The following is a 144,179-nucleotide window of genomic DNA, read 5'->3' as shown; positions in this document are numbered from 1 at the left end:
GCACGCTGAGATTTACAGCAGCTTTAGTAATAACTGCCAAAAGTTAGAAGCAACGTGATCATCAATAGGTGATGAATAAACAAACTGTGGTACATCCATACAATTGAATATTATTCAACAATAAAAAGAAGTGAGCTATCAAACCACAAAAACGACACAGAGGAAGCTTAAATGCATATTACTAAGTAAAAAAAAGCCAACGTGAAATGGCTAGTATATGTAATCATATTGTATGATTCTGACTAAATGGTATTCTGGAAAAGGTAAAGCTATAGAGACAGTAAAAAGATCAATAGTTTCCCAGGAGTGGTAGGTGGAGGGGAAGGAAGGATAAATAGCTGGAGCGCAGTGGATTTTTAGGACAGTGAAGCTATTTCATATGATACTGTGATGGTCGATACATGACATTATGCATTTGGCAAAACCCACAGACCTTTGCAAAACAAAGAATGAACTCTAATGTAAACTATGGAGCTTAGTTAATAATAGAGTATCAATATTGGTTTGTCAATTGTTACCAACATGCCACACCAACGCAAGATGTTAGTAACGGGAAACTCGGGGGAAGGGAGCAGAGTATGTGGGAACTCTCTGTACTTTCTGCTTATTTTGTTCTATAAACCTAAAACTGTTCTATAAAATTCAGTCTGTATGTGTTCTTTTAGATTATTTTCCTCTCCACATATAAGTGGCCACTGGGACAGCACCCTCCCCAACCCCCAAACCCCTATGGCTATTGTGGGTGCCAGAGGACCAGAAGACCAAGAAAGATGTGTCCTTCTCCTCACCCACATGGTTTTTGACCCTCTTTCTTCTTGGCCATCATTTTATTTACTTGGGATTAATTTGCATCCTGTCCCTCTGGTTATTCCTACGCCCGTGTCACAGAGCCCTGTGCTGCGTGTGAGGCTAGGCGGCCTTGCGAGAGGCCCAGAACACAGGTGGCCCACTCATCCCCAAGTGGGGCCCCTCATGGAGGACATCAACAGCACATGCCAGAACGTGACAGGGGCTGCTCCACGGGAAAGCAGCGATGACCCGAAGGTGACAGCACAGTGTTCGGTGTCTTTCCAAAGGGATACCTTGCAAAAGAGCTCAGAACTGATTGTGGAGTCTCCAGGTGCACAGATGGAGGTCTGACCTGAAGAGGAAACAGGGGCAAGATAGGCCTTCGGGGGAAACGACCCCGTTTTGAATGATTGTTCAGAGAAACCGTTCTTCTGAACCTACCCCTTCGTTTCCTTCAGGTCTGTCCAGATCTTCTTGAGTCTTCTTCAGAAAGTTCCATCATTAGGAAAGGTCTACTTTGGGAATCCCCAAAAGCAGTCCATACAGTCAACCCTCCATATCCATGGGTTCCACATCCAGGGATGCAACCAACCATGGATCTAAAATATTCATTAAGAAAATTCCAGAAAGTTCCAAAAAGCAAAACTTGAATTTGTCGCTCACTGGCAACTATTTACATAGCATTCACATTGTATTTACAATGATTTATAAAGCATTTACATCGTATTAGTTATTACAAGTAATCTAGAGATGATGTAAAGTATACAGGAGGATGTGCGTAGGATATGTGCAAACACTGTGCCATTTTATATAAGGGACTTGAGCATCCTTGGATTCTGGTATCCACAGGGAGGTAGGGTCCTGGAATCAATCCCCCACAGATACTGAGGAACAACTATACTCAGGATTTTCTGAAACAAAACAGACTTAATATAAGCTATGTAATAAAATCCTCCCAAAAATCTGTGTAGGACACTCACACGTAATTATAACTAACAGGGTACCAAGCCCCAAATTGAGACAGGTCATCAGTCATCTGCAACTGAGTTCAAAAATAACATCTCTTAGTTGGAAGAACTCACTTTTTTGGGTTTAAGACTCAAACATGTAAATAACCTCCTGCCCTGCCCCTTATTTTCAAGGGTTAAATTTTTCATGATGCTCTGAACACCCGTACACTTCTTTTTTTTTTTTTTTTTAATTTATTTATTTATGGCTGTGTTGGGTCTTCGTTTCTGTGCGAGGGCTTTCTCTAGTTGTGGCAAGTGGGGGCCACTCTTCATCGCGGTGCGCGGGCCTCTCACTATCGCAGCCTCTCTTGTTGCAGAGCATGGGCTCCAGACGCGCAGGCTCAGTAATTGTGGCTCACGGGCCTAGTTGCTCCGCGGCATGTGGGATCTTCCCAGACCAGGGCTCGAACCCGTGTCCCCTGCATTGGCAGGCAGATTCTCAACCACTGGGCCACCAGGGAAGCCCCTCCTGTACTCTTCTTGACTGATCATTGTCAGTCTGCCAAATCACTCAGGAGGAAATGTTTACAATGCAGTACATACGTTTTTAGATGATTGTTTTGCCATCTGTTCATGGAAAACTATCAACACCAGCACATGCGTACACGTTGTCCTCTAGTCTTCTACTACCTAAGCAATAAATACCAGCAGAAATTTGGCAACTTTTAGCAGCAGATGACCTTTTCCCTGATATGCACAAAATATTGCTGAGGAAGTACGCACTGGATTAGATAGGATATCAAATCAATGGATACATTCCACAGAGAAAATCATTTTTCTCATACAACCTCAATTAAAATAAAAATGTAAAAGTGTAGAACTGGGATGTTTTTAAAAAGACATATTTCCTATAAGAAATACAACCATGATTTCTACTGATTTACAATATTTAGCACGGACTTACGCCCTTCATAATTTTCAAATTGTTACGTAGATTTCTTTACTTTTTTTTTTTTTACCAGTAAAGAAGAGTATTAAATTTACTTAATGTTTCCTGAGTGCCTGTTTTAAGATGACTGCTCATTATATCCTCCTTCTAAACATATGGAGAATTTTATAATCCCCTTAAAATAGGCTAACTCTACCAGAGAGTGTTCTGTGATAACCCCAATTTAAATTTACATTTGTCTGGGTTTTGATCTTTCATATTATTAAAGATTCATCTCTTTCATTATAGATTTAATTGAAATTTCAGCTGAACCTTTTCGAAAGGCTGATCTAAATAGGGTTGAGCAGCATACATTTGTGGGATGGCTGACCTCGCTGACCCAAAAAATGAACACATTGAGAAGAGATGGTTAGTCCTAGGTTTATTGAATCTGGACTAAATTTAAGCAAGTTATTAGTTCTCTTACAAAATCTCAAATAAAAATAGGAATATGATTGTTCATTTCCTGGGTGGGTTCATTCAACCCAATAATGTCTGGTCCTAATGAGACCTGTAGTGGGGATTTGAACCTCAAATGGACCATCTTGCTTTGCATCAAGAAAACCTCTCTTGATTGCCCCCATTAAGCCTCTCAAAAATGGATCATTTTTGTTGCCATGGATACCAGGAAGGAAGTATGGGTGGATCTGCGCAAATCCATAGTCACTAATCATTTCTGGAAAAATCAACCAGAACTTCAGGCCGTACTGGAAATGATCCAGAGCATCAGTTTGAATAGAAACAAATGTACATTTCTCCTACATTGAAGTAAAAATTCTGAAAGCTAAAGCTCATTGTCATATGTTGGGTTCTGCCTTACCCATCATGTATGCATATTCATGGAAGAGAATAATGTCAATCAATACCATAACTATCTTCACTTTTGGTTCTAAATCCAACAAAAAGAAAATTACTGCAAAACATACTTTTTTTTCCTAATATGCTAGGATCCTACCTTGATTTTAGCCACAGAGACAAAAGATAAAATTAAAACATTAAGAGATTCTCTTTATAATCATGTAAGGAACTATTTCTACCAAAAGGCCTACAGTGTAAAGACAAAAGCAGGTGGTTAATATGAAGCACAATTTACCAAAAATCTGAACATCATTAAATTAATATATATTTTTAAGCCCCAGCCATGACAGCCAAGCACTTAAGTTATTAAAGGAAATTCAAAACCTGCCATTTTCAAAAAGCTTACACAATGCTTAGGAAAATAAGGCAGGCGTTCCAAAACACTTTGTGAACAGTAAAGACGAGTGTCTAACCATATTCTGGAAAAGATGGCATGGATAAGTACTATAGGGATGAAGAAACACAAAGATCCTTGTGGAATGGAGTTATCAAAGAAAAGCTTCCTAGAAAGGAGGTAAACTTGATTTGATTTGGAGGAAAGTAAAAGGACAGGTATTCCAGGTCAAAGGAGGTGGCTTACTTTCGTTAGGATTCTGAGGGAGACCTCTCTGAGGAGACGGTGTTTGAGCAGAGACCTAAATTACGAGGAGTCGACCTGCAGGTATCAGGCAGAGGAAACAGCAAGAGTGTATGACCTTTGGAGAAAAATAGATCATGTTCATTTTCAAAAATAGAAAAGAGGCCAGTGTGGCAGGTGCACAATGACGGGAGAGGGTGGTGTGGGTGAAGTCAGAAAAGCAGGCATGGACTTATCCAGTCAACTTTCTTCCACCGTTATAAGGGATTTGTCATTTGTTTTCATTAAAATAGAAAGTCAGTGAACTATTTTAGATTTGGATAAGGGATTCAGACAGGCAAGTTAAATGATGTCATTTATATTTTTGAAAGATCACTGTGGTAGCCCTGAGAAGAATGGATTGTGGAGAGAGGGACAGGAACAGAAGCTAGAAGATGATTAGGAGGGTCCTGTAGCAGTGATGCAGGCTGGGACCAGGGAGGTGGCAGCAAGAGTGAGAGAAGCAAGATACCCACAAACAAAAAGAACCTCCAGGACCTGATAGTAATTGTGAAGCAAGAGGAGGGAGGAAGGGAAAAGAAGACCTAAGGATGACAGCTAGGCTTTGTGCAATTTTGAGGGTAGTGAAACTTCTTAGTGAATTGGGGAAGACTTGAAAAAGAAGAATTTGAGGGGAAAAGGGTAGGCAGAAGGTTAAGAGTTCCTTACTAGACATGTTTTTTTTATGCTTGTTCTATATCTGTCTCACTCATGGATGGGAATTACCTACAGAAACTTGATAGCAAGGGCCTAAACACTGAAGTGTTTATTTTTCTCCTATAGCAAAGAGCCCGGGGGGGTGGTCAGCAGTTCAGGGCTGGGAGAGCTACTCAAAACCCCTTTTCCTTTCCCACTCAAGTACCAAAAAAGAAATGACTTTCATTCTTATGGTCGCCACATGATTACAATATATGTTCTGTCTGCAACTTCTGGTCCATGTTTCAGGCAGGAATAAGAAGGAAGCAAAATGAGGAAGGATGTGTGTCTATATCAAGACTGAAAATTTCCTAGAAATCTCCAGAACACTTTGATTGACATCTCTCATGACCCCATAGCTGCAAGGGGGTCTGAAAAATGTAGTTCTTAGTTGGGCACATTGTTACCCCAAACAATCTCAGAGTTCTGTTGTGGAAAGTGGATACTGGGAAGGTGGCCAGCTGTGTGAGCCACAACATCCAAGTACAAACTGAAAGAAGACAGTTGGTTACAGGAGTATGGGGTCCGAAGGAGTAGAGATATCAAAAATAGTCATCAGCCTATAGAGGATATTTAATGCCATGGGACTGAGTAAAATTAGTTAGGTAAAAAGTAAAGAAAGAGAAGAGAACTCCATGCTGAGCCTGGAAACCTTTCAACATTCTGAAATCCAATAAAGGAGGTAGCAAAGAAGATTGAAAGGAGCAGTCAGAAAGACAGAGGGAAAATCAGAAGAATGTGTGGAACACTGCTGAGAGGTAACATTAGAGGGGTCAGAGGAGGGGCCCCTGGATTGGCAACATGGAGATTGTTGGTAACCATGAAAAGAGTAGTTTCAGTAGAGTAATTAATTCAAGGGCCAGATTGGAGTGGGTTAAAGAAAGACTAGAAGGCAAGAAAGGGGGTGTGAGTAGAGACGATTATCTCAAGCAGTCTTACTAAAAGAAAAATAAAAGAGATAGGGACTTCCCTGGTGGTCCAGTGGTTAAGACTTCTTGCTTCCAATGCAGGGGGTGCGGGTTCAATCACTGGTTGGGTAACTAAGATCCCACATGCCACATGGCGTGGCTGGAAAAAAAAAGAGATAAAGCAACAATAGAGGATATGTGACTTCAAGAGTTGTGGGGGTTTTTGGGGGGGTTTTTTTTGGCTTGCTTTGTAAATGGAAGATACTAGAATACATTTCTCTGCTGTTGGAAGACCTCGAATTCCAAGTTGAGAGGTTGAAATTTAATTTTGGAAACACTGCAAGTTTTTAAGCCAGAAAATGACATGATGAAGTCAGTGTTTTAGGAAGACTCATCTGAAAAGAGCTGCCCATAAATTGTGTAAAATTGGAAAAGTATACATAGCCATGAAAAGTGCTGGATGTCACCCAAAGGGAGCCGACTAATGCAACAGAAAATGGCCTTAGAGAGTCTCCTGAGGTAAGTCAGCTGTGAGTCTTTCAATGGCTAAAGAATGGGTCCCAGAAGAGGCATTCAGAATTGATGCCTCTCCAAACTGCAAAATTTCAGCTTAAAGTCTGTCTCTGAGAGACCGCCATAAAAACTCCAAACACTGTAAAATATCTGAGGATAAAATATTGAAGTCATCACTAAAATCTGCTAAATATTAAATGGATGAATGTGTTGGATCAGCACTTATTTTTATTCGTATAATTTATAGAGCTGTGTAAATGTACATGGTACTTTATAGAACATAAAGCACAAAAGACAGAATTGCTGTCCTGTGAAGTTTACAGTCTCTTTCAGACATAAACTAAAACACTGGATGATGACCCTAAAATATTTTTTTCAGCCAAAGAGATTGGAAAAGACATGAGCATAGCCAATACAACAGATCAATGTTTTACACGTCCTAGTGCACAACCCCAGTAGAAAATCTTGTTAGAGACCATGGTCTCTTACCAATTTCTTTTTTATCTGTGTTGCATGTATATTCTGAAATATTTGGAAAAGAAAATGTGTTTATTTGCATGGGTCCTCTCTGATATTTCTCTGATAACAATTAGGATTTATAAAAAGACTCAAATCATAGAATAAGTATGTTAGAACTATAGCAATCAAGCCACTCAATCAATTCACTTTTGAGATGGAGCTGACAGCCAACAAGGTGAAGGAGAAGTAATTCACGAAAGGTCATTCCACCAATTAGCAGATCTGGAACTTAAATGTGAGAACAATACACAGTCTAGGACTCTTCCTCTTTTCTCCTTCAGAAGCAAATCAACCCATAGAAGTTCCATTTGTTTATTTCCCCATTGATTTTCATGAAAATCATGTGGCTCTTTTATGCTGTTTCCTCTGAAATGCATCTGCATTATGCTGCACTTTAACAAAAGCATCCAGGGAATAAGATCAGGAGCTGCTTTCTAAGGTCCAAATCGCAGATTCTGATAGCCCAGAATCAACAATTGGCTGTATTTAATATAGACCCATCTCTGACAGAAAGCTTTTCTGTTTCTCGAGTCTATTTTAAAAGCTTCTTTTTCCCCCTACAAACCAGGTGGTGCCCACTCTCAGCAGTCACATTCTAATCAACCTAAAGATGTAGAAAAAACTTGCCATTTGTGGGATTTAGGTACCTACGACAGCAGCCTACAGAAAACAGCATATAATATGTGGTAGATTAATTGACTGTGAAATTACAGTTTAAGCAACAAAGCTTTTTAAAGTGTTAGGAATGTAAAGAAGCATGTAAACAAACTGATTTCATTACTTGTTGAAGTAAAACAGTTTGCCTTTTCCCTGTGCCTTCTTTCTTCCTTTCTCTTTATAAATGTCTTACAAGCACTTGCTCTGGGATCATTTCATTTATAAAAACTTTCCTAAACAGCACTCCTTGAAAAGGGAGATTTATTTGTAGAGATGCTGAATGATTATTAGCTAAAGTGATCTGCAGTGGTTTCTGTGGATGTTAAAAGCTAATAAAGCCTTGTACAAATCAAAAGTATTATATTAATGTTATTATGATGAATCAGAAAGGTGAATGGTCATTATGGATGGGCAGCTGAGTGATTGCCCGGCACTTTACAACTACAAAGGACAATAGAGAAAATTAATCCAGCCCAATTCATTTTGAAAATGAGGAAAATGAGGGTCAATAAGGGTAAGTGATTTGTAAGGTAAGGATCCCACAACTCATTAAAGGCTGAGCTGGAGAAATAACCTTATAAAGTGTAAGGAGTCATAAAACCACATCCCCAAGGAATTTCTCTTGTGTGCCACCCTCAAGTCTTGGCATGATACCTCCCACCAAACCCACACCTGTCAGATCCCTTAGTCTTGCCCAAGAGCAGCCTATGGGTCAGTGACTGAAGGGGTCCAGGACTAAAGCCAACCACCAAGAAAGGTCAGTCGTTATTAGACCCATGTTCCCCAAAGCTAAAGCTGAGAGAAATGAGGCAACTATTTTGGAAAAGGAGTGCTATCAGAATATTTATTCCATGATATTTAGCCTACGATCACAGAAATATAGGGAACATAAATGCATTCAGTTAGATTCAAAAAAACAAAACAACAAAATGCTCAATTTTTAAAATGTGCTTTTTTTCCCAAGCCACCAGAATTCTACAGCACGCCCAATTTGGCTTTTCTGTTTCCAAATACCATATTGGTGTCCTTCATGATAATCATTTGGTAGCGTACCAGTATAATGATTGTGCACAATCCATTTGACAGTCTATTTGTTATTGGCTGTACTATGATCTGTTGTCTCTTTTGTATCATCCAGGAAAGGTTAGAGTATGCCAACATTTTCAGCAAGATGGGTGGAATTTTTTGCATTCAGAATAAGAGAATGCATTACAAATTTAACATCAAGCTATGAAATATTTACCCCCAAATTTTAGATTTCTCAAAGTATTGTCAACTCTATGGAAGCTAGTTACAGATATGATGATGTGGTCAGGCTCCTAATTCACAGGAACACATGTAAGGTTAGGAAGCCATCAATGTGTGACTTCCAGTTCTAGTGGATGTTTGCTATTTCAGAGAGAGACAGCAGGGAATTATAAAGCTCAGGGGGAAGTATTGTGAGTGACCAGGGAAGGAAGAGGTGGAAGTTAGCATGTGTGTCCTGCCTGCTACCTTCTTCATACAATGAACAATGCAGATGCCTGACACACGTGGATCCATTCTCTTTGCCTAAAACTCCTGTTTTCTGAGCTATGATCTCTTCACTCCAGAGGCATTGTCTCCCATTCCAGCTATTAACTAGCTTTTCAGAGCTGTCATCATCCCAGTGAGACCCTCAGTGGAGTCCACCCAAGTCAGAGGAGGTCCTACCAGGAGGAACAGGCAGAAAGAAGAAAGTGCTCCCTGTGGATTGTTTTCCTCACTTGGGCACTTGGTCCACAAATTCCAAAGGAAGATTTGCTTTTCTCATAGCAACAGCGTGATCCTCCTAAGCAGTTCATATAAACCAGGGGGAGAACCCTCACATGGCAGAAATAAAGTTTCTGGTCTCAAAATGAAATCTCCAAATTTGGAGAGGAAGGGAGATGACAAAGCTCAACCTCAGAATTTTCCAACCAGATCAAGTAACAATATTGGTCATTTATTCATTTGCTCAGCAAATATTGATTGTCTACTCGAAGCCAGACACTATTCTAGATGCTAGGGATACAGCAGTGAACAAACAGACCAGGAAAGTGAGCAAATATATAGTATGTCAGAGGGTGATAAATACTATGAAGAAAAAGGAAATAAGGCAAGGGAGAGAGGTAGGGACTTGGGAAGGTGGGCTAGTTTGTAATTTTAAATAAGGTGTCCAAGGAAAGGCTTAAAGAAAAGGTGACATTTGAGTCAAGGCCTGTGGGAGGTGGGTGAGTGAACCAGACAACTATCTGGGACAACAGCAGGGTAAGAACAAGTTCAAATGCCCTGAGGCAGGAGCTTACGTGGCACGTTTGAAGAATTGCAAGGAAGCCAGTGTGGCTGGAATGGAGAAAAGGAAGGGAGATTAGTGAGGACAGAGGGAGAAACCGTAGGGTGTTGGAAATCAGAGTAAGGACTTTTACTCTGAGTGACATGATCTGACTTACATTTTAAAAGGTTTATTCTGGCTGCTGTGTTGAAAGTAAACTGAATGGGGGTTGGGGATGGGGGATGGAGGTAAAGTTAGGGAGACCGGCTGGGAAGCTATTACATGATTGTGGCTCAGATCACAGAGGTAGCAGTAGTGATGGAGAGAATGATGGGCTGTGGGTATATTTGCAATTGAGCCAATAAGATTAGCAGGTAATTGGATGTAGGGTGTAAAAGAAGGGAGTCAAAGACTTCAAAGTTATGAACCTGAATAGCTGGAAGAGTGAAATGATATGCAAAACACTAAGAAAAGCAAGTTTGGAATGGATGATCAGAAGTTCAGTTTGGGATATGTTGAATTTGAGTTGCTTCTCAAACAACCAAATGAAGATGCTGGGTGTAAGGATCTGGATATGTTGGTCTAGAACCAGGGGAAGAGATCCGGGCTAGAGATATAAATGTTAGCTACTAATGTAAAGCTCCTCCACTGGCTGACCCCACTTCCATGGTTTCTCTTCATGTTCAGAACTTGATTATTCCTTCACACCCTTTGACTTAAAGGGGCTCTACTCCTACAGAATTTAGTCATTCGATGTTTGTCCTCCTGCAGAAATATCTTATTTGGGGACTCAAACGAGTAACTGGAAAAGGAAATTATTACTGTTCTAATATTTCTAGAATCAGATTTTTTAAGGTTTTCTCCATTAATCCCTAAAGAACCTTGAAGGAGACTCTTGAAAAGAAAAAAAAAAAAAAGTAAGGAATTCTCTGGTAGAAATATTATAGAATTTAATTTGTGACTTTCTTCATGGTAGTTTCATGAGATATTCTGAACATTTCATTGCTATGTCACCGGCAACATTCAGTTGGTCATTTTTTACATTGTTATTAGAAGTTGCTTTTAGACTCAGTTTCTTCAGTATAAAATCTTATGTTTCTTTTGACTAGCTTCTAAAATTTAAGGATACATTATTGCTATGCTGGTATTTGAAGATCCAAGAAGACTTTCCCAGGTGACCAGAAGACTTTCCCTTGCCTCCCGTTAGGAATTTGATAATCCAGAAATCATTCCATCCCAATCTTTAGCCACTCTTCCAAAGATCTCCTAACTCTACCTGTGATGAAACTGTAAGGAGGAGAATCTCTCCAAACCAGACTAAGATATTATTAAAGAGTCAATAAACCGATATTAGAACCACTATTTTCTATTGGTTTTTGTAAAATCTGAGGTTGCATCTATCTTATATTAAATAGACACAGGACATGGCTACGTTGTGCAAAAGCAAGAACCTTCTCCTGCACTTAGAGTCAGAAGTTGTCTGTTCTGGCCAAAATAATGCCTTTTGCTTGGTTTGTATCCTGAAACTTCACCTGTATTCCCATTCTCAATTAATTAAAAACATGAGTAGACATTTAATTGGGTCCCTTTCTTATGAAGTATACTCAAAAAATACCCCTACATATAATTAAAATACATCTTTCTAACTTACCCTGATTTTTTTTTTTTAATTTAGGACTTCAAAATGACTCCTAGAGCAGAGTTCAGCAAACTTTTTCTGTAAAGGGCCAGGTAATAAACATTTTAGGCTTTATGAGCCAAAACTCTGTCACAACTACTCAGCTCTGACATTGTAGCACAGAAACCCAGCCATAGATACTATGAAAATAAATGGGCATGGCTGTGTTCCAACAAAACATCATTTTAAAAAACAGGTGGCAGGCTGGATTTGGCCTGCAGGCCATAGTTTATTGACCCCCTCCTCTAGAGATTAGGCCTGAGCGTATCTTATTCCTTACTTCCACAAATAACAAAACTCTGAGTCTTCAGAAAACATATACTGAACTCGTTCCTTACTTAATAAATTCTAGATAAATTAAAGTTACAGATGAGAGACTATTAATAAGAAACACCAATATAATCATTTATAGTAAATATAACAGTCCTACTAATGGCCTACAATGGGTCAAAAAAAAAAATTATTCACCCAAACAATGCAGAGTATCAAACAAGAAACCTCATTCCAAAAAATAAAAGTCAATGTTTATGATATCATCTGCCAGAATAACAAAATACAACTGCTATATATGAAACAGATTTCCAAATTTTAGGAATTTACCTACATGCTACAGTTTCTACTTTTGTTCAATTGCAATATTCTTAGCCTGTAAAAAGAGATGCCAGAAATCATATCTGGAGATCTGAAAACATATATTCACATTTTAGTGACCATAGCTAAGAACTTAAAACACCAGAGAGTGCTTCTGATTATAATCCTAAAATTCCTAGAACAATAGAATCACAAGAAAGGAACAGGGTCTCAGACTGTCGAAGAGAATCAGGTATACTAACTCTTCCCCACTGGAACACTACCTATGTATCAATGTTAATTTATTTGGGGGTTATAGAGACTGTGGCAGCCAGTCTCCAAGATGTCCTCCAATGAACCCCACTGCCTGGTGAAGTCCCTCCCCACACTGTACCAGGGTTGGTCTTTGTGAGCAACAAAATAAAGCACAAGTGATGGTATGTTACTTCCAAAATCACATTCTAAAAGACACTGCAGCTTCTGTCTGGGTTTCTGTGTCTTGTTCTACTCTCTTAGCTCACTTGCTCAGTATGGCTGCTGCCAAGTCAGGACCTTCGTGTGCAGGGGCCCACAGGGTAAGGAAGTGAGCCTCCTGTCAACATCCACATGAACAGGCTTGGAAGTCGATCCTCCAGCCCATCGGAAGACTGCAGACTGGTCAACAGCTTGACTACAACCTCGTGAGAGACCCAGGGCCAAAACCACCCAGCTAAGAAAGTGTGTGAGATAATAAATGTTTGTTGCTTTAATATGCTAAGTAATGGAGTAATTAGTTACATAGCAATAGATAATTAAAGGCTAACAAATATCTAATATGTAAATTGGTTAACATGAAAACAGATTGTGATTCATTTGCAGTCAGTATAGAAAAGACTGATAATATTCAAAGGCAGACAAGAAATAAAATCTCTTCACGCGTTGCAACCAGCCCCTGAAAGCTGGCTCACACTGATGAGATTCAGTCATCGTCTGTGAATGTGAGTTCTAGTGGTCAAAACGTGAGGCATTACTTCCTGCTCAGACCTGGCCTGGAAATTCCATCTTCCTTCCTTCCTTCTACCTAGGCCAATATGCAGATTTCATTCATTCTTTGTGGCCCAGCTCAATTCCTTCCCAAAAAGTTTTTTCAAACCACACAAGCACCAACATGGCTCTGTCTATTCCAACATCTACTGCATTTGATTCAATGCCACAGAGTTTATGACTGTTAACTAGTAATTAGTTTAATCTCCCTAAGTACTTTGAGAACAGACTGTGTTTTTCATAAGAATTCTCTACTTCTCACCTCACCCCATCCTTATCTCCTGATATTATTCATTTATTAGCAACAGGACCCTCTCTCATGACCATTTCAGCAATTGTGAGGCATGTTCTATGCTAGATATTGTATATAGTACTCATCATCAATTTTCAATCTCTTCCAAGATCCACCTGGATTCCAGGGCTCAAAGGCTGAAAACTACAATTCCCAGACTCACTTGCAGCTATGATTCTGGATATAATTTAGGTTCTGTTAGTAAGATGCACTTGTTTGAGATCTGGAAGGTAGAAAAAAGGTAGAATACTTATTTTTTCAGTTGTGATTGGGGAGACGCAGGCTCCGCCAACACAAGTATTGGCAGTTCACCAGCTTCAAGGCTGTTAGGAAGTTACAAAGGCAGTAATGATGGCAGGAGCCGCAGTTTTCTGGCCTCAGGTCACAGCTCAGGCACGGTCAAAAAGTGCAGAGGAGGGGCTTCCCTGGTGGCGCAGTGGTTAAGAATCTGCCTGCCAATGCAGGGTACACGGGTTCGAGCCCTGGTCCAGGAAGATCCCACATGCCACGAAGCAACTAAGCCCGTGTGCCACAACTACTGAGCCTGCGCTCTGGAGCCCGCGAGACACAACTACTGAGCCCACGTGCCACAACAACTGAAGCCCGCGCACCTAGAGCCCGAGCTCCACAACAAGAGAAGCCACTGCAATGAGAAGCCTGCGCACCGCAACGAAGACCCAACACAGCGAAAAATAAACAAATAAATTTTTTTTTTTTTTAAGTGCAGAGGAGTCCCTGCCTCCAGGCCTTCCAGTGACTTTGTAAGCACCTAATTCCTTGTAGTAGACCCCTTTCAGGGTAAGATGCCCCGTAGGTCTCTGTTGCCTGCATTGAACCCTGACTGATATACATATCATGCAGCTTTCTTTTTTTAAGCCTTTTCTGATCACCTGGTACATTTTTTTTTTCCATTCATTCATCCACTCAACTAGCCATGGACATTTTCTGAGTGAATAGATAAGTGAGGAAAAGAATGTCTCGAAGGAAAGATAATGATTTTTGGTTTTGATAATATGCTTATAGGTTCTCCAAGTGGGGAAAACCAACAGACAGGGGAATATAGGGCCTGCAGTGAAGGAGAGAAGTCCAGAGCTTCCTTCAATACTCTGCTTGCTGCTACGGAACTGTCAGGTGAAGTGTCGTAGCTCTCACTATTTGTTGATTACCTTGAGTCTGAACCAGAGCAAATGCACTCATTACTAAGTCGAAGCAACGAGAGAAGGTGAAGAGGAGGAGGTGAAGGTTAATCCTAACTTTTTCTTAAATTTTTTTTCAGTGGGAAAAACACTGTTTTATTACCATAAAATCTTCAACAACATTTCAGTAACTGCCATAGTACTTTAAGGTCAATATAGAAGAGGAGAAGTATTTTCAATGCCTCTGCTTGCTTCAGCAAAATTCAAGAAGGGAAAAAAAAAAATAGGTATTAGCAGAACTTCCTCAGATGGGACTTTTAAAAACTTGGGCCATCCAAATCACTCCAGCAAAGCCCTTCTGAACTCCAAGGAGGCATAGTAAATTGCTGCTACTTAAATATTTAGTGTTAATTAAAACGGGCATACTAGTTTTCAATCAAATTTATGATAGAACGGAATTACATTTTTAACTGCTTTGTGTATACTTAATACCACAGTAGAGACTCAACTACAATCAAAGTATATGGGATATTTATGTCCATTTTTACAGCATTTTGATCAGAATTTTATTAAGTGATTATAAATGTTTATGGTAGCTGTAGCTTTATCATATTGTTAATAATGTTAATAGTGCTGGGGCACCCAGAGCTGAGTGAAGCACATCCCCAAATACAACATGTTTTCTCTATGTGAAAATATGATTGTCTGCATACACTGTAACACACGCAGGCAGACTTAGCACTGCCTCTACTTTTCTGCACGCCTCCCACGTGAATTAGAACAGTCTAGGGTACAAAGAGAGCATCTAATATTTTCTTGTTGCTCAACGAAATGCTTCAGTGTGTGTACATCAGTAAAAACACTCTGCATCTGAAAAACTAGTGATTCTTGACTTGGTAATGCTCTCCCCTCTTCCAACTGTTTTTCATTCATGTCCTTCTACAAATCAGAGGGTTTCCTAAACCCCCAGGATAGTCCCTCATGATGCTAAAATCATAAGTCTGGTAGAGATTAAAATGATAAAATGATTAAAATGGCTTACCCAGCTAATCTCCTGTTTCCCCAACTGTCTCTGTTCTACCTGAACCTTGTATCACTGCTCTCTGAGCCTGTGTACTAACCCATAACCAGGTTTCACTGCCTCAGTGTCACCTGCCTCTATTACCCAGTCATTCATTCCACCATCATGCATTAAGGAACCACTATATGCCAAGCACTGGTAAGACAGTCGAGCATGTGGCTAAGAGGACAGGCTGTGAAGCCAGACTGCCTGGGTGTTCATATCCTACCTCCACCTGTTACTAGCTGTGTGGCATTGAACAAGTTACCTAACCTCTCTGGGCCTCAGTTTCCTCACTGATACAATGGAGAGTAAATTAGTACTTACCTCACAAGGGTATTTTAAAGATTAAAGAAGCTAATATACATTTTCTAGGATAGCACCTGGGGCACAGAAAATGCACAATAGTACTAGTCTTGGGGATACAAAATTGATTGAGTAATCCTACCCTCAGGGAAATCACAGTCTAGTATGGAAAGAAGATGTTCAGCCATTACTTACAGCATCACTGTTGTGACAAAGGGAAGCACAGAAAAAGCAAACTATTTAAACTAGACTGAAAGAAGACAAATATCGTATGATATCGCTTATATGTGGAATCTAAAAAAAAAAAAATGATACAAATGAACTTATTTAGAAAACAGAAACAGACTCACAGACTTAGAGAATGAACTTACAGTTACCAGGGCGAAGGGGTGGGAGGGAGGGATAGATTGGGAGTTTGGGATTGACATGCACACACTGCTATATTTAAAATAGATAACCAACAAGGACCTACTGTATAGCACAGGGAACTCTGCTCAATATTCTCTAATAACCTAAATGGGAAAAGAATTTGCAAAAGAATAGATACATGTATACGTATAACTGAATCACCTTGCTATACACCTGAAACTAACACAACATTGTTAATCAACTATACTCCAATATAAAATAAAAATTTTTCAAAAAGAAAAAAAAATGGACTGCAAGTCTGGGTAGACTTCCTACAGAAATCAGTATTTGAGCCAAGCTCTGACCAAAAAAGTACGGAGAAGACATTCTAGCCAGAGGCAACAACATCATGAAAGACTGGAGGCAGAAGGCTGAAAACAGCGAGAGGAATGACCAAAGCTTCAGCGCAGCTGGAGAAGCTGAAGCCAGAGGGACTGATGATGATAGACTTTACACACCACCCTAAGGGATGTGAACTTTAACAATAAACTCAGAGGCACCATTGAATAACTTGCATTTTGAAAAGATCATCATGGCCCTAGGGTAGAAATTAAAGATGTGTCAGGCAGCTCCAGATTTCAAGATCTGCAGGAAAGGATAGGAAACAACCACCCAGTCCACTTTCTCATTATCCGCTGTCATTGTAGCCAATAAGGCTTTGTCGAGGGTCTGGTCTTTGCCTCTCACTAAGCCAACCTCCGTACCCTTAATGAAGTTTACTCAAAACAACAACTTTAAAATTACACATGGACTCTAGATTCCATTATGTGTGCTATAGTTAAAGAGAACTTCAGACCACCTATATTTGATCAGCTGTACTAGAAAATTAGTAATGTGGCAGCCTTCACTGTTCTATTAAATTTCCCTTCATTCATGAGGTGAATCTGCCCAAAGATACAGATGAGAATCATAACTCTATTTTTAACTTCCTATTCTTCCCAAGTGAAAACAGGTTAATTATATTTCAGAAGTAACTTTTTTCCTTCCTTTAGATTGGTAACGGTGTCAAATAATTTCATAATGGATAATAAAATTCCCATTAGTGTTATGAATTATATTAGTATGAATCTTTTCCAAAGTCTTAAAATGTTTTAGCTGGTATTTTAACTGTCTTAAAATTATAGTATAAAGTACTTTCCTTTCATTCTCTTGTGGTTCAATCCCAGCTCACCCAAAACTGATGATTTGCACTGTATTAGTTCAATTTCTCTCTCTTACATTAAGTATTTAGTAATTCTATAGCTGATACTCTTATTACTTCTGTTCCTGTATATTCAGATCTTTACATTGCAAAACCCAGACTTAGTTGTCCAAGGAGGCTCCTTACAGCTCTATGAATGCCTTCTAGGGCAGTGAATGTTAGGTGGAGAAAATAATTGCTCCCAGACCAAGCGAGAGAATTTAAATGTCCTTTGCTGTGTGATTGTTTCTGGTCCATTACAAAACATAACAAAACATAATCACAGGAGTGACGTCTCATCACCTTTGCCGTATTCTACTGGTTAGAAGAAAGTCAGATTCCACCCACACTCGAGGGGAGGGAGTTCAAGGGCATGACATACCGGGGTTCACCTTAAGGGTGTGTCTGACACATAGGTGCTTGAGCTACTACTTCCTTACCTGGAGCGCATTCTACCTTTTCATTCAAAATGAATATAGAGTACAAATAATCTTACTGCAATTTTATTCACTGTTTGGGATTCTACAGTGCAAAGTCATTAACACAGCCCCTGAAATAATATTATTTAAAAAGAGGGACTTCCCTGGTGGTAAAGGTGCCTTACAATGCAGGGGACGTGGGTTTGATCCCTGGTCAGGGAACTAAGATCCCACATGCCGCGGAGAAACTAAGCCCGAGCACCTCAACTAGAGAGCCCGTGTGCCGCAACTACAGAGCCCAGGCGCCCTGGAACCTGCGCACCACAATTAGAGAGAGAAAACCCGCACACCACAACTAGAGAAAAGCCTGCATGCCACACCTAAGACCCGACACAGCCAAAAATAAATAAAATAAATAAATCTTTAAAAAAAAAAAAGAAAAACATTAGTACAATTAATACACTTCCTCCTGTGTTTTGAGATGCCCTGATGAGCTTTTGAGACACACTGCTGAGGCTTATAAATAATCATGAAGGCCTGGCTTTGGCATTTCTCAGAAAAGCAAACAGGATCATCAGAGTAGAAGAGCACCTATGTGCAGTGCCTCCTGCTCATCTTACTTCAGTCAGGCTGATAGCATTTAGCTCACGAATTCACTGGGTTTCTACTGAGTGTGTCTGCAGTTCCACCTCCTTAGCAGGCTTGCATGTTCTGCATAAATCTACCCGAGGTCCTCAAAGGGGTTAAGCTTCTTGGTGTCGTTGAGGCAATGCAGCCCTTTATCAGGAGATCCCTGACAAGATTCTCTTGGTTAAATTCAACTATGGGCCACAGCAGGGAAAAAAAAAAAAAAAAAAGAATTTATCCTTCATGATGTAATTTTCCAGCATAATTCCTAAATCTCTTAGGAATATTTGGCAAGTTGACAATGGTATATTGGACCAGTTCTGCTCTGGATGTACCATGACTAAAATCCCTAAAGATTCTTCATATCAGAACTGAAAGCCATTCATAGAGCATAGTGTTGATCGTCATGATTTTTGGCTTTGCCAAATGCAATTCAAGGCAAGAAGGGATTACCAGAGGTCTTATTTTGTAGTTTCTAACATAGGTTCAAAAAATAAATTAATTTTCACCAGAGTGCAAGAAGCAATGACACAGTGTTCTTTCACTCTCACCATCAATCCTTTTCACTCCTAACATTACCACTGGACACAAGACCTAGTTAAAGGAAGACTCAGAATCACCTGAGAAATCTACACAAAGTCTTTACTTTACTTGAGGAAATTGTCACAATGATTAAATAAAACCAAAGCAGAAGCCCCAAAACATTTTCTTCTCTAAAAACTGGAGTTGAAACAACTTTTTGCTTTAATAACATAGATATTTGGAAAAAACTGGGAGAAGAAACAATTAGTATTTATGTTTTAGATAATTATCTCAGATATCTCCATTACTTCACATATGTGACTACATGTAGCAAGAAAAGCCAAGATTCTGAAAGTTGACCATCTCTCCTCCTTCCTTCATTCACTCACTCAATATCAACAAGTCTGCAAGGTTCTCTGCTCGGCACTTTGGAAACTACAACAGTGAGACGTACAGGCTGCTCGCCCTGAACATTTATGTGATGTGATTTATGAAACGTGTACTCAATTCTAATGTATACGAAATTAAATAAAAAGTGGACCAATAATGTAATTCCATTGAAATACGTAGATCAGTATTTACACACACACTGTTGGTTTTCAAAAGAAAGACTGGACGAGGGTTAAATAAATATTTCATTCTTTTTATTTATTTCTTATCTCATTTATTTCTTCAGGATGTGTATATTAGAGAACAATTGTATGTACAATCCTTAGTGAAAAATAAATGGTGACAAATAATGATAAAATAATTTTTTATTTTACTAAAAAAAATTGTTCCCAAAGGCCAACTTCAGCATGCAAAGTCTACCAAAGTATTTACTGCTTATGTATCTTCATCCTCTATTTTGAGCTATTTTTAAAACTAATAATGGAATCTTGCTTTCAAATAGTACTTGACAGTCAACATAGTCTTTAAAAGTAGATAGATGGGCTTCCCTGGTGGCGCAGTGGTTGAGAGTCTGCCTGCTAATGCAGGGAACACGGGTTCGAGCCCTGGTCTGGGAAGATCCCACATGCCGCGGAGCAACTAGGCCCGTGAGGCACAACTACTGAGCCTGCGCGTCTGGAGCCTGTGCTCCGCAACAAGAGAGGCCACGATAGTGAGAGGCCCGCGCACCGCGATGAAGAGTGGCCCCCGCTCGCCACAACTAGAGAAAGCCCTCGCACAGAAACGAAGAACCAACATAGCAATCAATCAATCAATAAATAAATAAATCTTTAAAATAAAAAAAGTATAAAAAAAAAAAGTAGATAGAGGGGAAACTCAGACTCCTACGTTCAACTGTCAGATAAATTTGAGGCAGGCTGGTTCCTTAATCTCGTGAACCTGTGTATATTGGGTGGGGAGGGGCAGGAGTGGGGTTGTGAAGAGGCATCAGCTTGAAGCACAACACACTGGGGGTGAATCCCACTGTGACCCTTGGGAACCTTCCTTAACTTCTCTTGGACTCAGCTTTCTTTCACTTGTAAACTGGGTATAAATACTACTGTAGAGGTAAATACTAAATGGGATAATGTATTTGAAGCACTTTGCACATAGAGGGCATTCAAAACCAGTTGCTATTTCTTTACCAATAAACTGAGGGTAATAAAATACCCACCTCACAGGCTGTTGTGGAATTGCATTGGTAAATGCCTGAGGACATGCACAGGTACAGTGCCTGATGTTCAGTAAATATCAAGAGACATTTACAATAGGTAAACGAGTGTGTGTGTGTGTGTGTGTGTGTGTGTGTGTGTGTGTACGTGCATGCACGTGTTTGCCAAAGTGAATGTGTTTATTTTATCTTCTGAACCATCATACAGATTACATTGAAAGAACTAAATTGTTACATTGGGAAACGCGCAAAATAAAAAGGCTAGTTTTGTCACCTGTCCCACAGTCTATATGGTTAATTAACCTAATAAGATCCTATTTCATTAGCATTGTAAACAATGCCCTGGGAAGCTCTGAAGTTGCCGCCATCTAGTAGATAATCTGCTTTCCATTTTTCACCCTTTACGAGCATCTTTCTCATGACTTCATCATCACACTTTGGCTCTCTCTCTCTCTCTCTGTGAGATCCAGGCTTGCCCCCTTTGGCTCCTAATTTCCTCAGGTAGTTTGCATTCCCTAAACCTTTTGGTATAACCCAAATTAAAACGAATGCATGAACAGGGACTTCCCTGGTGGTCCAGTGGCTAAGACTTCATCTTCCAATGCAGGGGGTGCAGGTTCGATCCCTGGTCAGAGTTCAATCCCTGGTCACATGCCTCTCAGCCAAAAAACCAAAACATAAAACAGAAGCAATACTGTAACAAATTCAATAAAGACTTTTAAAAGAGTCCACATCAAAAAACAAAAACAAAAAAACCCCAAAAAACCTTTAAAAAAAATAGTGCATGAACATTTGTTAGTTTGAATAATAAGGTAATAATAAGTAATAATACTGTAACTTCTTTGACATTGGTTTAAGATGTTTTGAAACTACCAGCAGGTCAGCTCTTCCTTCTAAAGGCCTGGTCTTAAGAAGGCAGCATTCCCCATTAGCAACAAGTGTTCTTCCCTCAAAAGCAAGATAAATTGTATAGTTGATTGTTGTTGTACTGATGAAACAATCTATCGGTCTATCAGTAATGCCAGCTTCTTGAAGTACAGACCTGAGATCTGAACATAATGATTGTAAAGATTAGGATGCCTAATATTTTCTGTGAGGATATGTTATAAAATAAACCCGGATTTATAGAACTCTGCACTCTATTTCTTTTTGCTTTGGTCTATCAGCAGATATTCAAGCCCATATTGCAAGTTTACACACCACAGAATATTTGGTCTATGGACAAAAGCATTTTCTGACCCTATTTTATCATTATTTTATTGGAAGCATTGTCCACACTAATTTCTGATCTGAAAATAATCTCCCACCTTCTCTGCCTTTGTATTAGAGGATACATAGATTCTGCTACGTGTTTCATAGGCCAAAAATAGCAGTGTCCTTAGTTAGGCAGTTCATTTCTCTCCAATCACAGGTGGCAGAGAGCTGGTAGGGTGGCCAAGTTTTGCAAAGTCATCAAAACACCCAGAGCCCTTCCTTCCCATTGCTCCACTAGCCCTGCCTAGGCTTCTGCCCTTATTCACACGGTTCAAGGAAGCTTCCAATCCACCTTCTCAGCAGCAGGATGAAGAAAGGGAGGGGGAAGGAGGGGCACCCTCCTCCGTTTAAGAATGATTTTCAGAAGTCACACCCATCACTGTTCCTCGAGTCTCATTGGCCAGTGCCTAGTCACGTGGTTGCACCTAGCTGAAGGGGAGGTTTGGGAATATAGTCATTGTTTCAGGACCCAGAGGCACAGCTAAAAACCAGTGGTTCTATTGTAGAAGAAAAAGGGAAAGTGAGTACTGAATCACAATTATTGGTCCCTGCCACACATTTTTTAGAAATCTGCTGATCATGAAACAACTCTGCAAAGAATTTTCTTTCAGTAAGGACTTCTGGAGTTGGGAGGGGGGGAAAAAGTTAAACCTAAGAGAAAAATAAGGAATGACCATTATGGATAGAGGCAGGCTGATGAAATGAAAAGGCAAAAAAAAAGTTAATCCTAAAAATTTGAGCTTTACATATCTCTCTTCAATCTCTTTTTTGCTAACAACACTGACTTCTCTAAAATTTTGTCTATTCTTGAATGTCAACAGGACATGAGTTCTCCTGATTTTTATTTTTACGATTTGCGGATTGGTGATTTCTTTTTAAACATAGCATTTACCTAGAATGAGGTTATTCAGGAAACTTAAAGAAGCCAGATTTGTCTGCTTCAGCCTAGGAAGCTTTTCAGATGAAAGCTTTTAACAGATTCAATATTAACACCACTCGTTTCTATATGTTAATCTCATGAGATATAACCACACCTTGAAGAAGGCAAGGCAGAAAACATGACCCCCGTATTTCTAGCCCAGAGACAGCTGGTATAATGAAAATTGTACTAGGTTAGGGGCCCCAAGGCCTGGGCTATGGCATTGAAGCTTCATCTTCCCAGCCACGTGACCTCCAGCAAGTCAAGTAATCACTCTGTAATTACCAACAAGTTAATTGGTTGTAACAGAGGTGCAAGTGGAAACTGGCATGCTCAAGACACTGATTATGTTTTTGATGGATTAATATAATATGGAGTCTAATGGGACTATTGATTTAAATACTACAGGGAACCTGTACTGAAAGCAATGTGTGTATTTTCTTAAAAGCAAATTCATTAAAAACTGTCAATCTGATCCTGCTATAATTGGCACAACACCAACCTGAGTATCAAAAATATTTCCACCCCAAACTGGGGTCTTTTTTAGCAATAGGTGTCTCACAAAACCACAGGGTTGGTTTAATGCTTATAGTGTGCTATTCCTCTATTTTTCATGATGGTGGGGAACAGGGGTCCACAAAAGTCCTTTTCAGAGATGAGCTACTTTCACTTGTCTCCTCTTTCTGTGTGAAGCCTGGAAATTATTAAAGATGTTGATTCTATTTCTGAAGGTTTTGTACTGCAAACGTGTGCATTAAAACATAAAGGGATAAAATAGAGAGTAATCATTCACTAAACAAATACTTACAAAGAGACGACCATGTGCCAATCTAATGGGGGCTATAAATTAATGGTTTAAAATACAGTAACATATATAGCACTGACCCTGTTCTTAAAGAGGTGACAGCCCAGTGGGTGAGACCATCACACATACACAGAGATACAAATGGGCACAAATGTGCCTTGATGGGGAAATGTGGTGAGAAGGGGCCACCACTTGGCCTGGAGTGATGGTTAGAAGTGGTGGAGGACAGTCAGGGAAACAATATAACATGGTGGTGAAGACACAGCTTGGGGTCTGGGCTCAGAAAGGCTGGAGTTGGAATCATGGTTCTGTTGCATGGTACCTGGGTGATGGAAAGTAACAATATTATAATAATTATTAATAATAATATGCTACATGTTTGTCTTTCTTTTAGTGGTTCTGAAGTACCACCAGCTTTTCAAGACACGAGTGGAATCCAATTGAGGAACAAGCCTGTCTCATCTCTTTTTTACCTTTTTATTTTTTTAGGTAAGAAGTGGATTTATTTAGAGAAAAACACACTCCACAGACAGAGTGTGGGCCATCTCAGAAGGTGAGAAAAGGCACCAGGGTATGGGGTTGTCAGTTTTTATAGGGGTGGGTATTTTCATAGGCTAATGAGTGGGAGGAGTATTCCAGCTATTTCAGTAAGGGGTGGGGATTTCCAGGAATTGGGCCATCTCTCACTTTTTGATCCTCATGGTCAATCTTGGAACTGTCATGGCACCTATGGTTGTGTCATTTAGCTTGCTGATGTATTACAGTGAACTTATACTGAGGCTCAAGATCTAGTGGAAGTTGACTTGGACCCATTTGGTCTTAATCAGTTTATGTCATATCCTCAGGCTATGTCATTCTTTCAAAACTTGTGCCCTGCCCCCTTCCCTCCTGTTTCATTCCCCCCTCAGAGATTTTACTCCCATATTCTTATGGGAAGCAGAATGGCAATGGTCCGTTTTCTGTAACAGCTTCAAAGCTGAATAGGGGCATTGACCCTGCCTGTCAGGGAGTAAAAATCTCTGGATGCCTGATCTAGGGGCCCCAGGGGCAGGGCAGCTCCTCGTTTTAAGTCAGTATGGGCTGGAATCTTTGCATAACCATCATCTTGGTGTGGAACTGTTGTAATTGCTTCCATAGACTTTCTGTGAATCTCCCTGATGATGAAGCTCTTTTTGTAACAGCATCAGAGTACAAAAATATCTATAAATGACAAAAGACTTAAAAGGCAGGGCAGAGTCAAGATGGCCATGTGGGAAGACACAGAATTCACTTCTCCCCACAACTAGGGCGCCTGCTGGACATCGGTGGGGGACCTTGACGCCCAAGGAGATGGGAGGAACCCCCAAGTGAACCACTAGGACGTGGGGGGACTGAGAGAGGAGGAGAAATGGAGGCTGGACAGGACCAGTGCACCTGAGGGGTGGCTGAGATGGGGGAGGGGTTCCCACGTCAGGTGGGACCCTCGGGGACTCAGATCAGAGGGGAGCACGCCCAGCATATCTCATACCCAATCAGCCAGGAAAGTCTGCCTGGTTCTCGGGCCAGGTCCTACACCCTCAGAGGTCCCCTCCGGGTTGTGTTGATCCTGGGGGCATAGGAGAGAGGCCAGGGGAGAACAGGAGGAGCAGGTGGGAGGGACACTCCAGGATCCGAGGAGCAAGAGAGGAGTGTTGGCCCTGCCCACTCAGGCCTGGGAAGCCTGCTGGGCTCCCAGGTGGGGTCTCCCGCCCTCTGAGACCAGAAGCAGGACGCATGCCTGGGCCCCTTCTGTTCTGTTGAGCCTAAGCCCCACCCCCCACACCCCCCAAGGCACTTTTCCAGCCCTGTGGGTCCTAAGCATAGGCCCTGCCCACCACCCAAACCCCGCCCCTGCTTTGGCCCCGCCCTCCACAGCCAAGGCCTTTTCCACCTTTTATTTTTTCTCCTCTTTTTTACTATTGTGATTCTGTTTTACCTTCTGGTTGTTGTTTCATCTATATTTTTATTTTTATATTCTTCTTAACATCTGTTAGTTTCCTAGTCTAATTTTATTTTTTACTTTGTTATTGTACTCCTTTTTTTTTTTGCCACCCCACGCAGCTTGCAGGATCTCGGTTCATGACCTGGGGTTGGGCTGAAGCTCCTGTGGTGGGAGCTCCAACTCCAAACCACTGGACTAACAGACCCCAGGGAATATTCATCAGAGTGAGGTCTCCCAAAGGTCCTCATCTAGGCATCAAGACCCAGCTCTACCCAATAGCCTACAAACTCCTGTGTTGGAAGCCTCAGGCCAAACAACCAGTAAGACAGGAACACAATCCCACTCATAAAAAAAATGAGACAGCAAAAAAATATGTCACAGATAAAGGAGCAAGGTAAAAATCCTAAAAGACCAAATAAATGAAGAGGAAATAGGCAATCTACCTGAAAAACAATTTAGAGTAATGATAGTAAAGATGATCCAGATTCTCAGAAATAGAATGGAGGCACAGACTGAGAAAATACAAGAAGTGTTTAGATCTAGAAGAACTAAACAACAAACAAACAGAGATGAACAACACAATAACCGAAATGAAAAATACACTAGAAGGAATCAATAACACAATAACTGAGGTAGAAGAATGAATAAGTGACCTGGAAGACAAAATGGTGGAAAAAACTGCCGAGGAGCAGAATAAAGAAAAAAGAATGAAAAGAACTGAAGACAATCTCAGAGACCTCTGGGACAACATTAAACACACCAACATTTGAATTATAGGGGTCCCAGAAGAAGAAGACCAAAAGAAAGGGTCTGAGAAAATATTTGAAGAAATTAGAGTTGAAAACTTCCCTAACATGGGAAAAGAAATAGTCACCCAGGTTCAGGAAGCACAGAGAGTCCCATACAGGATAAACCCTAGGAGAAACACACCAAGACACATATTAATCAAACTAACAAAAAGTAAATTCAAAGAAAATATATTAAAAGTAGCAAGGGAAAAACAAAAAATAACATACACAGGAATCCCCAGAACATTAACAGCTGATTTTTCAGCAGAAACTCTGCAGGGCAGAAGGGAGTGGCTGGATATACTTAAAGTGATGAAAGAGAAAAACCTACAACCAAGATTACTCTACCCAGCAAGGATCTCATTCAGATTCGTCAGAGAAATCAAAAGCTTTATAGACAAGCAAAAGCTAAGAGAATTCAGCACCACCAAACCAGCTCTACAACAAATGCTAAAGGAACTTCTCTAAGTGGGAAACCAAGAGAAGAAAAAGACCCACAAAAACAAACCCAAAACAATTAAGAAAATGGTAATAGGAACATACATATCGATAATTACCTTAAATGTGAATGGATTAAATGCTCCAACCAAAAGACACAGGTTCACTGAATGGATACAAAAACAGGACCCATATATATGCTGTCTACAAGAGACCCACTTCAGACCTAGGGACACATACAGACTGAAAGTGAGGGGATGGAAAACGATAGTCCATGCAAATGGAAATCAAAAGAAAGCTGGAGTAGCAATACTCATATCAGATAAAATAGACTTTAAAATAAAGAATGTTACAAGAGACAAGGAAGGACACTACATAATGATCAAGGGATCAATCCAAGAAGATGACGTAACAATTATAAGTATATATACACCTAACATAGGAGCACCTCAATACATAAGGCAACTGCTAACAGCTATAAAAGAGGAAATCGACAGTAACACAATAATAGTGGGGGACTTTAACACCCCACTTACACCAATGGACAGATCATCCAAACAGAAAATAAATGAGGAAAGACAAGCTTTAAATGACACAATAGATCAGATAGATTTAATTGCTACTTATAGAACATTCCACACAAAAGTGGCAGAATACACTTTCTCAAGTGCACATGGATAGATCACATCTTGGGTCACAAATCAAGCCTCAGAAAATTTAAGAAAATTGAAATCGTATCAAACATCTTCTCTGACCACAACGCTATGAGATTGGAAATCAATTTCAGGAAAAAAAATGTAAAAACCACAAATACGTGGAGACTAAACAGTGCACTACTAAATAACCAAGAGATCACTGAAGAAATCAAAGAGGAAATTAAAAAATACATAGAAACAACAAAAACATGACGACCGAAAACCTATGGGATGCAGCAAAAGCAGTTCTAAGAGGGAAGTTTATAGCAATTCAATCTCACCTCAAGAAACAAGAAAAATCTCAAATAAACAATCTAACCCTACACCTAAAGTAACTAGAGAAAGAAGAACAAAGAAAACCCAAAGTCAGTAGAAGGAAAGAAATCATAAAGATCAGAGCAGAAATAAATGAAATAGAAACAAAGAAAACAAGAATATCAATAAAACTAAAAGCTGGTTCTTTGAGAAGATAAACAAAATTGATAAACCCTTAGCCAGACTCATCAAGAAAAAAGGGGAGAGGACACAAATCAATAAAATTAGAAATGAAAAAGGAGAAATCACAACTGACACTGCAGAAATACAAAGGATTATAAGAGACTACTACAAACAACTATATGCCAATAAAATGGACAACCACGAAGAAATGGACAAATTCTTGGAAAGGTACAATTTTCCAAGACTGAACCAGGAAGAATTGGAAAGTATAAACAGACCTATCACAAGTAATGAAATTGAAACCGTAATTAAAAATCTTCCAACAAACAAAAGTCGAGAACCAGATGGTTTCACAGGCAAATTCTCTCAAACATTTAGAGAAGAGCTAACACTGATCCTTCTCAAACTCTTCCATAAAATTGCAGAGGGAGGAACACTCCCAAATTCATTCTATGAAGCCACCATCACGCTGATACCAAAACCAGAAAAAGATATCACAAAAAAGAAAATTATAGACCAATATCACTGATGAACATAGATGCAAAAATCCTGAACAAAATACTAGCAAACAGAATCCAACAGCACATTAAAAGGATCATACACCATGATCAAGTGGGATTTATCCCAGGGATGCAAGGATTCTTCAATACACGCAAATCAATCAATGTGATACACCATATTAACTAATTAAGGGATAAAAACCATAGGATCATCTCAATAGATGCAGAAAAAGCTTTTGACAAAATTCAACACCGATTTATGATAAAAACTCTCCAGAAAATGGGCAGAGAGAGAACTTACCTCAAAATAATAAAGTCCATATATGACAAACCCACAGCAAACATCATACTCAATGGTGAAAAACTGAAAGCATTTCCATCAAGATCAGGACTAAGACAAGGATGTCCACTCTTGCCACTCTTATTCAACATAGTTTTGGAAGTCCTAGCCATGGCAAGCAGAGAAGCAAAAGAAATAAAAGGAATACAAATTGGAAAAGAAGTAAAACTGTCAGTGTTTGCAGATGACATGATACTATACCTAGATATTCCTAAATATGACACAGAAAACTACTAGAGCTAATCAATGAATTTGGTAAAGTAGCAGGATACAAACTTAATGCACAGAAATCTCTGGCATTCCTATACACTAATGATGAAAAATCTTAAAGAGAAATTAAGGAAACCCTCCCATATACCATTGCAACAAAAAGAATAAAATACCTTAGAATAAACCTGCCTAAGGAGATGAAAGACTTGTACTCAGAAAACTATAAAACACTGATGAAAGAAATCAACGATGACATAAACAGATGGAGAAATATACCATGTTCTTGGATTGGAAAATTCAATATTGTGAAAATGACTATACTTCCCAAAGCAATCTACAGATTCAATGCAATCCCTATCAAACTACCAATGGCATTCTTCACAGAATTAGAACAAAAAATTTTACAATTCATATGGAAACACAAAAGACCCCAAATAGACAAAGCAATCTTGAGAAGAAAAACAGAGCTGGAGGAATCAGGCTCCCCAACTTCAAACTATACTATAAAGCTACAGTCATCAAGACAGTATGGTACCGACACAAAAACAGCAATATAGATCAATGGTACAGGATAGAATGCCCAGAGATAAACCCATGCACATATGGTCACCTAATTTACAACAAAGGAGTCAAGAACATACAATGGAGAAAAGACAGCCTCTTCGATAAGTGGTGATGGGAAAACTGGACAGCTACATGTAAAAGAATGAAATTAGAACACTACCTAACTCCATACACAAAAATAAAATCCAAACGGATTAAAGACCTAAATGTAAGACCAGACACTATAAAACTCTTAGAGGAAAACATAGGAAAAACACTCTTTGACATAAACCACAGCAAGATCTTTTTTGACCCACCTCTTAGAGTAATGAAAATAAAAACAAAAATAAACAAATGGGACCTAATTAAACTTCAAAGCTTTTGCACAGCAAAGGAAACCATAAACAAGACAAAAAGACAACCGTTAGAATGGGGAAAAATATTTGCAAATGATTCAACAGACAAAGGATTAATCTCCAAAATATACAAACAGCTCATGGAACTCAATATCAAAAAACAAATAATCCAGTTAAATAATGGGCAGAAGACCTAAATAGACATTTCACCAAAGAAGACATACAGATGGCCAAGAGGCACATTAAAAGATGCTCAACATCACTAATTATTAGAGAAATGCAAATCAAAACTACAATGAGGTATCACCTCACACTGGTCAAATGGTCATTATCAAAAAATCTAGAAACCATAAATGCTGGAAAGGGTGTGGTGAAAAGGGAACCCTCCTGCACTGTTGGTGGGAACGTAAATTGATACAACCAATATGGAGAACAGTATGGAGGTTTCCCTAAAAAACTAAAAATAGAACTACCATATGACCCAGCTTTCGCACTACTGGTCATATACCCTGAGAAAACCATAATTCAAAAAGAGTCATGTACCACAATGTTCATTGCAGCACTATTTACAATAGCCAGGACATGGAAACAACTTAAATGTCCATCAACGAATGAATGGATAAAGAAGATGTGGCACTTACATACAATTGAATATTACTCAGCCATAAAAAGAACGAAATTGAGTTATTTGTAGTGAGGTGGATGGACGTAGGGTCTGTCATACAGAGTGAAGTAAGTCAGAAAGAGAAAAACAAATATCGTATGCTAACGCATATATATGGAATCTAAAAAAAAAAAAATAAATGGAACTGATGAACCTAGTGGCAGAGCAGGAATAAAGGTGTAGACATTGAGAGTGGACTTGAGGACACGGACGGGGTGGGGGGGAAGCTGGAGCAAAGTGAGAGTAGCAAAGGCATATATACACTACCAAATGTCAAATAGATAGCTAGTGGGAAGCAGCAGCATAGCACAGGGAGATCAGCTCAGTGATTTGCGAGGACCTAGAGAGGTGGGATAGGGAGGGTGGGAGGGAGGCTCAAGAGGGAGGAGATATGGGGATATATGTATACATATAGCTGATTTACTTTGTTGTACAACAGAAACTAACACACCATTGTAAAGCAATTATACTCCAATAAAGATGTATTAAAAAAAAAAAAACTCCATTTGCCTTACCACCACAAAAAATTTTTAAAAAGGCAAGGCATGGTTAAACATCTCTTTTACTTTTAAACTGCCAATTAGTATGCCTCTGTCCCTGAACATATCTGAAATGTGCAAACAGCACCACTGAGATGCGAATAACTGAGGTGGATGAAGGGATATTTCAAAATCCCACTTAAACCTTTTTCTGCTGAAAATATGCAAGGAAAACCTATTTTGACAATGATATGAAATCCTTTTTTGGCAGATGCTTTAAGGATTAAACAGAGGTTAAACATTTACCCTTTTTAACCTCCTACCAAAAGGAAACTGACTAGAAATCTTAGGTATAACCAAATTAGGTTTGAACCAAGCACTGCACAATTCCTGGAGTGTTTTTCTTTATCACAACAAAGCCTGGTTTGTGAAATCACCCAGGCTGTGAATGCCAAAATGTGAGTGAAGTAGAACTATCTGAAGTCTTTAAACTTAAGGCTTGAAGGAAAGAGAGTGGTCCTCAAGAATAAAGCTTATCCTCATCAAATAGCTACTTCTTACCAAGCCAGGTGATGCCAGAGAAAGAACATAGATGGAAAATAAAATCAAGCCTATAAGAGTTTATTTCATTTTGTCAGTCCTTTATCCTCTGCCCACCTTTCAGAAAACTAGATGGACAAAAGATGATAAAGTTGAAAAACAGCAAAGAATCAAAAATTTGTCTTTTTCCAAAGAAACAGCCTTTGAAAGCCCATTCTGATTTTGGTATGTAATGATTTTCATGCTTTCTTTTGTTGTTCTTGGTTTGGGGAGGTTTTTTTTTTTTTTTTTTTTAATATAATGAAATTGGGTCATTTGTAGAGACATGGATGGACCTAGAGACTGTCATACAGAGTGAAGTAAGTCAGAAAGAGAAAAACAAATATCATATATTAACGCATATATGTGGAATCTAGAAAAATGGTACAGATGAACCAGTTTGCAAGGCAGAAATAGAGACACAGATGTAGAGAACAAATGTATGGGCACCAAGGGGGGAAAGCGGGGGGGTGGGAGGGGGGATGAGCTGGGAGATTGGGACTGACATATATACACTAATATGTGTAAAACAGATAACTAATAAGAAACTGCTGTATAAAAATAAATAAATAAAATTCAAACAAAAAGAAAAAAGGAATTGTTTTGTTTTCTTGAGCTTTTGTCCCTCAAGTTCATTTCACCCACTTCAGTGTGTTGTAAAACTGACTAAACACTGAATAAATTTAACAATGAGTTACTACAGTGTCCTATCTTCAACAGTTGAGATGACTGGTACTAAAGCCTTATGCTCATTCAATTGATTCTTCCCCAGATCTTCCTAAAGAAAAACCAGCTCAGCCACTGTGGAGCTGTAGTCCCCCATGTACTCCAAGTAGAAAGTCATTTCAGGAAAGCAGGATATCACAACATCCACTGTTTTTATCAAAACAAAGGTAATTCAAGGGTAAAGAAATTACATACTAGAATCTGACTCATCTTCAGAGCAAGAAAAATAATGTCAATTAAGCAACTGATTTCGTTTTATATAACAATATTTTGAAAATGCACGTGTTGTGTAAAAATCTTTTTAAAGGTTGTGTTTTACAAATGTTTTATAAGCTGCAAAAAAGTTTCAGTCTTTGACTCCAAAATATATGATACAGTTTTATTTGGCGACTCAAGAATAGAAAATAAAAACTGCTTTGGTCTAATTTAATTTAATGATTTACCCTGTAAGTAGTAAAATCAGTGTGGAAAAGATGGTGGTGGAGATAGTGGTAAAGGTGGTGACGGTGGAGGTGACACTGGTTTTTAATAAATGAATTACCTTGGAATTTTTTTTTTTGAAAATTAGGAAATAGACGATGAACCAGAAGCAAAGCAGCAGGCCTAGGTTACTTTGGAAATTCATAGGACTCAAATTTTGCATTAGAAACATTTCAGAGAGGTAGTAAGTCTAGCCAGAAAATGGTCTTTTGAGGGCTAGAACATGATATTTCTATGAGAAATGTAGATGAAATAGCATCTAAATAACCAGATACCAGAAATATCACAAATGAATCTGTGTTAGAATTTTATTTACTAAATGTGTGATCTTGGGCAAGCTACTTGACCTCTCTAAGATTCAATTTCTAGTCAGCAAATGGGATAATAATACCTACCTCAAGGGTTGTTGTATGGTTCAAAAATAATTAATAAATGTAAAATACTTAGCCCATAGTAAGCACTGAACAAATATCAATCCCCTCTCCACCTCTCTCCCCTATTTTTCTTCTAGCATTCTCATTTTTTTGCCCAATAGGATAAGACTACTTTGAAATAAGGATTAAATGTCTTGGAAACACTAATAAAACATATTGAATAATTCCATAAATTAATTCAATATAAGATCTATCTTCAATTGTACAACCTTTGTAAGCCACAGACACATAAGACAATATGTTAAAAGAATAGAACTTCTTCAGAGACAGGCCTAATGCACACCTAAATATTTGATGGTCTTTGTTCTATTCTGTTTGGTACATCAACTCCATCATTTGTTCAATCAACATCTGCTCTCAAGAAGAAAAATTGATTAGATATTACTTCTTAGTAACATATGAAGCTTCAGACAGAGTTACTAATTTGGGATTAAAAAGGCAATTTTTGGTGTAAGTAACACTTCTATCCCTCTCCAAGAGAAGAGTGCCTCATCTAATAACCCGTGTCTCTGAGATAAATAAATGCATTAAAGCTCTTAACACCCCTTTGATGGACTACAAATGGTCACAATACAGGACAATATTTGAACAGTAATGACTTGTGCTTTCTTCTTAAGTGTAAGCTGATTGCAAAGTCTCCTAGACCACACGAAGTAAATAGCTAAAGGGTCATGAATCTTAATAGCTTCCAAATCAGAAAGATCTGCAACCTATATGCTCTGACTGGAGTGTGAATGGAATGTATAAATATTAATAAGTCTGGCAGAGCCTCTGCAGACAAGCTGTCTAAAATTTCATGGTAGGAAGATTGAAGTTGCAGTGTACAGAGCAGACGTGAGGCTCCCACCTGGAAATGAACTGTCAGCATGTGTGTAAATACATTTTTCCTGAAGCAATATTTAACAGTCAGTGCTGCCCTGACACCCATCAACACTGTGCATTGGTATTTAACTCCAGTCCATTATTTAAGATGAACATGCAGACCAGGCTCATCTCCGGAAACACTAAGACAGAGCACCGTGGTTTCAGAGTCTCAAAATACAACATGGAAAACAGCACTAAATCCCTGGAAGATTCTAAAACAATACTCAGCTCCATCACCCAATGACTTGCTCACTGTTGGGGCACACCTTGGTTCTGTAACACCCTGTTCTCAATGCACAGGACACATGGGCATTGATTGGTCTAATCACGATAGAGAGATTTCATAATGCCATTTGCAGCAACATGGATGGACCTAGAGATTATCATACTAAGTGAAGTAAGTCAGATAGAGAAAGACAAATACCATATGATATCACTTATATGTGGAATCTAAAATATGACACAAATGAACCTATCTATGAAACAGAAAGTCAGACATACAGAACAGACTTGTGGTTGCCAAGGGGGAGGGAAGGATTGGGAGTTTGGGATTAGTAGATGCAAACTATTATATATAGAATGGATAAACAACAAGGTCCTACTGTATAGCACAGGGAACTATATTCAATAACCTGTGATAAACTATAATGGAAAAGAATATGAAAAAGAATGTACATGTATGTATTACTGAATCACTTTGCTGTGTAACAGAAATTAACACAACATTGTAAATCAACTATACTTCAATAAAATAAATTTTTTAAAAAGATAGATATTTCAGCTTTGTGTTACGAATAATACAGTGAATAGCAAACAATAAACATTAGTAAAAATGATACCATAAAGAAGAAAACTAGTTTTAAAATAAAGTCTGCGTTGAACAAAAAAAAAGTTTTTGTCTTTTCTAACCCATAGCATCCTGAAAAGCATAAGATCTGTACATTAACTTTTCTATACATTTTCCTTTAAGATGGGACCTCTCTCAGAACCAACTATGTGAACCCTACTTTACTATTCATAGATGAAAGGAAATAAAGAACAGAAATATGCGGTACTGTTAGGAGTAGCGAAGAAAATTTGGTCAAATTAGAAAACAATCCACGCTTTTCTTTATTTCAATATTTGTGAGGGAAACAAAAATGCATGGGGATATTAATTTTTGTATTGGTTTAAGGATGTTTGCATTTGTATTTTCATGAAGGGAATGAAAAAAAAAAGCAAAGCTAAAAATTTCTCGTCTCCCTCTAAAAAACATAGTATTGATCGTTATTTGCCCTCAAATGAGAAAGGTACTGAAGCCCTCAAGAAAAAGCAAATACTCATTAGAATTAAAGATTTATGCATTTGGTTCCTGTTAAAGATTTATCACAAATTGGTCTTCACCAACTTGGGACTCTCAAATGAAATTACTTGAGATTTGTTAGATTTTTCAAATCAAAGACTGTCATGGACAGCCCAAACCAATAAAGCCTCATCTACCACCTTTTCACACAAGGGCAACTTAAAATAATTAATTAATTCCCCCAGATAATTCAAGCTGAAAGCAAAATTAGAATCCAAACATAGTCTTAGTGTAATAATCATGACCCCAGCTCTGTTGGCCAAGGAAGGTACCATGAGGTGCCATCATTGGGTCAGTTATGCACTGCCTTTCCTGCAGGCGGAATTCTATTTCATAAATAAATGAGCTCCTGGAAAACTGGGCAAACTTCAAACTTGATTCTTCCACTTAGTTTCAGACATATTTTGTTTTCGCCTCCAATAGATCTTCCAACATGAATTATTCCTAACACTTTAGTTCTAAATTCTGTCTTTTCCCTCCTTCCTCTAGCATCTCTCATAAATAATAGAGTTCCTTGGGTTCTCCCACAATCTGCTTGTGATATTTGGAAGTTTTTTAAGCTGCTACACATCTGTGTGGACATTTAGTAAAGACTAGAATTTCATTAGCAATTTTCAATTGCCCAAGAAAATTCCAACTCTACTAAAAAGAGAGAGATGTTCTGTGGGAGCGTGACAACAAGTGTAATCCTGGTTAACCCACATTTGGCAATCAAAATCCTAGAGTGATTAGCACCTCAGTCATCCCCAAAATTACAGATTTGTAAGATTAGATCTGCATTCCAAAGCTGTCAGCCTTCAGCCTGCCGCCTGCAGATAAGAGAACAGTCCTTAGAAGTCACAGCAGAAGGCTTTATGTGTCAATTATGGCCATCCAGGGTCTTAATGTCCTTCTGGCTTTTTATATTCCCAGTCAAACTTTATTTATGAAATACCTGTCTTTATCCCCCTAACTTCTGAAATTTGCTCTTTCTATTTGAGGGATGTGTAGAGCACAGATGTCATTTTTATCCCCAGGTTTAGATTTCTTGACTATAAAGACAACTTTAATTTCAACCTTATATGTGGCCTCTTTCAGTGTGTATTGATGCCCTTGTTCAGGATATAGTTGCTAGAATAAAGATTTGTAGATAATATTATGCTCTATTTCTTTAAAATACAAAAATCAGTGGTCCATCAGCAAAGAAGTGCATTTCTGAAATTTATGATTGCAGGTCTGTGTATCCCAAACAAAGGTTTTTCTTGTGCTGGGGCACTTTCAAAGCCTGGAGAGAACCACCCTCAGCTGAATCACAACTGCCAGTTACCCCAAATACTCTTTTGCCATCAGGTTTTTCACTACTGCACAAAGCAGATGCTTTTGCAGATGGGGGATGAACAGGCTGTGATGTGTACTGAAAGCATTAGAGCACTAACAAGCCCACAAGTTTACCACACAATGAAAATGGTTTAGAAACACTGAACTAGGTAAAATGTCCACACTACATGATTAAGTTGAGTCTTTACATTTGGAGGCATAGGAGGGTCTATTCAAGTGATTACAGCTGACAAGCTCTATCACTCTATTTTCTATTTACCTGTTTTAAATTGGTCAAAATTCAGTTGAATGTCTTCTGTACACCCCAGACACTTTGGAGTTAGGATATAGAATCATGTACCCATATGTAGGCAAAAGGTTTCATAACTCCCCAGGTCAGTAGAGAACTCTGGTGTTCTTGTAGCTGACAATTCTCCTATAGAACTCCAGAATTGGTGCAAAAGTTACTTTACTGAAAATTTATTATAGTTATATACTTCAACATATTCAGAATCTATTTCAACCAGAGTTTCAATATCACTGTACCTCTTCTAGTTATTTTTCAGAATATACATATTAAACAACCTTTTACACAGTGCTTTCAAGCATAATGTTCAAGCAGAGAAATATACTGATTTCCCAGAATAAACCATTAAAACAGTCCTTAAATGTCTAGGTAATACTACAGGGCCCACATTTACATATAAATTAGGCCCAGCACATCAAACAAAAATGTCGTGACTTTTAGATACTGTCCTTAAGTTCTGCACAAAAACTTTATATTATTCCTTTTAATAATTAATATGCCTGAATCTGCACTTACTCCAGTAAGTCATTTTTCAAAGAGTTTTGCTTCTCTTTATTTTTTATGAAATATGGCCCCTCGTCCTAGGAGCTTAAGATAGTTTCACAATACTTAAGATATTATTGTTATTGTTGTTCTTAAGATATTTAAGGGTTTTTTTTCTTTTTAACCTCAAACATGGTCAGAAGAAAGTTTGGTGACTTGCCCACATTAAGTAGCATCAGATACTTATAAGCACAAGATAGCTCAGTTCATCTCTATTTTACAAAGGAGGGAACTAAGGATCAGAGAGAAAAAATGTTTTCTCTACCATCACACGGCTAAGAAAGACAGAGAAGATCTCCTATTTTATTCAATTTAGTCTAGTAAAATAGCCCAAAAAATGGAAATATAAAAACATAATAACTATCTCTAAAAGAAACTTGGAATTCTGAACTTTGTCAAAATCAAAATCAATTATATTAGATGTGAATAAATGTAGTATCTAAAATAGTATCAAGAGGGTCATCATTAAACTGTCATTGCAAGACATTGTAATATCTAATTAATTCCTTTCTCACTAAGAAAAAACATTTAATTATAGTCATCCTCACGGTGTGGTTAAAAATTAAATAGTCTTTCAATATCATTCTTAATTATATTAGACTATCCTAAAGGCAATGTTTATTTTGAGACGAATGTTAAAAACAAGTTTGGCGCAAAAGCCACATGGCAAAGGAGTGGGAACATGAAGATGGAGTAAAAGGTTCTTAAATCTATGTCTTAGTAAAGGTGGGGTTTTTTTTGAATTTTAGAATTTTATTTTTTTATACAGTGGGTTCTTATTAGTTATCCATTTTATACATATTACTGTATATATGTCAATCCCAACCCCCTAATTCATCATACCACTACCCCTCCCACCCCCCGCCACTTTCCCCCCTTGGTGTCCGTATGTTTGTTCCCTACGTCTGTGTCTCTATTTCTGCCCTGCAAACCGGTTCATCTGTACCGTTTTTCTAGGTTCCACATACATGCATTAATATACGATATTTGTTTTTCTCTTTCTGACTTACTTCACACTGTATGACAGTCTCTAGACCAATCCACGTCTCTACAAATGACCCAATTTCGTTCCCTTTTATGGCTGAGTAATATTCCATTGTATATATGTACCACATCTTCTTTATCCATTCGTCTGTCGATGGGCATTTAGGTTGCTTCCATGACCTGGCCATTGTAAATAGTGCTGCAATGAACATTGGGGTGCATGTGTCTTTTTGAATTATGGTTTTCTCTGGGTATATGCCCAGTAGTGGGATTACTGGGTCATATGGTAATTCTACTTTTAGTTTTTTAAGGAACCTCCATACTGTTCTCCATAGTGGCTGTATCAATTTACATTCCCACCAAAGGTGCAAGAGGGTTCCCTTTTCTCCACACCCTCTCCAGCATTTGTTGTTTGTAGATTTTCTGATGATGCCCATTCTAATTGGTGTGAGGTGATACCTCATTGTAGTTTTGATTTGCTTTTCTCTAATGATTAGTGATGCTGAGCAGCTTTTCATGTGCTTCTTGGCCATCTGTATGTCTTCTTTGGAGAAATGACTATTTAGGTCTTCTACCCATTTTTTGATTGGGTTGTCTTTTTTTTAATACTGAGCTGCATGAGCTGTTTATATATTTTGGAAATTAATCCTTTGTCCTTTGATTAGTTTGCAAATATTTTCTGCCATTCTGAGGGTTGTCTTTTTGTCTTGTTTGTAGTTTCCTTTGCTGTGCAAAAGCTTTTAAGTTTCATTAGGTCCCATTTGTTTATTTTTGTTTTTATTTCCATTACTCTAAGAGGTGGATCAAAAAAGATCTTGCAGTGATTTATGTCATAGAGTGTTCTTCCTATGTTTTCCTCTAAGAGTTTTATAGTGTCCAGTCTTACATTTAGGTCTTTAATCCATTTTGAGTTTATTTTGTGTATCGTGTTAGGGAGTGTTCTAACTTCATTCTTTTACATGTAGCTGTCCAGTTTTCCCATCACCACTTATCGAAGAGGCTTCTTTTCTCCATTGTGTATCCTTGTCTCCTTTGTCATAGATTAGTTGACGATAGGTGCATGGGCTTATCTCTGGGCTTTCTATCCTGTTCCATTGATCTATATTTCTGTTTTTGTGCCAGTACCATATTCTCTTGATTACTGTAACTTTGTAGTATAGTCTGAAGTCAGGGATTCTGATTCCTCCAGCTCTGTTTTTTTCCCTCAGGACTGCTTTGGCTATTCGGGGACTTTGGTGTCTCCATACAAATTTTAAGATTTTTTGTTCTAGCTCTGTAAAAAATGCCATTGATAATGTGATAGGGATTGCATTGAATCTGTAGATGGCTTTGGGTAGTATAGTCATTTTCACAATATTCATTCTTCCAATCCAAGAACATGGTATATCTCTCTATCTGTTTGTATCATCTTTAATTTCTTTCATCAGTGTCTTATAGTTTTCTGCATACAGGTCTTTTGTCTCCCCAGGTAGGTTTATTCCTAGGTATTTTATTCTTTTTGTTGCAACGGTAATGTGAGTGTTTCCTTAATTTCTTTTTCAGATTTTTCATGATTAGTGTATATGGATGCAAGAGATTTCTGTGCATTAATTTTGTATCCTGCAACTTTACCAAATTCATTAATTAGCTCTAGTAGTTTTCTGGTGGCATCTTTAGGATTCTCTATGTATAGTATCACGTCATCTGCAAACAGTGACTGTTTTACTTCTTCTTTTCCAATTTGTATTCCTTGTATTTCTTTTTCTTCTCTGATTGCTGTGGCTAGGACTTCCAAAACTATGTTGAATAAGAGTGGCGAGAGTGGACATCCTTGTCTTGTTCCTGATCTTAGAGGAAATCCTTTCAGTTTTTCACCATTGAGAATGATGTTTGCTGTGGGTTTGTCATATATGGCCTTTATTATGTTCAGGTAGGTTCCCTCTGTGCCCACTTTCAGGAGAGTTTTTATCATAAATTGGTGTTGAACTTTGTCAAAAGCTTTTTCTGCATCTATTGAGATGGCCATATGGTTTTTATTCTTCAATTTGTTAATATGGTGTATCACATTGATTGATTTGCATATATTGAAGAATCCTTGCATCCCTGGAATAAATCTCACTTGATCATGATGTATGATCCTTTTAATGTGTTGTTGGATTCTGTTTGCTAGTATTTTGTTGAGGATTTTTGCATCTATATTCATCAGTGATATTGGTCTGTAATTTTCTTTTTTTTGTAGTATCATTGTCCAGTTTTGGTATCAAGGTGATGGTGGCCTCATAGAATCAGTTTGGGAGTGTTCCTTCCTCTGCAATTTTTTGGAAGAGTTTGAGAAGGATGGGTGTTAGCTCTCCTCTAAATGTTTGATAGAATTCACCTGTGAAGCCATCTGGTCCTGGACTTTTGTTTGTTGGAAGATTTTTAATCACAGTTTCAATTTCATTACTTGTGATTGGTCTGTTCATATTTTCTCTTTCTTCCTGGTTCAGTTTTGGAAGGTTATACCTTTCTAAGAATTTGTCCGTTTCTTCCAGGTTGTCCATTTAATTGGCATAGAGTTGCTTGTAGTAGTCTCTTAGGATGCTTTGTATTTCTGCGGTGTCTGTTGTAACTTCTCCTTTTTCGTTTCTAATTTTATTGATTTGAGTCCTCTCCCTCTCTTTCTTGATGAGTCTGGCTAATGGTTTATCAATTTTGTTTATCTTCTCAAAGAAATAGCTTTTAGTTTTATTGATCTTTACTATTGTTTTCTTTGTTTCTATTTCATTTATTTCTGCTCTGATCTTTGATTTCTTTCCTTCTACTAACTTTGGTTTTGTTTGTTCTTCTTTCTCTAGTTTCTTTAGGTGTAAGGTTAGATTGTTTATTTGAGATTTTTCTTGTTTCTTGAGGTAGGCTTGTATAGCTATAAACTTCCCTCTTAGAACTGCTTTTGCTGCATCCCATAGGTTTTGGATCATCTTGTTTTCGTTGTAATTTGTCTCTAGGTATTTTTTGATTTCCTCTTTGATTTCTTCAGTGATCTCTTGGTTATTTAGTAACATACTGTTTAGCCTCCATGTGCTTGTGTTTTTTACATTTTTTTCCCTGTAATTGATTTCTTATCTCATAGCATTGTGGTCAGAAAAGATGCTTGATATGATTTCAATTTTCTTAAATTTACTGAGGCTTGATTTGTGACCCAAGATGTGATCTATCCTGGAGAATGTTCCATGTGCCCTTGAGAAGAAAACGTAATCTGCTGTTTTTAGATGGAATGTCCTATAAATATCAATTAAATCTATCTGGTCTATTGTGTCATTTAAAGCTTGTGTTTCCCTATTAATTTTCTGTCTGGATGATCTGTCCATTGGTGTAAGTGAGGTGTTAAAGTCCCCCACTATTATTGTGATACTGTCAGTTTCCTCTTTTATAGCTGTTAGCAGTTGCCTTATGTATTGTGGTGCTCCTATGTTGGGTGCATATATATTTATAATTGTTATGTCACCTTCTTGAATTGATCCCTTGATCATTATGTAGTGTCCTTCCTTGTCTCTTGTAACATTCTTTATTTTAAAGTCTATTTTATCTGATATGAGTATTGCTAGTCCAGCTTTCTTTTGATTTCCATTTGCATGGACTATCGTTTTGCATCCCCTCACTTTCAATCTGTATGTGTCCCTAGGTCTGATGTGGGTCTCTTGTAGACATCATATATATGGGTCTTGTTTTTGTATCCATTTAGTGAGCCTGTCTTTTGGTTGGAGCATTTAATCCATTCACGTTTAAGGTAATTATCAATATGTATGTTCCTATTACCATTTTCTTAATCGTTTTGGGTTTGTTTTTGTAGGTCCTTTTCTTCTCTTGTGTTTCCCACTTAGAGAAGTTCCTTTAGCATTTGTTGTAGAGCTGGTTTGGTGGTGCTGAATTCTCTTAGCTTTTGCTTGTCTGTAAAGCTTTTGATTTCTCTGTCAAATCTGAATGAGATCCTTGCTGGGTAGAGTAATCTTGGCTGTAGGTTCCTCCTTTTCATCACTTTAAATATATCTTGCCACCCCCTTCTGGCTTGTAGAGTTTCTGCTGAAAAATCAGCTGTTAACCTTATGGGAGTTCCCTTCTATGTTATTTGTTGTTTTTCCCTTGTTGCTTTCAATAATTTTTCTTTGTCTTTAATTTTTGTCAATTTGATCACTGTACATCTCGGCATGTTTCTCCTTGGGTTTATCCTGCCTGGGACCCTCTGCACTTCCTGGAGTTGGGTGTCTATTTCCTTTCCCAGGTTAGGGAAGTTTTCGACTATAATCTCTTCAAATATTTTCTCGGGTCCTTTCTCTCTCTCTTCTCCTTCTGGGACCCGTATAATGCAAATGTTATTGCGTTTAATGTTGTCCCAGAGGTCCCTTAGGCTGCCTTCATTTCTTTTCATTCTTTTTCTTTATTCTGTTCTGCGGCAATGCATTCCACCATTCTGTCTTCCAGGTCACTTACCCGTTCTTCTGCCTCAGTTATTCTGCTACTGATTGCTTCTAATGTACTTTTCATTTCAGTTATTGTATGGTTCATCTCTGTTTGTTTGTCCTTTAATTCTTTTAGGTGTTTGTTCTTTAATTCTTCTAGGTCTTTGTTAAACATTTCTTGCATCTTCTCAATCGTTGCTTTCATTCTTTTTCCGAGGTCCTGTATCATCTTCAGTATCATTATTCTGAATTCTTTTTCTGGAAGGTTGCCTATCTCCACCTCATTTAGTTGTTGTTCCTTCATCTGGTACATAGCCCTCTGCCTTCTCATCTTATCTGTCTTTCTGTGAATGTGGTTTTTGTTCCATAGGCTGCAGGATTGTAGTTCTTCTTGCTTCTGCTCTTAGTAAAGGTTATTAAGCAATATATTTTGGGAGCCTTAAAAATATGCATGCTCTTGACCCAGCAATTCAACTTCTAAGAATGCATCCTATGTTAATAATCCTAATTCTGAGACAAAATAATTTGAGCACAAATATGTGTACTAATGTTTTATTTATAATAGTGAAAATTGAATACAACCTAAATGACAAAACATAAGACCACGGTTCCATAAAATGACGTAGTATATCTAATGAGCAGATCATGTAGTTAGCAAAATGGTAATTAAGTATACTGCATAATAGCAAGGGAATGCATATGGTATATTAAGTTTTTAAATGATACAAAAATAGACATACAGAATGCAATATACTATAAACAATATAAAGTAAAAAAAATTATGGAGAACAGACTGGAAGGAAATTGACAAAAATATAATTAAGGAATGAGTTTATGAGAGCTTTTCTATTCTACTTTCTGTTTTTAGGTATTTAAAAATTTTTTTAATGATGATTATTTGAAAATTATAAACTTTTTAAAAAATAAAGTAGGAAAAGTCACTTTTAGTTGTAGAAATGGAGAATTCAGTAATTAGAACCAATCCCTTTGCTGAGGACAATAAAAAAGCTTAGTGAAATATAAAAGCATCTGCTTGAAGGCATCAGAAACTTAAAATAGTGAAGAATAACTGAGCTCGGATCTTGGAAAATGTGAAAATCCAAAGAAGTGAGCTTTTCATTTGGACTTACTTTTGCCTTAGAAGAAATTCTAGAAGAGGCTGCTGAAAGCAAACTAAAACTGTTGACAGTCTCTTCACCTAGTATGTCAAAATCTGGAGCCCAGACCTGCTAAAATTAGGAGCTCAGATAAATCCATAGTATCTTGGGTTGAGATCCCAAAGACCTGCATCATGTGCGTAAGGGAAAATTGAAAGTAAGCCAGCCCTCACAGGGACAAAAACTCATCTTTAAATCTTATGGATGACCCAGAAAATTTTTTCCATTCCTAAAATTGGATTAAGGTGATCCTAGATTACTAGTGCCCTCAGGCTCCTGGCAAAAGCAAATTCTCTCTGGTCAAAGAAAGCCTTGAAATCATCCTAAATTTCAAATTACTTCCACAAACAATTTTAAAACAAAGCCTAGATACAATCAAAGATAACCAGACCTGCAAAGACAGGAGACTACATGAACAAAAACCAGGAAAAACAACTGAGTGAAACAGATCTATAGGAGCTCTAGCTATTAGAATCTTTAAAATAAATCTGCTTACCATGTTCAAGGAGTTAAGAGACAACATTTCATTTTCAGCAGAAAGAAACTCAAAAAATACAGAGAAGATTTTAAACAATAACCAAAATTATGAACTAACAGATTTAATAGCCTATTAGATGCAATCAAACAAAAATTAGCAAACTATAATACAAGTCAAAAGAAACTAACCATAATAAAGTATAGAAGACAAAAGAATCGAAAATACAGAACAGAGTGTAAGAAACATAGAGAATACATATACCTAACATGCATTTAGTTGGAGTCCCAGAAAGAAAGGAGGGGAAAAAGGCAAAGCAATTTTTAAATATAAGGCAAAGATTTTCCAAAACTGATGAAAAATACCCATCCATTGATTTAAGAACCCTGTCAAAAAAGGAAATGAAGGAAGACTCAGGAATTCGCTGATTTGACTCATACCAATGAGCTATATGACCCTGGGCAAGGCATTTTAATCTCCCTAGATATCTGTTTCATCATTTGTGGGGGGGAAAAAAGGCATTGGATTATATAATTTCTAACAATTTATCAAATATGTTTCTAAGAACAGCTAGTATTTTCAATAATAGTCTTTATTATATTGTAATCTTATAGGCATTTCAAAACCCCTGCATGAAAACATATCCCATATCAATCAGCAATATTATAAGCCTACATTTCTACTAGTCTGTAAAAGCCTACTGCAGACATCCTTTGGATTATCAAACAAAACCAGGTCATTTTATCTTAAAGGATATTATTAAAATATCCATATGCCATCTGATACCTGAGACAAGTGAGAAGCAACTCCTGGCCTTAAACAAATTCAGTTTATGTTACTCTGTTAATTATATTGTATTACTGTCAATTGACAAAGAATTAAGCTAAGGTACACAGAACAAGTAAGTTTTCAATGAAAGAAATCACCACATAAAGTAAACAATATAGCTAGAAACATAAATAGAAAAATAGAAATAGTATTATTAAACGTTCCAAATTTATCTAAATTCTGATAGTTTAATTAAATATAAAATTATAATATTTATCTGTGTCCGTTTATTAACAGTACCAAGTTATAAACAAAAAAACAAAAATTGAAATTGCAAGAATAGTAATGTTGTACCACCAAATTATTTAGAACAAATTCTGCAATCCCTAAATCATCTTTTATTTCTTAAAATAGATAGAGGGAACAGGAAAGAAAAAAACAGGACGAAACCATGAATAAATGATAGTAATTAATATTGTACTAGCATGCTACAGGCAACATGGCTTTTTTTATGTGTCTATTTAAATAAGAAATATGAACCATGAATCCACCATGTTCTAGAGCTAAAGATAAGGTATAATATTTCTGATACCATTAATGAAAGCTGAATAACTTTCCACTAGACTAGTTTTAACATTTACTGATCCTTTATAATCACTTTTTAGAGCTGTTATAAATAAGAAACTTATTATTTATCACATTATAAATTTGGAGAAGTGCTAGAATTTCTTAAATTGATGACTCCAAGGTAATTTGGTAAGAGTTTTTTTTTCCTTTTTAATTAGGAAAAATAGAAACAGAAATCCTATCTGATTTCTAATATTTAATGAAATGCAAATTGAATGCTTTACTCTGTTAAACATCAGAAGGGTCAATGTATAAGTTATTCCTCTAATATTCAGATTCATGCTGTGAATTTTAAATTCTAACTCCATAGTTCATTTCTCTCTCGCCTCACCACTGACAGTATCTGTTCAGCCCTTCCCTGGATTAAGGTTCATTCTCTCTGGTGATAAAAGGATTGAAATTTGGCTTTTCCTGGCTTTCCTATAGGACTACGTTTGCCATTTCCATTCAAGGTCCAGTAGGTCTTACTATTCATGCAAATTTGCAGAAATTAAAAAGCTTTGCAAAATGTTTGGAGTAAGTTCAAGAAAATTGGGTTATCTCAAGCTAATATTAATATCAAGAGAGAGAGGAAAGCATTGAAGCCAAGCAGGTAAACAGGGTTATGGTCTTTTAAAGTCATGTATGTATAATATTGTTTACAAAGAAATATCGTCTATGAAAACCTAAATGTAACCCTGCAAGATCAGTAATGCAAGCAGTTGACATTCAGCCAATGCAAACCCAACACAGTTATCCACTCTAATTACACACTTTATACTAGAATGCTAGGGAGGAAACATTGCCAAGTAACGCACTTCAGCAAAAAAAGTCAGGGATAGGTTCTCTCAACCAAGAATATTTTACATGTGAAATGAATGGTAACAAGTTCAAAGCACAACAGGTAAACACTATAACAATAGTCTGTACATAAAAGTTGGGGCACTATATATGTGGTCCAAACCCTTCACTCCTCAGGGGGAAGCTGAGATTTGTTGGTTCCTTCCTGACTGTAAGACACCATTCCTGGGAGTGAGGTTTATGGTGAGAGAGTGTCTCAGCCTTTCTAACCTGTTTCAATGTGGGTATTTTCTCAGCTGCCCATTGTGTAGGAGTCACTCAACTTATTTCTGGATTTCTCTCAAAGGAAATTGATTTGTGTGTACCTGTATATTCAGTGAACTCTGGGAGGAAGGAAATTCAGGAGCCTTTTATGTTGCCATCTTGGTGACTTCTCTCATTCATCTTGTTATCCCTCTAATCACCCAATACAGTTCATGAAAATAGTAGGTGCTCAATAAACATCTACTTAATTAGAAGAGAAGTATATTATAAAATGTATTCAAAACAGAGCTTCAATAGTGAAAAATCAAACTGGTCACCTTACCAAACAATCTTCTGATTTTACAGATATAAATCTAAAAAGAAATAGCTGTAGATACACAAATATAGGTCAGGTTCCTAGAAAATTCATTTGCATGGAAGAATTCCTTCCCCAACATTGATGAATAAATAAAGTATTTCTCTGTTTTAGAAAACAAATCTGACAAACTCTTTTTTAAATTTACACAGAATTGTAGGAAAAATAGTATATAGAGCAATTATATGTAGAACAGTACACTCAAGTAGTTTCTACTATCAAAATAGTAAGAGGTTAATAGAGTATTTGGACTATACCTACTTTGAACTGTGTTTTAAGGGCTAAGCATGGGTAAGTAAATTATTTATGGACAATAGAATGGCCAAATCCACTATCTAAAAGAAAGGCCCTGAACTTTAATTTCAACTATTACAAATATGCCTTATAAAGAGACATTATTTCTCGTAGAATAGGGTTTTACGTTCTTTATTGCACTTTGCACCATGAGATTTTAGTAAAAAGCATCTGTGAAGAGGTTATAAGAAGCTGATTATAAAAGTTTTAAAATATACCAGTAAGTATTAGTAGCATTAAAACGGTATTGTTTTCACTGAGGTATTTGTGACAAAATAAAAAATAGCTTTTGTCAGTAATTCTGAAGTAGAAACTAAAATCCAAAGAGGGAAGAGTTCTCCTATCTAGTTTTTTATTTTGTTTTGTTTTATTATTATTTTAATATCTTCCACATTAGTTCTCAAACTTTAGAGCCGATCAAATCATCTAAAGAGACTGTTAAAACATGGATTGTTGGACCTCACTCCCAGAGTTTCTGCTACAGTAGATCTCAGGTGGGACCCTAGAATCTGCATTTCTAACAAGTTTCCAGGTGGTGTCTATACTGCTTGCCAGGGACTACACTTTGAGAACCACTGTTCTGTACAGTTGCTAACAATTTATTATAAGAAAATAATTTTCTAAAATATTTTCCGAACTAGGAACACTGAGAAAGAACCTACATTTACTTTACACAAGACATTTATTTAAATTAGTGTACAACATCCATTTGTATATTTCAAATTCTATCATAATATGCCTGAGAGGCCAATGTTTGTTATTTCATAAAACCTGTGACAGATTCTGGCATAAAGTGAAAAACCCTTTAGGAAATCAAAAAATCGTGTAGTAGAGCCTTTAGCAGAAAGAAGTGTACTTTAACCACAGGATGTCACACATTTGTGGACATGTAGTTATGGCTCAACAAACACATGTTAACTGATTAACCAATAATTCTATTTTATATGGAATATACAAATCTGGGTTTATATAAATCTAGTTCATTTTAAACACATTTTCCTAAAACATTTTCTCACGACCATTACATGGAATGTCTTGAACTCCAAAGTCATCTCTAACCACCGTCTCCTGCATCCAGCCCTCCCTCTCTCCCTCTAGCTTTACCTTCACTTCAACCATATCAAAATCTTAAGTTCCTTGGTCCCTCCATTTTCACACATCTTTCAGCTACCTTTGGTTTCTGGTCCTTCATTTCAGCTCCATGATGGATTATCTTAATCATTCCCCCAATATTTTTCACACTTACCCTGTCTTCTTTTGCCTGAACCACATCCTTTAATCAAAAGCCCCATCCTGGATCACACCAATCATCCAGTGTTGTCATTTCTGCTTCACTACCTCTGAAGGAGAAAAATCACACGATCAGGCAGAATGGTGCTTCTGCACATTTTTTATTTCCCATTTCATCAGAGCGAGCTCTCAATTCGACCTGACCATTCTACACAGGGAAGGGGCTGCCTTTCCCATTCTCCTGAGTGGGGATTCCAAATCTCAACTCTCCTCCTTAAACCCCTTCTTCTACCCTCTCACTCTCAGAAAATGACTTCGCCTACAGCTTCACTGAGAAAACTGAAGCCACGGGTCAGTCTCTTTCGCAGTTTCCTCCCCTTTCTCTCACACTGCTTTTTTACAGGGCAAAAACCCTCTTCTTGAGTTCTGTAGTAGCCAGCCGCTAAGATGGACCCCAATGCGCAGGACCCCTGCCTCATGGTATTAGTCCTCCCACACTGTACCGGGATTAATCTGTACCAACAGAAGTGATGGTAAGGGATGGTATTACTCTAACATTAGCTTACAAAAGACACAGCAGCTTCTATTTGGGCTTTTGCTTTCTTACTGTCTCTTGGATCACTTGCCCTAGGTGGAATCTTGTCATAAACAGCCCTGTGGGGAGGCCCATGTGGTGACAAATGTCAGCTTCTTGCCAACAGTTTGGAAGCAGCTGCTCCAGCTCCAGTCAAATCTTCACAGACTGTAGCTCTGGCCACCAGCTTAACTGCAACCTCCCAAGAGATGTGGGACCAGAACTATCCAGCTAAGCAGCTCTCCGATTCCTGACCCTCAGAGATTGTGTGAGATAACAAATGTTTATCATGGTATATAAGCTGCTAAGTTTTCAGGTAATTTGTTACTTAGCAACAGATAACTGGCGCAGAGTCTAAGACTAAATCACCCACTTCTCCTTGCCCCTTCAGAAGCATTATTCAGTCATCTCTTTCACCCTATATTTCAAGCTTTTCTATTCTGTCCCCTTCCCTATATGAGATTGCTCAAGTCTCCTTTTTCTCAAAAAAACAAACAAAAGCACTCCTTGAGAATTCCCTGGTGGTCCAGGGGTTAGGACGCCATGCTCTCACTGCCATGGCCCCAGGTTCAATCCCTGGTCAAGGAACTAAGGCCCCACAAGCCATGTGGCACGACCAAAAAAAAAAAAAGAAGAAAAACAACTCTCCTTTATCCCTATGCCCTCTCTTGTTGCCCACCTACCTCTCTCCTCTTCATGTCAAAATTCCCAAAATGATGACTGGCTAGCCACAATTTCTAACTGCCGCTCACTCCTCCACCCTCAGTAGTCTGCCATTCATGTGTACAGCTTCACTAAAGTTTCTCACAGAGGCTTTTAATGTGCTCCATGTTGCCAAGGGCAGTGGCTACGGTAAGGAGTTTGGATTTTATTCTAAGGGCAGAGAGAAGCAGACAAGAGGCAGCCAACTGCAGTAGTTACAAGCACACACTTCAGACTGCCTGGGAAGCAGAAATAGCAGTTAGAGAGAGGGCTATGGTAGCAGCCAGGAGGGAAATGATGATGACTTACTCCAAGGTTGTGGCAGAAGAGCTGGAAAGAAAGACTATGTTTTTGGAGATTGAAACAGTAGAACTTGCTGATGGATTGCTTATGGAAGGAAAGGGAAAGGAAGAAACTGAAAATGACTTCCAAGTTTGGGGCTGGAGCAACTGGTGACGGCTGATGATTTTATTAAGATGTTAAGACTGGTGGAGAACAAGTTGGGGGAGGAAGGGTAAAATGAAGAGTTTTGGCACTATGTTTGCGATGCCTAGCAGACATCCAGATGGAGATATGATGAAATAAAATGGAATGTGCGGAATAGTATACTGACCACTAATAACTCCTGTCCATTTTTAAAATATGACAAGTGAATTCAGAAACATCTATCAGAAACTGCTCATCATTTGTATATTTCAGCAACTGTAAAGAAACTCCTTTCCATAGTTCAGAAGTTCTTGAAATCTTCATTTGGTTCATATTTCTTGAAATTAAGGCTCAACTAGGGTTTAATATTACATAAGCAATCAAACACAGCGGTAGAGTTCAAAATCGGTGACTTGCAGAAGCAAAATCTGCAGGGATTTTAGACTTCTGATTAAAATATATTGACAGCACATAATTTAGGGTTAAGTTTATCTCACGTTCTGGTCCCACAACTTGAGCCCCAGAGGAGAAACAAGACCTTGCATATTAAGCATCCATCAGGGAGTCGTAATACCAAGATCTAATTCAAGTAAGTCTTTTATTGGATCACTATATCCTAACACTCATGCAAACAATTTAAACTCTCTCTTTCAGAATTAGAAAAGCAAGCACTGTAAAAATAGAAGGAATAAAGTAAGTTAAGATAATAAAGATGCTAGAAGGAACAACAGTAATAAGAACTACTTAAAGAGCAAAAATAAATTATTCTGATCAGAAATTCACTTAAAAATCAAAAATTATACTGTTACTAGATGGGCACCTAGCTAATACTGAGACATCTATCTATCAACTGAACTAGCCTCAGCAGAGCCTAACATGACAAAGGTACCCGATCAACTGGAACAGCAGTAATACCCTGTATTTGTACACTGACTGACTTTTGCACTTTGCTATATATCGTTTCACACTACATGGCTCTCCAATTCAAGTCATTTGGTCATTCAGCAAACATTAGTGATCACCTCCTTTGTGGTAGGCACAGCACAAGGCATTGAAAAGAAAGACCCAGTCCTTGCTCACAAAGAGTTTGCATTCAATGCATCAAGTGCTATCTGTGATAGGATAACTTAGCAAGACCAAAGGAGCTCCTACCTCATCTCACAGTATGGAATAAGGGAAAAGGAAAGTTGTATGCTCATATCTTCCAATAAGATGATTGAGCTGAGTATTGACAGTGAGCTAACAGTTAGGCTCTCAAGAACTGGAAGAAGAATGTCTCTGGCTGAAGAAACACCACATATGGAAGGGATGGCACCAAGAGCTAGCAGGTCACTGATAGAAGGTTTGCATACAATTTAACTTAATTGAAGCATAAGATGGCCTGGGGGAACTAGGTGAAAAAGAAAAAGAGGAGGAGAGGGAAAATCATCAAAGTCTTTGTATGGCAAATCAGGGAATTCATTCTGATCATAAAGGTCACAGGATACAACCAGAGGTGTTTAGTAAAAGAGGTGACATGAGTGAACTTCCATTTTGGATACATTGCTTTGGCCACTTTTGGGAAGGTGGATTCAAGAGCTTGAGACTCTAAATGCAGAGAGTGTTTTCTTGTGATTATCATAAAATCCACTTCGGGACCCAATAGCTACTTTATGTGTAAATGCACTAAATGCTCCAATCAGAAGACATAGAGTGGTTGAATGAAAAACAAACAAACAAAAAAAAAACAAAGACCCATATATATACTGCCTACCAGAGACTCACTTCAGATCTAAAGACACAGACTGAAAGTGTAAGATGGGAAAAGGTATTCCATGCAAATGGAAAAAAAATTGGGGAAGCAATACTTAGATAAAATAGACTTTAAAAAAATGATACTAACAAGAGACAAATAAGGACATAACATAATGATCAAGGGATCAATCCAAGAAGATAGAACAATCATAAATATATATGCACCTAACATAGGAGCATCAAAATACATAAAGCAAATATTAACAAACATAAGGAAGTTACAGTAACACAATAATACTAGGGGACTTTAACACCCATTTACACTAATGAACAGATCATCAAGACAGAAAATCAATAAAGAAACACTGGCCTTAAATGAAACATTAGACCAGAGGGGCCTAATAGATAAATATACAACATTCCATCCAAAAGCAGCAGAATACATTCTTTTCAAATGCACATGGAACATTCTCCAAGATGGATCACATACTAGGCCACAAAACAAGTCTCAATGAATTTAAGAGAATGGAAATCATATCAAGCATTTTTTCCAACCACAGTAGTATAAAACTAGAAATCAACTACAAGAAGAAAACTGCAAAAACCACAAACACATGGAGGCTAAACAATATGCTACTAAAAAAACAACAGGTCACTGGAGAAATCAGAAGAAATCAAAAAATACCTGGAGACAAATGAAAAAGAAAACAAACACAATAACTCAAACTCTATGGGACACAACAACAGCAGCTGTAAGAAGGAACTTTATAACAATATAAGCCTACCTCAGGAAACAAGAAAAATCTCATATAAACAACCTAATCTTATACCTAAAGAACTAGAAAAAGAAAAGCAAATAAAATCCAAAGTTACTACAGGGTAAGAAATAATAAATATCAGAGCAGAAATAAATGAAATAGAGACTAAAAAATAATAGAAAAGATCAGTGAAACTAAGAGCAAATAAAATCTTGCCATTTGCAAAAGCATGGATGGACCTAGAGGATATTATGCTAAGTGAAATAAGTCAGGCCAAGAAAGACAAATACTGTTTATTTCACTTATATGTGGTATCTAAAAACAAAACAGACAGACAAACATAACAAAACAGAAACAGATTCATAGATACAGAGAACAAACTGGTAGATGCCAAAGGGGAAGGGGTGGGGGAAAGTGTGAAATGGGTAAGGAAGATTAAGAAGTATGAACTTTGAGTTATAAAAGAAATAAATCCCAGAAATGTATAGCTTAGGGAATGTAGTCAGTAATATTGTAATAACTTTGTATGATTACAGATGGCAACTAGACTTCTCATGGTGATTATTTTGTAATGTATAAAAATATTGAACCACTATGTTGTATGCCTGAAACTACTATAAAGTTCTAAGTAAGTTATACTTCAATAAAAAAGAAAAGAAAAAATATAAAAAGAAAGTCTACAGTTAGAATTTTCTTTTTGGCACTGCAGTAGTTGAAAGATATAAAAAAAGGTGTTAGGAGTAATCTAAAGAAAAGACTTATGAAATAATAATTAGACTGAGAATCTGCAACAATAGATGCCAGGAAAAAAAGGAAATAATAGAGTAAAAGCAGTCATGGAAAATAACCTAAAGTGCTATTCCCATCTAAATTAGGACAAAGGAGTTCATGAAAAATAAAAACATTTTCAGAATATCAGAGGCTGAGAGCATTTACACTCATAGGGCTTCTCTGAGAGGGCCTAAAGAACATACTTCGGCAAAAAGGAAATTAAACCCAGAAGGAAGGAAAAAAGAGTATGAAGCAATAGTAAGGAAACATATTTTATAAAGATGTGGGTAAATACAAGTAAGCACTGACTTTTTTATAATAATAATTGACTAATTTGGGCAGATTATAAAAAACAAGGTTAAACTAACATAACAGAAAAAATTTAAATGGAATAAGGTTATTGGGGGAGGCTGAGGAATGGAGTTAAAACTTTCTAAACCCCTCCCCCAAAATTGTTCCAGAGGAAAATAGAGACACCGAATAACATTCAATATTATAAAGTTCAGGGTAAATATCAATTTTAAGGAAAACCCGTATGAAAATAGAATATATAACTTCCGAAACAGCAAATGGAGAAAAAGGAATAAAGAAACCTGGATCATACTGCAGAAGGCACAAAAGAGCGGGGGGAAGGAGTAAGCAAGGTAAAAATATACAGTATAAATAAGTGCAAATATAGCATTAACAAAAGATTAATGTAAGTGGATTAAATTTATCTATTAAAAGGTAATAAACAAGATAAATTTAAAACAGAAACAAAGCCAGCCATAAACTTCTAATAAGAGACATCTTTAAAGTAAAATTAAGAGAAAAGGGAAAATTACATACCAGGCAAATACTAACAGCCAAAAGAAATATGGGGTAGAATGTTAATATTAACAAGGAAAAAAAGCATTAATAAGGATAAGAAGGGACACTATAATATAAAAGGGGAAAATTATGAACCAATAAGTACCTAATATCATAGCTTTTTAATACACTGCTTATAGAGAGTAATAGATTAAGCAGAAAGGTTAAAGAAATACAGGAAATTGAAACAACACAGTTAACTACTTGAACTAATAGATCTGTAGAGAATCTTTCATCCACAGATATCAAATATGTATTCTTTTCAGGGATACATGATACATTTACATAAATTGACCAGGTGATAAAAATCAAAAGAAGTGTTAACAAAGTCTAAAGAACTGCTGACAGAAAAAAAAAAATGATCTGAACACATGCTATTAAGATAGGAATAAATACTTAATGGGATGTTCACTGATGCATCTTTACGATGCCATAAAAACTGCAAACAAATGTCCAAAATAGAAGAATGAATAAATAAAAATTGTGGCATATAATATAGAATACTACAGAAAAGCTAAAATAAATTAATTAGAACTATATGTCAATATGATAGATCTCCAAAATACAATAATGAGTAACAAAAGCAAGAAGATGAATGTTAAGTATGGCAAATTTATGCTTATTTATGTAAATATTGAAAACACATGAAAAAACTTTACAGTTGGATATATATGCCTTAAAGTATCAAAACATAAATTGAAAGGATACTTGCCAAGATAATGATAATGGTGGCCTCGGGATGAAGGGAGATGCTGGAGACTGCAAAGAGGCTTTATACGTATGTTCTATTTCTAGGGAGGCAGTAATGGATCATGATTAAGAATGCAGGCTCAGGGGCTGCCTGGGCTCAAATCTTGATCATGCTACTCTCTGTGTCCCAGTGTCCTCACCTGTAAATTTTAGTTAATAATATTTCCTACCTAATAGGGCCGTTTGGGTTTAGATAAGCTAATGTATGTAAAACACTAGAACAGTGCTTGATACACTGTAGTCACTCAAGAAATAAATGTTAACTTATTTTTCAGTTGAGAATTTATAAAGGTATTAAATGGAAGCTAAGAAACTGGAGAGAGCATGTAGAAACAACTCTTTGGAGAAGTTTGGCTATAAAAAGCAAAGAAATATAGTTTGCAGCTAAAGCAGTGTGTGGGGTCCAGGAGGGTTTATTTAAAATGGCAGATAGTTGAGTGTGTTTGTAAACTAATGAAAAGGAATCAAATGAAAGGGAAAGACTGATGGTATGGGAAACAGAGGGAATAGCCTAAAGGACTGTCTTTGATAAGAAAAAGGCTTTGATAAGGGATAAGGGCTCACAGCACCTGAGGAAAAAATAAGTCCTTGAGGGAAGGAGAAACAAACTTCTATTATCTCAGAAAAGAAGGAGAAAACGATACAGACAAGGAAGTATGGGAGGAAAGGCTGATGAAAGTCCGTTTTGTTGATTTTTGTTTTCTCAGTGAATTTGAGAGACACTCTTCAGTGGAAGTCCAAGAAGTTAGAATATGTGAGTCCATGTGGCACATGAAAGATTGCGCTTACTAGAGAGAAGCAGCAAGAGAGTGCACAGGGTTGAACTGGCATTGAGGGTGGTGATCATGAAGTGACACTTTTTCCAAACTGCCTGTCATGTATTAACACTTGGCTGTGTGGGCATACACATGGAGATGGTAGAAGGCTGCACCTTCCAGGAATGTGGATTTGCCAGGAGCTAATATGACGACTCCATTATATTAAAAAATTACATGATTAAAATCATCATGGATTCAAAGTGGATGAGGAGGAGGGGAACGAAGACAAAAGAAGGCTGAGGGATAGAGAGAAAGCTCTCAGGGTCTTCTAAGAATTATTTCCATAGGTGATTGAGAAGGTAAACAGGAAAGATAAGATATTGCTCAGAGAATGGGATGCATGAATTTACTGTAAAATTTTGATTTGAAAATTGGAGCAGTGGAGAGAATGCATAGCTGAGTTGGAGTGGAGGGAACATTAGGGGATGAGATGGCCAAGACACTGAGAGGCCAGAGTATTGGTTAAGTCATCTACAGGACATTGACAGTGCTCAAAACTGAGGAGTAGATAAAACACTGTGATCAGGCTTGTATTTTAGAAACATCCCAACTCTTACGAGGACAATGGATCTGAAGGGATTGAGACTGGAGAAAGTGAGCCCATTGCCGAAACCCTGTGAGATCATGGTGGTTCAGACTAAGATGGTGGGAAAGATGGAAAGAAATGGATGTTTTCAAGAGATGTTGAGACAGCAGAAGGGCTTTGTGTTTTGTAGTGGGGAGTGGGAGTGAGGAAGGAGTCAAGACACCAAGATCAGGTAACTGAGGGAGATGGCTAACACCATTCTCTGAAAAAGGGGAAAGAGCAGGAAGCACTGCTCTGGGGACCACCTAAACTGGTGATAAATCACCTAATCAGTATGGATACAAATATATCACAGCAATGACAAAAATTAATATCTAGAGATCAAAATTCCAGCTAAGGTTTATAGTTCAAATGTTGATAATACATTTCAGTGGTCTGATACAGTTTCTATATAACAGCAACACACAAGAAGCCTTTTAAGTCTAGAAGAAAAATTAAATTATTAATAAATTTGGTCTGGACAAAATTGCTTTGCCTGAAGATTAAAGGACTCCCAAACATCATAAAGATTAAATATTAAAATAAGTTACTTCAATTTCTTGATAGATGGGTCAATAGCTGGTTTTTAAATTTGCATTTTAAAAATCAGTTAAGAAGCATAACATCAGTGAAACCTGATTAGACTAATATTTTGGAACTCTCACTAAATAAATTAATGTGCTCCACAATAGACAACTTAAATATTTAACAAATGAATATATAACTTGTGGCATGTTATGCTTTCTCAGTGACAGGTTGATGTTCACTGTGAGCACAGGTTTTAGAAAGAGCTATTTTTCTAAAAAGTTACTTTCATACATCTTCCATTTGCTGAATCTTAACCTTCTGAATATCGTGGAAAAGTCAACCTGCCTAGTAAGAATTTCTGATTCATTCAAATAATAACCCAATATCCATGTTAATTACTGTGATTTAATTATGGCATCTTCCCCCTTTCCAGAATACTTATGAATTATTCTTTGTGTAATCCCAAGGTACATTATTAATGCAAATCAAAGGACAGTTTAGTTATAAATATTAATGACCCAGGCAAAGTAACTTTGGGCATGGAATTTCATAACATAGTCAATTTTTGTCTTTAATTCCTCATATTGCTTGATTATAGATGTTTCAATCACACATGAATATTGTTTTATTCTCTTTGATGGAAGGTTAGAAATTATAGTATTATAATAATCAAATTTTTAAAAATACAATATAATGTAATCTGTGGCAGTTCTTGAAATTTCCATTTGGTTGTAAAATATGTTCTCCTGTAATAATTAAGTACATAATGAATTTAAGGGCTAAAGAACAGTTACTTTATAACATTTACAAGAAGTAATTTACATTACTGGGAGGAAGTAAGAAATTTTTAACATAAATGTAATTAGAATCCTCTGAACCCCTTTTCTATTAGTCTTTTAAAGACAGGTCTCTCTGATACAAATTTTTCAATAGCTATTAAAGAAATTCAGTGCTTTCCTTCTCCACTTGTAATATGTGTTTAAGGGTATATGAAATTCTTAAGGCACTTTATTTTCAGGTTTACATGACTAATTATCAGGGTCACTATAACCATTGTAGCTTCAATAATTTATAACTAATTCTCAATTATTATTTTATGCAGCTTAACTCTAAACATGAAAGTACACTCCAGGAAAGTCTGCAAATAAATATTCCATTTACCACTTGGAGTGCTAAAATTTAATAAAAATGTCAAGGACTTGAAGAGCTCTACGAAGGTTAGAAATAACTAATATTTAGTAAATATGTCAGGTAAAGAAGATTGCCAGATTCTGAATTAATTTCTCCCCAAATAATTAGAAAGTGGTTAATAACAATAATAAGTATTTGAAATTGTACTAAAATTGTTGACCATCTGTGTCATTCTTACCATGACAGAGCATGAGAAATGGGTAAAAGCCAACTATAATAAGCAGCATTCACTGAGGGCTTGCAACGTGCTAGGCACTACGCTAAGCATTTTATTATGTCGTGTCTTAATCAGTCCTTGTAACTAACCTATGAAGTGGATACTATTATTGCGTCCATTTAAGAGAATAGGAGCCTGAGCCTTTGTATGAGCAGTTTGCCCATGGTCTCCAGAGCTGGTCTTCAGAAGGCCATAACTGCCTGACCCCAAAGACTGTTGGCCTTCAACACTCCCCTTTCTCCTCTCCAAATAGGATAGTGTGATGGTTCAGAGCACAGACCGCATGCTCTCCCATTTCTTCTGTAGCCATTTTTAAAAACATGATATGCCTCATGGTTGTTAAGAAATTTAGAGAATTGGTTAAGTATGACTACATAGGGTTCCTTCCAAGTCTAATCCAATCAGCATCAAGAAACTTGATTCTAACATCATGAATGCTCTTGACTTTAGAAGTCAACAGTGGGACTTCCCTGGTGGTCCAGTGATTAAGACTCCGCGCTTCCAAGGCAGGGGGTGGGGGTTCCATCCCTGGCTGGGGAACTAAGATCCCACGTGCTGCAGACTGACACTCAATAGGATGCAATGAGGAAAGTGTAGCCACTTTTTCTCATGTGCCTTTATTTTACTTTGAGCCCCTGATGTTCAGACCCTCTAACTGTCCAGTCACACCTTTCCACAGCTCGATACAGGTACACTGATTCCTGAGATCCAGGGAAAGCAGGCCCTCTTTTACAGAAATTTTCCATTATTCTTAAGAAGAACTAGGGATTCCTCTGGTTTCATGGCTGCAACTTTTTCTTTCTGTCCTTGTAGAATGTTTATTAAATTTTGGAGTCAAAAAGCTGGAACAACCTACCAAGTTTTTCTGATTAACAACTCCAACTCCAGGTAAAAATATCCTCCTCAGCATCTCTGGTTAGTGTGTCCCAGCCTATCAGCTTAGAGAGAGGACCATCTGAACATAGAGCAGTTCTAATTATTAGCCTCCTCGTTCTGAGCCATCATCTGCTTCCCTTTTATATCAAATTTCTGCACCCAAGCAAATCTCTCTTTCACGATCAACGTTTCAACTTTTGAAGACAGCACTCAGATCACCTTTTAGCCTCAAATGCTCCAACTCTTCCCCAATTCCTTCAAACATTTCTCATTTGGCATGGTTAGCCAGACCCTCTACCAATTCCATCAACCTATTGTCAGTGACCTTCTTAAAATGTGTTCCACCCCCAGAACTGCACAGAATGCCACAGAAATCCTCTAATGAGAGTCAAGTACAATGGAGACAATACTTCCTTATAATCAGGACATCGTGCTTTCATGGATGCAACCTAAGATTGTATTGAGTTTGGAGCAGAAAAATCACACAGGTCAGGCACTGAGCTCACAAAGTGCTGACCATGAATTCTTGTTATCACATTTACAGTTACTTCATTATGTATGTCGTGTGCATTATCAATAACCTAAGCACCCTCCAGCTCTACAGCCAAATCTTTACTCAGAACTTACTTTCCCATTATACTGCCCTATAAATAACTAGACTCTTGCCCCTCTATAAAACTAAAAGCTAACATATATTGAGCTCTTACCATGTGTAGGAGCTGTGCCAACCACTTACATGCCTGATCTCCTAGTGTTTTCCCACAGAATAGGGACTTTCTCATCATATCCATTTTTCAGACGAGGAAAGTAAGGCTCATAGAGATTGAGTTTTCCAAGGTCACAGTGCTAGTAAATGGCAAAACTAAGATTTAAACCCAGTTGTGTCAAAGCACCAGAGGCTCCGTTAATCTTGTTCTTTCTGGGACTTCCCTGGTGGAGCACTGGTTAAGAATCTGTCTGCCAATGCAGGGGACACAGGTTCGAGCCCTGGTCCAGGAAGATCCCACATGCTGCGGAGCAGCTAACCCGTGCGCCACAACTACTGAGCCTGTGCTCTATAGCCCGCGAGCCACAACTACTGAGCCCACGTGACACAACTACTGAAGCCCGCGCACCTAGAGCCCGTGCTCCACAATGAAGAATAGCCCCCACTCGCTGCAACTAGAGAAAGCCTGCGTGCAGCAACGAAGACCCAACGCAGCCAAAATTTAATTAATTAATTAATTTTTTTAAAAAATCTTGTTCTTTCTATGTCACAACAACGCTGTCCTCAAACATATTCTGTTTTGTGGTTGCAGTTGCTTGTTTTCTTCCTGCCCATTAAGTTACAGTGTAGAGCTCTCTGGGTCCATTTGGAGATCTGCCAAGCTTTTCTCTGATCCTCCAGGAATTATCTGGAAATAGCAGGAAGCCAAATTGGGATAGCCTGAGCTACCACTATAGAATGAACACCTCAGACTGTTTACTTCACAGTTAATTCATGCAAAGTTAAATACAATAAATTATAAACAGTATAGAGAGAGATGCTAGTATAATTAATGCTTAATTTCTCAGTCCACAAAAACTCTGATCCAGCTGCCTGGTACAAACTGCCTCCATGATAAAATGTTCTGGATTTCTCCTCTTTTCTTTTTGCTTGGGTTTTGCTAAGCCTCTTCTGCTCTTATCATTTGCCAACCTGCTCTGGGACATTCCCACCTTAGTATCTGGGCCTTGGTCACTATCTGTACAAAATTAGTAGTATTTACATCTGTAATTGTAAATACAGGTATTTATCAACAGTATTGCTAAGGAGGCTTTCCTTCCCTCCCATATGCTCTGCAAGACAGACCTGACACTAATTACTACTCCTTGCTGGGGACTTGTATCTCTTCAGTTTCTGAGACTGTGGCTCTGTTGCCCGGGGCTCCTGTTCAATTACCTTTGTGTTCCGTCCCATTCCTTGACAAGGAGGGAGCTTATGTTAAATTCTCTATTTGGTAAAAAGAAAATCTTAAAACTCAGATGCCAGCTAAGACAGATTTCCTTTTTTTTTTTTAGGCAAAAAGTCAAGGCCGTGAGACTTCCTATGGTTCAAAACTCAACATCCTTGCTGATGGCAGCAGATCAGAGTTTTGAGAGCTTAACCATTTATGCCCAGTGCTCATGTGAGCTACTTACACCACATCAGCTTATATAATATGCAACGATAAGAGTATGTTCTCATTCTCTCCCTATACACTTCCTTTCTTCCAACAAACTATCGATATATAGACTAAGAACTAAAAGCCATAGGAAATATGGCATAAAATCAATAGCACATTACACTGTGCGGTGGACAATTATGTCTTTGGGCAGATGAGCATGAATTCCTCCCTTCTTTTAATAATAGCACTGTGGTGTCCTTTTAAGGAATTACCTCTCCTCCATTGGGCTCAGTGGGATAAGATCATTCAGTAAGGAACATAGCTGGCACTAACCACAGGGGAAAAGGGGTAGATGGTTATGACCATGGTGATGCAATCAGATGCCTCTCCCCAGAATTTGATCCCTGAGCCCCCATTAATTCTAGCAGCAGCACTCTGACGAGCCCATGGACCCCTGGAGCCCCTTCAGTCCTTTTCCTTCTCTGAACCTAATTTTCCCGTCCTGCTGTTCCTGCATATCCTTCCAACAAATCCTCTTTTTACTCAGAGTCAGTTTCTGTTGCTTGCATCCAAATAACCTTGACAGGTACACATCTCTATAGTGCCACATGTTATGGACACTGCCTGTGTCTTAAATAGCATCATGCATACTAGAACATGTCTTCATCTGGGGAAAAAGTGAAAAGTAAACTGAATATTTCCATCAGCTTTAGCATTTTGCCCAAATGAAGCTAATTGTCATGTGAAATTTACTAACAGCTCTCACAGGACTTTTCTTAAGTATCGCACTATTTTCTGTCTTGTGTCAGTTTATGCAGTCTACCCACCACTTAGTGGTCCTCTTGGGAAGGGACACCTCCTTTCTTTGTTTTACATTCTTATGAGAACCACTTATATTTGAATTCTGAGCTTGTTGTTTATTTGTCCTTCATTCTAGAGAGGAGAGGGGTGGCATGAGGAAAAGAAAAACCAGTTTATGGTATATCCCATTGTAAGTAACAGCAGAGGTTAAAAAATTCTTAGTCAAACACCAAGAGATGAGGAGTGGAAGGTAAGAAGACCTTATGACCTCTTGTTGGTTTAATTCACTTCATACAGCCTAAAGCTATCATGTATCTCCAGGCAGGTTGAATTTTTTTGTATCTGGATAACCAGCGCTTAGTTATGAAATCCAAACAAACCTTTAAAAACAGCCTTCTAGTGGTCTTCCTACTGCCATCTACCTCTGAGTCTGTAGACTTCACCCTAAGTTCACCCTAAGTGAAACAAGAATTTGTGCTAGATGTCAGAGCCAGAGGCCAGGAAGTCCCTGAGATTGGTGGAAGTGAGAATTTAGCCAGCACTGTACACCTTATTTTGTGTGTGTCAGAATGTTTATATTCATTCAGTACTGTTTCCTTCCTGTCGGGGAAGTGTCAAAGCCAAGAATTCAGTGTACTAATTCAGTGTGATCTGTTTTTCATCTTTTTCCTCACACCTGAAACATCTCCTGTCAGTTTATATCTCTACTGCCACATATGGGAAACTCTTGCCATTTATAGAATGCAAAAAAGCCATATCCACGGTCTTATAAGTCTCATTTTTACCCACTTGAATATTTTTCTGCCTCACTCATGTAACTGTGGCAGAAATATAGCATAAGAATATTGCAATATAATAAGTCAATTAATACTACTTGGGGCCAACAAAAGATGTAATGTAATGTTATGCTTCTTTCACCTCTAACATATTAGGTGTGAGCTGTAGAATATGAACTATGGTTGCCTTTATCTTTATACTACCAAAGAAACCCATAAAGAATGACAGCATCTGAAAAAGAGTTAGCGTTTCTAAACCTACCTGTCATTCCAAATGGCAGTTGAAACAGAGAAGCAGACTAGAATGGAAGCCAGCAGACAGAAGAAAGGAATTGGGAGGAAAATCTATGTCCCTCATTTCTTAAAAAGAATGGTTTTAATATCGTATGGTCTCATGTTCATTGCAAAGGAAATTAGAACAATATGCCTTCACACACAAAAGGGAAGAAGAAGGGAAAGGGGGAAAGCAGGGGTGGGAGTGACTGGAAAGGAAATCTGGAAGGATATATCACAGACATTCCCTGAAACAAAGGATAAAAACACAGGCTTCTGAGCCACGATGATTTCTCAGCAGCCTGTGCTCTTTTGCCACGTGAACTGCTGTGATTTGTGTGGGTATTTACTTAGGCCTTATTTCTGAGTAGGCTTGGCCTATGATATTTTCCATTTTGAAGAACTGGAATAACGTCTGAGTTTGGAATCCATCAAGAGACACAGCACATTGTGTATCCTTTCCCATTATATCATTAAAAATTATAGAGACCAGCAGCTGCTCATTCTTTTCTCCAAGACAGCAAGTATTACAGCTAAAATCTGCAAGTGAAAATATATATATGTATATATATGTGTGTGTATATACATATGTATATATATGCACCAGATTCTTATGGCAAAAGGGACAATATTTAGTGGGAATTTGAGCTCTGTGGATCAAAATCCCTCTCCTTCTTGCTTTTATAAAGAAAACAAAAAATGTTACCGATGGAATAGCTGGATACATTTTTGTGAACATATGGTGGTTCTTGGAAAAATAAGCATCTTTCATCTCTGCTCATTCCTTTCTAATGAGATCCTCCCCATCTATATTCATACTATGGTCATCTAATATCTTCTTTTCGTTCTCCTTCCCAGTGTGCACAACATTTATTTTAGAAGCTATAGTCTAATTATGGTGGCAAGACTAATGCAATATTCTGTATCAAAATGTGTACTCTACTAAACAGAATTGATATGTTCATATTTTACAGCCTGGCTTCTTTTAACTCTTTAGTAGCTAAACGTATTTTTAAAAGGCAATTTTAATAATTCTTTGCATTTTATACCCCCTTCTTTTATCAGTTGTCACTTTATTCAACACTCTAATTACTCCATAAAATTGAAGTTATTTCTAGATGCATTTTTTTCACCTAATAAAATATAAAATGTGTAATCCAAAATCTTGAGTTTAGAGATACGTAAAAACACATTAGCAAGACCATGTAGCCCAGTAGGAAAAGGTGCAGGCTTTGGAGTTGAACAGAATGGGCATCACAAGCTCTACTAAAACTATATGACGTTACTAAACTTCTCTAAGCCTTTGTTTGCTAATAATTAAACTAGGCAGGATAATGTTTATATTTTAACGTATTGTAGAGCGTAACTAAGTGGAGTACATGCTTCGTACAGTGCCTAGTAGAGTAGTTGTTCAATAAATATTTATTGAATGAGCAAATGTCACACCCAGTTATAAACCCAAGAGAAAGAGTGCACATTTCCACAAAATATTTCCACAAGAATGTACTTAGCACCTTTATTCAGAATAGTCAAAAACTGGAATCAACCTAAATGTCCATCCACAGGAGAATATATAAACTATTTGGATTTTGAAGCATTAGAGTTGTATTCTGTGTATGATAAGCAGGCAATTAACTGAACATTTAAATTGATGTACATCACACACAGTACCGAATTCCTTCACTTTAGTCTGCATGTTTCCCATGTATGAATGTCCAGTTAGGTTGAAACGGAGCAGGACTCTATAGCCTTTCCCCACCCATGTCCTCTGCCTACCTTTTGTCTGTAGAAAAACTTTAGTCAAAGAATAAATTTAATCAGAGAAGTGAGAAAATGCAGAAGCAAAGGAAAAGAGTCAAACCGGACAAAATAATAATAATTTAGTCATTAAGCAAAGGTTCCTTGAGGAGGAACTTTTAGTTCCTCCTCAAGGGCTATAGATGATATTCTGAGCCATATCCTTTGAGCTGCCTTATAGATACTGAAATCCCCACCAGGTGGAAGAAGTTAGCTACATGATGACCAGACTGTAGCCATGACATAAGCTGCCACACTTCTGAGAACTGGCCTCAAAGAAATGGGAACAAATCGACCCTGGAACTAAAGACTAACTGTACTCCACACAATCAAGATGACGCTGATCAGACCACTGCACGACCAATTTCAAGATGACTGTCAGAACTGACTGTGCTGTTTCTGCACGTAGCCCCTCCTGCCTGTAGCCTACACACCCCTGAAACTCCCCTTTAAAAGCTCTTGCCCACTGATTGCCAGTGGGGAGTCGGCCTTTGGACACGAGTCCACCCTCTCCCCCTGGTTGCCAGCCTCGGAAATAAAGCAAATTTCCTTTCCACCAACCTTGCCTCTCGAGTATTGGCTTTCAAGTGGTGAGCAGCTGGACCCCACTTTCAGTAACAAGGTCCCAGAATTATGGGCTTGATGAAGCCTCAGCAGCATTTGCTCCAAATCCCTCATCAGCATGAAGCGACATGCCCAGAGTTACACAGGTATCAGCAGAATCAAGGCAAGTACCCAGGCGTCCTGACTCCTAATTCAGTGCTCTTTCTACTGCATTTGTCTCTCTACTGCTCCATGAGGCAATACAACATATTGTAAAGAGCTCTGGAACCATCCATGGTTCCACCACTGTACAGCTGTGTGATCTGGGCGGCCTCAATCTCTCTTAGCCTGTGTACCTCCCTCTGTGTTGTAGAGATGTAACCGAACCCTGTCAGAGATTTGCTGTAAGGGTAAATAAAGTAATGCAAGAGTCAGCGGCATAGTAATCAGTCAATGAAAATCAAGTGTGCTTTATCCTTTAAAATAATATTCCACCTGCTATAAAGTAAGATGGGAGCCGAGTCACAGCCAATTCATGAAAGCCTGTCGTCATATCTCCAGACCAGAAAATTCCATAACGTTCTACTTGAAAGTTGAATGTATTGATATTTAAATATCAGTTATCATTGGCCCTTTCCAAGAAAATATTACAGCTTCTTTGAAAAGCAAATATCTTTGAATAAGTTTATAAACATTATATTTTATATTCTGACTGAAGGAATTGATTTATTTCTTTTACAAAGGAATATATTTGCATCTTAAAAGGCATGCTAGATTACCTAGAGATATGTGGAATTTATACTTTTATCAAGTTACTGAGCTTAAATGTTTTGAACATTGATGGCTGTTTGGTTGAGAGAGATATGTGGAATTAGTAGGGGACGGGAAAACACTTTGAAAAAGCCACCTAAATAAAAATTATATGTATATAATTGTCATCTAAAACCACAAATGGAAGTTGGCAGCAATGCCTCCCCCCGCAAAATGCAAACAGCTTTTCATAAAATCAGAGACTCTACAGATGGTCTCATTTCTTTACAAACTCCGGAGTTGTCTTTTGTTTTTTAACTAAACAAAACCTAAAGCCGATTGGTACACAGGCCATTCTCTGATGTTGAAACATCAGAAATGGCATTGCTTTATTGTATGACCCTTTTGGAGCCTATAACGGGAGGTGGAAGGCAGTGGTCAAAATCCCTGCACGTCTAAAGGGCATCACCAGACATGTGTGGTCCTATGAATGGACCACGACAGTCCATTAAAAACCAAGTGCTTTTCCTTGTCAGAGTATAATTTGATGGTGGTGAAGGCTTTATACGTCCGCTGTTGTTTCTGAAAAGAAATAGGAAATATACTATTTAGATTCTAAGGCAACTAAAATAGAGGCATTTTGTGGCAGATGGGATTTTTATGAGCTGTTTGTCACCATATACCAGTCTTGTTAAGAAGCAATCGTTTTCCGCTTCATTACACTAAGATAGCTCTGTTTAGGGTTCCACTCAGCTGTGAAATGATTTTAAAACTTCTGTGAGGAGAAGAGATGGGTTTTTTATATAATAAAAGATTGTTGACAAAAACGTACTAACACACAAAAAAGTGGTCAAACGCACTGTTTTTTGTGTCAGGGAAATAGAGATTTGCTGAATCTCCTACTTATGCTTAATCTGCTCATTTATGCCAACCCAGAAAACTATGTAACACTTTTATTTTCTTCGCCTAAGAAAGGTAAGAGTTCCTTTTATGTTTTTACACAGTCTTCATGGCATATATCATATAAATAGAAAGGGAGGAGTATTTGAGTGAGGAGTCGTTTCAGATTAAAATATGTAAAAAGAAAAAAAATTAGTAAATACAAGAAGTCCATTTTTACTGGCTTTACTTTCCTTAAAACTAATCTACTTTTAGATTTCTTTTCATATTTGGCCATGTTTTTAAAGGATCAGCATTGGGACCAGGAAATAATTAAGCTTGTTATTTCAAAGATTATAAATGTATCCTGTCACCTTTCCTGGCTCTAATCCCCATTCAGTGTAATTCAGGGGAATCAGGAGGGCTTAGTTCAAACTCTGGCCCAGCCACTTACTTATGTGACCTTAGGTACATTACTTAACCTTTCTAAGTCTCATTTGTCTTATCAGTAAAAGGATGATTGGCAACGCAAAGCTTGCAGTATTGGTTATTTTTATAGCCCCAATAATGCTGCATAAGAAATAACCATAAAACCTCAGTGGCAGACAATGGTAAACATTTATTCAGCTCATAAGTCTGTGGGGTTCAGCTGATTTAGGCTGAGCTCAATCAGGCTTAGCTGTGCACACTTGTGTGTCTGCAGTGTGGCTGGCCTGCTCTTGTCTGTGGGTTGGCTCTGCTAGGGCTTCGCTTGTTGTTGGCTGATCTAGAATGGCCTCAGCTTATACAGTTAGGGCAATCTTGCCCTGCTTCATGGTCTCCCATCCTCCAGCCAGCTAACTCGGCTGAATGTGCTAAGAGAGAACAAACACAGTCACACAGGATTTTTTTAGTCCTTGCTTGCATCACATTTGCTTACTTCAAATGGCCAAAGCAAGTCACACAGCACAGTACAGAATCAGGTGGGAGGGTTTTCCACAGTGGCATGGCAAAAAGTGAAGAACTGGGCCATTAACACCAATCTGCACACTTGTTGATGTCTGTAAAGACTGAGGCATCTTATGAATGTTTATGAAGCCACAAGCATAGCACTTGATACCCAGCAGGCACTCAGTAAATGTTAGTTTCCTTCCTGCCTAAATGTTCCCAGTCTCTTTAAGCCTCACCTCAATTAATCTCCTAAGATTTTTGTCTGTTCAAAAGACCAAATGAAAATGTAAAAGTTACTATATAAAGGAATTGCAGTTTTCTCTCCTTCTCAAACCAGGGTACTCAGGCTCAGGGAGACAAGAAACCATGTGACACATCTTTATTAAATATTTTATGTAAAGATTGGGGAAACAAAATATGATTTTTATGCTGAAATACATAGAGATACTGTATTGACTGCTTCGGGCTCTGCTGGAAGCAGGTGGCATGTAACATGGTCTCTGCTCTGCTCTTTGGAGTGGGGGTACTTTGGAGGAAAAGTTTGACAATCCAGAAAGATGAACCTTTAAGTTTAAGCCCATTCTGCGGGGCCAATGTTCCTTGTAAACCTGCTGCTTCTGAAATTTTTCCCTAAAATCCAAGGCTTAACCCAGTGAAATGGGCTCCGAAACAAAGTCAAATAGTAAAGAGAGGAAAAGCACATCATATTTATCTTGCAAGCAAATAAAGTTTGGCTAAGCCAGGGGTAGGATTCTGGGGAGAGCCTATTTAGAGGAAAGCGGGAATGTTTTTTTTTTTTCAGAAAGGAGCAAGCTCACCAAAGGAGAGATTATGGATTCTCTAGTCCTGGGCACTGCTGTGGGAGCTTCCACAGTCCCCAAGAAGCTGCAGAAAACATTCCCTACCCGTCCCATCTCACACACACCACTCAGGCTAGTCCTTGGCAGGACCAGACCCTTCTACTCTGGGACTGAAATACTATGGCTTCAAATGCTTTGATGTATGGACCACAGAGGCAGAGGGGAGGGATGACCAAGAATTTTGGAGATGGGATACAGCCGAAAGCAGCCCCTCCCCATTCGCCAACCTCCCAATCCCATTTAAGGCCCACTCCTATCATCAACATAATTGTAAATTCTGAATTTTACTTCATAATATCCCCTGCGAGTTTCAATGAAGTAAATATTTTTTATTTACAGTCTTCGATGCACTGGGAAAAGCACCAAATAACTTTGCCTATGCTTTGCCTGGATGCCAGAATAAGCAGTCAACTCTAAAGTAAGACTAAAAGAACAAAATAGACCTGGGGAAAGCATGAAGAAGGGATTAAAAGGTAAAAGTATAAACTGACTAATTAGAAAACTGGAAAACAACAAAATTTATAGCATTTACATCGAAAAGTTACTCATTGAAAAGACAAGTAAAACAGAAAAATCTACACAACCAAGAAGGAAATCCAGCTTGCTACCTATACTAATGAATCCAGTTCATCAAGCATTAAATGTCAAAGCTCAATAGACATTTGAGGAAGACTGGGAGCACAAAAGAGAAACGACTGCTACCTATTTATTAGTAGTAGGAGTATAATCAGTATCCTCAGAGATATTAGTATTCTCAACAGATTATGAAGAAAAATGAACAATCAGGAACAAGAAAGGGTTCTTGGAGATAAAAAACATGATTGCCAAAATTTAAAAATTCAATATATATGGCATATATATTGATTTTGTTAGTAGTATATATGTTTGTATACAGGGACGTCTGAAGCTTAAAACCCATACTGTTGACAGAAATGTGCCTCTGAGAACTGGAACAGGATTTGTGGCCTGAGCAGGGAATAAACTTTCACTACTTAATGCAGTGCTTAAGAACACACTCTACAGCAAACTGTCATGGTCCGCACCCAAAAACCCCACTTAACTAGCTGTGTAACTCTGAGCAAGCTACTTAATACACACACACACACACACACACACACACAATGGAGTATTATTCAGCCATAAGAAAGAAGGAGACGCTGCCACCTGCAACAACCTGGATGGAACTTGAGGGCAATATGCTGTGGAATAAGTCACACAGAGAAAGACAAATACCTATTACCTCACTTATATACGGAATCTTAAAAAAAATCCAAATTCATAGAAACAGAGACCAGAAGTTGGGGGTTGGGGGGAAATGGGGAGATGTTGGTCAGAAGGTACAAACTTCCAGTTATGAGATGAATAAGTACTGGGGATCTAATATACAGCATGGTGATTACAGTTAATAATATTGTATTATATACTTGAAGGTTGCTAAGGGAATAGATCTTAAATGTTCTCACCACACACACACACACACACACACACACACACACACACACAATGGTAATTATGTGGCTTGATAGAGGTGTTAGCTAACACTATGGTGATAATCATTTTGCCATATATAAGTGTATCAAATCAACACACTGTACACCTTAAACTTATGCAACATTGCATGTCAATTATATCTCAATAAACCTGGGGGAAATAAATGTAGCTCTCAACACATTAATTTATACAGTCCCATTACACATCCCTAATTTTTAAAAAATTTTCTTCCACTCTATCTCCTTTCAGCACATCTTTACCAGAAAGTGGACAAAGGAAAAAGATAATCTGTCTTTACCCCTTTTTAGGAGTAAATATTTCCTTCTTGTATGTCGTAAAGAAAGAGAGAGAGAAATCTAGTTGACAAGATCCTAACTCCCAGCTTTTGGCTGTCATAACCACAAAAATCATGCCTCTAAGAAACTGAATATTTCTGAAACTTGGCTTAAACTGATGGCCAAATGGGACAGAAAGAGCATCTGTAGATGCTCTTCATTCAGATCATTATTCCACAGAAGCAAGTTCGTACCAAGTTCATATGTGCTACTAGAGAGATTCTCCTCACTCTATGCAAAATTCTGATGGTTCTGGGTAGTTGCAATTATGTAAATCTAGCACATTTGAAATACGCTAGGGGAGTTTGAATTTTAAATAATCTTATGGTGAATCTTTTTGTAAAGCAAATTTTTAACTCTTAATTTTCTCGTTTTGTAAAACCAGACTTTGATATGCGACATGTTTAAAGTGGGGTAAATCTATAATTCTGCTCCATAAGTGTGTAATCTTCTGAGACTGCAAGCGTCAACATTCATGATTCCATGAGATATGCATCCTCATGCCTTGGATTAAGCAAATGCTGTTTTACATGCCTAATTAAGGGCAGAGATGGTGGCCTGCTGTTCCCTTCTTCAATCCCACTCCACCTGGGGACTCTCCAATGCTTGAGGAAATTATATAAACATTCCTGTTTTTGTGCCTCACATACCCAAAACCAAATCCCATAACAGAATTAGCCTCACTCTGCTCAGAACCCTGTATCTTCTGGCTTCTTTTAAACTGGTTCCCTTATTACTCTTAGGTTTGTATTTTTGATTATTAAGGAAAAACAAGCCCCTTATCAAAACCAAAACTCCTCTCATTAAAAAAAAAAAGCTATGTCTCTCTCTGTTAGGCACAAAGCAAACACTTTTAGATGCCTGTCAGGTTGAGGATTAGGTGCCAGGCTGAGCTACTGAAACATATTGTGTATACGTGTACCATTTCCTTAAAATAAAAACACAGTAACATTCACTTAACTCAAAAGCCCTAGTCAATACAACTCAATATTTTAATTCACTGAAACAAGAATGTTTTGAAAGCTAATTTGAGCTAGAAAGCCCAATACAAAAGGAAAGGTCAGTAAAGCAAAGGGGACCAAGGTGGCAATGGAGAAAAGAAGAAAAAGCATCACATATTATAAAGGTACAAGACGGCACTTTGATGCTCTAGAAATCTCTTTCTATTGTGCCAGGTGCCTTACAACCACCATTTCAGACATCTATGGGTACTGTTATAGGAAAAATAAATGTCATTAGGCCACTTTGTATTATATGCCTTGTGATTTTTTAATTAAATCAACTAGCTTTTAGTTTTTACATGAAAAAAATTTTTAAACCTCAGAATCAGACTGGCTTAAATCCTCTATCTGGTGTATGACAAATGATGCCTTTGTGAGCTGACCTTGATTTTGAGAGTTGCCTTTAAAGAATCATTAAGGGAGGGAGAGGACCTGAAGGAATTCCTTCCAACATATTAATAGCTCTCACCAAGACAATTAGGTCATGGCTGAATCAAGTCAGAAGCACTTTCATCTCTAGAATATATTGCATTTTTAAAAAAATTTTTCAGTCATGCATTTTGTAGAACACCTTCAAATGCAAAGCATGACTGCCTCCTTAGGGCCTGGGATCTTTTGGACCTTTCAGAGAGTCAGGGGGCCAGAGACAAGTTCTATCCTACTGAATCTCTGCTAAGCACTTCAGGTGGGAAATGACATGGCCATGGGTGTTTTAGGAAATAATTCGAATGACAATGTAGAATTAATGAGGTTCTGAACTAGGGCAGTAGCCATGGGAATGGCAAAGAGGGAATGAGTCAAGAAATCTTGAAGATGCAGAATGAATGTGGTTTCTTGACTAACTGGATGCAGGAAGTAAGGGGTATGACAAAATTTCTAGGTTGAGTGAATAAAGGAGAAGAGAGATTACACTTAAGGAAGGAAATGAATTTCATATGGACATGTTGAGTTTAAAAACGTTTAGCACACACAACAAACAATTGGAAATTCAGATCTGAAGTTCGAGAGAGAGAAATAAGTCCTGAAGAATAAGATCTGGGGGGCATACCATAAAGTTCAGCCCAGAAAGGAATAGGAGATTCCTTGAGGAAAGAAGTGGGGAATAGAGCTTAGAATAGAAGTTTGGAAATGGCTAAACACAGTGAGCAGGCAGGAGAAGATAAGCCATTCATTCATTCATTCAATAAACAGTCTGAATGAAACAACCTCTCCCTTTTACTTTGTGGAGAGAATTTGTTTGATGGGTAGGTGGGTTGAGAGGAGATGCTAAAAAGTTCTCCATCCTGCTGTAAGATTGCTGTAGGATGAAAAACAGCCAAAGGTGGATAATCTCAGTGAAGACAGCACATGCTGTGGGGGTTATGTCAGAAGTCCCAGCACAGGGTTGACTGGAAACAACGTCAATCACACGGATGCAGGAAGGGGGTGAAGTCAGCACACTACCCCACCTCTCCACACTGCCCCGCCGTCACTGAACATCACCACTTCTCACCCTCTTCACGTGCTCCAGGGTCTTCTTCCAAAGGTTAACGAAGCTTAGATGAAAACATCAAGCATCTTTCAGGTAAAGGGGAGTATCTACCTATTTAGGACAGTAAAATCACTCAAAGTAAAGGACCAAGGCTTCCTGCAGTAAATGTACACACGAAACACACATAAACACACACCTCTGCAAGTTATGTTCACGGCTTCCTTCTTGGCCTCATGGAAGTTTCCAGACTTTCTTTACACCACCATCTCCCCCTCACATTGCTCCATTCTCTTTCTCTTCCATCACTGTAGCTTAATTCTGATGCATCCCATGCCCTTTGTTTCTTCTGTACCTGAATTACCATTTCCAGATAAGCTGCCTCTCTGTCCCTCCATTCATGCCTAGCTCCTGCTCTCGTTCCTTCGTCCACACCTATGTTGAACCTAAAAAGCACACAAGATCTTGGTGTAGCATTAACACACTTAGGACCTACACAAATCAGCCAGCCAAGTCTGTCAGAAGAGGTGTTCCTCCTCTACCAGCTGCAGGGAGGGTATATAAAGTAGCTAATGTGGATATAAATTCTCGTATTAAAAATTCAGGGGCTTCCCTGGTGGCGCAGTGGTTGAGAATCTGCCTGCCAATGCAGGGGACACGGGTTCGAGCCCTGGTCTGGGAAGATCCCACATGCCACGGAGCAACTGGGCCCGTGAGCCACAATTACTGAGCCTGCGCGTCTGGAGCCTGTGCTCCGCAACAAGAGAGGCCGCGATGGTGAGAGGCCTGCGCACCGCGATGAAGAGTGGTCCCCACTTGCCGCAGCTAGAGAAAGCCCTCGCACAGAAACGAAGACTCAACACAGTCATAAATAAATAAATAAATAAATAAAAAAGAACGTGAATTTCTTTAAAAAAAAAAAAAAAAAAAAATTCAGAGCACCATTATGGTCAAAGACAAGGGAACTCCAAAAATACATCAGAAATAAGCAGCCTTCAGAGAGTCATACTGCTCTGAAGATATACATAATTTCCTGAAATAGAATCTCTCTTTTATGAGCTAAAACATAAATTCCCATTTTTGCCAATTGTTCAGAATTATCGAGTCAGAATAACTACTTTAAGTAAACATTCATGTTTTCATTATTTTATGTGTAAGGAGCTGTTCTGATTCAAATATATAACTTTGCAAAGCATTGTTTTTACTACAAAAGCTCATTGTTGCTGCTATATGGTATTTTTCTTGCCATCAGATTATTTGCTAAATCTATCTAATCCTTTTGCCCTCCGTATAATATTTCAATTTAGAAAGAAATATCAATATGTTGTCTCTCGTGCTGAGAATACTTCTAGAGTAAAAAATCTAATGGCATATTCAATCACCCTATTACTGTTATCAGTATGTCTTGATCCAATGGTAAATGTCTGAGAAAGCTAAAGTCCTGAGGGGAAAAAAAAGTGAGGTCATCCACAGGGGATACATATATAGTGATTAATACTGGGTTCATGTTTTCAATTTAATCACTCCCTATGACCCATATGCCCTTAGGATATGACTTTTGAAACAAAAGTATTTCACCTATATTCCTGTTAATGGGAACTGTAATTCTAGTCAGCAGCCCTTTGTGTTATAAAAGACTAAACCTCTTACTAATTATTCATGTGGTTTAGAAATGCATTATAATTCAAATAAAATTTCTCTTGTAATGGAGCATGTGACCCTTTTATGATAAACTATAATTTTGGGGTGCATAATACAATTGTTCCAACATTTGCTATTCTCAGAGGTTAAAAAAAAATAGAGTAATATTAAAATATCCTGCTCTATGTATTTCATACAATGCTACCTAATAACAAAACATCCTTTTGTTTTCTCGACTGATTTAAAAGTGTTACAAACCTCTCCTATATCCAAGAAAGAATATTTTAATAATCTCCTTAATCTCCCTTAAATCTCTCCAGCATAATGTTCCTCAGAATTATTCTTTATCACAAGACAAAATAAATGGGTCTGCAAAAGAAGTCTAGGTAATCTTCTGTTTCTTTTATCCCTCTATTTACTTTGCTTCTACAAAGCAAACACTGTAGGATTAGAGCTGAGTAAAATAAGACATCTTTGAAGAGTCTTTCCTGTTGTCCCAGCCCATCAGCCAGAACTAGGATACTTTTCTGCTAGTTGTGTGTCCAAAAGACAGGATTCTGAGTTCCTAAATCCAAGACCATCTGTCTATCATGAGAGTCACACGGCAGCTACTCTCTCCTGCACCACGGCCAGTTCACCTTCGTATTTCCCTGGAGACACAGCAATAAGACACTCCCGGAAAATGTGCACTGTGGCCGGACACCTGAACTTGCCTCCCTCCAGCCATGGTGAACTGGGCCAGGGCAGCTGTGGGCCTCAAACTCTCTCTTGCCTTTGGCACCGGTCTGGATGACAGCCAGCTTCCCCCACCCACTTCCATCTGGGCCCCACTGTGGTCCTGCTTCTTCTCTAGGGTGACTCCAAGTTAGAGGCATTCCTAGCACCAGCTTCCCAAGACAAAAAAACAAGCAGAAACAATCTATACTACAAATCTACAGTAATCAAGAAAGTATGGTACTGGCACAAAAACAGAAATATAGATCAATGGAACAGGAGAGAAAGCCCAGAGATAAACCCACACATATGGTCACCCTAACTTTGATAAAGGAGGCAAGAATATACAGTGGAGAAAAGACAGCCTCTTCAATAAGTCGTGCTGGGAAAACTGACAGCTACATGTAAAAGAATGAAATTAGAACACTCCCTAACACCATACACAAAAATAAACTCAAAATGGATTGAAGACCTAAACATAAGGCCAGACACTATGAAACGCTTAGAGGAAAACATAGGCAGAACACTCTATGACATAAATCACAGCAAGATCCTTTTTGACCCACCTCCTAGAGAAATGGAAATAAAAACACAAATAAACAAATGGGACCTAATGAAACTTAAAAGCTTTTGCACAGCAAAGGAAACCATAAACAAGACCAAAAGACAACCCTCAGAATGGGAGAAAATATTTGCAAATGAAGCAAGTGACAAAGGAGTAATCTCCAGAATATACAAGTAGTTCATGCAGCTCAATATCAAAAAAACAAACAACCCAATCCAAAAATGGGCAGAAGACATAAATAGACATTTCTCCAAAGAAGATATACAGATTGCCAACAAACACATGAAAGAATGCTCAACATCATTAATCATTAGAGAAATGCAAATCAAAACTACAATGAGATATCATCTCACACTGGTCAGAATGGCCATCATCAAAAAATCTACAAACAATAAATGCTGGAGAGAGTATGGAGAAAAGGGAACCCTCTTGCACTGTTGGTGGGAATGTAAATTGATACAGCCACTATGGAGAACAGTATGGAGGTTCCTTAAAAAACTACAAATAGAACTACCATACGACCTAGCAATCCCACTACTGGGCACATACCCTGAGAAAACCATAATTCAAAAAGGGTCATGTACCACAATGTTCATTGCAGCTCTATTCACAATAGCCAGGACATGGAAGCAACCTAAGTGGCCATCAACAGATGAATGGATAAAGAAGATGTGGCACATATATACAATGGAATATTACTCAGCCATAAAAACAAACGAAATTGAGTTATTTGTAGGGAGGTGGATGGACCTAGAGTCTGTCATACAGAGTGAAATAAGTCAGAAAGGGAAAAACAAATACCGTATGCTAACACATATATATGGAATCTAAAAAACAAAAAAAAAAAGGTCATAAATAAAAATAAAAACAAATTAAAAAAATAAAAAAAACAAGTAGAAATACAGATAAGTGAATGCCTTTAGCCCAGCGTCCAATCAAAGCCGGATCAAACTGTGCACTTCCTGCTTCCTTTCCTCACAAGTTGACCCCCAATCCCTACTCCAGCCAAGTCGGGCTTGGCCTTCCAAGTCTCTGACAACCTGTCAATGAGAAGTATTCCTGACACATCTTATCACAATTTTACCTCACCATAACTGCTTGTGGAAGGAAAGAGAAAAAGAGAGGTTGGAAAAAAATGAAAGGAGAGAAGAAAGCAAAGAAGGAAGAGAAGGAGGGGAGAAAGCAAAGGAGGGAGGGAGGGAAATGAGAGTGTACGATGAAAACCCCCTCAGCCCAGCAACCTTGGATAAAACCAGCCGTTGTCCTCAAGCATCTTTCAGTAGCTGGGATGGAGCTCTTAGTAGCTGTTGGTAGCTCCAACAGAGCCATCTTTTCTGGGCTGGGTTTACGGTTAGTTTCTTTGCTCATTGAATATGTTCAAAACTTTTCAGCTATTTTTCTTTCATCAAAATAAAATGGAAAACAAAAAATAATAAATAATAAAAGGGAAAACATTTGAAATAAAAAAGGAAACACTGACCTTCCAAGGTACACTAGTTTGTCCAAAGCCTATATGTTTATTAATATTATACTTCAAGTATAATTTAGAATCCATTTTAGACATTGAGGATCCCAGGAATCATTCAGCCAAGATTTATGAGAACTAAACTTAATGAGTGTCATTGGGAATAAAAGAGGAGGAATCAGATACCCACTCAGTCAATCAGAGTTCAACAAGGGAAGCAGAACCAGCAGAAACTGTGTGTGTGTGTGCATTAACAAGGAACTGGTTTATGACATTGTGAGGGCCAGTTGAATAAGTCCATAGGGCCGACACTCAAAAAGGGAAGAAATGAGAAAGCTGTTACCCATGGACACAGGCTGAAGGTCCTGTCCACAGACTATCGCAAAGCAAGATTACAAGCAGGATGAAACCCCACAGGCACAAGCTGAAGCTTGCTGTCCCCAGGCCAGTAAAAGAAGGGGAAATTATAAGCAAGCTGAAACTCCAACATTCAGTGAACGAGAGCCAATGCAGACCCAGCAGCTGTTGGAGTCTTGGGCCCAAAGAAGACCTCTTTGAAAGAGCTCACCTGATTAGGCCAGGCCCAGGTTAAGCTTCCTTTTGTTAAAGTCATCTGATTAGGGACTTTAAACTTCAAACCCCTTCATTGTAGCCCCTAAATTCGTGTTTGATTGAATACCTAAGGACTACTGTTCAGTCCAGCCAAGCTGACACATCAAGGAGACATCATACCCTCTGTCCCCTAAAACTAATTGGAGAATTCTATTAGTCTACATTTATTCAATACATGAGCATTTACTTTATGCAAAGCCCTGTGCTGTGCACTAGAGGAAAGTTACTTTATTGCACAGAAACTTACAAAAAGGTTGCTGGTGAGACACCAGCAAGAGCAAAAATATCTAATGAATAAAACAGAATTAATGATGAGAGAAAGATTTAAAAATAAGATAAATACAGATTTCTTAAATTATATTAGGAACCAGTGCCAACAAAACCCTGGTTTCTGTTAAAATAAAAAGATAGAAAAAGACATACACATTGGTATGGTATCAAAGTCATGTTAATACTGATGTGTAATAACATTCTAAGAGTACAGGCTACGACTTAGTTGATTTTCCAAATGAAGCTTTCTCAACTTATAAAAATTTATAAATATATAAAATATGTTAAAGAGAAAAGCATACTTAAGAGTTCCTGAAAGGAACCACTCCAATTCCAGACTATAAAAATTAAATTTAACCCTCAATAGAACTGTATGTTATAAAAACAACATGTCTATCATTATTATTCTGGTTGTGCTCAAGAGAATAAAAGATAACGCAAAAATACACTACAGAAAAGAGGCGAGGCGAAAACAAAGTCATGAAGATTTTGTATATAATTAACTGTGAGAATTGCCACACTTATGAATGCTGATCTCTCCGTGTTTAATAGTGTAACCTGCATAAAACTGGGCTCCCTGGAGTACAGCCTGAGCATATGGCACATCCAAACTCTGTCTCTCACCTCCCAGCAGCTCATGATACTCCCAGATTTATTCACTCCTATTGTCTGTCTGTCTGTCTCTCTCTCTCTCCCTCCCTCCTCTCTCTTCTTCCCTCCATGCCTCTGCCCTTGAATCTCCTTGTCCTCTCCTCTTCTTTCTAAAACAAAGGAACCTAAATTATTCTTAACTTCTGCCTTTCTCCTCCCCACTCCCAACCCCACACCTCATTCAGCACAACAGAGGCCCTGTCTCAGGCCAAGAGAACAAAGGATCATTCCTCCACGGAACGTAAGAGGAGCGTACAATTGCAAATACCCATTACTTCATATAATTTTTTCCTGGCAGAGCAGTAAATCTCCAATGCAGTTGCAAGTAATGAATCAGAACTAGTTCTTTCATTTCTCAGACACAGAAAAAAAAGCCAGAAAAAAAGATAAATATACTCATCCCAGGTGTCACACAGAAATCAAAGAATATGTTTTATTTGCTCATTTGCTGAACTGCTCTTAAGATTTTTATTTCTCTAGATGAAATGCCAGGTATTGGGGACCAAAAAAGACACAGGTTTATTCTTTATTGGATTATTTTTAAAGTAATAGAAAAGGAATCTTATGGCCAGGAATGGTTTTGAGATAGGAAAAAAAAAAAAATACAGAGTTGATGCCCAGCATTATTCGTGCCTGAGATGGAAACAAGATTTGTTACAGCTGACTCTCAATTATTCTAGGAGCTGACTGGGCAATTTGTGAATTAACTGGAATCTGTGCTTCTCTTTATGCCTCCCCCTTCAGAGCTCTTGGCCACTGCACTGCAGGTCAGGACTTCTGTAGGAGGATGAACAGGGAGTAGAAAAGCCATCAGTCCATTCTACTCGCCTGCTACTTGCTAAAAAGCTTAGTGAGGTTCAAAAAAAGTATTAAAATTAGATGTGTAGATTTGGGGGGCATTTCAATTACCTCTGCTATTCTTGTCCCTCATTATTTTTCATACTCAAGAGTAGGTGTCATATTCAAACATGCAATTTCATCATCCAAATTCATTATCCAGGCTGAATTAAAGGAAAAAATTTATAGCAATAACACAAGTTAATATTTAGTGGAATAATTTCAACATTATAAGTCAATGGAATAAGGTTCAATAAAGATATTTAGTATTTTTATTTTCGAGAGAATCAAGATGACCCATTCTACTTATTCATTCAAGATTTTCTCTCAAGATGTTTATTTCTTGAGGTGAGGTACAAAGCCTTCACTCTTCATTCAAAAAACTGTAGTCAAAACTTTTTAAATGCTTGTCAAAACCTTAAATGTCTGCCTCATTCAACCACGAAACAATATACACATAGTAATGAAATACAAGAAATGAAAAGTCCTGAGAACTCAATTTAGAATGTGAGATGGAAAATAGATTAAAAATGAAGACAGATGTTTGCATGCAAAAAATTGGTGTCAGAGCTACATAATGCTGGGCACTTCCCTGTTGACCCTATCAATATGTGCTCAAGTCCTATGTCTCACTCATGCGTCCATTTATTCATTTAGTAAGCATTTCTTGAGTATCAACCCTATGCCGGGCACTGTGCTAGACACCGAGGATACAAATGAGATAAAACACATGCGGAGAGCGTGAGAGGCTACAAACAGGAAGAATGGTAGCCGTGAGGGTTTTGGACAGCGTGTGGATAGAGGCTGATTCAGGAAAATGCCCAAAGACCCCAGTAAACAGTGCCTTGTTGAGTTAGTCATGAAAAAAAGGGGACTCGTGTGCCTGCAGCAATACCCTGCGTGTGTGCAGACAGACTCTGGGCTTGTATGAAACCCCGAAACACATAGTGAGCCTTGTCCAGAAACAAGCTGACGGGAAGACAGAAAAACAGCGGCAGCCAACCTGCCTCAGACCTCTGCTTCCAGCAATGGCAGACTAGAAAATGTGGACCAATCCTCCTAACTTTGTCTTTGCTAGCTCCCTGTTGAATCTACCCACAAACCAGTTGCTTCTCAGTTACTGAGCCAGACCGCAAAGGAAGCAGCAAGTCTATCTGTGGCCTCCATGCCACCATCTGGTGGGGATTGTCGTGGCTCTTGTGGCTCTTATCCAGCAGACCCAGCGTCTGGTGTGTGAGGAATGGAGCCTGAACATCTGAGCGCCCCTGCTCTGACTTCCCACTCCACAGTCTGCCCCATACTGCTGCCTTCTCCTATTCGAATAATCATTAATTCATGTCTTCCTTCAATATATATTTACTGAGCACTTAGTATGTGCCAAGTACCATGCTGGTGCTGGGGATCTAGAGGCAAACAGAACTGACACTGTCCAGTCCTCCTGGAGCATTCAATCAGGAAGATAGTTTCTAGAAATGGAGCGCCTATCCTCAACTCTAAGTCATTTGGCTCAATTCTGAAACCATGCTCTTGCCAGCATTCTGCTGTAGGAGGTGCTGTCATTGGATCCCATCCAAACTTGCTCCCTTATAGTCATGGCCAGGCAATAACATGGAGCTGTGGGAAGAGAGAGGAGGAAATGGGGTCACTTTCACTTTTAGCAATGGAGAAGGCTGTATCACCAAGCCAAGAGAATGATCTGAAAACAAATCCAAGTGTACGTGGGACCCATGAGCCAAGTAACTCAGTCATCTACGTCACCAAAACTGAGAGGAGTTTCCGATAATAAGTCAGGTGGACACTGGACTAAAGGTAAGAGTTCAGTCCAGCAGCCAGGTGGCAGAGGAAAGGGAAGGAGTCTAACCCAGCCTAGTGGAACAGCCAGGTCCTACCCCTTACCAGCTATGTACCTCAGCTTCCCCATCTGTAAAATGGAAACAAAAATACAGGCATACTTGGGAGATATTGTGGGTTTGGTTCCAGACCACCACAAAAAAACGAATATCGCAATAAAGCAGGCACACGAATTTTTTGGCTTCTCAGCGCATATAAAAGTTATGTTTATACTATACTGTAGTCTATTAAGTATGCAATAGCATCATGTCTAAAGATATATATACATACCATAATTTAAAAATACTTTCTTGTTAAAAAATGCTAACGATCATCTGAGCCTTCAGCAAGTCGTTATCTTCCTGCTGGTGGAGGATTTGAAATATTGCGAGAATTACCAAAATGTGACACAGAGACATGAAGGGAGCAAATGCTGTTGGAAAAATGGCACCGATAGACTTACTCGATGCAGGGTTGCCACAAACCTTCAATTTGTTTAAAAAAAATGCAATATCTGCAAAGCGCAATCAAAGGAGGCCTGCCTGTAGTACCCTCATGAGGCCATTGTAAGGATTCAGTGACTTAATGCATTTAAATTATGGTGCCTGACACACCATAAGCTCCTTAAAAAATGTTAACATTTACTGTTCCTTTCCCTGGGGAGGTCAGAGAAACCATCAAAGAAGGTTTCTTTGAGCTCAGTTTCAAGGGACCTTTATCTTCTGCTCCACAGACTACATGCTGCATGTCATACTCATAAGAAAACAATTAAAGTGTAATAGCTTCCCTTGGTAGATAACGCGGCTGACAAGCAGACGCAATCTTCCGGCAAAGTGACGTGAAGGGTTCTTTGATAAACTGTAAAATATTAGGAATGTTCATGGAGGGTGGCATTGAAAACCAGGAAAGTAGGGAGAATGTGAAAGAGTGTAAGATGAGAAGGAAGACCCCTAATGGAGCAAGGCGGAGGGGCTGGTGATGGGAAACCCAGCCAGCAACTCACCCAGACCCAGCTTTGGCCCTCCGGGAATGGAGTTGCTAATGGCTCCTCTTCCTAGAGAGAACCTTTCCTTTTTAGTTGCCCACCATTTAGAGGGATCAATCTGTTTTAAAAATTGAATAAGGCTAAGTTACACTTCAAACATTTTACTTGGCCCAATCTTCTACACCTTGTTTCATTCAACTCCATAAAATGTTTTCCCTCCTTGAAGAATTTTCAGGCACTTCAGTTTGCCCTGTAAATCTCTGGTTCGTTGTCTGCTCCTCAGTCACCTGCTTTGTTATGGATCCAATTTTATGGCTCACAAACAAAATCTCCTCAGAAATGACCTATGATGCAGCCTCCACAGGGCTGCCTGGGACTTGACAGCTTTCATTTCCTCCCCCGTGGAGAGTGGCAATGACCCAGCATGGAGACCAGAAATGAGGGGAGACGGGGAGGGGTGTGCACTTAGTGGTCAGAGCTTATACTTGCAGTTTGCCCTTCTAGCTACAGTGAGTGATTCCTTAGCTCTTTTCTGGGGTTTTGAAATAAATTTTGACCTCATATCTTAATTGGCATATCAACATAAATTTACTAGAAAATAAGGCATGTTCTAAGGAGTAGTTTGAATTTTTTGCCTTATTCATGATACCTATTTATATTATTTAAGGTGATTCACTTCAATTGTGATTTTGCAAATAGATGGAATCATTTCCGGAAAAGTAATAATAACAAATCAATGTCTTACTCCAGAATTATAAAAGCATAAGCCTCTTCTTAAATAAGTACAGTTGCATGTCAAGAAATCTAAACAAATGTGTAGTTAAGAATGATTGTTATACCTTGGGGACTTCGTTTCTACAAGACAGATTAGCAACATTCGAACCTCGTTATGCATGGAAGTCATTTGTTTTTCCATGAATCCAGCACAGCACAAGTTCTGGGATTGCAATTCATAAAGAGAACGAATGTGAAGACTGAGAGCTGTTATGACATTAATCTTCATGAATATGGAAAAGAGTGAATTATTATCTTTCTCTTTATGAGGTGAAGAGAACTGTCGCAAAAAATTTGAATCTTGGTGTATATTGGGAGAGCTGAAGGGCCTTAGAGAGTTAGTCTAACGCCTCTATCTGTAGGAGACTCACCCACCTTTACATGGTGAGTTAATGGCAGAGATGGTACAAACCCCTGAACTCCCAAAATCAGAGATCTTTTCACTGACCCAAAAGGGGCATATTTTCTCCTAATTCCAGTTTTTCTAAACAATCAAGAGGCCTCTTCAACACACTTAATATGGGATCTTAAACTATATATAAGTAATCAATTTTTGACTGCTTGTCGTGAGCTAACGCATTTTTGGGTATTTATCTACTTTTTGTCTGTATTTATGCTATACAAATTCCACTGTCGATAAGTTCTCAGCTCTGTTAATGTTGTCCAAAATTATGAATCTGAGCCTTTTTGTACAGGTGTTCAGCACCATGACTAGTAGGGAAAGCTTCCAGGCTGCTCAGCTTTGGCTGTGCCCTCATACATTTAACTCCTATATTTAAAAATTCCTCTGAAAATCCATTGACATTCCATTACGTGTAAAAAATTGCAATTTCTAGGGAGCTGTTAGGGTTCTTTTTGGAGAAGCAAGATTCCTTTAAAAAGAACTAAAAGATATTTTTAAGAAGTAAAGCAGGCAAACAGTCAAATGCCTTAGAGTTCTTCAAAATGCCTTAGAGTCCTCTATCACTGGAACTATCACTAATTATATACATGTATTCTATTATTTTATGTCAGCTATATTAACTTGTTAAAAGGATATCCTAGAAGAAGGGCATTTGGAAACTAGACTAGAAATCAGAAGACTTCAATTTTAAGCACTTTTTCCCTTGCCAGGGAATACAGTTAAGGGAGAATGGTATAATGATGAGAAACCGGCCTGGCTCCCAAGTCTTACTTCACCACCGACCGCTTCTGTGAGCTTGAACATGTCTTAACCCCTGGGCCTCAGCTGCATCCTCATTAGTAAAAAATAAGTATAATCTCCACATCAAGGGTGGATGTAAGAAACTGGATAACATATATGAAGCACCTAGCAGAAAGCCAGACTCATAATGGGGGCTCAGTGAATGCTAGTTTATTATCTCTTCACACATCCCTACCTTCACCCTCCCTAATCTCTCTGCCTCTGTTCCTAATTTGGATAACGTATATTACAAGAGAACTGTAATGATTGATTTTAGGATGACACATAGAAAATGTATAGAGCATCTGACTGACTCATTGCAAAAATCCTTCCACAGACATAAGAACAGCTAAAAGAAAAATACAGAACAAAAAGATCTTCCAAGCCAAGACACAAGGAGGAGGCACAGGTAATAGAATTAATTGGTGACTGCAAGATGAGAAGAACTAATTGATGGGAGAGAGCCTTCTGGCTTCAGCAACTGAGTGACCAAAGATGCCTTGAACGGAGGTGGGCAAGGACAAGTAGAGGCTATGAGGAAGGGTGACAATGGGTTTAACTTGGGATGGTAATGGATTGAGTTTTAGACATTGCTATAGTCTGAACGTTTGTGTGCCCCATCCCCAAATTCATATGTTGAAATCCCCAGGTTGATGGCATTAGGAGATGGAGCCTTTGGGAGATAATTAGGTCATGAGGGCAGAACCGTCCTGATTTAGATTAGTGCTCTTATAAAAGAGACCCCCACAGAGCTCCTTAGGCCCTTCTGCCATGTGAGGACACAGCAAAAAGAAACTGAAGAGGAACCACAAAGTGGGTTCTCACCAGAACCCGACGATGCTGGCACCCTGATCTTGGACTTCCAGCCTCCAGACTGTGAGCAATAAATTGCTGCTGTTTATAAGCCACCCAGTCTATAGTATTTTGTTACAGCCGCCCAAACAGACTAAGACAGACATGTTGGGTTTAGGCTTTATGATTCTCTAATCAGTCCCCCAAATAGACAGTGGTCTCTAAACAAATGTTTTAAGCATGTGCATGTCCTTAAACTAATTTGCAATAAAACCCTTTTATAAAGCAAAGAATCGTTTGATAAAGCAGCTCCTTGACATATCTATTTTGTGAATTCCAATTACAGTATATCAGGTTTTCCAAGAAAAACACATGTGCACATAGGCTTATTATGGTCATTAAGAATAGATTTTCTAGTTCATTGCTCCGTGAATGATGGCTGCCAATTCTGAAACCTGAGTTGTACATCACAACTTCTGTTTAATCCTGTTTATCATTTCAAAATTAAGGTGTTGTCTTTATTCAAAAGGAAACAATTTAGTCTTTAAGAAGCACTTTTGAAGTCACGTATGAGTTTCTCAGAAATTATCATATTTAACACCATGGCTTTTAACTTTGGCCATAGTTTTCAAGAAGTTTTCCCTCCATCCAAAACCTCATCCCCTCCCTTCACTGTATGCCACCCTCACTCCCACCCATCCTCCACCACCACCACCACCATCCCCCCCCCAACACACACATCGAATTTTAAGACTCTTGAAAGATTTAGGAGTTCTTACTTCAGAGGTACTACCACCATAATATATCAAACATATTAAAACAAGTCATGCAAATTATTTAAAACTCTACTGGTTGAGTTGCAGTAGACTACTTGATATAATGCTATGTTCTGAAGATAGTTAAATTAAGGAGTTAGTGTTTTTTGAGCACAAGCCACCCATTCTCCTTGCTTGGCCCTGCAATAAAACTTTCTCTGATCCAAAAAAAAAACGATATTGAAATTAAATTTTAATTAATTTCAATTTTGTAGAATTGGGTTTTTTTTAATTTTGGAGAAAAGAAAGAAATTTAAAATTTCAAACGTTGTAGGCCCTTGAAAAGCTTGTAGTCCATTAAGTACTTTTTCAATAGCCAATGAATAAAATAGTCCCAACAACAAATCCCCACTCAAAGAAAAAGATAAAACATTAGCACTTTCAGAATATTTTTGCTGATCTTTTCCCCCCTCACACATAAAGCATTTGTATTATTTTAATTGTTTCTTATCTTGGGCTCTTTTGTCCTCATGCAATAGTTGGCATGGAACACCACAATGATTAGGAATTGATTACCTCAACTGTCCTGGAGATGAGGGTGCCACCTCTTCCTGCCACGAGATTCTCTAATGCACTCAGATGTGGTGTGAAGTGAGAGCACACCCGGCCGGCCTTGGGCACCTCTGTCCTGTTATAAGACCTCTCAGCAAACCCCTGCAGGGCCTTCTAAATGATCCAACTGAGCTCTAAGGTAGAGCTTCGTGTTCCATGGGATATCACTCCAATTACTATGAATTTGGAAAAATATTCACAGGAAAGGTGTTACCAAAAGCAAAATGTGATTATTTAAAAGATTTATCTCTCCAAATTATCAAATATGCAAATATGCCATAAGTATTTGCCTTGGCAGAAATCAGTAGCAGAAACATGTTGAAAAATAAGTTTCTTTATGTTCGTAACTGATTTCAGAAGCTACTTTGTTAGATTCCTCCCAAAGCTGAAAAGCCAAGAATGAGAGGAACCATGAGTTGCTCCCTCTGTTTCTCTTTCCCTGCCAAGTGCAGTCACTCTGCTAACCCAGGTCACACTTCAGAAAAAAGAGAACAGGAGTGAAGCAGGGGAGAGGGATAAATGGAAGTGGCTGAAAGCTGTGCAAAGACTGCATTTCTCTCCTACACCCCAACACTCAAACCTACATTCTTCTCTGTGAAGACAATCTGAGTTAAGACAGAAGGAGACAATGGCCTATTTAGCCAATAATTTGACAATATTCTCTGGACACCCTTTTTCTCTAATTAGACAGCCACTTTCTTTTGACAACAAAAGAAAAGCAGTCCTTATGATATTAACTTCTCAAATAGTAAGGTTGTGTTGAATTTAATGTGCTCATTTAAACTGTGCATTTCACTCCACCAGAGACAGTGTTAGAGAATTGATTTAAAAAAAAAAAAACTGCAGCACATGATAATTGCAATTTATTGATGGTATTAATTATTTCAGTTCCTGTTTTGTCATTTGGTATACAGTTTTAAAGGCTTGAGAACTTAAATGTAAAAGGGGGAAATTGATTTTAAAATAAAGCTAGTTATTTATTTTGACAAAAGATGAAATCAAAGGGGTTTTTTTCCTTATCTATGAATAGAAATTCTTAGTAATGTTATAGCTAATAGAGTATTGATTTTCCCCCTTTCTACTTTTGCAATGTGCTTTGGAATTGCCTTTTGTGTATTTTTAATATACAGGTTTTGCATTACATTTGGGAAAACATGCATATACAGAAAATATATTTTCCCAAATGGATCTAGGTGTTTCAGTTGTCAGAAATCTACTTCACACACATTAGTCTAGCATTGGACCAACTGTGACACCTATAAGAAAAATAAGTTGAAATCGGATAATTCAGCAATAACTGCACAATGAAAAAGATTGATTGCAGGGCTTCCCTGGTGGCGCAGTGGTTGAGAATCTGCCTGCCGATGCGGGGGACACGGGTTCGAGCCCCGGTCTGGGAGGATCCCATATGCCGCGGAGCAACTAGGCCCGTGAGCCACAATTGCTAAGCCTGCGCGTCTGGAGCCTGTGCTCCATAACAAGAGAGGCCGCGGCGATAATGAGAGGCCCACGCACCGCGATGAAGAGTGACCCCCACTTGCCATGGCTGGAGAGAGCCCTCGCACAGAAACGAAGACCCAACACACCCATAAATAATAAATAAATTAATTTTTAAAAACAATAGATTGATTGCAAACCAGGAATAATTTCAACCTGATTTTTAATTAAAGGCAAAAAAAGTGTGGATATGATCACAAATACTTATAATTCCTGTGATGCTTTTCCTTCTTCTCTCCACACTCCCCCGGCCACAATCATATTACTTGCACACTGAAAAATAATTAGCTTTGGTAGCAGGGCTGGCAGGCCTAAAACTGGCATCTTAAGTCTTCTTACCAATTCCATCTCCGAGGACAAAAATGTGAGATGAAAAAAAAAACCCAAATTGAAGAAAAGGAGAAACTGTTACATATTTGAATGAGACTTTGTAACATACAAAAGCCAGGTGTGGCAACAAAAAGAATAAAATACCTAGGAATAAACCTACCTAAGGAGGCAAAAGACCTGTACTCAGAAAATTATGAGATAGCAATGAAAAAAGTAAAAGATGACACAAACAGATGGAGAGATATACCATGCTCTTGGACTGGGAAGAATCAATATTCTCAAAATGACTATACTACACAAAGCAATCTACAGATTCAATGCAATCTCTATCAAATTACCAATGGCATTTTTCACAGAATTAGAACAAAAATTTTTACAATTTGTATGGAAACACAAAAGACCCTGACTAGCCAAAGCAATCTTGAGAAAGAAAAACAGAGCTAGAGGAATCAGGCTCCCTGACTTAAGACTATACTACAAAGCTACAGTCATCAAAACAGTATGGTACTGGCACATAAACAGAAATATAGATCAACGGAACAGAGATAAACTCACACACCTATGGTCACCTAATCTATGACAAAGGAGGCAAGAATATACAATGGAGAAAAGACAGTCTCTTCAATAAGTGGTGCTGGGAAAACTGGACAGCTACATGTAAAAGAATGAAATTAGAACATCCCCTAACACCATACACAAAAATAAATTCAAAATGGATTAAAGACCTAAATGTAAGGCCGGACACTATAAAACTCTTAGAGGAAATCATAGGCAGAACACTCTTTCACATAAATCACAGCAAGATCTTTTTCGATCCACCTCCAAGACTAATGAAAATAAAAACAAAAATAAACAAATGGGATCTAATTAAAAGTAAAAGCTTTTGCACAGCAAAGGAAACCATAAACAAAACAAAAGACAACCCTCAGAATGGGAGAAAATATTTGCAAATGATGCAACCAACAAGGGTTTAATCTCCAAAATAAAGAAAACAATTCATGCAGCTCAGTATCAAAAAAACAAACAACCCAATCAAAAAATGGCCAGAAGATCTAAATAGGCATTTCTCCAAAGAAGACATACAGATGGCCAAGAAACACATGAAAAGACGCTCAACATTACTAATAATTAGAGAAATGCAAATCAAAATTACAATGACATATCACCTCACACCGGTCAGAACGGCCATCATCAAAAAAAATCTACAAACAATAAACACTGGAGAGGGTATGGAGAAAAGGGAACCCTCCTACACTGTTGGTGGGAATGTAAATTGGTACAGCCACTATGGAGAACAGTATGGAGTTTCCTTTAAAAGCTAAAAATAGAACTACCATATGACCCAGCAATCCCACTCCTAGGCATATACCTGGAGAAAACCATAATTTGAAAAGATACACACACCCCAATGTTCACTGCAGCACTATTTACAATAGCTAGGACATGGAAGCAACCTAAATGTCCATCAACAGAGGAATGGATAAAGAAGATGTGGTACATATATACAATGGAATATTAGCCATAAAAAAGAACAAAATAATGCCATTTGCAGCAACATGGATGGACCTAGAGATTATCATACTGAGTGAAGTAGGTCAGACAGAGAAAGACAAATACCATATGATATCGTTTATATGTGGAATCTAAAATATGACACAAATGAACTTATATACGAAACAGAAACAGACACATAGAAACAAATGAACTTATATACGAAACAGACTCAGACACATAGAAAACAAACTTATGGTTACCAGGTGATGGTGGGGGGGGATAAATTGGGAGATTGGGATTGACATATACACACTACTATACATAAAATAGATAACAAATAAGAACCTACTGTAAGGCATAGGGAACTCTACTCAATACTCTGTAATGGTCTATATGGGAAAAGAATCTTAAAAAAAAAGAGTGGGTATATATAAATGTATAACTGATTCACTTTGCTATACACCTGAAACTAACACAACATTGTGAATCAACTATGCTCCAATAAAATTTTAAATTAAAAAAAAAAAAAAAAAGCCAGGTGTGATCTCTTTGTGTTAATTCAATCCAGAGCCCCCAACTTCTAACTTTATTTTGGGCATGACAAAATCCTCAAGGGAAGTTAGTGAGTTAAGTCTGGTTATGAATCTGAAGTATGAATTTGGATGCAGTGAAATCAGGAAATGCAGCTTCTTGAGAAGACAGAAGCGCATCAGACTCGGAATCCGACATCTTTGGCTTGGTCTCTAATTAGCTGCATTGCCTTGGGCATGTGGCTAAGCCTTTCTGAGTATTTTCCTCCCCAGGGATAGGGATGAATTGGACAGGATGCTATCCACAATCTCTTCTAGTTAACTCTCAGCCAAAAAGCATTGATTGAGCAACTGCCTTGAGTCCAACTCAGTGCAGAATAAAGTAGAGGGCTGTGTAAATATGATATGCCTGTATGTGTCTGTGTGTGTGTGTGTGTGTGTGTGTGTGTCTACCTCCCTACCAGTCTTTAAATCATTTGTAGACAAATCTGTGCCCAGTTCTTCTTTCTTTCCCCTAGCACTTATCACAGTGCCTAGCAAAATAAAAGCACCCAACAACTTCTTTGGTGAGTGAATGAATATGTGAAAGCTTCCATAGGAGTTTTATAGTCTCCCTGGGAAAAGATCATAAAAGCAATTTTGGGGGGGGGGGGGTGGTAAGGATTATAAGTAATATAACCAAGAAATATGATAAACATAGGCCCTCAGGAATCTCGTTTATCCCACACAGAAACAACAAATTTAAATAGGATATTATAATATTCTCCCGAATTTAAGACCATGAGCCCAGTTCATAATTGGGAGAACCCCAAAAGGAACAGGCAGTGGTGCTCATCTCTCCAGCTACACCTAAAATGACTGAAGCCTTGAAAGGAAATTTCTTGCTAATAATCATGAACTCGGTGCCTCAAAAGCTTTCCACCAAGACTGTTACCTTGGTTAATGAAGTTTCTTTACAAGATGAGAGATTTCAACCCCCAGCGAAGTAGTCATAGAATTGCAAACATCAGAATTCATTTCATGAGGCTTGAAAATCATTTTCTTCTAAAATAACAAGCCTAATTTTTAAGGAGAAAGGACATTTAAATAGAAGGGAGGCAATATTTTCCAAACACAATTTTTCAGTTTTCACAGTGAAATAACTGAAACTAAAGCTCCACTTGATTTAAAAGTAAGCAAGATTCTAAATCTAAGCCACAGCCACTGCAACACACAATCAGTTTATTCCCCTGAGAGCACTTTGGCGAGGAGATGGGGAGGTCTCTAATTTGTCAGTCAGGGTGAAACACAGAAAATTAAGGTGTCAGTTAAAGAAACAGATCCATGCTTCTCTAATGCCTTCTAAAAGTCCCCTGTCAGAAAAACTCCACACGTTGTAGCCTTGCTCATTTTATCTCCTTAGACATCACATATCAATCATCTCAGTCTGTTAAGACAAAGAGCTGGCAGACATTTATATTCCAAAGTCTCTCAGACATCAAATAGGTCTCAAACACAAAGTGCGCTCTGGTTATCAATTATGATTGGATTCTCAAGGTGACAAGTTCCGTTCCAGGCTCTTAGCTTTCCCCTCTCACCATCAGGCTCAGAGAACTGCACGTGAGAGGCACAAAATATAACCACATTCAGGAGGATGATTAACTTCTCCCCAAGGAATGAACAGCCTCATTCCCGTGACGTGGAAAGGCAAGCAGCACCCACTGTGACCATGACTTCCTCCCAGCGGGATTCCCAACATTCCCCTGAATGTACCACTGGCTCTAAGATGGTGTCCTGTGAGCAAAGGGAAAGCCCACATGCTTCCTCCCCACCAGCCAAAGCTGTCTCCTCCGGTGGCCTGCCACACAGGAGTCAATCTTTGAGTGATAGCTTTGCCCATAACCAAACATCCAAGACACGGTACTGCTAATAAGGACAGAGTTGGGTGAACGGGCCAGAGACAGGGTTTGGACAGTTACCACAGAACAGTGGGTATCTGTGAGAAAGAGAGGAAAAAAGGAAGGCTCTGGAAAGAAAGGACATGGGGTTGACTCAAGATAATCTTAACCTACTTTACAACTTTACCTGAACTTACAGCTCTGAGACCTGGAACAGGAGACTTAGGGTGTTGAGAAAGTATCAGGAGTCTTTGGGTGTGCAGGAAGTAAGCACAGAACCCTCTGCTTTCCTGCGTCTACTTCAGGGCTCTTGTAACCACCGCCCCAGCACACGGGCTGTTTGACACTACACACGTTTTAGCACTCAACTCACAAATTGAAACCTGTAATCTTCTTATTTTATGAAATTGTGGCTTTTTCATTTCTAAATACATTTTGTTCCAAATATTCAAGTGTGTTTCCATCTTCTTACCTTTGTTGATTTTGTTCCCTCTGCAAGAAAAGCCCTCCCACTATAACAGCTTAGCTGAATGATACCATCATTCAAGACCCAACTCCTATCTCATCTCCTCTCTGAAGACCCTTATTAAAGGGTGACCTTTCCCCCTTCAAAACCTCCATAGTATGTTTATATAAATCACAGAGTGTGTGTGTGTGTATGCGTGTGTGTGTGTGTGTGTCACAGCACATCAACAGTGCACAGAGTTCTTATGTTATCTAATTTCTGGATGCCCAGGTTGGCTGGACAGGCAGAGCATAGGGTACACCCATCCCAGTTCCAGGTATAACCCAAGATAGGGTACTCAGTGTATTTTAGTGTAGGTCTCTAGCTCTAACCAGTTCTGCCAAGGAATGGTTTTCCAGCATCCTTACATTGTACAGTTCTAAAGAAAATTTCTTTAACCTGGAACTAATGATAGCAAATAATTTTTGCCAACATTGAAATGAGGCTGCTTCCTCATAATTGGGAAATGAATCTTCTCACTGTTGCACTTCTCCCTGTTCTACTGTTTTCACTTAGCTTTTATACCAGTTTTACTATTTCTCCTTCATTACTGTACTACCAAATCTTTCAAATGAAAGAGCTAAAGTAGATTGTTTTCTACATTTTTTCTTGATTCATTTCAGACTTAGAAAATATATGTAGTTATCAAATGAAAGTAATTAATATCATTTCTGTATTACACTATTTTTTGAACAGTAAGATAGCTATTTTTTTAATGTTTCTGATTTAGTTTAGTTCTAGGAAATTAGATTTCTCTTATCTATAATCTATTATATGACTAATGTGTGTAGTGTTCGCCTTCAAAAGCACCCAAAATAAGGAATTAGCTCATTGTCTATACTCACATTAGCTGGCCATTTAAATTAGCTTTTTCTTTCTTTTTTTAAAATTTTTTTCAAGTCTTTGATTACTACCGTTATGCTTCTTAATGGTTACAGATGTTGATTAACGTCATTATTCTGAAAAGGGAGTAAAAAATTCTAAATCTTTACAAAATAAACAATCACAATTTTTAAAATGTAATCTACAATAAGAACAAGCAACTCATGATATTCAACACTTTCTGTAGGAAAGAACAGCACATTCATGGGTTTATATGTACCCACAGAAAAGTTTATTAAAGGTTTAAATACTACCTTCATAAGGTAAACTCGGGTTTTTAAAATTTGTGTTATCCTCACATAAATCCTCCTCAGCATTATGATGGGCCATGTAAATACTAGTACTTTAATGTAGCAGATGAATTTCTTATATTTTAGATACTGAAAGATATTAGTTCTGATTAGGAGGAAGAGGATTTATATCAATTAAGCACTGACTTGAGTTTGTCAGTCACTTTTAACATATTGTCTCACTGCATGACCACATACAGTGAGTATTTTATTTTCCTTTTTTTTTTACAGATTAAGAAACTGAGGCTCAGAGTGACATTCCTCAGTGGCTGAATTGGAGTTCATAATTCGCCCGACTCTAAAGGCCATGCTCTTTTCGCTATACCATGTGGCCTCCCTAAATTAAGCCTCTCTTGTCAACAAGTCTGTGAGGGGCAGAGATAATGTGACACTCAGGAGAGAGCAAGAAGATAGGAGGAGACGATCGATGCCTTTTCCAACACTTAACCCACAAGATCCTAGGAGATTTCAACCTAGTCATGAAGCCATAGATAAAAACTTACAAAATATCTAATTTAGCATAGAATTACAGAATCACAAAGTGATTTATAGTACTTGTTCTTCTAAGTATATGATGAACTCTAGGGCATTTTCCAGAACAATTATCTACTGAAAACAACCAGCAAAAGCAATATAAAAAAAAATAGAATAAAATAAGTCTCTGTTGAGGGTGATATAGTGCCACCTCCTCTGTGAAGGTAAACCAGATACTAAAATTTAGAGATATGGTAGAGGCATCAGTTCTATACCTAAAACCAGCAGAAAGGGGAAATATAGAGAATGAAGGGCTGTGGACCTAGAATAAAAGGCACAATCAGACACTTGTTACAATGTGGCTTTTCCTAATTCAATCCCTGTCTCCAATCTCTGGAGCACTTGGCAAGTAGGAAACCCTGTACTACGCACTGGAGATTTGGAGTTGACTCAGAAATAGTCCTGGCCTTCCAAGAGCTCAAGGTCTAATTAGGGAGATAAGGTGGGAGATAAGGCAAATACACTAATCATTGTACCTGTAGGTAACATCATACATGTCATAAAGAAAGATTTAGAAGTGCTCCAAGGCAACAACAATGACCCTGTGGGTGTCATTTGGGATAGGCTGGTGGGTGGGATGTCAACAGGTGGAGGTGGGGCACCAGCAAAGGCACAAAAGGGTGGATGTCTTCCAGAACAGGCACTTGGTTTCCTGGGCTGTTGATGGGTGCCACACTGTGGAGGGCCTGGCACATCACGATGAGGATTCTGTGTCTAACAGTTGACCTTTGAAAGAGCTGTTTCCATTGAGTGGAAAGGTCTAAAATTAAACCACAAAGTGTGATTTGCATTCATGAATGCAATGGCCTATCCTCCCATTCTTTCCTTTCCTGTTGACAGGCTGCTGCCAACATCTGAAACTCGATTCAACACCTGACAAGTCATTTTCTCACTTCCTATCCTCCTTGGAAGATTTAATTAGTGATACATTCAAAGTAAAATAAACAAAGGAAGGAAGAAAGAAATTGAAGTGGTGGCAGGAAGTGTTAGTAGCAGGAGATTGGCCAAGGGAAGGGATCAATGGATCTTGAAAATGGGAGGAAGTCTGCACACACAGCCATGGCCCTCCCCCACCACTCACACTCCCCTGCAGAAGGTAAAGGTCAACTGGTGAGGATAAAGGAGGCTCCAGGTTTCTCAGGGATTCAATAGATCCATAGGCAGTGAGGATGGTAGTTAAACACATAAATTTGGAATCAGACAGATGCCAGTTTGGGTAGACACTTACTGGCTGTGTGAACCTGAGCAAGTTTCAACCTCTCTGGCCCTCAGTTTCTTGTCTGTAAAATGGAAATGCTAGTAGTATCTGCCTTACAGGGCTCTTGGAGAGAAGAAATGAGATGATGCTAGAAAAAGAACTTAGCCCAGTGAGCCCTGGAGAGGACTTCTATTATCACCTATAACTTTACAGTAACATGACATGGAAGTAGAGGTCAGCTACACTACTCTCTGCTGCATTCAGAGAATGGAAGACACAAACCCTCCCTACCCCAATGTGTGTGTGTGTGTGTGTGTGTGAGAGAGAGAGAGAGAGAGAGAGAAAATCAGAAAACTTGGGGTTTTTTAATAAGAAAGAACCCTCCCCAGAGCCCTGTGATGAGTACCTTAATGCCATTCTGGGGAAGAGTTAGAAATCAAGCCCCACTTATGGGGGAAGGGGAGAGTAGAACAATATAAGGATTGATTTTTGTGGAGATTTGGCATCCAGAATGCAGGACTAGAAAAAGCCAAGTTAACTGAAGTGAGATTCCAAGGGTGTGAAAAGCAGATGTATGTGTACCAGAAAAGATGGGCTTTAATCACAGACACACACACATTGATTAGAGTGGTACTGGGAAAGCACAGCTCACACCTATCCTATCTTATTATTTGGAATATCTAAAAGACATCACGGGTTTGAGACCTCCAGGATGCACAAAGACTGGACAGCACTGGTGAGACAGAATGCGCCCCTCTCCCTGGGAAAGGTGGGGACGCCAGTAGTCACAGTGGTCAGGTTGGTTTGGGGCAGAAGCTGCACAGGAGGATCAGGAATAGACAATTTACCTGGAGAAGTGGAGCAAAAACGCTGTTTAAAACAAACAAGGACTATGGGACTTGTGTCTGCCCCTGTGGGTGGGGCCACATTTAACCCATATGCTCCCTGACTCTTCTGACAGTGACTTGAGGAATTCAGTACCTAGTGTAAGAATCCCACTGTACCTTGCCTTTTCTGAAAGTACCCAGAGCTAAAGACTCTAGAAAATGAAAAGAATGACCACCTAGGAAAATTTTTTAATGCTGCTTCAGGCTACTCTACAGAAATGGTTGCACTGAGTCAAAGAACCAAAATGCAAATGGTCACTAACAAGTATGTCACCAGAGCATAGTGTGTGACTGAATGCCATCTTTTGCAAGAAATGTGATCTGTGTACAAATAGAGTCTTAGTCTTGCTTACATGAAGCGTCCAAACATTTTGACAAATTAACTGTCATCTGCCAAGCCAAAGTCCACGAACTTCCTCGGGGAAGAAGTTGAGTACAATTAGCAGTTTAACAAAACACAGCTGCAACACAGAAAGCCACCTTCCTTCTAATCTCCTTCACCTTCCATCAGAGGAAAACAGAATGCAGCTAAAAATGTCCCAAAGGTTCCTACTCCTGAGGTCACAACATTAACGGACATTTCCAACAGGTCCTGAAAACACCCACAGTATCAGAGGAAGACCCTCAGCCCACACCCCCATTCGATACCCAGCACTTTGGTGCTCTGGAACCCCAGTCTGTGGCTGCAAACTTGGGATTTATTTAGTTAACATCCCTAACGTGCCCTTTCCTGGATGAGGTAAATATATCAGTGTAGTCCATCCATGGAAAAGAACTATTGATTTTTATTATGGAAAAGCAGACTGGGTGAATTGTACACTTGGATTTAATTACTTTTGTCAGCAGTCCAATGACTTCAAGGATAAACCTGGAGGAAGTACTTCCAGCAGATAAATGGAATATCTCCAACAGCTCCGACTTTCTAAAGTAGGCTATGACCTCAGTTCAGCTGGAGTCGGATTTTACCTTGGGTAGTGTTTTTATGAGTCTGTTTGAGGAATGAAGACTCAATTATTAAAACAAAAGAGCTTAAACTTAGAATGAAAACTCACAAGTTAACACAGTGATTTTGGCTTTTATACACTGTAGTCTGTTAGAGCTAGAAGAGTCCTTTGAAAAATCACCTCATCCTGTTCTTTCATTTTACAGATGAGGAAAATGGGATCCAGAGAGCATTGGTGACTTGCCCAAGGTCACCTCTCTCTTTAGAAATACTCTTTCCACTAAACGACAGTGACTTCAGATTGAAATTTGCTAAGTGAAGTGCCATTCCCAGTGCAGCCTCTCACTATGGGTACTAAAGGACTCCAGGTACTGGAAGATTGGCTTATCCTTTTTCTACTAAAAAGGATATTATGCTCAATACCCTGGTTTAACTGATAAGGACCTCTGCATTTACAACCAAGCTGTATTCAAAATCTTTGTAAATCAGTGGTTTAGAATTTGAACTCTACTTTTCCCATAGAAACAACATTAGAAATGGTGGGTTGGTGCCAGACAACTCACAGAAACATATTTAAATTAGGATAAGACTTCAATGCCATAAATATTACAGAAGATATAATCAGCAGCAAATACTTTTGCAATTCTTGCAATTAACCATTAAGAAAAAATATAAAAGCAATCCATTCCAAAGTAAATTATCAGTGCTTAGTTATGTTGAATGTTGATGCTTAAAGAAAAGCAGTTTTAATAAGTATTCATTTAACAAGAATATTCCGGGTACCACCAGATTGAGTGCCTGCCTCTAAGAAGCTACAGAAGCCTGGAAGGGACAAGGAAACAAAGAAAATGAGAAGGTTAGAGACATGTCCTAAGGTGCAAAAGGAATACAACTGCCTGGGGAGATTAAGAGGGCCCTTGCAGAGGAGGCGACTTCTGATCCAGTCCTCAAACGATGAGCAGGAGTTTGACAGGAAGATGAAGAAAGGAATGTCACTCCAGAAAGTAGACAGAAACGTGTTGAGGCTATTCTGTTGAAAATTTGAGCACTCTTGGGGACTAATTATTTCTCATTTCACTTAAGAATGTGGAGATTCCCTTATTGCTTAATACAGATATCTCACTAACACTGCTCATTGCTCCTCAGTCATAATAAAGATGGGATTTAGCTATGAATGAAAGGAAAAAGGAGCAAAAGAAGAAAAGGTTACTGAGCAAGAACTGAAAATGGGACGGGAAGACCCAGCTCAAATGCCCTGCGCTTGCCATCCCTATAGGATGCCAGGTTCTTGACTCATTTGCTTTCGAAATTTTTAGAGCACAGTGTGTGGCCTGTATTAGGTACTTAGCAAATGTTTATTTGAGTTAAAAGTCACAAATTTCCACAATGAGATACCACTTTACAACCACAAGCATGGCTGTAACATAAAGACAGGTAATAACAAGTATGGATGTAAGAGGATATGGAGAAATTGAAACACTTATATACTGTTGGTGGGAATGTAAAATGGTTCAAGAACTTTAGAAAACAGTTTGGCAGTTCCTCAAAAAGTTAAGCATAGAGTTGCCATATGATCTTGCAATTCCACTTTGAAGTATATACCCAAGAAAAATGAAAACATATCCACACAAAAAGAAGTGTACATCAATGTTCATGACAGCATTATTCATAACTGACAAAAAGTAGAAACAACCCAAATGTCCATCTACTGATGAATGGATAAATAAAATGTGACCTATCCATACAACATAATATTATTCTGCCATAAAAAGAAATGAAGTCCTGATACTTGTTACCACATGGATAAATTTTGGTTTGTTTAATCAAGTTATACTTGACATACAATATTATATTAGTTTTAGGTATACAACATAGTAATTCTATATTTTTATACATTATGAAATAATCATCACTGTAAGTACAGTTACCATCCATCACCATACGGAGGTGTTATAATATTATTGACTATATTCCCTGGGTGTACATTACAACCCTGTGACTTATTTATTTTATAGCTGGAGGTTTGTACCTCTTAACCTCCTTCACCTATTTTGTCTGTCCCCCAGCCCCACTGCCCTCTGGCAAGCACTAGTTTGTTCTCTGTATCTATGAGTCTACTATTTTCTTTTGTTGGTTCATTTGTTTTGTTTTTTAGTTCCACATATGAGTGAAATCATATCATCCATCCGCGTGGTCACAATTGGCAAGATTTCATTTTATATAAATATAGTGAAATACTACTCAACCATAAGAAAGAACTATATATAAATATATAATATATATATTATATATAATCCCTGATATACATATATATATATTCCCGGAAGTGGAATTGCTAGATTTTACAGGAGTTCTATTTTTAGTTTTTTGAGAAACCTCCATACTTCTTTCCATAGTGGCTGCACCAATTTACATTCTCACCAACAGTGCACGAGGGTTCCCTTTCCTCCACATCCTCATCAACACTTGCGGTTTCTCGTCTCTTGGATAATAGCCATTTTGACAGATGTGAGTTGATAACTTATTGTGATTTTGATTTGCCTTTCTCTGATGATTTGTGATGCTGAGAACCTTTTCATGTGCCTCTTGGCCATCTGTATGTCTTCTTTGAAAAAATGTTTATTCAGGTCCTTTGCCCATGTTTTAAAAAAAGTCTTTGTTCTTTTATGTTGACTTGTACGAGTTTTTTTGCATATTTTGGATATTTACCCTTTACTGGATATACCATTTGCAAATATCTTCTCCCATTTGGTAGGCTGCCTTTTCGTTTTGTTAGTGGTATCCTGTAAGCTTTTAGTGTGACATAGGCCCACTTGTTCATTTTTGCTTTTGTTTAGTCACTGAGTTCCTCTATTCTTCCCCTGAGCTCTGTGAGCCTCTTTATGACTGTTTCTTTGAACTCTTTATCAGGTAAATTATTTATCTCCATCTCATTAGGGTTTTTTCCTGGGTTTTATTTTGTCCCTTTATTGGAATATATTCCTCTTTCTCCTCATTTTGTGTGACTTTTAGACTTTGGTTCTATGAATTAAGCAAAACAGCTGCCTCGCCTGGTCTTGAAGGAGTGGCCTTGTGTGGGAGCATCCCTTGTGTAGACTGCTTGTGCCTGGCGGCTTGGTCAGGCTGACGGAAGCTGGAGCAGCCCCGGTCGGGGGCAGTCCCTGGAGAGCGCTGCACCTGAGGCTGCCTTGGTGGGGCAGCTGGGGCTGGGGATGGAGTGCGCATGGGCTGGGGAGACAACCCAGGGGAACTCAAACAATGGCATTCACCAGTGCCTCCAACCCCAAGGAGGGCTCTCATCTGGCAGAAGCTCTAAGGTTAGTAAATGGCTTTTCTTCCCATATAGTCTAAGTACCCTTTAAACTGCTGCTTTTCCGCTGTGTCCCAGGGTGGGTGAGTCTGTGCTCAGACCCCTCAACTATCCCTCCCTACTGCGGGTTGCCATGGCAGGGTGGGGTTCCTGTGGATACCATGTCTCCAGCTTTCCTACCAGTTTCTATGTGGTCCTTCTACGTGCAGTAGCTGTTCAGTCAGCGCTTGGGTCTTCTTCAGGAGGAATTGCTCTATAGGCAGGTGTAGATTCAGTGTGCCCACGAGAGGAGGTGAGCTCAGAGTCTTCCTATGCTGTCATATTGACCAACCCCACCAACGTGGATGAACTTTGAAAACATTAAGTGAAAGAAGCAAGCTAAAAAAGACCAAATATGGTCTTTTCCATTTGTATGAAATATCCAGAATAGGTAAACCTATAGAGACAGAAAGTAGATTCGTGGTTACCTAGGACTGAGGGATTGGGGAAAATGGAGAGGGACTCCTAATAGATACAGGGTGTCTTTCTGGGTTATTGAAAATGTTCTAAACTTCATCATGGTGATGGTTTCACAATTCTGTGAATATACTAAAAACCATTGAACTGTACACTTTAAATGGGTGAATTATATGATATGTGAATTGTATCTCAACATGCTTTTTAAAATAAAATCACGAGGTAACCACAACTATGAAATTCCTTTATCCATTCATTCAACAAATATTTTTTAAGCCCCCACTCTATGCCAGGCACTGCTAGAGGCCTGATACAGAAAAGTAAGCAAGACAAAGTCCCTACCCTCAAGGTATTTATACGGGGGAGGGGTAGACAATAAACACAAGATTAAGGGACTGGATAAACACAGTTAATTGAAAACAGGCCCTTATATACTCCTCTCTCCTAAATTCCAGTAAAATGACTGCCAAGGACTAGAAAGGTATTAAAAAGCAGAGACAAAAATAACAGAATAGGAAATAACCCCAGACAAGACATGACAAAAACTTCTCTAATAGAGAAAGAAGATGGACAAATGATATCTCAACATGTCCACTGGGAAGTCACTAAAAGCTTTTAAACAAGAACAGTGACTTGAATTAACACTGAGACCATTTATTCTGGCTGCTCTGTGTAGAATAGATAACAGAGCAAGAAAGTGGAAGGCAGGAGAACAGTTAGATGTTATTACCATAGGCCAAGTAAGTGGTGATGCCACTTGGGCAGTGAAGACAGAAAAAGTGGGATTGAACTTGAGGTATATGTTGAAGGTAGAACCAATAGGACTTGCTGATAGATTGACCATGGGGCAGGAAGAGAAAGAGGAATCAAAAACTACCACTAGGTATTTTGGTTGAGCAGCTAGGTGATGATGCATCATTTACTCAGATGAAGACTGAGGGGATGGAGAAGGAAAGATTTGGGGATGAGGGCAAGTAATTAAGAATCAAGCATTTTGGACGTTTTAAGTCTTATATACCTGTAAGATATCCAAGTGCCCAAGATGGGTGCCAAGTAGATATTGTATGTATAAATTGGGGTAGAGATATAGATTTGGGAGTCATCAGCACATATACGGTATTTAAATTCATGGAACTAAGAGGGGAAGAGGGCCCAGATCTGAGTCCTGAAGCACTTAGAGGTGGGTCACAGGCTCCCGCATTTTGCTGGATACTTCTTTTGTTCCTTAAGTTTGTTTGTGAATTATTTCATTCTACAGAAATTTTCAATTACCTTCTAATATTTCTGCTCTCCATGACATCCTAAGAAAGGCCTTCCTCATTCAATATAACAAAATTTTCCTCCTACACATCCTTCTAGTATATTCAACATTTACATGTATATCTTGAGATCAGCAGTGGGCTAAAGATCTGAACGGATGCAAAAGGCAATAAGCTGGTGCAATCATAGAACTCACCTCATTTGATTCCTGTCTCTCAGGGATCCCTGGCCTTTGTTGTCTGGTGTCCAGGATCTTGAAAACCATCCTACACCTGTTTTCTGCACATTTAGTGAGGATATACTAAATATATAGAGTAATTTCATTTTTATACAAATAAAATATGCATACATAAATACATACATACATACTGATAAATGTGCACACAATTTACAAGTTCATACAGGATGAACTGGAATGATTTATACCAAACTATTAACAGTGGTTACTCTCACAAGTGAAGGAATAAAGGTAAAATAGGGATCACTTTTTATTCTACTTAAACTGCCTTTCAGTGTTTTAATTTTTATAGTGATTTAATATAATCTTTATAAATTATTTAAAAATAATTAAAATATTGATAAGAACATTTTGAATCGTTACCCCTCGTTACCCTCTTCAATTCAGTGAACTGCGTTGAAGAAGGTGTGTTTATGATTGACTAGCTCACACATCAGTTCACATGACATTGTTTCTTTCACATTGAGATTTCCCATTAAGGCCTCCTAGACTGTTTCTCCCATGTTTTGAACAGCTAATCATTTAATCCAAATAATATGAGAAGGAGGACAATTTAAATCAATAAAGGTATACTTTAAATTCAGCTGGAGAAAAATAACTGCATCAACTATAATTTGAAATATAGCTATGGCTATTACCATCCCCACTGAAACTTTCTTGCTGGTAGAAAGGCTGTTTTGTCTTCAGAGAAAATAGGGAGGCTGTCAAGCAATTCCACCACGTGGTACAACCCATCCTTACCGTCTCTAAAAATCTGATTTCTTGTTTTGAATACTGTATTTAAGTTAGCTGACAGCTTTTGCATTGCAAATTGATGGGGAAGATTCTTGTGCAACCAAATGTCAATCTTGTTTCCAGAGCTTAGGACTGAAAATGTAAATTCCACTATATATTTTGAATGCACTCTAAATAAAAGAGTTCAGCAAGAGAGATGGGTCTGTATGTGAGGAAATGCTTCTTAATGGACCTCTAAGTGCAGTATCAACCCCTCAAGCATTTTGAAGCTAGGTAAAGGAAAACTGTTTCTTTACTCACAGCACTTCTGGCACAAACATGTAGGTGGGTGTTCCACACCAAGCAATTCTCCAGTTCTCTGCAGACACCAACTGCTGAGTCTTGAAATGTAATTAAATTCTGACACTAACTACCCCGAGCTACCACAGAGCCCGCAGGTTAACGGCTCAGTCCCATAAGGCGCCTCCCTCTTCAGGCGCCAATCTCAAGTAGTGGGCTCCCAAGTCACCACACTTTTGTCTGACTCAGCTACAAATCAGGATACCCACAATCCCTTCTCAGTTTCAATAATTTGCTATAATTGCTCACAGAACTCAGAGAAACACGCTACGTATGTTTACTGATTTATTACAAATGAGATTACAAAGTATACAAATGAAGAGCCAGATGAAGAGGTACCGTAGGACCAGGTCTGGAAGGGTCCTGAGTGCAGGAGCTTCTGTCCCCATGGGGTTGGGGACACCCCAACCCCACTGGGTGCACCACTCTCCCAGCACATGCGTACTTTCACCATCCCAGAAGCTCTCTGAACCCTACAGTTTAGCCATTTTTATGGAGGCTTTATCACATAGCCACAATCGATTATTAATTCAATCTCCAGCCCTTTTACTCTCCCCAGAGAATGAGAAGTGTGCTGAAAGTTCCAAGCTTCTAATCATGGCGTGGTCTTAGGTGACCAGCCCCATCCTGAAGCCATCCAGAAGCCCACCAAGGGTCATTTCATTAGAACAAAAGACATTCCTATCACCCAAGAATTTCCAAGGGATTTAGGAGTTCTGTGTTAGATGCTCCTATCACTCCCATTGCTCAGGAAATTGTAAACGTTTTAGGAGCTCTGTGTCAGGAACTGGAGACAGAGACCGAATATATATTTCTTATTATGTCACAGGTTGGTCAGCACATATAAAATATATCAAGCTTTCTCTTTCTATAGCAGAGAGATGACATGAGGCTCTCTGGAGGTCCCTTCAAGCCTTATGCTTCCTTTAAATCTGTCACGTATTTGGTACTCCAATAAACACATGCACACGCACACGCACACACCCGCGCGTGCACACACACAGGCACACACACACTCCATGCATGCACATCTTTATTCCTGATTTTGATCTTCAACTACTTTAGATTTTCAGTAGATGATAAACTTTCAAAAGTGCCAGAGCTTTAGCTATCAGGACTGTAGAGCAAATAGAATTTAATACTTTGAGATTCAATTGACTAACATGTAAAAACACCTAGAACCGTGCCCAGAACCTGGTAGAAGCCAGGGACGATATTCAAAATATTTTACCACCAGTATGGCGTGGTCACCCGATAATCACAACAAACACCAGCTATAAAATTTTAGTAGGAATATACCACAGTATACTGGCTAAATTATCAGTGCTGATAAAAGCTCACTAAATGTTTGGATTTTTTTCTTCTGTACACCCTTGTTCACATAGAGTTTGTCGAACCAGAATTAATATTTATAGGACATTATTATCACAGTATGTATGCTTTCTTAATTGAGTTATATAATTGTATTTACATTTTGTTCATTAATCTCTTATTGATACCAGAGGACTACAGAAAGCTATCTTCCAAGAACTTGGAAATGAGAGAGATAAGATCTCCCTTGACAGACTAAAAAATGAACCTTACTGGGAGAAGTTATCCGCCATAATGGCTGAAGAGCTGAAGAACTTCCTCAAATTAAGTAATCTGAGGGCCACTCAAAGCAAAATTTATTATCATGTTAGAGCTGTAGAATACCTAAAGTCCAGAGCAGAGAGAGAGAAGCAATGGAAAATATTCAGAACTGCCCCATGGAAAAAGCAAAGCAGACACTGGCCTAGACTAGGGTGCCCCAGCCAGCATACTCAGAGTATACTGGGCCCAACTGAAGGCTGCCCCTAGAGGTGGGGAGGCTCTAGAGAGATTTTGTTAAAGGATTTTTCCTGAGGTTAACAAAATCCCTTTCATTTTGACCTACTCACTGATTTGGTAAGGAATAGGGGAAAATGACCTGCTCATATAGCCATAATCACACAGCTCATTCTGGTTCCTATGAAGTTCTTTCTCACTCTAAATTACTAAATTGACATTTTGGTACTTAAATCAGCCCCATGTGCCTTTTTCTTAGCATAGGTCAGCCACTAGTGCTTGATGACCTCCCAGTACTCATAAAAGAGGTAGGTGATAGAGCCTAGTGCCAAAGATTATGAGATTTTAAGTCACTTAGACCTGGGTTCAAATGCCAGTTCCACTTTTCTAAGGCAGTGTGTGATTCTAAGCAAGTTTTAACTTCCCTAAGCCTTGCTTTACACATTGATAAAAATGTGTATAATAATTCTTCCCACATAGAGTGATTGGAGAATTAAATGTGGTAAAGTTTGTGAAGTGCTGTCATCATCATTAAGAGTGAGTCTCTGGGGACTTCCCTGACAGTCCGGTGGCTAAGACTCTGCGCTTCTGATGCAGGAGATGCAGGTTCGATCCCTGGTCCAGGAACTAAGATCTCACATGCCACATAGCGCAGCCAAAAAAAAAGAGTGAGTCTCTGGTCTTTCAGAGCAGAGGACACATGCCCATGACCAGCACCCCACACACTCACACACTCCCCTGGGAGGCTCATCCACATCACACCTTTATCTGTCATCTCCAAATGTCTACAAACATACTGTCATGTCTGCCTGGGGTCGCCTGGATGAACTCTGAGCTCACATTCATCTTTGTATCCCCAGGGTCTCTCTCTCAATGGGTTTGCTTTGTTCCCTTGAATTGTTTTAAATTGTGGGAAAACAACCACACTACATCAACAAGGAAGCACATCTGTAGAGTTCTGCCTACACATTTACTAATACAACAGTTGTTACTCTTAGCATAGCGACCATTTAGAAATGGAGAGGTGCACAGGATGACAGCTATGTTAATATTAGTATTTGTCTAATGTGATTCTCATAAAAGACTGTGCTGTCTCATTATTACTGCCCCTTTATTTCTAGATTTTAAAAAGAAAAAACTAATCCTCAAAAAATTTAAGTAAACCACTTTTATGTACAGCAGAAACTAACACAACATTGTAAAGCAACTACACTCCAATAGAAACTAACTAAAAATAAATAAATAAAAAGAATCAGAAAAAAAAAAAAAAAGGAAAAAAAAATTAAGTAACTTACAAGAAAAGCACAGAGTCAGAAGTGAAACAGAGATCCCAGGATGCTTCCCATGTGTTTTTGACAATATCACACCACCACCACCACACACACAAACATACACCCCAATTAGTTGCTATAAATCTAAAGCTACTGCTATGAATCTAAACAATATTTGACACAAAAGGTCGGTTGGCAAAAAAAAAAAAGGAAGAGAGGCAAATATTTAACAGACTAAGAGAACAGAAACTGAGTCAGTATCTTGCCAAAGTTAAGAGCCTATGTTAGACCAGGGCAACTGCTGGGGAAACACTTCTCACTTATTCCTAATTATTCCATCCACAGGAAGGGAGCTCAAAGGTATAAATCTTGGACCCTCTCTGTCCCCAAGGAGCTGGAGTGATGGCTCTGGTTGGTAATTTGGGGAGATTTAACGAGGCATGCCTGCTCAGCTCTGCCCTGTCTCCCTCAGGAATGGGGACACTTGAAGGAGTCTGTGTTCTCTGCTGCTCTTCCCTCAAACACAGAGGTCTCCCCAGACCCAAGGCTGCCATGACTGTGAGGGCCACTCTCTCCAGTTTGTGGATTCAGTCATCAGGCTTTTCGGCCCTCACACCAAGCCGTATATTCTAACCCTGACTTTATTGGTAATTAAGGTGATGACTTGGCCTCCATTTGATTCCTTTGTTTTATTCTTAATTTAACCGAAACTCAAGCAGGTAAGAGGAATGTTATTTATTGGACTACTCAAACACCCCTAAATATAGATTCTGATATTAGCTATGTCACCTTGGACAAGTCTGTTATGTACCTGGTAATCTGGGACAAATTACTTAATCTCTCAGAACCTCAGTTTCAACATCTATAAGGTACCCTAAATACCACTCAGATTAGATTAGACAGGAACATGAAACAAGATTATATATATATCAGGGGTTCTCAAACTTTCAAACTGAATCAAGCATCAGAATAACCTGGAGGGTTTGCTAAAACTCAGAGTGCTGGGCCCCACTCTTAATGCTCCAGACCTAGTTTCTGACTCAACAGATGAGACCTACAATTTGCTGATGTTTCTGAACAGGGAACCATACTTTGAGAACCACTGAGATTTCACATACATGCACACACAAACATATATATACATATATCTCGAGAGAGAGAGAGGGAGCTTATTAATACAGCATCTGTTACATGAGATATACTCAATAAAGTAGGACTGCTGCCATTTTTGTTTTGTTACCAAAAAAAAATACTTTAAGGCAGTGGTTCTCCACCGGGGGTGATTTTGTGTACATACACACACATCTGCCAGGACATGTGGCAGGTGTTTTTCATTGTCACAACTGGAAGGTGGGGAAACAGCTCCTAGCATCTACTAATCCATTGAGTAGAGGCCAGAGATTCTGCTAAACATCCTACAGTGCACAAGACAGCCCCCCTGACAACAAAAAAATTACCTGGCTCAAAATGTCAATAGCTCCAAAATTGAGAAATCCTGCTCCAAGTCCTCCCCCAAAACCCTGTCTATAACTCAAGCATCAATGCCTACATATTTTTCATACACACAAGACCTTCTCACCATTTGAGAGGCACTTGACCCATTAGAGATCCATTAGGCCAAGGGGAATAGTCCAAAGGAAGCTTAAGGTTGCTTTATCAGATTATATTAGATATGTCAACAGAAGAAGTCTTTTGATAAAGGAGAAGAAGGAAGAGTAAAGTTTGGAAACCATAGGTGTATAGGGGAAGAGATTTCTTTAAGATAAAACTAAATTTTTTTGTTGAAATTTGTGAATAAAGAATATATATGCAACACAGATATAAAATCATTGTTTAAATGCAGAAATATAAAACAAATTATATACAAGTTGCCTGCTCATTAAATTTTCATGCTTGGAATGTTTAGAAATGTTAAGAGCTAAGGAAAAATCTTTTTCTCCCTGAAATTTTCCTGAGTTTTTCCCTATCAGCAAAAAAACAAGATGCAATTTTAGTAGTCAGCAGTTTTAGGAATATGGAGTAGTTTGTACTTTTTTTCATCTATTTGGGAAAATTAGATGGGCCTTCCAACATAATCCTTTTGAGTGATCTTTTCTTGCTCACAGAAAAATGTGATTGGAAAAAAATCCAGTTATTTTAGGATCTGGGTTCTGGCACATGGGTTTTTCTTCTTGCTCTGTCACGACCTCTCTGGGCCTCAGTTTTCTTATTGTGTAGAGCACTTGTTTCAGAAGTTACAAAGTGGCAGTGCATTGGGCAAAGCTAGTCTTCATAATAGCCATTTTTTGACCCTACTAGCTTTCTGCAAACTTTGCCTCTTTGGGCATATGAGTTTGACCCCTGGCCTAGTTTCAGTATCTACCGAAAATCCAGGGAAGTCCTTGAGTCAGGCCAAGTCAGGTATTTATTAGCATGAGGCCTCTTTAGCCTGGGAAAGACAGTGACCCATCAGACTAGACTGATACTGGCCCAGGTATCTGACCCACGAGCCATGAAGAAATAATCTCCTGGTTGCTATACATAGGGCAGAAAGAACTCACTGGAGGGAAGAGAAAGTTCAGTGAATAGTCTCAGTCTGGAGCTATTGTTTGCCAGGGACTGAAGAACTTTGACAGGAGAAAGGCACACTCAATTTCAAACTGCCTTCTCACGTCCCCCCAGGAAAATCTTCAGACTGCCCCCAGATAAAGTGGGCCTAAGTTTTTTTAAATACCACCAACTGAGACTCAGTAAAAAGAGAGAGCAAAATGACCTAATTTTGTGGCCCAAAACCAGACTCCAACCAGACTGGGGCAGGGCTAACATGGGTGAGGACGGGAGAGCTATTTCACATCCACCAAAAAACCCAAATTTACATTTGTTATGTGCTCTCTAAATTAAGCGTAAGGTATAATCAGTGTATTAGTTATATTGAAAGTGTTAATTTATCCATAGTAAATTTTTGAAATGGAGCCCAATTTTCTGAGTCTTATTTTGCTATTTTTTCATCTCTTAACATAGAAGGAGCTTTAAAAAATTGGCTTGAGAGCTTTCTCAACCTCTGGGCGAGCCCCATTGTAGTTAGATATTTAGGCAAAGCAAAGGAACAGCTAATGGACCCAACGGCTAAACCAGCACGTTTGCTGGCTCCAGCCTCCAAGAGCAGCATCTCCTGAGAGAAAGTGGAGAAAACCCTGAGAGCTGTGGGGTGAGGATGAGGTGAAGTTCTACTTTGATAAGTGCTCGTGTGGGATGGTGGCTTTGGCAGGGAAGGTAACCTGCACAGCGAGGGAAGGATGACATAGGAACAGAACTATGGGAGTCTGGGCCCTGCTTATCCCACGCTCCTCGCCATTGCCCTCGGACGAACAATGCCTGACCCACACCTGGTCCAGCTGTCCTCCAGAGTGAGATCAGGGCAGGATGGAAATCCTGTGCTTGTGTGAAGAGCTGAAGAACTTAAGTGAGGACTAACTAACCCTGGACCGTTGCTTCTCCACCCTTGCCCACATCCAAGCCCCAGGGCTGGTGAATAACCATGCAAACGAGAGCATCCCAAGATTGCTTCCTCTTCGGGAGGAAGGGCAAAGGGTGAAACTCTGACCTGGCAAGTTGTTGGGTGAGGAGAAAAGATAAAGCCAAGAAGAAATGTGAAGTATAAAATATACACAGAATGTAAATGGAAGAAATAAATGGCAGAATGGAAATACCCAGGGGACAAATCAGAGATTGGAAAGAATAGATTATGGAAACCTCCCAAAATGAAGAAAGAAAGGACGAAGAAATAGATAATACAAAAGAGTAGCTAACAAAGATGGAGGCTAGCAGTAGAAGTGCTAATATCCAGATAATAGGAATCCTAGACAAAGAAAAATATAAAAATAAAGATGGATTTTTTAATTTATTTTTTGATTATCTATTGTTGTATATGTTTGAAATTTCAAGAATAAAAAATTTAAGGCAATTAAAAATGTTTGAAAAAAATAGAGAAATGCCACGTGACCATGGTATTAAAAAGTGCAGAAAATGTATTTCCTAAAATTCAACATTGAGCCATAATTTTATAAAATTCAACATCAATCCACATTCTTAACCTGTTAAGGAGATCACAAAACTAGAGGTAATATTACCCTAAATGGGAGCTGTTACTGGATTGGCAAGATGGTCCCTAGGTCTCTGTCACTAAGGGGCATGGCTGCTCCAGAAAGGAGGGAGCATGGGCATCTTTGAGGAAAGTGGGGAGCTTTATACGGGCGGGAGACAGCATGAGAGGATGGGGCAAAGGGGACTCATAAGTGGCAAAGAAACAGAAACACAAAGAGGGATATGGGAAGGGGTCTACCCTAAAATATTCCCTAGGGTAAATGCTGTCACTTCTCCCCACCTCACCTTTCCAAAGCCAATTCCAATGTCATTAAATCTTTTTTTAAATTGAAGTATAGTTGATGTAAAATATTATAGATGCTATAGGTGTAGAATATAGTGATTCACAATTTTTAAAGGTTATACTCAATTTATAGTTATTGTAAGATATTCCCTGTGTTGTACAATATATCATTGTAGCTTATTTTATACATAATAGTTTGTACCTCTTAATCCCCTATCCCTATATTGCCATTAGATCTCAATGGATCCTGCATACCCTCGTATTCATTACCTGCAGTGATGGGTAGGAGGCTCTAGGAAAGGATCAAGGGAGTCTTAACTGAGTAGCCCAGGACCTTTGAGGGGCCATATCTGGGAACTGGGGGCCTTGATTGAGCATGTGCATCATTTAGCAGAAACTTTGATGCTCAAATTTTAGTCTCTGAAGACACTGGAAAGACCTTCAACTGTCAGGCTTGCTTTTGTCTTTTAAGTTTTCATTACCTTTTTTCCTATAACTTAAGAAATCCAAGGGCATAACTTAAGAAATCCAAGGGCATAATGTGGGAAAGAAGGTGGACTCATTGTATTTGGGATGGTACTTTGGGCTCTAACCTTGTAAAGAGATGACTCCTCTCCCCCATATGGAAGCTGAAGTAGCATTTGTTCGGAAGCTATAGAGCATGCAGTGTAAAATAAAAGCTAGAAGGGAAAAATGCTGTCCCAAGGAGTTTATAATCTGTGTTTAATTGTGAATTCATGCACCAAAAAAATACCATGGGAGAAGGTGTTTAAATCTTAGAAGTCTAGGGTCTGCTAAACTATTTTCTTTGTTCATTTTCTTTTCATAATTATGAGGCTTTTAAGACTGGCTAAGATAAAGAAAGCCCAGCATTTACCATCTATGTTATTAAATACTATATTTATTTTATAAGAAGAAAATTTCCGTTATTGGGCCAGTGTATACTGAGAGTAAGAGAGAGAAAAGACACTGAGGGTCTCTCTGAAGAGACATCTAGAATTTGGCACTACTTACCATTGGAGTGTTCCAAGTTTTTAATTTCCATTTAAGTTGCATTATATTTTATGGGACATTATTTGGGGATGAAAAATTCTAACTCTGCAAAGAAAATTGGCTGAGTAGGGAATTTAACAGCACTGCAACTGGATGAGTCGTTATTTCATATATTTGAAAATTTAAAGAAAAAAACTCCGGAACAAAGAAAATAACCATAGACATCATTCAGGCACACCTATGGTGGCATTTAAACATCGTAATAAAGAATGAGTGGGTTTTTACCAGATAGGCCAGGTGGAGAAAAATGTTCCAAGAAGAGGGGATTCCATACATAGAGGAGCACAGCACGCTGTGCAACAGAGACACGGGATGCTCTTATAAACAGTCAGTGTGAGGCTGGAGAAGTAGAAGGAGGGCCATGTCATCAGGAGCCTCATATGCCCCTTTTATCGTTCAAGAACTTTCCTGCCACAAGTGAAAAAGAACCCAATTCCAACTGGCTTAAGCAAAAACAAAAAACAAAAAAGAACAACAACAACAAAAAAAAGATCCCTGTGTAGGCTTCAGGCATAACTAGATTCAGAATTCAAATGGTGTCCGTACGGCTCAGGTTCTCCCCAGCTTTCTGCTGAGTTGGCTTCATCCTCAGACTCCACATGAAAATTTCCAGAATCAGCTCCAGAATCCACCCAGGGCCCAGACTAGAGTAGGATGAGGGAAGCACTCACCACCTCAGGCACAAATTTAAAGGGTCACCCAAAAACTCAGTAATCAAGATAAATAATATTTTACTGCAATATTTTAAAAATTCAAAAAGCAATCTGTGATGAACAAAATATCAAATTTTTAAATAAGGACAAGATCAGTATTACTGATTTTTCCTCTTGCCTCAGGCTCCACCGTGGCTCCAGTTTTCAATAAAGACAGAATCATAACAATGCTACTGATACTAGAAGAATGAATAGATGCTGGGGGTGGGGAGGGCACAATCTGATGCCCACCACGTCATGGTTAGAGGTTTCGACTTTATCTGTGGGCAGTGGATGATCATGGAAGACTCCAGGCAAGAGACAGAAAGACAATGGATGGAAAGACATGTTGGGAGGGTTAGAGGAGGAAATTCAGGGAGGGGAGTTAGGAGACAATTAGCCCAAGCAATACACGGTGAAACACAGACATAAAGCAATGCCAGTTGGAGATGGGATGGGGGCGGGTAGGGAGTACAGAGGACATGGGGGACAGAACTGAAAGGTAGTTAGGAATATCAGTAGAACTTGGAGAGATGGGAAACAGGAAATGTTAAATAGTCAGGGATGCTTCTCCAGTTTCTGGCTCTAGCCGCTCTCTGGATAGTAGCACAATAACCAAGATTAAGATTTCAGGATATGGGCAGGTGGGTGATTGGCCAAAGGGAGCAAGGGTGAGGAAGAGATGCAGTTCTAGACATGGTGACACTGAGGTGGCAATAGCCAGCAGACAACAGGGTCTGAATCTCACAAGAGGGGTCCAGACTGAAGAAGTAGCTTTGGAAGGTATTATCATGTATAAGGGACAGTTGAAATCCTGGGCATTAAAAAATTTTCCCAGAGGGTGTGTACAGAGAGGGAGAGAAGAAGACTGAAGATGGAATTGATATTATTAGGAGTTCTCTCCAGTGCAGTTTTTTTTTTTTTTTTTTTTTTTTTTTTTTTTTTTTTTAGGCCGCACTATGCGGCTTGCAGGGTCTTAGTTCCCCAACCAGGGATCGAACCCAGGTCCACGGCAGTGAGCGCACCGAGTCCTAACCACTGGACCCCCAGGGAATTCCCTCTCCAGTGCAATTTGAAAAATAGATCCTAGCCTTAAAATATTCTCCTTATTGACCTTACAACAACTCCTAAAAAATTTTTTTTAACTCCTAGAATTTTCACATTACTTCTGCTTTGGATTAAATCACCAAAAGCATTTTGATGTACTACATATGTTATCTATATAACTTTAGACTGTAAGTATACAAGTTAACAGAGTTGGGATAACCACCTAGAAAACAGCCATAGAGAACATAATTTCCAAAAAGGAGAGGGGAAAGGAAAGGAGAAAACAGGTGCTACCTATTGGGTTTGTGACCACCTTAAAAAACCTTGGTCTATAATTGATTTCTCAGGTTGGGCCTGAAAAAATTACAGAGTATTAAAAGGTCCCCTGATATACCTTTTGAATCCTCCGTATCTGATTAAATTGGAGAGTTTAAGAGAAACAGAAATAGGAAATGCAAAGAAAGAGGAGGGCCTCAAGGTGAGGTCTGGGATCTGGGCCCAATGTAGGTTTCTATACTCTTTCCCCTCTCCCTTCAAGTTAGAAATGAAAAAAATCAGTCATCTCTGGAGGTCCCTTGCTGGTGCCAACTGTAGGAGAAATATAAGAAGGCATCATCTGACTCTTACCCAAGGGGGCAGACAGACAAGAGATGCATTCTTCTCCTGTTTTTGAACAAAGGGGCTGCAAAGTAAAGTATCTGAAATATTTGAGTATTCCATCAGGAAATACCCAAATCAGTAACAGTCTGCAGTGGAACTTTTTAAAAAGCCCAATAAAATCTACAACTAGGAGAAAGATTACTTTCATTTGCAGCTAAGGCTGGAATCATTATTTTTTATAGTGTGAGGTTTGGCGGAATTTAAAAATCTTTTGTTATTCTACAGCTTTAGCCTGTTTTTAATTAAGACACCCATGTCAGTAGAAAAATGTGGCGTATTTGCATAGAAATAACTATAGCAAACCAAAATCTTAATTTTAAACCATTTTAATCACTTTCTCAGACACACTGGTAATTATTTCTGGTTGACATCACTGAAGTGCTTTCCAGCAGCAGTGAATATATTCATATCAATTGAAGTGTTCCCTCGTGCAGAAAGATGAGGTGCCCGGGATAAATCTGGGAGTGGGCAAATCACATTTTTCATCAGTGCCTAATAATTAGCAGAAATTCATTACTCTGTGTTTGTTTGAGCCTGAACAATATCAGCTTGTAATTACTGGTAGCTTAGGGCAAGGTAAATATTTGATGTGATGCTGGTAAATTAGTTTTTAGTGGTACAAAGAGTTAGCTGATCCTGTATTTCTTTAGCCTTTAATAAGATTATAAGCATTAACCACAAAGGTGAGGCTAAACCTTCCCCATCTGTTGTTGTACCTTCACGCTGCAGACAAATAGCAGGAAAGAGACTGCCCGTGGAACACCAAGCTAATGAACCCCTTGGGGACTGGGGCTGTCTACTTGGGTGAAAAACAGGAAATTGCTTTTAGCAAATTCAGTGCAGGAAAAGTAGCTACAGTAGCCTTATCATTAAAGTCCTAAAGCCTGTTACTGGGCTAAGCTTTGGCCTAGTTTTGATTTAAATCTCTAATTTTGTTGTTGTTGTTGTTGTTGCTGAGTCTGAGCAGCTGACACTGGAGGCAAATTTAAGCTTTTCTGGTTGGTTTACTAGATATTTTTTTAAGTCTTAAAATTAAGCAATATTCTTTATGTAATAAACACAGCAGGTAAGTTCCAGAAGGATCTTTTCCAGTGGTTAATATAAAAGCCAATAAAAGTGCATAGGGGGCTTCCCTGGTGGCGCAGTGGTTGGGAATCCGCCTGCCAATGCAGGGGACACGGGTTCAAGCCCTGGTCCGGGAAGAGCCCACATGCTGCAGAGCAGCTGGGCCTGTGCGCCACAATTACTGAGACTGTGCTCTGGAGCCCGTGCGCCACAACTACTGAGCCCACATACCGCAGCTACTGAAGCCCGTGTGCCTGGAGCCCGTGCTCCACAACAAGAGAAGCCACCACAATGAGAAACCCGCGCACCACAACGGAGAGTGGCCCCTGCTTGCCGCAACTAGAGAAAGCCCGTGCACAGCAACGAAGACCCAATGCAGCCAAAATTTTAAAAATTTAAAAAAAACTCTAGGATGCTTATTAAAAAAAAAAAAAGTGCATAGGACTTTGTAACAATCTAAACATGAATACCTACACGTAGCTCATTTATCCCACTACAGCCCAGCAAGGTAGGGAGAGCCAGTGTTATTATCTCCATTTTAAGAATGAGCAACATCTTCTTTATCCATTCATCTGTCGATGGACACTTAGGTTGCTTCCATGTCCTGGCTATTGTAAATAGAGCTGCAATGAACATTGTGGTACATGACTCTTTTTGAATTATGGTTTTCTCAGGGTATATGCCCAGTAGTGGGATTGCTGGGCCGTACGGTAGTTCTATTTTTAGTTTTTTAAGGAACCTCTCTACTGTTCTCCATAGTGGCTGTATCAATTTACATTCCTACTAACAGTGCAAGAGGGTTCCCGGTTCCCTTTTCTCCATACCCTATGTGGCACATACATACAATGGAATATTACTCAGCCATAAAAAGAAATGAAATTGACATAGACGAACTTTACCATATATCCTCTTACTCTGCCTTAAATAGGTTAAAGAGATGAAATGGCCAATATTCATATGTTTCAATCTAAGATTATCATTTTTCCCATGTTAGAGAACTTCTAGAGGACTGAACTATATGCATTCCTCTTGGTCAGTGTCCTCCAAATGCCTGGACTGAAAAAATGAACAATAATTTTCAGTCAATAAAAGAATTTATGGGTTGTTCCTTAAATTCTTCAGGTTTTTCTTTTTACATTATTTTCATTCTGTAAGTATATCAGGACTCAACACCACCACCACCATTCCATTCTCATTCATTCTCTCTCATTCATATCTTTCATTCTTTCTCTCTCTCTCTCTCTCTCAACATTGAATCCATTCTAGGAATTCCACCTCCACAAAAGTTCCTGAACTAAACTGAAGACAATTGACTATTATAACTAACTACATCCTGTAGGAACAAAGATGACCTTTGTATTTCATTTGTTCTTCTATTCAGTTAACATGCATTGAGGATCTTCACTTTGCCAAACACTTGTAACCACCAGACAGACACAGGTGAAATATTGTCTGTTCCAATCACAGCCCAATGGGGAAGACAAGCAAGAAATCCAGAGATTTCCAATGTGGCAGGTGCCGTAAAAAGGGTACACAGGGTCCTATAGGGACACATAGGATGGGCTCCTGATTCATTCTACAGAGGGGAGGGGAAAGAGGAATTCAAAGAAAGCTTCCCCAAAAACCTAACTGAATCTTGAGAGAAAAGTTTACTGGGTGGGAAAAAAAGGAGAAAATTTTTCAGGGAGAGAGAATAATGTTCAAAGGCAGAGAACTGTGTCAAAACATCCATTTTGATGGAACAATGTGTTTGTAGGGCATAGGAGGAGGGGGCATGGCAAGAGAAGAGACTGGAGAGGTGGGCAAAGGGTAGATGATGGTGGACCTTGTGTGCCAAGTCAAGGAGCTTCAACTTTATCCTGAAAATGACTGGAAGCCATTAAAAAGTGAGATGTGTGTGTGTGTTTATAAATTATAAATATATGTGGAGGGGGATAGATAGAGATTCTAAATACACATAGCAGCTAAAGCCTGTGCATTATGGTTGACAGTAGGGAACATTGATTTGCAAATTAATATTTGTACATAGAATTATAAACTAGTATAGCATCAGTTCTAGAAAGGACAGTTTAGAGATCGTCTATCCAATAACCACATTTTACACATGGAGAGATGGAAGGTCTTGCGTCTGGTCATAGGACTTGTGAGCATCCAGGTCAATAATTATTGCCAATAATAATCTTTTCTTTTTATCATTATCATATGAGTCAAAATTGTGTTTGAATTAACGAGAATTTTATTTGGCTTGTATTTTACATCAACAACTAAAGTGGTCGATACCTCAAATAGTTTACATAATAAATTGAATTCAAATATAAGCCACATCCAGATAGGAATAAAATGGATTTTTTCAATGACAGGAAAACAGCAAAATCAGTGTGGTCTTTTTGGGGGGGCCACATACTTAAAGTCTTTGACATCAATAACACATATAATGTCATTGACATTGATGTGGGCAATGCCGACATCAGCTTTGGAACTCATCTTTTGGAAATGCCTCTGAACATGGAGAGGTAGTATAGCATAGTGGCTGAGTGTTGGCCTCCTGAGCCCCAGAGTGTCTGGGGTCTATTTTGGCTCTGCCCCTCATGAGGTGAGTGACCTGGGAAGTTGATTAACTGCTTTGTGTCCCAATTTCCCCATGTATAGAAAAAGAAAAAATAATGGTACCTACCTCTAGGGTTGTTAGGAGGATTAAATGAGTTACTACTTATAATGGGCTAAGAATAGCCTGGGACATGATAGATGTTACACAGGCATATGTTAAATACAAATAAAGCCAGATGTAAACCCCATGAAACAGTTGGCAAGATGAATTTCTAACTATGCTCTGGTTAAAGCTAGCAAACAGAATTCTAAAACCAAACTGTAGAAAAATATTTCTAAAGCACTTTTATGCTGTAGATGTTAATGGCATTAGTCCATCATTAGCTACTATTTGTAAAATATGAATATTTATTCCTCTATTTGTTTAAGGTTCATTATTTAATTTTAGCTAATCTTTTGCACATCTGTTTACATGTTAAAAACCCCCAAAGGACAAAAACCATGCTCTTCAAATTTGCCCTCTAAGGTGTCAAATCCAAGTGCCAAGTGGGCACTTTCTGGTGACGGGGATTAAGCTGAACAAATAAGTTCCTTTGCCTTCTTTATGTGTCAGCTTTACTTGGCTTTGTGGTGGCTATGCATGTATTTCCTTTTCATTTCATTACTTTGATTTTCTTTTGATGGGGAGAGGGATAGTGGGAAAGAGAGTTTACCACTGTCCTCTGGTAGATGTGAGTGATTTGTAATATTTTATTCCCTCTAGGTGCAATTGGCTTCATGACTACCTTTTTGCTAGCAGAGTCTTCAGTAGGTCACTGAAGACCTGGGGCAGGTTTAATTTAGAGACGAGACTAGGAGAGACCTACAAATGAGGAAAGGCAATGATTTCACAGCAGCACACTGTTTCCCGTCTGATTAAAAGGACCTACTCACTGAATCAGCCCAGAGAGCCTTGAATTCATGCTCTAATCAATGTGATGAAGTAAATAATACAAAATAAAATGCTGGAATGAATCTGAGTGATTCCATACTTTGTGAGAAACAGCAACTTACCAAAACACACAAAGAAAGGGGAACATGTCAGGAAAAATGATACAGGTAGAATTAAAACAACTTTAAAAGGTCCCCTTCCCCAAAAAATGACAAATTGAGCTATTTCAATTTCACTTCTTGCTAACTACTCCTTAATCAAATGCTTTGTTGGGTAAAATCGACACGTGGGACTTTTCAAATAGCAGAAGATTGTTTGAAGAGGAATTTGGCAAAGAAAAAAGTTAAATCTCCCTCACAATATTCTTTGGAAATAAGAATGAGGCAAGATCACCATGTTGAGGATCAACCAAAATATAACATTTGTTGAACTGAAAGCAAAGCACAGGTTCTGGATAGGATAAAACCTGAGACTGAAAGGTCCTCCTTAGTATGTCCACATTCACAATAAAGTATCACAAATATGAAATAATATCCTTGGACTTCCCTGGTGGTGCAGTGGTTAAGAATCCGCCTGTCAATGCAGGGTACACGGGTTCAAGTCCTGGTCCGGGAAGATCCCACATGCCGCAGAGCAACTAAGCCTGTGTGCCACAACTACTGAGCCCAAGAGCCACAACTACTGAAGCCCGTGCGCTTAAAGCCTATGCTCCACAACAAGAGAAGCCACCGCAATGAGAAGCCCACGCACCGCAACAAAGTGTAGCCCCTGCTCGCCACAACTAGAGAAAGCCCGTGCACAGCAATGAAGATGCAAAACAACCAAAAAATAAAAATAAATAAAATTTTTAAATAAATAAATAAATTATATCCTTGTGAGGGACAGTGAAACTGGTGAGAAGCTGGATCTATTCCAGAATTATAGATGTATTGTCATGGCCCTCACCAAAATAGCCCAGCCGGGAGCTTCGTGATCCAGTGAAGATTTGTGGCCCAAGTGATTGAGTTAATCAGTAAAGATAGTATAAAAGAAACATTCTCTTGAAGTGGAAATGCTTCTGTATAATCTATTTGAACTATTACCAAAAATGTATTTTTTATGAGATCCCAAGTGTTGAAAACAAGGTCAGGGAACAAGAATTACATAAGAGATGAATTAGGCCAAGGAGATGGGACTTTCTCTGCTGTCAATACCTAGTTAGCAGACATGACACGGTGAGTATAAAGTCTGTGTTGTCAGTGGGTAGCCTGGGTTTGGTGCTCCAGAAGCATCTCTACTCTTATTTGTAAGAAAGCCTCAGATGTGTACCAAAGCTGCAGATATGAATGCATAAGATATGCATTTTCAGTGTGCCAGAGAAGTGTATTAATATCAAATTGCCTAAATTCAAAGAAACAAAGTATTCTCCTGATGATGACATTTCATCATCTCCTTTTCTCACCAGCTGTTGCGCACCTTCAAAGGTCACATCATTTAGGAATTAAGAAACTCACCTGTATCACTTCCAGAAATGAGTCAAATGAAATCCTTAAAGAAAAGATCAGCAAATCCATTTTTCAAAAGATGTCCTTGCTATCAATTTGTCAAGGATGTCAGAAAAGAGTGATTTGTGATCAAAATCTCTTTCCATAGAAAATATATACATTTCCACTCTGTTTCATGACTGACAGAAATAGCCAATATTAATACACTTAATTATTTATAGTTTGACCTTTACTTTTCACGGAAATTCAAAGAGCAGCTGTCCTTATAAATTCAAGATAATGACCACACTAACTTTTTGAATATAAATCAACTTGTTAAAATTAAAGGTTTACTGACTACCATTTTGATTTCTTGTTGAATAATGAGATGAGAGAAGAAGATCAAAAATGGAATTTCAGTATACCAGATAATCTCTTTAATTTCATTTCTTCCACAGGTACATACTCAGTTCCTCCTATGAGCAGGGCAGTGTACACATATAACATGAGAGAGGAGAGTTAGAAAAAATATATACAAAATAGTGACTTCCACTTAAGAAGGCAAAAATTTTATTAAGGAGGCTGAAGAATTTGCCTAAACAGGCAAAATTATTAATAGGATGAGGTTAAAATGCAAAGTAGTATATGTACAAGAGCAAAATCATTTGATACAAAGAATGTCTCTAACATGGAAGAATGATAAATAAATGAATGATTGTTGTCGAATTAGGGAGCAGGCAGGCTGTATTCTGGGAAAGATTTTTGAACAAGTTAAATTTTGAATAGAGTCTAGAGGGAGGTAGCTTCTCAGAACCTTGCTTTCCTAGAATGACCTTCTGCTCACCACTCTATTTAAGCCTCAATTGTTCATTCACTACTTAGTATGTGCCAGTCACTGCACTGGGCACTGTAAATATAAAAAATAAAATACCTGAATCCTCTCTTCAGAGAGAATAGTAGAGACATATGCTCTCCAGTAGAGACTCCTGGGCATATATCTGGAAAAAATGAAAACATTAATTAGGAAAGATACATGCACCTCAAGTTTTATAGCAGCATAACTTAAAATAGCCAAGATATGGAAACAACCCAAGTGTCCATCAACAGATGAATGGATAAAGAAGATGTGGTATATATACAATGAAATTTTTTTAACATCTTTATTGGATTTTAATTGCTTTACAGTGTTGTGTTAGTTTCTGCTGTATAACAAAATGAATCAGCTATATGCATACATATATCCCCATATCCCCTCCCTCTTGCATCTCCCTCCCACCCCTCTAGGTGGTCACAAAACACTGAGCTGATCTCCCTGTGCTATGCAGCTGCTTCCCACTAGCTATCTATTTTACATTTGGTAGTGTATATATCTCAATGTTACTCTCTCACTTCGTCCCAGCTTACCCTTCCCCCTCCCCATGTCCTCAAGTCCATTCTCTACGTATTATACAATGAAATATTACTCAACCATAAAAAAGAATGAAATTCTGCCTTTAGAAGCAAAATGGATGGAGTTAGAGAATATTATGCTTAGTGAAATAAGTCAGACAAAGACAAATACTGTATGATATCACTCATATGTGGAATCTAAAAAATAATACCAGTGAGTGTATGTAGCAAAACACAAGCAGACTCACAGATACAGAGAACAAGCTAGTGGTTACCACTGGGAAGAGGGATGGCAGAGGGACACATTAGGGATATGGGATCAAAAGATATAAATTATTATTTATAAAATAGGTAAGCAACAAGGTTATATCGTATACCACAGGGAATTATAGCCAATATTTTGTAATAACTTTTAATGGAGTATGAACTGTAAAAATACTGAATCACTATACTGTAGACCTGAAACTAATATAATATTATAAATCAACTATGCTTCAATATAAAAAAATAATGTGATGAGTGTGGTAACAGTATAATCAAGTTACAACAGAAAAACAGTTCTACCTGACAAGTGAAAGATGTTTTCAAAAGGCAGAAACTGAACTGAGTGTTGAGAGAAGAACAGAAGTCTCCATGAGATGAGTGGGAGAGAAGGCCACACCAGGCATAATAACCAGGCAAAGTTTGCAGGGAGCCATGGTAGAAAAGAGCAGGGGCTTTCCAGAATCTGAGATCAAAGTGTCAGGGACTACAGAAGATCTGATTGAAAGCAGATCTGGGCCAGAATGTAAAGAAGGTCTTTTGTGTACAAGACTTCTATTTCCTCCTCAGCACTAAATGCACTTCAAGAACAATAGCTATTTTATTTATTTATTTATTTTACATTTTTTTACTCCTAGCATTGTTATCCAGTTGGTCTATGGGGAGCTAAGGAGAGAAGTACTGTCAGATACTCACAATTTATGGTTTTATATTGTTCTAAAATTAATCTTTGTGAGGGCAAAAGAAGCACAAAAGAAACAAATGTGTTTTTATGTTAGATATTGACTTCTAGCACTGATTTCAGTTCTTAAATAGGACAATCTTGGAGAAGGATTGGTACAAGACGGCGGAGTAGAAGGACATGCGCTCACTCCCTCTTGTGAGAACACTGGAATGACAACTAACTGCTGAACAATCATTGACAGGAAGACACTGGAACTCACCAAAAAAGATATCCCACATCAAGAAAGACAAAGGAGAAGCTGCAGTGAGATGGTAGGAGGGGCACAATCACAATAAAATCAAATCCCATAACCACTGAGTGGGAGACTCACAAACTGGAGAACAATTATACCACAGAAGTCCACCCACTGAAATGAAGGTTCTGAGCTCCACGTCAGGCTTCCCAACCTGGGGGTCCGGCAACGGTAGGAGGAATTCCCAGAGAATCAGATTTTGAAGGCTAGCAGGATTTGATTGCTGGACTTCGACAGGACTGGGGGAAACAGAGACTCCACTCTTGGAGGGCCCACACAAAGTAGTGTGCGCATCAGGACCCAGGGGGAAGGAGCAGTGATCCCATAGAAGACTGAACCAGACCTACGTGCTAGCGTTGGAGGGTCTCCTGCAGAGGCGGGAGGTGGCTGTGGCTCACTGCGGGGACAAGGACACTGGCAGCAGAAGTTCTGGGAAGTATTCCTTGGCATGAGCCCTCCTGGAGTCCACCATTAGCCCCACTAAAGAGCCTGTAGCCTCCAGTGCTGGGTCGCCTCAGGCCAAACAACCAACAGGGAGGGAACTGAGCCTACCCATCAGCAGACAAGCAGATTAAAGTTTTACTGAGTTCTGCCCACCAGAGCAACACCCAGCTCTACCCACCACCAGTCCCTCCCATCAGGAAACTTGCACAGGCCTCTTAGGTAGCCTCATCCACCAGAGGGCAGACAGCAGAAGCAAGAAGAAGTACAATCCTGCAGCCTGTGGAATGAAAGCCACATTCACAGAAAGATACACAAAATGAAAAGGGAGAGGACTATGTACCAGATGAAGGAAAAGATAAAACCCCAGAAAAACAACTAAGTGAAGTGGAGATAGGCAACCTTCCAGGAAAAGAATTCAGAATAATGATAGTGAAGATGATCCAGGACCTCGGAAGAAGAATGGAGGCAAAGATTGAGAAGATGAAAGAAATGTTTAACAAAGACCTAGAAGAATTAAAGAACAAACACCTGGGAGAATTAAAGAACAAACAAATAGAGATGAACAATACAATAACTGAAATGAAAAATACACTAGAAGGGATCAATAGCAGAATAACTGAGGCAGATGAACGGACAAGTGACCTGGAAGACAGAATGGTGGAATTCACTGCCATAGAACAGAACAAAGAAAAAAAAAATGAAAAGAAATGAAGACAGGCTAAAAGACCTCTGGGACAACACTAAACATACCAGCATTCTCATTATAGGGGTTCCAGAGGAGAAGAGAGAGAGGAAGGAGCAGAGAAAATATTTGAAGAGATTATAGTCGAAAACTTTCCTAATATAGGAAAGGAAATAGCCACCCAAGTCCAAGAAGCACAGAGAGTCCCAGGCAAGATAAACCCAAGGAGAAACATGCTGAGACACATAGTAATCAAACTGACAAAAATCAAAGACAAAGAATAATTATTAAAAGCAACAAGGGAAAAACAGCACATAACATAAAAGGGAATTCCCATAAGGTTAACAGCTGATTTCTCAGCAGAAACTCTAAAAGCCAGAAGGGAGTGGCACAATATATTTAAGGTGATGAAAGGGAAGAACCTACAACCAAGATTACTCTACCCAGCAAGGATCTCATTCAGATTCAACAGAGAAATCAAAAGTTTAAAGACAAGCAAAAGATAAGAGAATTTAGCACCACCAAACCAGCTTTACAACAAATGCTAAAGAAACTTCTCTAAGTGGGAAACACAAGAGAAGAAAAGGACCTACAAAAACAAACCCAAAACAATTAAGAAAATGGTAATAGGAAAATACATATTGATACTTACCTTAAATGTGAATGGATTAAATGCTCCAACCAAAAGACACAGGCTTACTGAATGGATACAAAAACAAGACCCATATATATGCCTTCTACAAGAGACCCAATTCAGACCTAGGGACACATACAGACTGAAAGTGAGGGGATGGAAAAAGATATTCCATGCAAATGGAAATCAAAAGAAAGCTGGAGTAGCAATACTCATATCAGATAACATAGACTTTAAAATAAATAATGTTACAAGAGACAAGGAAGGACACTACATATGATCAATGGATCAATCCAAGAGGAAGATATAACAATTATAAATATATATGCATCCAACATAGGAGCACCTCAACACATAAGGCAAATGCTAACAGCTATAAAAGAGGAAATCAACAGTAACACAATAATAGTGGGGGATTTTAACACCTCACTTACACCAATGGACAGATCATCCAGACAGAAAATTAATAAGGAAACACAAGCTTTAAATGACACAACAGACCAGATAGATTTAATTGATATTTACAGGACATTCCATCCAAAAACAGCAGATTACACTTTCTTCGCAAATGCACACGGAACATTCTCCAGGATAGATCACATCTTGGGTCACAAATCAAGCCTTGGTAAATTTAAGAAAATTGAAATCTTATCAAGCATCTTTTCCAACCACAATGCTATGAGATTAGAAATCAATTACAGGGAAAAAAACGTAAAAAACACAAACACATGGAGGCTAAACAGTATGTTACTAAACAACCAAGAGATCACTGAAGAAATCAAAGAGGAAATTAAGAAATGCCTACAGACAAATAACAACAAAAACACGATGATCCAAAACCTGTGGGATGCAGCAAAAGCAGTTCTAAGAGGAAAGTTTATAGCGATACAATCCTACCTCAAGAAACAAGAAAAACCTCAAATAAAGAATCTAACCTTACCCCTAAAGGAACTAGAGAAAGATGAATAAACAAAACCCAAAGTTAGTAGAAGGAAAGACATCATAAATATCAGAGCAGAAATAAATGAAATAGAAACAAAGAAAATATTAGCAAAGATCAATAAAACTAAAAGCTGTTTCTTTGAGAAGATAAACAAAATTGATAAACTACTAGCCAGATTCATCAAGAAAAAGAGGGAGAGGACTCAAATCAATAAAATTAGAAATGAAAAAGAAGTTACAACAGACACCACAGAAATACAAAGCATCATAAGAGACTACTACAAGCCACTCTATGCCAATAAAATGGACAATCTGGAAGAAAGGGACAAATTCTTAGAAAGGTATAACCTTCCAAGACTGAACCAGGAAGAATTAGAAAATATGAACAGGCCAATCACAAGAAATGAAATTGAAACTGTGATTAAAAATCTTCCAACAAACAAAAGTCCAGGACCAGATGGCTTCACAGGCAAATGCTATCAAACATTTAGAGACGAGCTAACACCTATCCTTCTCAAACTCTTCCAAAAAATTGCAGAGGAAGGAACACTCCTAATCTCATTCTACGAGGCCACCATCACCCTGATACCAAAACCAGACAAAGATACTACAAAAAAAGAAAATTACAGACCAATATCACTCATGAATATAGGTGCAAAAATCCTAACAAAATACTAGCAAACAAAATCCAACAGCCCATTAAAAGGATCATACACCATGATCAAGTGGGATTGATCCCAGAGATGCAAGGATTCCTCAATATACACGAATCAATCAATGTGATACACCATATTAACAAACTGAAAAATAAAAACCATATGATCATCTCAATAGATGCAGAAAAAGTTTTTGACAAAATTCAACATCCATTTATGATAAAAACTCTCCAGAAAGTGGGCACAGAGGGAACCTACCTCAACATCATAAAGGCCATATACAACAAACCCACAGTAAACATCATTCTCAATGGTGAAAAACTGAAAGCATTTCCTCTAAGAGCAGGAATGAGACAAGGATGTCCACTCTCGCCACTCTTATTCAACATAGTTTTGGAAGTCCTAGCCATGGCAATCAGAGAAGAAAAAGAAATACAAGGAATACAAATTGGAAAAGAAGAAGTAAAACTGTCACTGTTTGCAGATGATATGATACTATACATAGAGAATCCTAAAGATGCCACCAGAAAATTACTAGAGCTAATTAATGAATCTGGTAAAGTTGCAGGATACAAAATTAATGCACAGAAATCTCTTGCATTCCTATACACTAACAACGAAAGATCAGAAAGAGCAATTAAGGAAACAATCCCATTCACCACTGCAACAAAAAGAATAAAATACCTAGGAATAAACCGACCTAAGGAGGTAAAAGACCTGTATGCAGAAAACTACAAGACACTGATGAAAGAAATCGAAGATGACACAAACAGATGGAGAGATATACCATGTTCTTGGATTGGAAGAATCAATATTGTGAAAATGACTATACTTCCCAAAGCAATCTACAGATTCAATGCAATCCCTAGCAAATTACCAATGGCATTTTTTACAGAACTAAAACAAAAAATCTTAAAATTTGTATGGAGACATAAAAGACACTGAATAGCCAAAGTAATCTTGAGGGGAAAAAATGGAGCTGGAGGAATCAGACTCCCTGACTTCAGACTATACTACAAAGCTACAGTAATCAAGACAATATGGTACTAGCACAAAAACAGAAATATAGATCAATGGAACAGGATAGAAAGCCCAGAGATAAACCCACACACCTATGGTCAACTAATCTATGACAACGGAGGCAAGGATATAAAATGGAGAATAGACAGTCTCTTCAATAAGTGGCACTGGGAAAACTGGACAGCTACATGTAAAAGAATGAAATTAGAACACTCCCTAACACCATACACAAAAATAAACTCAAAATGGATTAAAGACCTAAATATAAGACTGGACACTATAAAACTCTTAGAGGAAAACATTGGAAGAACACTCTTTGACATAAATCACAGCAAGATCTTTTTTGACCCACCTCCTATAATAATGGAAATAAAAACAAAAATAAACAAATGGGACCTAATGAAACTTAAAAGCTTTTGCACAGCAAAGGAAACTATAAACAAGAGGAAAATACAACACTCAGAATGGGAGAAAATATTTGCAAACAAATCAACAGACAAAGGATTAATCTCCAAAATATATAAACAGCTCATGCAGCTCAATATTAAAAAAACAACCCTATCAAAAAATGGGCAGAAGACCTAAATAGACATTTCTCCAAAGAAGACATACAGATGGCCAAGAAGCACATGAAAAGCTGCTCAACATCACTAATCATTAGAGAAATTCAAATCAAAACTACAATGAGGTATCACCTCACACTGGTCAGAATGAGCATCATCAGCAAATCTACAAACAACAAATGCTGGAGAGGGTGTGGAGGAAAGGGAACCCTTTTGCACTGCTGGTGGGAATGTAAATTGATACAGCCACTATAGAGAACAATATGGAGGTTCCTTAAAAAACTAAAAGTAGAATTACCATATGACCCAGTAATCCCACTACTGGGCATATACCCAGAGAAAACCATAATTCAAAAAGACATATGCACCCCAATGTTGATTGCAGCACTATTTACAATAGCCAGGCATGGAAGCAACCTAAATGTCCATCAACAGACAAATGGATAAAGAAGATGTGGTGCATATATACAATGGAATATTGCTCAGCCATAAAAAGGAACGAAATTGGGTCATTTGTAGAGACGTAGATGGACCTAGAGACTGTCATACAGAGTGAAGTAAGTCAGAAAGCGAAAAACAAATATAGTATATTAGCGCATATATATGGAATCTAGAAAAATGGTACAGATGAACCTGTTTGCAAGGCAGAAATAGAGACACAGATGTAGAGGACAAACATATGGACACCAAGGGGGGAAAGCAGGGGGTGTGGGGTGTGGTGGTGGTGGGATGAACTGGGAGATTGGGATTGACATATATACACTAATATGTACAAAATAGATAACTAATAAGAACCTGCTGTATAAAATAAAATAAAATAAATTCAAAAAATAAAAAAAATAAATTAACAATTTGAAAAATCAAAAAAAATAGGACAATCTTTATTATTCAGAAAAGACTAAATGTATAATATGGGATAAAGATTGCATTTATTAGCAAGCATTTCGCTTTATCAGCCAGATAGGTACCATTAGCCAGACAAATGCTTATGAATTATGGCATTGTTTTTGGCAAAACTAGTTATCTGTGTGACACGATATGTCACTTTTGAACTTCAACTTGATGTCCATAAAATTACATTTTCATCAAACTGAAAGATCAAGCTTTCCATGCTGACTCACTGGGGTCAACATTTTGCAAATGCCTGAATTTACTACTTGGACCATAAACCCTTTGTGAATAATTTTGTGCACTGATTTTTGATAGCCTAGGGCACAGATCATCATTTCTGAGCAGAAGGGGCGTTAAAGCAAAATGCATTTCCTTTCTGCATACCCGATGACTTACTCCAAAGAGTATTCTCATCAGGTCATTTTGAAATCACTGGATAAACACTAACTTTGCTGAGCCCCAAAAGAAAGTAAACAGCATCCGTGGTGCATCGTTTACTTGTTAGGATTAGGAAAGAGCATCACCTCCACTGCCAGAGGATTTTCACTAGCATAACAGGCACTTGCCACAACTTGGGGTAATTTCCTTGTTTCGGTTAGACCTAATTTTAGGTTCCTTAAAAATATGCAATGAGGAGAAAATCTCAAAACTGACCAGAGACCTAGAAAGAGTCATCAGTTATTCTGTCCTTAATTCTCTACTGAAAAAAAAAACAAAAAACAAAAAATGCAGCATTCAGGTGTTACTGCTCTTTTCTGGGCCCTGTTTATGAGGCGGATTCTTTTTTTCACATGAACAACACAGATTTGGACCTCTCACCCTGGTAAGTAAACGTAGAAGCTTTGGCCCTCAGACAGGTGACTGCGTTAAAGAGGAAATGACCCAGTACCCCTGTAATCTTTTTGGACAGAAATGATTGGCTATGATGAAATTCAGTCATCACTCAAATACCCCATTCAAGAATTATTAAATGAGCAGGTTCCTCACTGACCTTTACTAACCACATTAAAGAACAATCTGGCTCCATTTTTGAAACAAGAATTTTCACAGCAATTTTGCAAGAATAAATATCCCATTTGGTGCAATAATGTAAACTTTATCTTCTGAGAAAGGTGCATACCAGTTTTGGTGCTATTTATGCAAGAACAAATTGTTATCTCCAAATCTTGCCCAAGGCAAAGGAAGAGAAACATTAAATATGGTGATTGTTATGATGACTTCACTAAAGGCTGGAAGAAATGATGACAAAAGTTCTTGTTGCAAGTAGAAAGTTTGAAGGCAAATCTTTGGGAAGTGCTCTGCCCCAGGTACCACGTAAAATTGGAATATTATTGACACAGTTGACTGGACTAACCATAAAGGTGGAAGAGAGGTGCCTGGGGTTTTAGTGATGTCTGGAAGAGCCACTCAGACCTTAACTAAGATGGTACTGAATTCTTGGAAGAAGGTTGAACTTCTTTTTTTTTTAATTAATTAATTTATTTATTTTTGCTGAGTTGGGTCTTTGTTGTTGCACACGGGCTTTCTCTAGTTGCGGCGAACAGGGGCTACTCTTTGTTGCGGTGCGCAGGCTTCTCATTGCAGTGGCTTCTCTTGTTGCAGAGCACAGGCTCTAGGCACATGGGCTTCAGTAGTTGTGGCACACGGGCTCAGTAGTTGTGGCTCGATGGCTCTAGAGCACAGGCTCAGTAGTTGTGGCACACTGGCTTAGTTGCTCTGCGGCATGTGGGATCTTCCCGGAGCAGGGCTCGAACCCGTGTCCCCTGCATTAGCACGCAGATCCTTAACCACTGCACTACCAGGGAAGTCCCAGAAGAAGGTTGAACTTAGTGTTAGATATTCAGCACTTACAAGAATCTCTCACTGGCAAGACCTGTCATAAACTAGTTTCAGTAATACTGATATAGACCCTGCAGATTCTCAAATGTTAAAAGGCCAAACTGCTAAGTTAGATGACTGAGAAAAAGGTATCACTTTTACTTTCTGTTGCAACTAAAAGAAAATTCCGTTTAGCCTGGATTAAATAGCAAAGTAGACTTGTTAGCTCCATTAACTAAAAAGTCCAGAGATAAAGAGACTTTAGGCTAGACTTGATGTGCCACTCAACCATATTAGAGAAAAAAAAGTCTTTCCATCTCTCTTCTCTGTCTCCCAGAGGGTCAGGTTTATCCTAGGCCTGGCTCTCTCATAGTCACAGGGAGGTCCCAGGGTTACATGCTTCCTTATTCAAGCTCAGGGGCAAAGGGCAGTTTTCTAGTACCACCTGAGGAACCTCAGGAAAGCTCCCTTTCCAGAAGATTCTAGAAACATCTCCTTAACTCTCAATTGTGGCAATCCTGTGCTTATCCCCGAACCAATCAATGTGACTAGTAACCAAGACATATATCTTGTCATATTGTAGACTTTAAGTCTAAGACTAAGAACTTTCTTCTTCTAATGATCTGCCCTTGATTTAGTGGCCTTTACCTTGGGCCAATTCCAAGCAGACTGTGCAAGGAAGGCACCATTAATAGACTCCTCTCCAAGGGCCCAATTCCAGCTGTGTCTTCCTGAGAGCAGTAACTGTTTCTGCTCTCCAGCAGGGAGTACATAGCAGGAGGTGCCTGGGAGGAGTCTGGGGGAATCATGCTTCTCTCAGCTCTGACCTTATCTGCAGCTGAGTCTTTTACTTCCTTGCTTTTGCTTGTACTAACTTTAGCTTGGGAAAGAGATTTTTGAAACCTGCTAGACCTTAAACCACTTTGGATTATAGACTACTACATCAAAGGCCTCTCTGCAAAGTTGCCAGGTTTTTCCCTCTCTTTTCAATTACAGGCTAAGCAAACCCCTTTCAGTAAGACCTCACTAAAGTTTGCAAGAAGGAGTCAAAATACGCCAACATCCCTAATTTTTTCTACTAAGTTTCCTAATGCTGCTGCCCCTGTAGGCAAAAGATCTAAGAACTAAATTATAGGTCAGGCCTTAGGTCAACCAGATGTTCCACTACTAGTAGTAAGAACAGATAATTTTCCAGACTTGGATAGTGAGACCTCGTTGCTCTCCACTCAGCTCCCTGGGATCAGCCAATTCCACGTTTTTAGGTGTATCTATCTAAAATATTCCTATTAACAGTTGCAAAAAAACAAAAATAGATTCTGACAATTCTAAACAAAAGGGAATTTGTTGGAAAGTACTGAGGGCTTATGGAACAACAGGAGGTTGGAGGACTAGGCTTAGAAAATGGGCAGTCTCTCTACTAATCAGGATATGGATCCTTCTTCTTCAGTAGAGGCCAGACAACAGTGACTTAACCAACATAGAAAATTTGTTTCTTTCCTGTATAGGGAGAAGGAAACAGGAGTGTAGGCTGCTCTACCCAGGCTTCTTCCACTTGGCTTTCCATTCTCTAGGACACTGTCTTAATCTGCAAGGTGGCATTACCAGCACCACATCCAGGCTCCAGCCAAGGAGAAAGAGGCAATAAAGAGTAAGCAGCTTCCTTTAAAGAGGTGATCTGAAAGTTGTGCACATCACTCCCAACTACTGGCAACTGGCCAAAATCAGTCACCTAGTCACCCCTAGCTGCAAGAGAAGCTGGAAAAATCTAGTCTCCAGCTAGGTAGCTCAATGCCAAGCTAAAATTTAGGATGTAGGGGGTCTTTTTCTTAAAATAAAAAAAGAGAGAAAGGATACTGAGGAATCTGGTAGTCTCTGCCACAGTAACCCAGTATTATGATTTGAATGGTTGTGTCCTCCCTGAAATTCATATCTTGAAGTCCTAATGCCCAATGTGATGGTATTAGGAGGCAGGGGCTTTGGGAGGTGATTAGGTCATGAGGGTGGAGCCCTCCAGAATTTTGGATTAATGCTCTTTTAGAGACCCACAGGGGTCCCTAGGCCCTTCCACCATGTGAGGATACAGGAAGTCTGGGACGCAGAAGCAGGCCTTCACTCAACCATGCTGGCACCTTGATCTCAGACTTCCAGCTTCTAGAACTGTGAGAAATGTTTCTATTGTTTATAAGCCACCCAGTCTGTGGTATTTTGTTATAGCAGCCCGAAAAGACAAAGACCCCAGGAAGCTCTAGAGGATCACAAAGCAGAAGAGACATCATCTCCAAACGAGAACAGTCAGCTAGGCTACCACCACCCCTGCTGCAGAGCACTGCCACCACCAACACCAGGCATCGCTTCCTACTGACAGGAATAAATTCTAGCTGACCTTTCGTCTTTGAGTCACTCACTTGAGAGCCAAGGTCCGGGCTGCAGTACCTGATTGTCCAGGCTAAATCCCGTGCTCATGTCCTGGCAGCTACGAAGTGGTGACATGGAAATTCTGCCTTCCACCAAGACTACACCTGATCAAGGACTCCCCAAGAATAAGAAAGAAGTTTAAATACTGGGGCACCAAACAAAAATGACAAATGTCCACTACAGATGAGGATATTGTTTCTCTCAAATACCATTTATCAAAGCATCTTGTTAGTCTGCTTAAAATCAATGGATCTTGAAGGGGCTGTGCCCTTGGCTCACAGCCTGGTGACTAGAAAACAAGTACCTTAGTAACAGCAGTGAACTCTACCATCTTCTTTAGGAGGTACATAGAAATATTTGAGGGGAATGTTTCATGAGTGAAGGAAGGAGTTTCTACATTCCTATAGTCTCAAGTTTTCACATATGGGTGAAGAGAAATTTCCTATTTGCTTCAGAAAGCATAATTTTCTTTCATCTAAATCAGTCCTAGAGAGTCTGTTTAAGCTTCCCACATGGTCAGGTACTATACTCTGCAGCTGTTAGGATGTGAGAGAATGCTTGGGCAGCATGAGTCTGGGGTTCTAAAAGGTGTTTATGGAAGGGAAGTACGGCCCAAGGGGTCACAGGCACTGCCCTTGTGTCTTCCCTATATTTTGTGATCCAAAACTAATAAATTATTTTTTAAGAAAAAAATTTAAAAATAAAAAGTAAATCAGTCCTAGAAATCATCACATTCTATGTCTCCATGAATGCATCTCTTTGAATATATCACTTAAACTTTTTGGTTAATCAAGAGAACATTGTCATTACAGAAAACCAATGCAAACTTTTTGGTTAATCAAGAGAACATTGTCATTACAGAAAACCAATGCTTTCAATGAGTAGTATACCAGGCTTGATAAAGATACAGAGAACTTATTAAAAGAAAGACATTTGCCCTTAAATCCACTTGCAGCAGTGCTTCTGGAGGAGGGCACTACTGTCATTTTGGGTGGGACAATGCTCTACTGTGCAGCACTATTCCATACATTGTGCAATATTTAATATCCCAGGCCTCCAGGCACTAATACCAGTGGCACCTCATTATAACATACGTCACAGTCATTATATACTGTCATTATAATAACAAAGATGGCATACCCTTTTCAAATGTTCCCTAAAGGTTCCCACTGCTAGTTGGTTACAATCTAGCTGGGGAGACAAAATACACAAAAATGACCTAACAATCAGGGACCAGTCAACAAAAACTGGGAAATGATCCACAGTGGCACCTAGCACAGTGCCTGGCATACTGAGGTGTGCAATAAAGGTTAAAGGAATGGATGGATGGATGGATAAATGAAGATAGGACTTAACTGGCTCTCATGGAATGGAACATTAGTACACAGAACCCTGACAGAGAGTTTAGAGAGCAGTAAATAGACCTATAGTTACTATTTCTATTAAGAAACACTTAATAGAAGTATGGTCCAGATGAAAGAAGACCTTAAATGTCAGGTGGCAATTTGATTTTCCCAGTCTGCCACTTAACATGCAACTTTGGACTAGATAATCAATTCCTTGCATTTCATCTTTTTTTAATCTGTGAAATGAGGGTACATGCCTCATACAGTAGTTGTGAGGATGGAATGTTAGAAAACCCAACATGGTGCTTAGTATATAGTTGGCTAACAATAAACGGTAACTGTTATTATTACTACTCCTATTATGTCATGATAGCAAGTTAGATTTAAACTTAAAATGTTTAATTGGGAGACAGTGAGGTAAGGAAAGCAACAAGAACAAAGTGGTGTGAAGAAAAGGGTACTGGAGAACAGAAAAGGCTAGAACTGGAGACCAGTTAATCCTGAGTGCTCCATTTCAGCACTTTTCATTTAAAATAATATAGTTTCATTCCAGGTTTCCTTAGTTTCTTAGTTCCCAGGCTATATGTTTTTTAAAGTCCTTACAATAAGATATACACCACGATATTAATAGGATTTACAAATCAATTTGTGATACTGGGTCTTATTTACCTTTTTATGTTTATAATATTTTCTATTTTTTTATTCTATTTTTTCAATTTACTTTATTTTTTATTGAAGTATAGTTGATGTATAATATTAAATGTACAGGTGTACAATATAGTGATGGTACTATAGTAATATTTTCTAATTTTTTCACTATAAACCATTTTAATCTGTTTTATTTTGAATAGTTTTTATGTAAATATTTTTTAAATAAAAAGATTTACAGTGAAGTCAATTTTGAAAGCTGGGAACTCTTTAATAAAGTCTTCTGATCGTTAATTGATATTTATTGAACAGCCTAGATGGACTGAGCAAACTCTTGGCACTAATGTCTGTCTCAAACCACCAGCAAACCACGGAGTCATTAAGAGTGAACAGGTGGTTTCTCCAAGAAGCTGATGTATCTGCCAGGACAAGAACTGATGGTACCCAGGGAAGCAAACAGAGGGGCGAGGGCCACAGCTTTGTTCCCAGGCTTCTGGAACTCAGTTACTTTCCCCATCACTTTCCACATCATGTCTCATCAGAGAGAATTTCTTTCACTCTTGGGTAAGTATTAGAACTGGGTTGAAATAAAAAGCCATTTATTTAAGACAAGTTTTTAAGGCTTTACTTTAAGTTTCTTTCTGAGTTTATCACGCTCCTTTGCTTATAAAATGCAATAAATGTTGATGTGATATGTTATCCAAAATATGACAACTATAATAGCAAACAGTGATTGTTACAGCTACAAGGCAGCTGTATTCAACACCGTTCATATAATTATGCCCCACCTCACAATAATTACAACTGTATTGTACAATATTGGAGGCAAATTATCAACAATAGTGATTTTTGCATTTAAATGTGTATATAGCTTAATTTGTTCCTTCTCTTATAACATGGCAGGAAAACAACTGTTTGAAAAGTTTAAAAATTCCATCAAAATGGTGATTTCGAAGAATGTAGGTTTTTTAATTGTATGTACATAGACACAGCCCTACAGTGAAATTTCGATATGTGCTATGAATTGGAAAGTTCAGCTGTAATTTGGTCCAGTTTATCAAAAGGTTTCCCACCTATCCTGAATAACTGAATTTAACTAGTCAACATGCAGCTAACATTAGTAGCTTTTGGGGACATTTTTTCAGCAAAGGATTTGTTTTAACTTTACACCCGGGGAAAATAGACATAAAGGGAGAAAATGTTGTTCGGCCCTTCTTAATCTAAGCTTTTGGATTGTCTTCCCTCTGGGACTTAGTCACAATGATTAAAAAAACAAAAACAAAAACAAAAAAACTAGCTTTTATTGAGCACTTAACTCAACATCGCTAATCATCAAGGAAATGCAAATCAAAACCAAAGTGAGAGGGGGATTCCCTGGTGGCGCAGTGGTTAAGAATCCGTCTGCCAGTGCAGGGGACATGGGTTCAAGCCCTGGTCCAGGAAGATCCCACTTGCCACGGAGCAACTAAGCCCGTGCACCACAACTACTGAGCCTGCACTCTAGAGCTCGTGAGCCACAACTACTGAGCCTGCGGCCTGCATGGTACAACTACTGAAGCAATAATAAGTAAATAAATAAAACCACAATAAGAGGAACTTCCCTGGTGGTCCAGTGGTAAAGAATCCGCCTTCCAGTGCAGGGGACACGGGTTCGATCCCTGGTCAGGGAAAATCCCACATGTCGCGGGGCAACCAAGCCCATGTGCCACAACTACTGAGCTCGCACACCTCAACTAGAGCCCGTGTGTTGCAAACTACAGAGCCCACAAGCTCTGGAACCCGCGCACCACAACTACAGAGCCCACGCACCCTGGAGCCTATGCACTACAACTAGAGAAGAAAAAACCCGCACACCACAACTAGAGAGAAGCCCGCATGCTGCAACATAGAGCCCACGCACCACAACGAAAAATCCCGCATGCCTCAACGAAGATCCCACGTGCCGCAACTAAGACCCGATGCAGCCAAAAATGAATTAAATAAATAAATAATAAATTTATCTTTAAAAAAAAACCCACAATGAGGTATCACCTCAAACCTATCAGAATGGCTATCATCAAAAAGTCTACAAATAACAAATGTTGGCGAGGATGCAGAGAAAAGGGAACCCTTGTACACTGTTGGTGGGACTGTAAATTGGTGCAGTCACTGTTGAAAACATTATGGAGGTTTCTCAAAAAACGAAAAATAAAACTACCATATGACCCAGCAATTCCACTCCTGGGTATATACTCAAAAAAACCAAAAACACTAATTTGAAAAGATAAATACACCCTAATGTTCACAGCAGCATTATTTACAATTGCCAAGACATGGAAACAACCTAAGTGTCCATCAATAGATGAATGGATAAAGAAGATGTGGTAAATATATACAATGGAATACTACTCAGCCGTAAAAAAGAATGAAATTTTGCCATTTGCAGCAACATGGATGGACTTGGAGGGCATTATGCTACGTGAAATATGTCAGATAGAGAAAGACAAATACTGTGTGATATGGCTTATATGTGGAATCTCAAAAATACAACAAACTAGTGAATATAACATAAAAGAAGCAGACTCACAGATACAGAAAAAAAACTAGTGGTTACTAGTGATGGGGGGAGCAATATAGGGATGGGGGAGTGAGAGGTACAAACTACTGGGTGTAAGATAGGCTCAAGGATGTATTTTACAGGATAGGGAATACAGCCAATATTTTGTAATAACTATAAATGGAAAATAACCTTTAAAACTGTATAAAAATAAAGAATATAAAAGTAAAATTTTAAAAATAAAGTATTAAAGGTTAAAAAAAACTAGCCTTTATTAAGCACTTACCATGGACCAACAAGGTACTGTGCAACGTGCTTTCCATACTTTGCCTCTTTTAATCCCTCCCCAGTGATCCTTCACAGGTGAAGAAACCATGACTCAGAAGAAGTAAGGGACCTGCCTAAGGCCACCCAGCTGACAAGTGGCAGAGCCAAGATTTAATCCCTACCTGTTCAACTCCAAAAGCCCTTGCTCATGACAACTCCACTCTGGCCTCAACTCACATGAGCCTCAGCCATCCTGAGAGATAAATGGCCAAATCAGAAGCTGCATCAGGCCATTTGCAGTGGTGTTGTGTGTCTTTCAGGCCATCTTGGAGATGCTGTATGTCTCCTATTAATGTTCATGTCAAGTAAAAACCATGCCTTAGAGAAAAAGACCAAATGATTATAGTATACACTTAACGTAGTATTTACTATATGTGTCAGGCACTGTATAAATATAATACATGTTTATTTTTAATCCTCAAAAGCCTACACATTAGGTATTATTACTGTCAGCCCTAATTTACAGATAGTAATTTAAAACAGAGAAATTAAGTAAATTGCCTAAGGTGACATGTCTGGCAAATAGAAAATCTGAGATTCAAAGGCAGACAGGCTAGTGACAAGGGCTGGGTCCCAACCACCACCTACAACCCCCTCTCAGAGACCAGGCTCTTGTTTTCACATCTCCCACTGTCTCTGAGTAGAGCAATGACCAAGGCTTTTGGAAGCAGCTTTACTAATTGAGGTTTGGAAATAACACACTTCTTAGCAAAGTGTTTGGGGATGTAGAGATAAATTATCCAATTCAATAAATTAATGTTCTGTTTGTATGCTCATGTACTTTTTGTACAAAACACTCTAGAGTTATATTTTCTTTGGTAAGACCTAAAGGGGAAATAAAGAGGAGAGAAAAATCTTACAGTGATAAAAATGTTATGACCGTAATAAAATGACTTTTTAAATATATATAGACCCAAGGCCTTTCTTTTAGTCAGATAATATATAACTGGCTATAGGAAGATTAACAAGTGTAAGGCAATGCATTTGAATTGCAGACAATTAATATTTAATGTGCCATCCATGGTACATTCTCAGGCACAGGACAAGGTGATTTTTAAAAGCAAAATAAGGAGATTAAAAAAATAAAATTAAATTAAAATAAGGAGATAGCACAGCTCACGTAACACTCAATCGTTGTGAGCCACCTCTAGGGCCAGATTTACATTAGTTAATCAGTCTATTAATTAAATAATTCAACCACTTATATGAACGCTTTTCCTAATATGATCTCATAACCTTTGGCCCCATAGAAATGGAACTTATACAAATCAATTAAGCCACTGCACACTGGCTACCTCAGGCAGAAAAAAAAAGAAAATCTCTCATCCAACAATGTTCCAGGGCAGAAGAGAGATGCTGGAGGCTGGGAACAAGGCCATTTAACTGAATGCCCCCTCTCTCCTGATTTAAGTGTACTGCACTGAATTGACTAACAAGACCAAAATGAGAAAACCCATCCAGTTATTAAGAATTGGGTGTATCCATTGCCCTTCACACACCATTGGCTTGATTCACTTTGGAAAGCAATGCAGATCCAAGCAATTCAAACATTTAAGTAGACTCTTTTCCCTGGGAGAGAAATGGTCTTGTCACAGGGCTGAAATCATCCTGCAGTACAAGACAGGGTACACAGTGCAGAAAACTGGGACCCTGGGAACTAAAAGGCAGCCTAAAATAATCCAAAGAAATAGCAGAGCTCTGTTTTATACTATGTATGGTTGCAGAAATAGAAATAACTGTCATTTACTGAGAACTTACTATGTGTGAAGCACTTGCTAAACATTGGTGGGACGTAACATATTGAGACAGACACAGTATTAGTAATCAGACAGCCTGGGGTCTAGTGCTGATACCTCCACCTGTGTGGCCTTTTGATGTTTTCTTCCCTTTCTAAAAAGGGGTCAAATGACACCCATCTGACTGAGTCACTGAAAGGATCAAGTAAGATAATGTATATGTGGCAGAGATTGCTATAAGGACTCCCAATTTTTAGGTAGATGCTTGGCTACCTGGAATAAATACTATTTCCCAGACTCCCTTGCAGTTAAGTGTGGGCATGGACTACATTATGGTCAATGGGAAGCAGACAGCTGTATCGTGTGGTAGTTTTCATTCACCACCTTTAACTCAGTCATCCCCGTGAGTGCAGGCTTTGCCTCTTCTTTATCCCTTTCTCCTGCAAGCTAGATGGCCAGGTTGCCATGTTGGACCATGCAGTTGTGGTCACACGCAGTCAAGCAGAAAGATAGGAGGCGTCTCTGACACTACAGAGTGACACATTCCTGATCCACCCGCCCAGACTTTACCAGAAGGACAAACAAGCTTCTATCTTGTTTAATTCGCGGGTATACTTTGGTTTTCTATACAATTCTGTTGCCACTGTCGTTAAAATACCAACCAAGCACATATCTCACTGGAGTAGCGGAGAATGAAGGAAGGGAGAAGAGAGCATTTGTAGCTCAGCAAACAGAAAGCAGACCAGGTTCTTCTCAAATGTACCCTGAGGGACCCATCTTGTAAACCTATAGCCTCTTCCTTTCCTGTATATCTACATTCATGTGGTCTGGCCTCCAGCTCTAAAATGCTATCGTCCTATCGTTGCTCCCACATAATGTGAGCTCAGAATAAGAGTCCACCCACCAGGGAGGCTTAAGGTCACCACCCCAGGAAATGTAGCAAAAACTCCCTAGGACCAGCTGGAAGAGGAAGGCTGCAGCAGTGTGGAGCCGGGCAGGGTTAGGACTCCAGAGATGGCTTTACTATTTGGAGATAAAAGGCATTAGCCAGACAAAAGGTGTGGTTGAGATCCCAAAGAGATAACTCTCGTCACCCTCTGGCTCAGAGCAGGGATCCGGCTTTACAGCCCACCTGCCCACATTGAGCACAGCCCTGTATGTTGCTGAAGTCCGTGTGCGTCCCTGCCAGACTCTCCCTTCTCAACCTTATCCTAAGTATTGATGATCAAACCTGGCCCCTCTCCTGCTTTCCCTCACCCTCCGGAGGTGCCATAGACCTCATGGCTAGTCATCTGCCTTTATTACTGCTGCTTTCAGTTCAGACTGTTAGCCACGAAGACATGCACACCATTGCCACCCCAGTAGTGTGACATTGAACAAGTCAGTTTCTTCAACTATAAAATTGGAGGCATATATCAATTACATCTCAATAGAACTAAGAAAATTAATTAATTAATTAAACTAATTAATTAAAGTGACAAAAGCAATTGGAGAACTAGAAAATCCCTTGCTAACAGCCTTTCCAAAGTCATGGTCAATGATCCGTACAGTGAACCTCAGAACTCAAGTGGAGTTCTGAGCCCTAAGTGAAGAGCAATGGCCGCCGAAATTCTCACCAGAGTTGGCATGATATAGATTCTGCATCAGCGTGATTTTTACTTTGAAAAAAACCTCCTGCCACTTCTGCCCACGACAAGTAACTGACTTCACTCTCACCGAGACTAACATCAGTCACAGGTGTTTAATGAGAAAAACTGTGTCCTCTCTCTCCCATTTTCCCACCTTTAATGGTACCTCTTCCACCGTAGGCCTCAGTGCCTCTGAGGTCAGGAGAATAAGGATAAAGGGTTTTTGCACAAGGCCCACCTGGTGAACTCCTACCTGGCCTCAAGGTCAACTCAGTATCACCATCTCTGGGAGACTTTGCTTAAACCTTCCAGGTGGTTTTGTGCTGCTTCTCAGGCACCCTGTACATCAGCAGTCCCCAACATTTTTGGCACCAAGGACTGGTTTTGTGGAAGACAATTTTTCCACAGACAGGGCAGGGGAGATGGTTCAGGTGGTAATGTGAGCGATTGGGGGGATGGTTCAGGAGGTGATGCGAGAGATGGGGAGCAATGGAGAGCGGTAGATGAAGCTTCACTCGCTTGCCCTCCGCTCACCTCCTGCTGTGAAGCCCAGTTCCTAACAGACCATGGGCCAGTACCAGTCTGCAGCCCAGGGGTTGGGAACCCCTGTTGTACATGACTCTGTAATAAGACTCAACATGTTGTGACGTATTACCTGTGTGTGCACGTGTATCTCCAACTAGACTGTGAGCTCTATGAGAGCAGGAATCAAATCTTACTGATTACTGTTTCCTTTTTAGAAAAGCCCTTGACATACAACAGGAGCTTAAAAAAATATCTGATGAATGAATGAGTAAATAAATGCTCTGCAATTATCATTGAAATGTATCTTTAAGCTCCAGGATTCCCTTGAGGAGGTAATTTTATCCTGCTCTTGAGTAGATGATTACATGGCCCTATATGTGGTTGACTTAACACTTTCTACAACAAGTTGAGCCACTTCCCTTTGTTGGGTCCTCAGTGGAGACAGAGAACAAGTCAGTACCATCTATGCCTCACCGACCTTGTGGAAGATACCCAGGTTTGCTTCAGGCTGTAGAATGGTCACCCCAGGAAAGCAATAAGAAGGATGTCCACTTCAGAGGTCATCCTTTAACACCCTTTCTTTCTCAAGCTGGCAGCCAACGCACTGGGGATGGGGCAGAAGCAGAGAGGAAGGTGTCACCAAAAGAACCCAATAGGAGTTGGGTAGCAGTTTTGCTAATGAGCTGTGGGTTTTGTCTTTATAATCCCCAGTGAATTGCTGCAGAGATTCGACTTCTTGAGTGGCCTGGCAAACCTAGGAAATGAACACACCTCTTGGGGGCTGAGAGCAGGAGGTTGGCCAGATTTAATGACTGAGCACAAGAAAATGGAAAAAAGAAAATAGCCTGGAAAGAGATTTTGTTTTTCCTTAGTTGGCAAGGGGGAAAGGGAGCTACTATTGTTCTGGAGAAGGTAGGGAAGAAAGAAAAATTGTGGCAGTGTCAGTAACGGTTGGAGACAAGGATCCCCCTTATTCACACTCCCTACTAATACCAAGGATGTGAGTAGGAGAGGATAACTGAGGACAAGGCTCCTTGGAGGAAGAGACATAGGCAGGATTGTTCTCATGGAGACCAGTGATCCCAAAAAGAGGGGACCTTTAGCCTGAGCCCCCAATGTGGCCATAGAACATAAGGTTTCTTGACACCTTGGGTAATCCAA

Source organism: Balaenoptera ricei, chromosome 10, assembly GCF_028023285.1.
Source record: "Balaenoptera ricei isolate mBalRic1 chromosome 10, mBalRic1.hap2, whole genome shotgun sequence".
Lineage (NCBI taxonomy): Eukaryota > Metazoa > Chordata > Mammalia > Artiodactyla > Balaenopteridae > Balaenoptera > Balaenoptera ricei.
Note: the sequence above shows the minus strand (reverse complement) of the source record.